Source organism: Elephas maximus, chromosome 17 (genome assembly GCF_024166365.1).
Source record: "Elephas maximus indicus isolate mEleMax1 chromosome 17, mEleMax1 primary haplotype, whole genome shotgun sequence".
Classification (NCBI taxonomy): Eukaryota; Metazoa; Chordata; class Mammalia; order Proboscidea; family Elephantidae; genus Elephas; species Elephas maximus.
In genome coordinates, this window is record NC_064835.1 from 87,043,102 (window position 1) to 87,176,205 (window position 133,104).

Below are 133,104 nucleotides of genomic sequence, written 5' to 3' on the forward strand. Positions count from 1 at the left end.
CCCTGGGAACCACTAATATACTTTGGTCTCTATTCATTTGCATTTTCTTATCTTTTTATATAAGTGAGGTCATGTAATATTTGTTGTTTTGTAATTGACTTATCTCACTTAACATAATGCCTTCAGGCTCCATCCATATTGTAGCATGTATCAAGACTTCATTTCTTCTACTGGCTAAGTAGTATTCCATTGCATGTATGTACCACATTTAGTTTATTCATTCGTCTGTCGATGGGCATTTAGGTTGTTTCCACCTTTTGGCTATTGCGAATAGTGCTGCAATGAACATTGGTGTATAGAGTTTTTGTTTGTTTTTCTTCCTGACTGGAGCTACTACAGATACCCAATTGTAGGGGTGTGTTCAGCTGCTACAAAAAAGGGTAAAGAAACATCTGGGGCCATGAAAAGGCAGCGTAGATTCTGTTGTCCAGATGCCCATAACTCCTAACAGCTTAATATTTGGGGTTCATGGTCTTGGGTGTGTTATTTGAGAACAGATTTTTAGCCTGTTTGAAAGGAACTAAAGGAGTACCACAGCTGAACTGCTGGAATTGGTTTTGTGCATGGATGGATTTCAGATGCAAGGCAGTTGATCCCGCATCTTTTGCAAGTGCCAGATTCACAGAGGAAGAAGAAGAAAAGAAAAATTCCCAAAGTGCTGCAATTGTCTGGTATGCAATTTTCTTCCACCGTGCCTTCTGAGTATACATCGAATGCAATAAAACAGGCGAGTCAGCTTTAACAGTTCAGCTAAGACTCTTACCAGGGAAGAGTTGCCCTTCCAAGCCTCCTGAGCAATCTTGGCAGAGATGTTTGCTGCCATGAGGCATTGCTGATTGTCCTAACAATGCACAGGAGGGAGCCTGTTCCCAAGAAGAAAGTTGGATTCTCTTTTGTTTTGGGGTTTTCTTGGACAATTTTAGCAGTGCCTTCACTCAGCTGCTAACCAAAAGATCTGCAGTTCGAATCTGCTAGCTGCTCCTTGGAAACCTTATGGGGCGGTTCTACTCTGTCCTATAGGGGTGCTATGAGTCAGAATTGACTCGACAGCAATGGGTTTGGTTTTGGTTTACCATCCATTCTGGTCTTAGTTTGCTAAACTTCTAAACTAAAGTGATAGTGTATACTGTGTCAATTAAAACAAGAAGTCTCCAACCACTTAAACAAGACAGGGAGAACTTCTTGACTTGATTCTCTTGAAGGCTTTACATTGAAGAAAGAGCCCCCTTGAGCTAGTAGCCAAGAGACCAGAATCACAACATTTGCAAACATTCCGAAATGACTCAAGTTTGATTGTTAATGCATGGAGGAGGCCAGCGTAGAAGAAAAGAGAGCTAGAAATCTTGTGTTTGATTTCTTAGAAGCTGATTGCTGTAGGCATGGCCCCACTAGCAGCCACGTACCATCAAAGAGATAAAAGGAAGAGATTAGCATTCTGTGTGTACTCTGCTTTGAGATCACATGTCACCTCCAGGAAGCCTTCTCTGCCCTGAGAGCCTGATTAATGGGCCTATCTTATCTGCTATCACGGTACCCAGAAGCACTGTCTTATTTTTTGTTGTTTAGTATTTTATTTATTTTTGGTGGCAATATACACAATCAAACATACATCCTTTCACAATTTCTACGTGAACAGTTTGATGACATTGGTTACCTGCTTCACATTGTGTCATCATCCTGTCTCTACCCATATTGTTTCATTACCATGAATTTAGGCTCTGTGCCTCTTAAATTTCTCAACAGTACTTTATATTAGCTGTTGTCAGTTTACACTCATGTAGATAATTCTTTATAAGAGTGCTATGCTAGAGGCAAATATTCTTTATTAATTGGGCTAAACTGTTATTTAGTTTAATGATGGCTTCAAGGGATTGTTTTGAATTAAAGTTTAGGGATTATTTCCAAGCATTCGATTCGAGGGTTTCCCTAGTCTTAACGGATCTGGTAAGTCTGGTTTCTAGATGAATTTGAAGACTTGTTCCATGCTTTTCCTCCTTTTGATCAGGATCCATCTGTTGGGTCCTTGATCAAAATGCTCAGTCATGGTAGCCAGGCACCAGCTGTTTCCTCTGGCGTCATGGTAATGGAGATAGCAGTTTATGGAGGCAATTAAACCTGCAGTCCATTTCCTTTTCTGATACCTGGGTCTTCTTCCTCTGCGTGAAGCATGGTTTTGTGGTTGAATTATTTACCCATCTCTCCACGAGTCTTCCAGCATCATGTGGGCAACCACTGTCTCCCTTTGAACATCCTAAACCAGTTGCCGTGAGTCTGACTCCTGGTGACCCCGTGTGTGAGAGCAGAACTGGGCTCCAAGGATTTTCAGTGGCTGATTTTTGGGAGGTAGGTCACCAGGACGTTCTTCTGAGGTGCCTCTGGGTAAACATGAACTGCCATCCTTTCGGTTAGCAGCCAAGCATGTTAACTGTTTGTACCACCCAGGGACTCTATCAAAAAAACCAAAAAACCAAACTCATTGCTGTCGAATTGATTCCGACTCACAGCAACCCTATAGGACAGAGGAGAACTGCCCCACTGGGCTTCCACAGTGTAACTAGCAGACTCGAGCTGCCAACCTTTTGGTTGGCACCCGAGCCCTTAACCACTGCGCCACTAGGGCTCTGACTCCATCCTAGGGACTCAGAAAATGTTTGTGGAGTAGTGACTACATGGATCAGAGCCCTGGAAGAAGAGCCATCACACTACAGCTTTGTTGGGGACAGAATACAGAATGGTGAAATTCCGGGCAGAAGAACTTCTTGGCTAAGCAATTCCCTTAATTCCACTGTGAAGCAAAGTCCTGGAGAAGGCAAAAAAGAGGGACTGCGGAAGTACTGAAGAAAGAGAAAGGGAGCGGTAGAGGAGAATCACCGCGGAAAACAGAAAAAAAAAAAGAAAGAAAAGCGAAAGAGATAGAAGCAGCGGGATGTGACTTGGTGGGGTCTGGATCGAATAGCCTTGATTGTTAATCGGAACAGATACCATAGATATAGTTGGAAAATCCAGGATTGTGTATTTTGTAAAGTTAGGATGAATCACCAACCAACTCTAACCCATAACCCATACCTTGGAGGCATATATTGTATGTCAATTCCAGTTTCTTAGGGCATCTAACAAAGATCCAGACTTTTCCTGAGCTGGAATGCGAATGGCTTGTGACAAGTTTAACTTTTCCAGCAGGTTTCTTCTAAGACTGGTTGCTTCCCTGTCAGGCGGAATAGTAACAAACTATCCAAAAGGCCCCAAAAGGAAGGTCGTCATGTTTTTTTTTGTTTGTTTTTTTGTCTTCCAGATAAGTTTCACCACTAGCCAGCGTCCAGGGGGAATTCCTGCGGGCTTCCTGAATAATCTTGTTGAATCTGTAACTGAAGCTTGTCCTTCACCACTTTCCTTTCTCCTCTGACATACGCCTCTGCCTGTAGAATGTCAGCGCTGTTATTTCCTTTCCTCACTATGAAAAAAAAAAAAAAAAATAGAAACATATCTTCTTAATATTCATCCACTCAACAAAATTTTGTCAATATTTGAAAGAATGCCATGGGTGGGGGGATGGCTGGTGTCAGAAATGGTGGAGAAGTTGGAGAACAGGGGTCTATTTGACCTCCACCTCCCAGGAACCACCTTGGTGCTGATTCTTATAATTGTTATTACAGGGCTCTGGAATCAAACAGACCTGGATTTGAATTCTGGTTTGATCCATTTACCAGCTGCTAGGTTACGATTTGTATTTGCCAAATTAATTACTCTCTCAGAGCCTTGATTTCTTCCTCTGTGCAATGGGAGTAATAGCTGCCTGTGCTATGTGGTCTTTTGATCAATCCAGTGGAAATGGCTTGGGGCTTTTTGTGTCATTTGCCAAATGGTAGTTCTTTCTTCATCTGTGGAAGAGGGAGTTTGCTTGTCTGGCATTAAGAGCACTGCATGGCAAGGCCTAGGGTTATCTACTCCTGAGAGATATTTTAGGCAAGATATACCAAAGACTATATCAAAGGTTGGATCCTGGAATGGTCTTAGTCTTTATTGCTCTTTATTCCTATGACTTCTGGTCATGATATCTGTTGCCAGCTTGCTACTTGGCAATGTCTTTGTTGTAGAATGCAGAAACCTTGGCTCTCAGACCCTCAAAGCAAAAAGTTGTCATTGGATGTTACGGCTGTTATGCCCAAGTTATGTCCACACTGCTGGACAGTGGACAAACCACTTTGTGTCTGCTTCTCCTAAACTGGTAGCTCTTCTTGGACCTTTAAAACAACAGTTCAATGGTCAGGGAGAGCAATTTCACGTAAGAGCTAATTATTAATTATTGTTATCTTGAGACAAAAATGGAGCCCTGGTGGTGCAACGGTTAAGAACTATGGCTGCTAGCCAAAACGCTACCAGCCGCTCCTTGGAAACCCCATAAGGCAGTTGTACTCTGTCCTATAGGGTCACTATGACTTGGAATTGACTCTACGGAAACTTTTTTCTTTTTTTGAGACAAAAAAAAAATGAATTTTGGGGGCGGAGCCAAGATGGCGGACTAGGCAGACGCTACCTCGGATCCCTCTTACAACAAAGACACGGAAAAACAAGTGAATCGATCACATACATAACAATCTACGAACCCTGAACAACAAACACAGATTTAGAGACAGAGAACGAACTAATACGGGGAAGCAGCGATTGTTTCCAGAGCCTGGAGCCAGTGCACCAGTCAGGTACGGCACGAGCACAGAGAGCTGCTCCACCCCCATGAACTAACCCCGGGAGGGGGACCAGCCGGTTCCACGGGCAGCGTGGGACGCAGCCGGTAGGAGAAGTCCCCGGGAGGCAGTGACTGGTCTCGGAGCAGGAAGAGCAGTGTCCCAGCTGGGCAACCGTCCCGCAGGGATTTGGACTGGACGCAGGTACGGCATAAACACGGAGAGTTGCTCCATCCCCCTGAACTAACCCCGGGAAGGGGCCCAGCCGGGTCGCGCGGGCAGCGTGGGACTCAGCCGGTAGGAGAAGTCCCCGGGAGGCAGCGACTGGTATTGGAGCTGGGAGATCAGCGTCCCAGCCGGGACACTCGGTCACGGCACAAGCACGGGGAGCTGCTCCACCCATCTGAACTAACCCCGGGAGGCGGCCCAACTGGTTCGCGGAGGCGGCACGGCCACGCGGCTGAAGGGACGAGAAGTCCCCGGGAGGCAGCGACTGATTTTGGAGTCGAGAGTGCACCGTCCCAGTAGGGGAGCCTTGACGCTGGGCGTGCGGCTGGAAGCGGAGGATCTGACCGTGACTCCAGCGGGCCAGACCCCCCAGGGGCAATCTCCACACAGCCAGCACACATAGGCGACGCGCCCGTGGGAATCTCAGATATAATAGTCATTCCAAGCAAGACAAGCAACTCTGGCTATATTCTGAGGTGCTACTCTCCTATCTCTCTGTTCCCTCCCCCACCCTCCCCAGGTGGCTTCATTAACATCCGAATAGCCTGAGCCAGAGGGAGAACTCTGATAGGGATCTGACTGCATTTTTTTTTAGCGGATTTTCTGGAAAAACTAGTTTCCCAGTGATGGCTCGGAGACAACAATCCATATCAAACCACTTAAAGAAGCAGACCATGACAGCTTCTCCAACCCCCCAAACAAAAGAATCAAAATCTTTCCCAAATGAAGATACAATCCTGGAATTATCAGATACAGAATATAAAAAACTAATTTACAGAATGCTTAAAGATATCACAAATGAAATTAGGATAACTGCAGAAAAAGCCAAGGAACACACCGATAAAACTGTTGAAGAACTCAAAAAGATTATTCAAGAACATAGTGGAAAAATTAATAAGTTGCAAGAATCCATAGAGAGACAACATGTAGAAATCCAAAAGATTAACAATAAAATTACAGAATTAGACAACGCAATAGGAAGTCAGAGGAGCAGACTTGAGCAATTAGAATGCAGACTGGGACATCTGGAGGACCAGGGAATCAATACCAACATAGCTGAAAAAAAATCAGATAAAAGAATTAAAAAAAATGAAGAAACCCTAAGAATTATGTGGGACTCTATCAAGAAGGATAACCTGCGGGTGATTGGAGTCCCAGAACAGGGAGGGGGGACAGAAAACACAGAGAAAATAGTTGAAGAACTCCTGACAGAAAACTTCCCTGACATCATGAAAGATGAAAGGATAGCTATCCAGGATGCTCATCGAACCCCATTTAAGATTGATCCAAAAAGAAAAACACCAAGACATATTATCATCAAACTCACCAAAACCAAAGATAAACAGAAAATTTTAAAAGCAGCCAGGGAGAAAAGAAAGGTTTCCTTCAAGGGAGAATCAATAAGAATAAGTTCAGACTACTCAGCAGAAACCATGCAGGCAAGAAGGGAATGGGACGACATATACAGAACACTGAAGGAGAAAAACTGCCAGCCAAGGATCATATATCCAGCAAAACTCTCTCTGAAATATGAAGGCGAAATTAAGATATTTACAGACAAACACAAGTTTAGAGAATTTGCAAAAACCAAACCAAAGCTACAAGAAATACTGAAGGATATTGTTTGGTCAGAGAACCAATAATATCAGATATCAACACAACACAAGGTCACAAAACAGAACGTCCTGATATCAACTCAAATAGGGAAATCACAAAAACAAACAAATTAAGATTAATTAAAAAAAAAATACACATAACAGGGAATCATGGAAGTCAATAGGTAAAAGATCACAATAATCAAAAAGAGGGACTAAATACAGGAGGCATTGAACTGCCATATGGAGAGTGATACAAGGCGATATAGAACAATACAAGTTAGGTTTTTACTTAGAAAAATAGGGGTAAATAATAAGGTAACCACAAAAAGGTATAACAACTCTATAACTCAAGATAAAAACCAAGAAAAACGTAACGACTCAACTAGCATAAAGTTAAACACTATGAAAATGAGGATCTCACAATTTACTAAGAAAAACGCCTCAGCACAAAAAAGTATGTGGAAAAATGAAATTGTCAACAACACCCATAAAAAGGCATCAAAATGACAGCACTAAAAACTTATTTATCTATAATTACCCTGAATGTAAATGGACTAAATGCACCAATAAAGAGACAGAGAATCACAGACTGGATAAAGAAACACGATCCATCTATATGCTGCCTACAAGAGACACACCTTAGACTTAGAGACACAAACAAACTAAAACTCAAAGGATGGAAAAAAGTATATCAAGCAAACAATAAGCAAAAAAGAAGAGGAGTAGCAATATTAATTTCTGACAAAATAGACTTTAGACTTAAATCCACCACAAAGGATAAAGAAGGACACTATATAATGATAAAAGGGACAATTGATCAGGAAGACATAACCATATTAAATATTTATGCACCCAATGACAGGGCTGCAAGATACATAAATCAAATTTTAACAGAATTGAAAAGCGAGATAGATACCTCCACAATTATAGTAGGAGACTTCAACACACCACTTTCGGAGAAGGACAGGACATCCAGTAAGAAGCTCAATAGAGACACGGAAGATCTAATTACAACAATCAACCAACTTGACCTCATTGACTTATACAGAACTCTCCACCCAACTGCTGCAAAATATACTTTTTTTTCTAGCGCACATGGAACATTCTCTAGAATAGACCACATATTAGGTCATAAAACAAACCTTTGCAGAGTCCAAAACATCGAAATATTACAAAGCATCTTCTCAGACCACAAGGCAATAAAACTAGAGATCAATAACAGAAAAACTAGGGAAAAGAAATCAAATACTTGGAAAATGAACAATACCCTCCTGAAAAAAGACTGGGTTATAGAAGACATCAAGGAGGGAATAAGGAAATTCATAGAAAGCAACGAGAATGAAAATACTTCCTATCAAAACCTCTGGGACACAGCAAAAGCAGTGCTCAGAGGCCAATTTATATCAATAAATGCACACATACAAAAAGAAGAAAGAGCCAAAATCAGAGAACTGTCCCTACAACTTGAACAAATAGAAAGTGAGCAACAAAAGAACCCATCAGGCACCAGAAGAAAACAAATAATAAAAATTAGAGCTGAACTAAATGAATTAGAGAACAGAAAAACAATCGAAAGAATTAACAAAGCCAAAAGCTGGTTCTTTGAAAAAATTAACAAAATTGATAAACCATTGGCTAGACTGACTAAAGAAATACAGGAAAGGAAACAAATAACTGGAATAAGAAACGAGAAGGACCACATCACAACAGAACCAAATGAAATTAAAAGAATCATTTCAGATTATTATGAAAAATTGTACTCTAACAAATTTGAAAACCTAGAAGAAATGGATGAATTCCTGGAAAAACACTACCTACCTAAACTAACACATTCAGAAGTAGAACAACTAAATAGACCCATAACAAAAAAAGAGATTGAAACGGTAATCAAAAAACTCCCAACAAAAAAAAGCCCTGGCCCGGACGGCTTCACTGCAGAGTTCTACCAAACTTTCAGAGAAGAGTTAACACCACTAATTCTGAAGGTATTCCAAAGCATAGAAAATGACGGAATACTACCCAACTCATTCTATGAAGCCACCATCTCCCTGATACCAAAACCAGGTAAAGACATTACAAAAAAAGAAAATTATAGACCTATATCCCTCATGAACATTGATGCAAAAATCCTCAACAAAATTCTAGCCAATAGAATCCAACAACACATCAAAAAAATAATTCACCCTGATCAAGTGGGATTTATACCAGGTATGCAAGGCTGGTTTAATATCAGAAAAACCATTAATGTAATCCATCACATAAATAAAACAAAAGACAAAAACCACATGATCTTATCAATTGATGCAGAAAAGGCATTTGACAAAGTCCAACACCCATTTATGATAAAAACTCTTACCAAGATAGGAATTGAAGGAAAATTCCTCAACATAATAAAGGGCATCTATGCAAAGCCAACAGCCAATATCACTCTAAATGGAGAGAACCTGAAAGCATTTCCCTTGAGAACGGGAACCAGACAAGGATGCCCTTTATCACCGCTCTTATTCAACATCGTGCTGGAAGTCCTAGCCAGGGCAATTAGGCTAGACAAAGAAATAAAAGGTATCCGGATTGGCAAGGAAGAAGTAAAGTTATCACTATTTGCAGATGACATGATTATATACACAGAAAACCGTAAGAAATCCTCCAGAAAACTACTGAAACTAATAGAAGAGTTTGGCAGAGTCTCAGGTTATAAAATAAACATACAAAAATCACTTGGATTCCTCTACATCAACAAAAAGAACACCGAAGAGGAAATAACCAAATCAATACCATTCACAGTAGCCCCCAAGAAGATAAGATACTTAGGAATAAATCTTACCGAGGCTGTAAAAGACCTATACAAAGAAAACTACAAAGCTCTACTACAAGAAATTCAAAAGGACATACTTAAGTGGAAAAACATACCTTGCTCATGGATAGGAAGACTTAACATAGTAAAAATGTCTATTCTACCAAAAGCCATCTATACATTTAACGCACTTCCGATCCAAATTCCAATGTCATATTTTAAGGGGATAGAGAAACAAATCACCAATTTCATATGGAAGGGAAAGAAGCCCCGGATAAGCAAAGCACTACTGAAAAAGAAGAAGAAAGTGGGAGGCCTCACTTTACCTGACTTCAGAACCTATTATACAGCCACAGTAGTCAAAACAGCCTGGTACTGGTACAACAACAGGCACATAGACCAATGGAACAGAATTGAGAACCCAGACATAGATCCATCCACGTATGAGCAGCTGATATTTGACAAAGGACCAGTGTCAATTAATTGGGGAAAAGATAGCCTTTTTAACAAATGGTGCTGGCATAACTGGATATCCATTTGCAAAAAAATGAAACAGGACCCATACCTCACACCATGCACAAAAACTAACTCCAAGTGGATCAAAGACCTAAACATAAAGACCGAAACGATAAAGATCATGGAAGAAAAAATTGGGAGAATCATAGGAGCCCTAATACAAGGCATAAACAGAATACAAAACATTACCAAAAATGATGAAGAGAAACCCGATAACTGGGAGCTCCTAAAAATCAAACACCTATGCTCATCTAAAGACTTCTCCAAAAGAGTAAAAAGACCACCTACAGATTGGGAAAGAATTTTCAGCTATGACATCTCCGACCAGCGCCTGATCTCTAAAATCTACATGATTCTGTCAAAACTCAACCACAAAAAGACAAACAACCCAATCAAGAAGTGGGCAAAGGATATGAACACACATTTCACTAAAGAAGATATTCAGGCAGCCAACAGATACATGAGAAAATGCTCTCGATCATTAGCCATTAGAGAAATGCAAATTAAAACTACAATGAGATTCCATCTCACACCAGCAAGGCTGGCATTAATCCAAAAAACACAAAATAATAAATATTGGAGAGGCTGCGGAGAGATTGGAACTCTCATACACTGCTGGTGGGAATGTAAAATGGTACAACCACTTTGGAAATCTGTCTGGCGTTATCTTAAACAGTTAGAAATAGAACTACCATACAACTCAGAAATCCCACTCCTGGGAATATACCCTAGAGAAACAAGAGCCTTCATACAAACAGATATATGCACACCCATGTTTATTGCAGCTCTGTATACAATAGCAAAAAGTTGGAAGCAACCAAGGTGTCCATCAACGGATGAATGGGTAAATAAATTGTGGTATATTCACACGATGGAATACTACGCATCGATAAAGAACAGTGACGAATCTGTGAAACATTTCATAACATGGAGGAACCTGGAAGGCATTATGCTGAGCGAAATTAGTCAGAGGTAAAAGGACAAATATTGTATAAGACCACTATTATAAGATCTTGAGAAATAGTAAACCTGAGAAGGACACATACTTTTGTGGTTACGAGGGGGGGAGGGAGGGAGGGTGGGAGAGGGTTTTTTATTGATTAATCAGTAGATAAGAACTGCTTTAGGTGAAGGGAAGGACAACACTCAATACATGGAAGGTGAGCTCAATTGGACTGGACCAAAAGCAAAGAAGTTTCCGGGATAAAATGAATGCCTCAAAGGTCAGCGGAGCAAGCGCGGGGGTCTGGGGAACATGGTTTGCGGGGACTTCTAAGTCAATTGGCAAAATAATTCTATTATGAAATCATTCTGCATCCCACTTTGAAATGTGGCGTCTGGGGTCTTAAATGCTAACAAGCGGCCATCTAAGATGCCTCAGTTGGTCTCAACCCACCTGGATCAAAGGAGAATGAAGAACACCAAGGCCACACAAAAACTAAGAGCCCAAGAGACAGAAAGGGCCACATGAACCAGAGACCTACATCATCCTGAGACCAGAAGAACTAGTTGGTGCCCGGCCACAATCGATGACTGCCCTGACAGGGAGCACAGCAGAGGACCCCTGAGGGAGCAGGAGATCAGTGGGATACAGACCCCAAATTCTCATAAAAAGACCAAACTTAATGGTCTGACTGAGACTGGAGGAATCCCGGCGGCCATGGTCCCCAGACCTTCTGTTGGCACAGGACGGGAACCATCCCCGAAGACAACTCATCAGACATGAAAGGGACTGGTCAGCGGGGGGGAGAGAGATGCTGATGAAGAGTGAACTAATTATATCAGGTGGACACTTGAGAGTGTGTTGGCAACTCTTGTCTGGAGGGGGGATGGGAGGATAGAGAGAGAGGTAAGCCGGCAAAATTGTCAAGAAAGGAGAGACTGAAAGGGCTGACTCAAGAGGGGGAGAGCAAGTGGGAGTAGGGAATGAGATGTATGTAAACTTATATGTGACAGACTGATTGGATTTGTAAACGTTCACTTGAAGCTTAATAAAAATTATGAAAAAAAATGAATTTTGCAGGCCAAAAAAACCAAAAAAAAAAAAAAAATTCTGACTGATGTCTGTCTCCTAGAGTTTAGAACCTTTGAATTACTGTTTTCTATAAAGAACCTATTTATTACTTTGGAGCTTGGCAGGAATAAGGGTGTCTTCCTTGCTCTTTGGCCTCCCAATTCCCTGTAAACATTACCTTGCAGCGTACTTGTAAGGATTATTGTAATGGTTAAGTAAATGCATTCCTTGTGTTTGAACCCAGGTCTACCACTTACCAGCTGTGTGACCTTGGGTAAATGCTTTAACTCCTCTGAGCTCCAGTTTCCTCAAATGAAAAATAGGGATTAGAAGAAATGATGCAATTAAGATTTTAGCACCGTGCCCGCTGTATGATAAGTATCCAAAAGATGATGGGCCCAATGATAGTTATTATTGCAAGTAACAGTACATCTAAAAGGCCAAACCGGTTGCTGTCAATTCTGGCTCATAGCAAGCCTATAGGACAAATTAGAACTGCCCCATAGAGTTTCCAAGGAGTGCCTGGTGGATTCGAACTGCTGACCTTTTGGTTAGCAGCCGTAGCACTTAACCACTATGCCACCAGGGTTTTCAAACATATGGGCACTAAGAGAAACATCGCCAGACCACTCAGGCTTTCTTCAGATGATTATCTATTTGGTACTGAAGTTAACCTCAAACCTCATGACATGGTGATAGATTAGAACACAGGGTTTAGGAGAAAAGGGCAGGACAGCGTGGTACAGTGGAAAATTCAGGGGGGGGGGGGTTGCACCCAAACGGCCTGCATTTAAATCCTAGTTATGCTTCTTCTTCCTAGTTGCTTAAATCAGTCCTTCTCCCCGAGTTCCAGTGTCCTCATCGGTAAACCGGGAATAACGATGCTCAGTGCTGGGGCTGTCGCGACGGTCACAGACAGCCAGGGGAATGCCTGGACCGCGGGGCCTGGAACCTATTGTTGGATTAGGGTGGGAATGGGTGCCTGGGAGGACCCGCAGCTAGGGGAAGGGGCGGCCTCTGCGCAGGCCCGGGAGGATTAAAGCCAGATGTGGCGGCGCGGAGTCCGCCACGCTCTCAGAGCCTGCGGCATGTTCACCCGTCCCTGTGACAGAAGGCGAGGACACCGCCCCGGACCGCGCGCTGACACTAAATACAAGGGGGGCAAGATCTCACGAGAGTTATATAGGCTGCGAGACAGCGCCTCTTACTGACAGCCAGGCGGGCCACTGGCAGGAGCAGCTCCGCCGCGTGGGGGCGCCCAGTGGCCCGCCGCCCAGCACCCGGTGGCCAATGACGAGCGAGGGCGTGGGCGGGCCCGGGGGCGGGGCCTCCGCGGGGCTCCAGCGGCGGGGGCGGAGCCGCGGCGGGGAGGGCGGGGCGGCCGGCAGCGGCGGCAGCGGCGGGAGCAGCAGCCTGGGCAGCGGCCGCGGCGGGACGCGCAGCGCGGGCGGCGGGTAAGGGGCCCGCGGCGGCGGCGGCGGCGGCGGCGGCGGCGGCGGCGGCGGAGCGCGGGGGCCTCGGGGCGCGGGCGCCGGCGGCCACGGAGGGTTGCGGGGCTGAGGGGCGGTGCCGGGCGGGCTCTGCGGCGCCTGCTTGCGGGCGATCCACCTGCTGGTAACGGAGCCGCCCGCTTCGCGGCCCGCTGGAGCTCCCGCACCGCTGCCTCACGCACCGCCGGCCGGAGACGCTAGCTGGGCCTCGGGGCGGTGCGGCCTCGGGGCGGTGCGGGGCCTCGGGGCAGGGGGCGCTCGGGGCCGGGGAGGGTCTCGGGGCCGGGGAGGGTCTCGGGGCCGGGGGCGCTCGGGGCCGGGGAGGGTCTCGGGGCCGGGAAGGGTCTCGGGGCCGGGGGCGCTCGGGGCCGGGGGCGCTCGGGGCCGGGGAGGGTCTCGGGTCCGGGGGCGGCGGGGCGGGGATCGGGGGGCGCTCGGGGCCGGGGGGCTCTCGGGGCCGGGGGGGGTCTCGGGGCCGGGGGGCGCTCGGGGCCAGGGGCGCTCGGGGCCGGGGGGCTCTCGGGGCCTGGGGGGTCTCGGGGCCGGGGGGCGCTCGGGCCGGGGTGCGCTCGGGGCGGGGCGCTCGCCCTCCCGGCTGCCGGGCTCCTGTGCGTCCCGGGGCGCCGCGCGGGGCCCGTAGACTTTGGGGGAAGTGGCGGAAAGTGCGGACCTGGGAGCGGGGCGGGGAGAGGGACGGTTCCCGGGGCCCGGGGCCCACGTCTGAGCCCGCCCGCCCGGGGGGCGCGCCCTCGCGGGGCAGCGCTCAGGTGGGGCCCGGCCGGCGGGCCCGGGCGTGGAGACGGCCTGCTCCGCCGCGGACGAGGAGGTGCAGCCCGGGGTGAATGTTCGTCGCCCTCCCCCGCCCGCCACCACCGGCCTCGGGTCCCTCCTGGGTGAGGAGGCTGCAGCACCCTTAGATGGTGTCTGGGTGATCCCGCTAGGTGTACCAGGTGACAGCTGGAAGGCAGCGTTTGTGGTCCGACAGGCACAGCGCTCCCTTGCCGCGTTTGTTCCTTGCAACGTTGCCCTTCTGCGGAGCCCGTTCACCGGTTGCCATTCGAATTGCGTGTGTGTGTGTGTGTGTGTGTGTGTATCTTCGTTAAGCTTTCCGCCTGTTTTAGGGTTGTGCGTTGGCAGTCCTACAGTTCCTTCAATCAGTGATAATGATAAAGCGTTCGTCTGAATTTAAGACCTAAATTTGGGATCAAGTCATATGCCTCTTGTGGTTTTTGTTTCTTTTTCCGAATGTTAAAATAGAAGTAGTTTTCTTAACAGGTTGTCGTGGCATAGGTTTCTTTAACCTACAAGTGTAAATCTGAAGACGCTCCGGATCATGAAATTATGTAACCTGTGTTAAAGAAAAATGTTAACCATTTTATAAAAGTAAAAAAAAAAAATGAAGATGATTGGGGTGTGTAAAGTTATTCGGGGTTACGTCATGGGTCTTACCATGGTGGCGTTGGCTCTTCCGGTACCCCCGTCTTGTCCGTGGGAAGGTGATGGAGGAATTCCGTATTCAAATGTTCAGTAAAGTCTTGTCAGCCAGGGAACATATCGACAATTTCAGAGGACCCTTTAAAGTAAATTAAAGGTTTTGTATCTGCTAGTAAAATGAAGGACTGAAACCCTTAAAGGAGTACAAAATTTTCAGTCTGAAGTCTAGAATTGCAAGTTCCATCCATTTTTGGCAGGGCGCAGAAAAAATGACTAGTAATTTTAGACACTTCCTTTTTTGTGGTTAAAGATTAAAATGTGTTAAGGGACAGTCTCAGAGAGCATTAAGATGTTAGATTAAAATTTTTGCAAATGTGGACATCGAGAAGAATTTGAGTCACCCTTGATTGTGTCTCACAAGCCAGCCTGGGAACTGCCTTTGCTGGTTTAAGAGCATTTAAATCATCAGGTTTGTGCTTGTCTGGAGACTTCCCTTCTGCTGTACAGCTAAATTTCATTAATTTGAAAACCCAAACTAAAATTGTGACTACTTTCTTACTGAGTAAAATGTTCAAATGGTTTTCTTGCAAAATCTGAGGTCTTATTAGAATTCATTATAAATATCTCCTTCAAATCAGAGCTTAATAACCTCTTGGGTACAATATCTTACAGTCCTTGTATTTTTCATGTATCTGGAATTGGCATACCTCATTAATAGTCTACTTTTATTTTAGAGCTCATTTACTTGTTTCTACCCATTCATACTGAATTTTACTATATGGGCTTTATTTGTAATTAATGAAACCGTATTTTAAAATCTCCTCTATTTTATCATTCTGGGTTGATCTCCCCCATTATTGTTAAATGAACGTTTACCCTAATGTCTGTATAATTTTTAGATTTTTTACTAAGACACATGTTTCTGGAAGTACAGTAGGACTAAGTATATAGCAACAGAAAGTTTTCAGTCTTTTTTATATAAAGCCTTACCAGGTTTAAAATTCCAGTTTATGGAATTCACGGAGTTATCACCTCTGTTTTTATAATCAGAACTCGTTGGGTGCTTATGGATATAAGACAGTGTATAAGGTACTCTATGGAATTCAGTTAAACTTACAGGATTTCTCCATGAAGGGTTTAAGTTCTAAACTGCAGACCCGGGCTACAGGTTTTGATGTCCACTTGTCTTTACTGTTGTTAAGTGTGCAGGGTGAATAAACGTGGTCTTAGCAAACAGTGATAAGTCACAGGTGAGAGGACCTTTGAGCTCAGTGTTCTCAGGAAGAAAGAGGAAGCTGTGCGGTAGGGTTCAGTGACCGGCAGTGGTTCACCCAGGGTGTTATTGCACCGGCCCTGCTGGTGGCGCCACTGAGCAGTTTCTGTTAACCCACTGTGGCCCAGCGTCCTTCCTCAAGCATGGTGATGGGTTAATTAAAAGATTAACAAGCTTGACATGTCTTTTTGAGCTGATATTTTGGTAGTTACCTAAAAGACAGGTGTCAGGTGGTTGGACAGTTCGTGCTTGCCATAGGCGTCATTTTGTGTGGCTACACCGCTGGCCATACTGGGTTAATAGAAACTGTTCAGTGGCACCGCACGCCCAGGACCAGCGCGACCCTTGCCGTACCTGCCCTGCCCCAGTTACACCTGCTGCTTCTAGAATGTTACACCAGAGTGTTAGAGCTGCTGGTGAGGGAGGGTTATCAGACAGGCCTGAGGGTTATAGGAGTCTTACCCAAAGGCTACTGGAAGTGAGGAATTTCTTTAAAGTTCTATGTTTAAAGCTGGAAACTTCCTCTCCAGTTCAACTTGAGGCTTGGGGTATCCCCGGCACTTCTCTGCTGTGGTGTTTAGGTGGTCTAGTTTGAGAGGCAAAGGGTAGTAGATAAGAGCTGGGACTTTGGAAGCATACGAATTAGAGCTCTCTCTCCAGGTTCAGTTTCTTTGTACCTAAAATAGGGTTAGTAATGCCTGCCTCCTAGGATTTTGTGAAGATTTAAAACGTACAACGAACACAGCTCATGGGAAGCACTCAACGAGATGTCGTTGTGGTTATTAATGCCACGCCCTGGTGATCCTTCTTCACTGGTGGAGATTCTGGTAATTCTCAGTGTTGTGGAAGAGCTGAGGTAGTAGTTTCTGAGTTGCCTACGAGTGGCTGCTTTAATCAGCCAGACTCCCCCCCTGAGGGCGTTGCTCCTTAGGATTTTTAGGCATTTTTGGAGATGCATTAAGTGACTTCACTGGAGTGTCATTGAATATATCGCCAGGTGCCTGCTGTGGTTGCCTGGAGGCCCCCAGAATCAATGTGGATCTCTGAATGCCTGAGCCACCTCCAGGAAGTGGAACCGCGACCACGTGGAATGGTCTGGATTGACCACTGGCTGAGTGGATTGACCACTGGCTGAGCTGTTTTCTTTTTTTTTTAATACAGTTAACATGTTTTGAGAATCTCTTATACGCGGGACACTATGCTTAGGTGTTTTCTCAACAGCTTTTTTAGATGGGTGGTGATCTCTGGATTTCCTGAGTGACAGCAGTGCAAAGTGGTGGGTCATAGATCATACGGTATCCTGCTTAGGTTGCTAAACCACGAAACCCACTGCCGTCAAGTCGATTCCGACTCACAGAGACCCTATAGGACAGAGCAGAACTGCCCCCATAGAGTTTCTAAGGCTGAAACCCTGGTGGCTTAGGTTGCTGCATTTTCTAAATGCCTGAATTTTCCCTGGGAAAAAACCTCAAGGCCCGGATAAGTGACATGCCCAAAGTCATGTTAAGTAATGACTAAGCTGAGTCTAGGGTCCGGGTCTTTGACCCTTGTATGTTGTAGTCTGTCGTTTTTGTGTTTTATACGTATTATCGTTGTGCAGTAGGCAATTTGGTGAGAGGGAAGACTGTTACTCAGGAACCATTGTGTGATCGCTAGAGTTCTCAGCTTAGAACCTGGGGCCCCTATGTAATGAGCCCCACAATGTCCCCCTTTCAGTTACTGTAACTTTCTTTTCACAGTCAAAACAAAACCAGTCAGAAGGGAATACAGTTCGAAGCTTTTTTCCCGAAGAGAAGGACCCATGTGATTCTAGTACCCTCTATTACACGAGCTTAGATATGGGAACAATCTTTGTAGATGTATCTATAGCCCTGCCACAAGTCTTGTTTATAAAACCAAAAGCCAGAAGTAAATCATAAATGAAGAAAGCAATATTTTGCATTACTGAACAAGTTCTCCTGTCTCTTTTCCCCTGAACAGGAAGAAAAAAGCCAGAGACGTCAACATATGCAGGCTGCGCAGACAGTCTTGAATCGCAGTGGTGAATGGTACGGCTGCTAGGCTCCTCCTGTAGAGCCTCTGACATGCACCTCTCTTATTGATTGTTTTTATTGGCCTAGAGCCAGTATTGGATTTTGTTGACTTCAGGATAAAAAGACAACAGTCCTGGTTATCATCATAAACATACGAACCAGTGTGATGGTGAAATGAGATGAGGCTCCGAAATGGAACTGTAGCCACTGCTTTAGTGTTTTTCACCTCGTTCCTCACGTTATCTTGGTATACTACATGGCAAAATGGGAAAGGTAAGGAAAATGGCTTCAAAATGTGCATGGAATGTGGACGTTTTGCTTTCTAAGTAGTGCGTAAATGCTTCGGCTGTGTATCCTAACCACCTGTATCATGTTATCTCCTGGTGGCCTGGCAGTTTTTTCCTGATGCAAAAATGAAACTGTTCTTGGATGGCGGAAAGAGAATTTCTAATTAGAATGCAATCTGTTTTGTTTTCGATTTCTTAAAATTGCACTTGGAGAAACAAATACTGATCAGTGGTTTATTTTACCCATGACAGCCAAGTTGAATAATAGAGAGTTTGGTTTTGGCATTTTCTTTTTATTTGTGAACATCATAAACGTTTAATATGCTTCCTTATACTGTCCTATAATACACTTAAAAGGACACAATCATTACCTTCATGAAATGTACATGCTAATTATACTAGTAATTTGGTACTACGTAGTAATTAGTGATTTAAACTGCATGTGTTGGCAGATGGCTCTTTAGGCAAACGTGTTTATGAAGTGGGTAAGGAAACAATTACGTTTAGACTGTTGAACTGTGCTTTAGAGAGTTATCTGTTCATTTATTGAAACTTTACAGAGAATGGATTTCTTTGCCCCCCCCCCTTGTTTTTTTGGAGGAGAAAATATTTGGAGTAAATTTTCATCAGTGCTTTTTAATTAATCTAATGAATGTTGATGACAAGATGGGTGGAAGTATTGAGATGATTGCATACCTGGTCTGTTCGCGTCAGGGTCGAGCAGTCCACATCACCTGTGCTGTGTGAAGATGCTATTCATTATTTTATTGGGTTGTATGAAGATGACTGAAAACATTAATTCATGACTTAATTTTTTCTGATACATGTGTATGTATATATATTTATGTGTGTGTGTATATATATATAAATGTATAAATTACGTCGATTCTGGCTCATAGCAACTCTATAGGACAGGGTAGAACTGCTCCGTAGGGTTTCCAAGGAGTATCTGGTGGATTCGAACTGCTGACGTTTTGGTAAGCATCCTGAGCTCTTAATCACTTCGCCACCAGGGCTCCACGCTGATATAAGTGAAAAATGTATGCTCTGTGCTTTGAACAAGCTCAGCATTCTTTTTCTTTCTCTTTGTCTCTGAGTTGGGCTCTTATTTTGGGGGGAAACTCTTTGGGGAAAAAAATGAAAAAATAACTAACTTTCTAAAGCTTCTCCTTTTTCCTTTGTGTACAAATATATACATTTTTATAGTTTACTTTTTAATTGTACCAAAATGAGAAGACTTACTTAGCAAGAACTTTGAACAGTTAATTTAACCAAACTATGGACTTTTTTTTTTTTCCCTGACATGATCAAAATAAGTGACTGACCCTGAAAAGTCTCTCATGAAATACGAGACTTGACCATGAGAAATGCCTGTGCGTTTTTTCTGATTCAGAAACTTATCCTCATTGAGTTATAGTAATGGAGGCAGTTAACCCCTCTCACTGTGTCTTGTTGAAGGAATTAAAAGTTTTAGATCTTTATTCCATTTATCTTGGTTCTTACGTAATAGCATTGTAAAAATTATTTTTAAAAGTTACCTGTTTTTATAATCAAAATAAATTCATAAAATATAAAGATTCTTTCACCATGTAGTTTTGGATACTGTTTGATTATCACTCCTGGACCAGTTCTGTGTATACTCTCTTCTGCCATGTTTTCCTGCTTAGTATTTTGCCCAGCTCTCTTGGGTATCAGCATAGGTCTCCTGTGATGGTTACATCCAGTTCCCTGTGTTTATGTAACCACTCTAACCTTTGAGCATTTTGATTCTTTCTAGATCGTTCTGGCAGTCACATAGCTTAGATTTTCCAAAGAAGGACTGATTTCAGATATTCATTTCTAGTACACTTATAAACCCCATACCCTGAATTTTATTTTGAAAGCAAGGTTTCCATAACCATAGACATTGCCAGACTAAGAGTTTTGGTTTTTCATTCATGCATTGGTCCTTAGCAGGTTCTTATTCTGTATTCTATGTATGCACTGGTTTATATACAGTGAATACAGAAAGGAGTAAGGAACTTCACGCCTTTGAGAAGCTCACACAGACTTGGCCAGGAAGATGCATGTAAACAAGTGTGATGCCATCAGATAGGGGGTGACATAGCAGTAACAGAAGGCTGAGCTTGTACTGTTATCATCAGCATATTACATATATCATCTCTTTAATTTACCCCCTTTCTGTAGGCGGGGAGATCAAAGCAGTGGTTGAGAAACTTGCCAAGGTCGTACATTAAGTGATGGAGTTAAAGTTTGAACTTAGGCAGAGCTTATGTCCTTAGTCCCACCGCCCAGGAGAAGCTACTAATTCTTCAGATGCCTCACTGAGGAAGTAGAGTGTGAAGGATAACTGAAGACGATGCCACGCAGAGTAGGGGCAAGTGCATATCAAGCAGAGACAGCTGTGGGTGCAGCCCTGAAGTTCTGAAAGGGTGTATGTGTTTATGCTCCGGAGTTGTGAGGTGCTCCTTATGACCAGCCCCTGGGATTCCTGAGCTGTCCCAAGGTTTAGCTGGGAATCATAGTACAGTTCCAGAAATGTATCTGGTTTGTCATAGGTCTTCATTCAGCACTGACAGGAATACCTGAGCTGGTCTGTGGGCTTGGGGCAGGTGGGGGAGGAGGTCAGGAATCCTGCTAGGGAAGCTGGGGCTCAGGACAAGCCACCAGTTTCAGCAGGGTAGCCAGGATTTCTGCATACAAATCCGGCAGAGTTCCAGTTGCGTGGAATGGGTAGGGTAGGAACTTCGTAAGCAGGGGTAGTTGAGAAAGTGGATCAGGGATAACCACACGTCTCACTTGGTGGTGGAAGCAGGGCTCCAGAACCTCCTACTTAGGTCATGCACAGTCTAGAAGCTGGGCACGTGATCATAGATCTTGTCCATGGGGACAGGGACCGATGTTCTAGCCCTAGTGCCTGACCCAGTGCTTGGTGCTTAGTAGGCATTTGTTAAATAAATGATTCATTCTGCAAAAAAATGTATTTTTTAAAACGCTTATTCATTATTATATTTTATCTAATCTCTCGATTGTAATATGATACGCTATTATTTTAAGTACCCTTAAACCAAAACCAAACCCACTGCCGTCGAGTCGATTCTGACTCACAGCGACCCTATAGGACAGAGTAGAACTGCCCGGTAGAGTTTCCAAGGAGTGCCTGGTGGATTTGAACTGCCAGTCTCTTGGTTAGCAGCCGTAGCACTTAACCACTACACCACCAGGGTTAAGTACACTTAAGCAGGAAATAAAAAAAGGCCCCTGGGTGGCTCAAATGATTTACATTCAACTGCTAACCTTAAGGTTGGTGGTTTGAACCCACCCAGTGGCACCATGGAAGAAAGGCCTGGAGATCTCCTTCCATTAAGATTACAGCCAAGAAAACGATATGGAACAGTTCTGTTCTGAACGCACGATTTAACAATGTAAATAAAACCCTAAATAGAGCATTTTATTTAAAACTTTGGATCTTATTTATAAACAAAAACAGTGAACGAAAGTTTTTAGACTTTTTAAAGTTTCTTTAAAGAATAAGCAAAGTTCCTTCAAACAAGATATAAGGAAAAATTAATAATCGAGGATTTGTTATTAATTAAATAGCCTCATTCTAGTTCACAGAAATTGCGTATTTCTCTTTGTGCAGTGCCTTCTGTGTGCCAGGCACTGTTCAACATTTGGGATGCATTAGTGTACATCAGAGAAAAATCTCTGTGGTCTAGTGTTGGGCAAGAGGGAAGGGAGATACCTAAGAAACAATAAATAAGTAAATCAAACGGCAAGTTTAAAAGTAGTAAATGTGTTTTTAAACTTTGTTTTGGAAATAATTTTAGATAGACAATCAATTTGCAAAAACAATATAGAATTCTGTATTTTTTACCCTTCACCCAGCTTCCCCTAATATTAACAACTTACATAACCAGAATAACATTTTCTAAACCAAAAAATTAACTTTGATAGAACACTATTAACTAATCTACAGACCTTATTTGAATTTCACCAGTTGGCCACTAACATTCCTTTCTGATCCAACATCATCCACGTCCCCATGTTGCATTAGTTGTGTCTCCCTATTATTGTTAGGTGCTGTCATTTTTGTCTCATAGTGACCCCATGTGACAGAGCAGAGCTGCACCAGAGGGCTTCTAGGCTCTAACCTTTATGGAAACAGGTTGCCAGGTCTTTCCCATGGAGCCGGTGCGTAGGTTTGAACCGCCAACCTCTTGGTTTTGCTTAAGCATTTGAACTACCTTTGTGTCTCCTTAAAAAAAAAAACAAAACCCAAACCTATGGCCATCGAGTTGATTCCAACTTATGGAGACCTTACAGGATAGAGTAGAACTGCCCCACAGGACTTCCAAGTAGCGGCTGCATGGATTTGAACTGCCAGCTTTTGGTTAGCAGCCGAGCTCTTAACCACTCTGCCACCAGGGCTCTTTGTGTCTCCTTTGCCTCTTCCGTGGTGAGGAAGTTTCTCAGCCTTCCTTTGTCTTTCAACTTTCATGTCCTTGGTCCTTTTGAAGGGAGTTGGTCAGTTATTTTGTAGAATGTCCCTTGGTTTGGGTTTGTCTGATGTTTTCTCCTGGTTAGATTGAGATAATGCACGTTTGGAAAGAACACCTCAGACATGAGTGATTTATGTCCTTCTTAGCGCATCGTGTCAGGAGGTGTGGAATGCTGGTGTGTCTCCTTACTCGGTACGCTGACTTTGGTCACTTGGTTAACGTGGCATCTGTCAGATTTCTCCACCGTTAAGTTACTGTTTTTTTTCCCTTTGTAATTAATAAGCATTTTGTGGAGCTGTACTTTGAAACCAAGCAGATACCCAGTTTCTCGTTCCACGTTTGGCCACTAATTTTAACACCTGTCGATGATGTTTTCCTGTGACAGTTTTTCTGTGGTGCTGGCCAAATGCAGTTTTCCATTTCCATTATCCTTCTGCATTTGTTAGTCGGAGCTGGACCGTAAGAAAGAGATACCTTTTTTCCTTCATTTATTTCTTTATTAAATTATTTGCATTAATATGTACTCATGGGTATTTATTTTATTCTATGGATTATAATCATTTATTATTCATTGTTTTATTGTTTACATTGTCCCAGAGCTGGCCACTGGGAGCTCCTTCAAGTTGGCTCCTGCGCCTCTCAACATCCCATCATTTTTTTTTTTTTAAGGTGAAATTTGCATGACAAAATCTATCCACTTTAACGTGAACGCTTCAGTGGCGTGTAGTACATTCGCAGTGTCGTATAGCCACCACCTCTGTCTAGTCCCCATCACTTTTTGAGTAGTTTCTTCCTTTCTGGTGCCACAAGCTACCCCAGGCTTCCCCAGCTCTGGAAGCAGCCATTTCTCCAAGGAACCTTTGGTTCATTTGATTGGGAGACGGAGTCATGGTGTGCTCATTTCTTCTACAGTTTTATCAGTAGGAAGGAGCTAGGAAATACGTGTATCCACACATACACACGTACCTATTTCTGTATCCATCTGTGTATATTAGAAACAAAAACAAAACCCGGCGTGAGTTCATACTGACCCTCTGATTTTACTCCAGTACCTTAGTGTTCGTTCTGGTCTCCCCTTTTTCTTATTTGTAATTAGGGCCTCGGACAGTAAGAACCTTGGGTCCCAGTATTCCAGTGTAGTTACTTATTTGCTCCGTCCCAATATATATATAAAGTAGTCTCAGAATTGCTAGCCCATATCCCAGTGAAAAATAAATTTACTAAGGTAAAATATTTGTATACACTTCTTTTTGTATTTAGCCTTATGTAGTCAAGTTGCTGTGTTCAGAAAATACTTAGCTTAGCTCTTATCTTAGTTACTTCTTCAGTGTGGTCGTGTTATTCATTTACGGCTATTTGTATTCCATTTTGGAGTCCCTGGGTGGTGCAAATAGTTAAGCGCTCAGCTACTAACCAAAAGGTCGACAGTTAAATCTACCCAGCGGTGCTTCAGAAGAAAGGCCTGGCCATCTCCTTCTGAAGGGTCACAGCTGTGAAAAACCGTGTGGAGTGCATTTCTGCTCTGACACACGTGGGGTCACCACGAGTCTGAATCTACTCGATGGCAACTGTTTTTTTTTTTTTTTAAATTCCATTTGAGGTTTCCTGTATGTCCTGTTTAATTGTGATGGCTTATATTTTGGATATATGAAACGTTAGCTTGGTTCTGGAAATCAGAACTGTATAAAAAGGTCTGCTGAGAGAGGCATCTCCCTCCTCATTCATTCCACCCCACTTCCACTCCAACCTGGTTTACCCTCCCTGTGTTCCTTATTGCGCAAACGAACAGGTACGTGAATACTTCCTCGTAGTCTCTTCTTTCTCCCATGAAGGGTAGCATGTGACGGATACTCTTGTGTACCTGCCTTTTTTCACTCAGCAGTAGGTCCTGGCTATCGTTCCATACCTGTTCGTAGAGACCTTTGTTCTTTCTTACAGCTGTACACTGCTCCACTGTGTGGACGTACCCTCGTTTATTCAGCCCCTCTGCTCTCTGTGGGAATTTAGGTTTTTATTTAGACATCCAGTCAATGACTTCTTTTAAGGGTGTGTTTCCTGCCAGGCATTCTACTGGGCCTTTGGTAATGGAAATGTAGTTTATAGGTTTTTCAGAAGTTTAATTTTAGCCTTATTTTTATCCAAACCATGGGAAATCAAGAACTTAGTTTTTTTGGAAGAAAACTGTAGTTGCCACCTATGTTGTAACATGAAAGTCTGGGGATAGAGACGATTCGATTATGATTTAAATAACTTGTTTAGGAAAAGTAGATTCTATCTCTTTTTACTAAAGAGATATTTTGCTTGCCAATTAAATTTAATATTTAGTTTTCAAAACCTACAGATAGAAGGTAGGCTGATTTTTTAAGTCTGTATTTTATACCTCTTCATTAGGAAGCAAGGAAGTAAGTAGATTGAAATCATTCTTAATTTTTTTAAGTTTATGCTTCCAATTTAAAAAGCAGTAAACGTTCACCTGCCCGGCTCTCTTTTCCTCCACAGCTGAGTGATAGAAGCAGATCCTTTTCTAGGCAAGGGGAACAAGGGGTTGGCACACGAATCCGTCGTCAGTTCGTTGGGTTTAGGTGTTTATTGACTTGAGGGCAGTATATTTTCTTTAAGTAAATGTCTTAATTGAAATATAACAGGCATATAGAAAGTGTATATATCATGAGTGTCAGCTTTCTGAATGTCACAGAGCAGGCAAACCTATAATAAACCAAGGAGGCGGAAGGTTTCACCACTGCATGTCTCTTGATGAACGTTGATACCCACTTCTTTGGGCTTTTTGCGTAGAAGTTACTTTTTAAAAAAGGAGTATTTCTCTTACGCTTCTCTGAAGGTACCGGATGTTGCATTTCATTTTTTTTATTGTAGTTTGTATTTTGCCTGCCTGCCTTTTCCCTGGCATTTATTGAGCGCTATCTGTTTTTTTTCTGTTTTTTAGCTGTTTATCCTTTTTGTACGGAGTGGTGTGAAGACAGATTAGGGACCCAAAACCTGCCCTTTGAAGGAGGTTCCTGTTTGGAGGCAAGACAAGTAATCAGAATAAGCAGCGTTAACGATGCTTTCATGGCGAGGTGGACACAGTGCTGTGATAGCATCAAAGTTAGAACAGTTCATCTGATAAGTGGCTCAAGAAAGGCATCTCACAAGTGACATTTGAGTTGGTCTTAAAGATAAACAGGAATCTGATAGGGGGAGAAAGGTATTCCCTGTAGGAATGGAGAAGGTGGATGTTGGATTGAACCAACATCCTGCTGTATGCAAGTGGCAGAAGACTTGAATGGCAGTAGTGTCTGACCTGATGGACTGAGGTCCAGGTGTGTAAAGGATGGAAGTGAAGCAGGAAGAGCCTGGGAGAATGAGGAAGGTGTAGGGACCAGACGCTTCTGTCAGGTCCAAGAGCAAGTGTGTAAGGGAAGCAGTACCTGTGAAGGACTAGGGAGGAGTTTGTGATGGAGAGTCATTGTCTTATTACTTTACACTAATTTTACTTCCAATAAATTATCCTATCTCTTTAGACTCAGGTACTAGTTTTTTAAAAATTTTTTTATGTAGGTGGTGAAATGATACTCATGCATGTGTGCACACATCTTTTTTTCTTATAGTTTTGCTTAAACATGTATGACTAATTCTTTTGAACTTCAAACACCTATGACAGTAGACCAAGTACAAATATTGCAAGACTAACTACAATATTCATATTTAGACTGATTTTAAACTATCAATACCATGGACTTTATTCATTTCTTAATTTATGAACCTTCCTAGGGTTATATTTTTATACTTCTCTGAGGTTTTAGAAATCTCGCCAGGCTGGAGAAAAAAGTGAATGTCTTCTGAGACCAGTCATGCCAAACACAAACCAAAACCAAACGCAGTGCCGTCAAGTCGATTCCAACTCATAGCGACTCTATAGGACAGAGTTGAACTGCCCCATAGAGTTTCCAAGGAGCGCCTGGCGGATTCGAATGGCCGACCCTTTGGTTAGCAGCCGTAGCGCTTAACCACTATGCCACCAGGGTTTCCATGCCAAACACAGTCAGGGTTATTGACTGAGAGTCTTGAGTGGGACGGGGCACTGGGTGCTTCTCCCAAGATGGTGTGAATCTGGGCTACTTGTTATCATTGGGTCCCTTTTTGCAATTAAGCTTAACTTGTTAGGCTGTTAAGTCCTTTTAAGCTTACGTGGTTTGTATGGATTTTCGTTTTTTTCATGCTGGTATTTTAGTTCTGGAACAGGGTTCTTCTTGTGTTCTTGTCAGTGCCCTGACTTGGTAGAGATGTTGTAAACTTACGCACGCCTTACTAGAATCGCTTGGTTAGAAGACCATCTAGAGGTACCTTCTTCCAGAGAGATGAGGACCTACTCTAGGAATTTGATTGTTTTAGAACAAATCATTAAATATTCTTTTTTAACCCAATTTTTATGTCACACCTTGGCTACTGCTGTCTTTTTAGGCTGTTGAGCATTTTCCCTGACATCCTTGAAAGCACCCTTGCTTTCTTCTTATCCTACTCCCATGCTTCCAGGCCCATCCTGATTTTCTTTTCCTACCGGAAGATATGGAATTAGCTGTGCATTATGAGGCCCAATTCCTTTCAGCAGGACTAGTGTTTAAGGGCTCAGCTGCTAACCGAAAGGTCAGCCATTCGAATCCATGAAGCGCTCCTTGGAAACCCTGTGGGGCAATCCTACTCCATCCTGTAGGGTCACAATGAGTCAGAATAGACTCGATGACACTGTTTGTTTGTTTGTTTTATTAGGGACCAAAATTTGCATTGATTTGAGACTTAGTGACGGGTGAAATTGTTGCTGCCGTGCTCAGGCCATGGTCGTTCACTCAGGTCGGTTTTTCCGGTTTGTCCGTTCATGTTACTGTACCTGCTTTACTTTCTGTGGGATGTTGGATTGGTCACTGGCTTTGTTCTGCATTGGTGTTGACTCAGCTCACCAGAGAGGAGTGCTGATAGGATTGGGGTTTTGTGGGGAAACCGGGCAGCCAGGACTTGTTACTTAGAGGAGACTGAAGAGTTGCTTGATGCAGAAAAAGTTCGCCTACTAGTTTACCTCTTTCTTCACACGGTGGCAGACAGCCAGTTGTTACTTGAATTTACCTCTTTGTTAGTCCTGGCAAGCTTCTGTTTAGAGAAGCGTCTGTTGGCAGCTTCGTTGCCGTTTCAAAGTACATTTTTTCCCCCAATTTCTTCACAAATCCTGTGTATGAGTTCAGAAAAAAGGAGGTAAGTGTTCTAGGAAATACAGTCTTTCTAAACCGATGTCCTGTGGCTTCCTGCCTTGATGGATTTTTCCCTTCTACCCGCTTTCCTAAGCCAGTGGAGGTTAACTTAAAACCTGACTTTAAGACTTGCGGAGTATAGTTTCTTGTTTTTTTGCTCCTGGTAATTTGCATTTATCTCAGGTTGTCTCTTTTGTAACTATGCGCCATGCCCCCAGATCTGTTAGTCACTCCTGTTCTTCTCCTTTTTATTTTTAATCAGTGGTGAAGTCCTATTTGTTTGCACACAGTTTTACAGAGAAATAAAAGGACCACTTAGATCTGTTACACTATATACTGCTGACATTTGAGGAGAAATAAGCCTATAGTTTCAAAACCTAAAGTAGCATAGGGTTGGTATTTGGGAACAATGAAGAATACCATTTGTTGACTGTGTTTACACCCATGGTCTTGTTTGGTCCTCACAAGAACCCTAGGGAAGTGGTCGAGCATGAAGGCTTATTAAGTAGCTGTCTTCATATTTAACGGATGGATACACTCAGGCAATGAGTGCATTACTTAATCCTGCTCTGTTAGGTGACTGGAAGGTGACAGAAGCAGCGTCTAAGCCCAGGTGTGTCTGGCTCTGTAGCTTGTGCTACCTGAATCATCTCAGAGACTGACACTAACTCCGGTGCAGTCAGGCAGTGTTACCTAACCGTGGTTGTGTGTAGAGAGCAGCCAGAAACCCCGTACAGTGAGCCGCATTGTCTGTTGCCTCACGTGGCTTTTTAAAACAATGCCCTTTCTCGGTATTTGCTCAGACAGTATCGAGGCATAGTCTAAGCCTGTTCATTGGTGCCATGCCTTCGTTATCTGGTGCTACTAGAACAAATACTACAAGTGGGTAGCTTTAACAAATTCATTTTCTCAGTTTAGGAGGCTAGAACCCCAAATTCAGGGGTGCTGGCTCTAAGGGAGGGCTTTCTCTGTCAGCTCTGGAGGAAGGTCCTTGTCTCTTTGAGCTTCTGCTCCTGGGCGATCTTCATGTGGCTTGGCATCTCTCTTCACCGGTCTCTGCTTCTTACATGCTTGTTTAATCTCTTTTATATCTCAGAAGAGATCAACTCAAGACATACCTTACACTAACCCTGTCTTATTGACACAGCAAAGACAGCCCATTCCCAAATGAGATTATAACCACAGGCATAGAGGTTAGGATTTACAGCAGATATTTTTAGAGATGTGATTCAATCGTAGCATGCTGTAATTAAAAAAAAAAATGCCATTTTAATTTTAAAAACTTAGCAAAAATTCAGTTTACCTTCATTATTTTTAGGTTAAAAAATAAGTTCACCCTGTCGTTAATTAAAGAACACTTAAGTCATGCAAAATCATGTTGTGTACTGTAACGAAATTCCCTTTAAATTCAAGTGCCCATATTATTTGGTTGCTGATAGTTCTGGAAGAGGTGTGTATTAACTTGAGTGATGATGGTAGACCTTTGGTTTATTACTGAGTATAACCATTAAAAGGAGCACTGGTGGTGCAGTGGTTAAGCACTCAGCTGCTAACCAAAAGGTTGGTGGTTTAAACCCACCAGCTGCTCCATGAGAGAAAGATGTGGCAGTCTGCTTCCGTAAAGGCTACGGCCCTGAAAACCCCGTGGGGCAGTTCTCCTCTGTCCTACGGGTTGCTATGAGTCGCAGTCAACTCAGTGCCAGTGGGTTTGGTTTTGGGCATAACCATTAAAACGTCGTCCTATAAATGTATGCCCAAGTTTAGGGAAGATATAAGCCTCCCCACTCCCAAAAAACAGAACCACAAAATATTAGACTTTAGGAGTTAGGCTTATTGCTTGCCGTTTTGATGCAGAGGAGGACACTTTTAATCTGGCGGCTTTTGATTCAAGTAACACACCTGTTATCAAAGACTATGTCAAATTTAGTAAACCTCATTAATCTTATAAGTCTTCCTTTTATTATGCACCTGAAAAGCAGCCTGTTGTCAGTTGTGCTCCCTGAAATAACCTTGATATTGAGTAAACCCCAGGGGAGGATATCATAGGCTTGACTTGCATATTTTGATCTCCAACAGAGTTGGTTAAAGTAAACCTGAGGCAACTGGCAGAGTTTATAGGTGGTTAGAAAATGTAGGTTTGCACCATGGAACTTAGGTTACTCTGAAGCCATGTTCTAAGACTGAGTCATATGAGGGCCAGGTATGTCAGTGAACATGTGGAATTTTTGACTTCTAAAAGATGTTTAACTATTTGACTTAAATCATAAGGAAGATCCAGAAAGAACTCTGGTTTAGTATGATAGGGCTTCTTACCAGAATTGAAAGGGTGGGCGTAGAGGTTATTAAACTCTTCAGATGTTGTTAGCATTTTTCTTTTCCTGAGTAATAATGGCAGGATTATCGTATGGGGAGAAATAAGAGTCCAGAGACCTTGGTGTTCCCCTAGCTTGCTCTTTGAATTTGGAGAAGTCACTTTACCTCTCTTGAGACTTTCTTTGCCTCTCCCTCCACTGTTGATATTCATGGAGGAAGAGTAAAGATTGGGAGAAGTGTTAGAAGGCAGAATGTAGGCAAAAAAGGTCAAGAAGGTGGATATGGCAAATTACAGAGTTTGACATTCAGGAACAGACATTAACTGGGTACCTTGTGAGCATGAACAGTTATTAAAAAGAAGCTGCAGTTGCTAGCAGCCAGCAACCCTACCCCATTAAAATTTTTTAAAACAGAATCCAAGAAAGCATAGCGAATAACATAGAAACATCTGTGTTTACATTGCCCAGATTGTTCATATTCACTTCTCCTCCTTCTCATTTTTAAATAAAGCATGACACATCCACCTAAAGTCTCCCACCCATTTTCAACCCCTGCCCCCTTGCCTTATTTGATGGAAACTACGTCATGTTTGTATACTTCTCTGGTCCATTTTTTATGTGTTGATTTATGTATATAAACATAAATTATACATATATAACTTTATGTTTTAAAATAAATTATACATATATAACTTTATGTTTTAAAAAATAATACAGATAGTATCATGCTATATGTATTCTACATCTTGCTTTTCTTCTCACATTGTTCTTAAGATCCGCCCATGTTGACATGGGTACAGTCATTTGTATTAGCTGCTATGTAATATTCCATCCTTTAAATATGATGAATATGCCATATTTTTTTTTGATTCTCCTATTGATGTTTCTGATTTTCCGTAATACAGATAACGCTAGGAGTGAATATCCTTCCATGTGTTTTCTGGTGCACATGTGGGTCAGTGTTCTGAAGCGTATACTCAGAGGTGAATTGCTGGGCACCATGTCTTCTTCAGGGGGTAATGGTGGTCCAGTGGTGGAATTCTCGCCTTCTGTGCGGGAGACCTGGATTTGATTTCCAGCCAGTGCACCTCATATGCTGCTATGATGCTGAACAGGTTTCATTGGAGCTTCCAGACCAAGGCAGACTGCGAGGAATAAAGGCCTGGCAATCTACTTCCAAAAATTAGCCAGTGAAAACCGTATGGATCACAGTGGTCTGACCCACAGCTGATCGTGGGGATGATGCAGGACCAGGCAGCCTTTTGTTTCTTCGTGCGTGAGGGTTGCCGTGAGTTGGAGGCCAAAGCCACCGCAGCTGACAGCGACAAGAATGGTATCTTATTCTTGTTTGGAACTATGACATGTGGTAGCGGGCTTGGAACTCAGTACCCAAAAAAGAAAACCCCGTGCCCTTGAGTCGATTCCAACTCATAGGGACCCTATAGGATGGAGTAGAACTGCCCCATAGAGTTTCCAAGGAGCACCTGGTGGATTCGAACTGCCGACCCTTTGGTTAGCAGCTGTAGCACTTAACCACTACGCCACCAGCCTAGAGCTCAGTAGTGTGCTCTGTATGTTGGGGAAAAAATGAAAGAACACATAGCACACACATTTCCTTTTTGACAAATTTACTGGACTGAAAGATCAGGGAAGTGCATTAGACGTAGTGTGACTGGATTTCAGTTGGGCATTTAGATCTCTCATGATTTTTTCTTTATAATATTTTATTGTATTTTTGGTGAAAGTATACACAGCAGAACAGGTTACCATCCAACAGTTTCCACAGATAAGGTTCAGTGACGTTGGTTACCTTCTTCAGTTTGTGTCCACATTCTCATTATCTCTGCTCTAGTTGTTCCACTCCCATTAATTTAGTCTTACTGCCCCTCAAACTTCTTTATTTTAACTAACTTTTTATTGAGTTTTTGGTGAAAGCTTACACAGCAAGTTAGGTTCCCGTTTGACAATTTCTGCACAAATTATTCAGTGACATTAGTTCCACTCATTACAGTGTGTCAACGTTCTCTTTGTGTTGTTTGTTCCATTTCCAGTACTCTAGTTTTCCTGTCCCCTTATCTTCATATCTTTGCTTTTGAGTGATTGTTGACCTTTTGGTCTTATACTGATGGTTTTTAAGTAGAGTACCAACCTTACAGGTAAATATCCTTTATTTTGTATGCCACTCTGCTTTTTCGCTAAAAGGTGATCTCAGGGGATAGCCTTGGTACTAAGTTTAAAGAGTGTCTCAGAGTGATAGTCTCAGGGAGCCCTCTGTTTTCTATTGCTCCAATTTGTCTGGCTTTTTTTTGTTAAGAATTTGAGTTCTGCTCCACATTTTTCTCCCATTCTATTTGGAACCATCTGTTGTGACCGTGGTCAGAATGGTCAGTGGTGGTAGCCAGGTACCATCTAGTTCTTCTGGCCTCGAGGTGGATGAGGTTGTGGCTCATGTAGACTTGTTTCTTCTCTGAGGTTTTGGTTATCTTCTTACTGGTTTACTCCTAGTAGTAGAGACTCGTAGCTGTGTCTTAGATGGCAGCTGGAAAGTTTTTAAGACCTCAGACGTTACTCACATCAGTAGAACGGAGATCATGATTTTTGTGTTTTTTTTATGTTATGCCAAATGACTGAGTTGTCCCATGAGACCATGGTCCTAAGCTTTCAAAGCTAGAAAACCAATCTTGGAAGATGTTTGGTTATGTTCGAAAAGTATCGTTATTTGCGTCTTCAGTGACTGTATGTGCCTGTATGCACATGTTTGTATTTACGTGTACCTATTTTTTATAGATTTTCTATATTTTTTATAGATACATATATTTTTTTATAGATAATTTTTTTTTTATAGATACTTCTATCTGATCTCACCTTTTGATTAGCAGCTGAGCTCTTAAACACTGTGCCACATGAGTTGGAATTAACTTGACAGTAACAGGTTTCATTTTTTGGGCGGAGGGGCATATTGTTTTAGTCATCTAGTCTTGCTACAACAGAGGTACCACAAGTGGATGGCTTTAACAAAGAGAAGTTTATTTCCTCAGTGTAAAGTAGGCTAAAAGTCCAAATTCAGGGTGTCAGCTCCAGGGGAAGGCTTTTTCTCTCTGTCCGCTCTGGAGGAAGATTCCTTGTCCTTAAACTAGCTCTGGTCAAGGAACTTCTCAGGCACAGCGACCCCAGGTCCAAAGGATGCACTCCACACCCGGTGCTGCTTTCTTGGTGGTATGAGGTCCCCAACTCTGTGCTCGCTTCCCTCTTATCTCTTGAGAGATAAAAGGTGGTGCAGGCCACACCCCAGGGAAACTCCCTTTACATTGGATCAGGGAGGTGACCTGAGTAAGGATGGTGTTACAATCCCGCCGTAATCCTTTTAACCACAGGCAGAGATTATGATTTATAACACATAGGAAAATCAGAAAATGGAGGATAACCACACATGGCCTAACCAAGTTGACACAAATTCTGGGGGGATACAATTCAACCCATTACAGGTATATACCTAGAAGTAGAATTACTGGATCATAGGGTAGTTCTGTTTCTAGTTTTTTGAGAAAGTGCCATACTGTTTTCCACAGTGATTGTACCATTTCACAGTCCCACCAGCAATGGGTAAGGGTTCCAATCTTCCCACATCCTTGTCAACATTCGTTATTATCTTTTATTTATTTATTTATTAATCCATGCCATTTTAACGGGGGTGAGATGGTGTCTGGTAGCTTTGATTTGCATCTCTCTAATGGCTGGCTAAATGGAGAAAAGATTGAAGTTGTCAAGGATTCATTTTACTTGGATCCACAATCAACAAAAAACAGCAGTCAGGATATCAAAAGATACATTGCATTGGGCAACTCTGCTGCTAAGAAACTCTTTAAAGTGTTGAAAAGCAAAGATGCACCTTGAAGACTAAGGTGTGTCTGGCCTAAGACATGGTATTTTCAATCACATAACGTGCACACGAAAGATGGGCAATGAGTAAGGAAGACCGAAGAAGAATTGATGCCTTTGAATTGTGGTGTTGGCGAAGAATATTGAATATACCATGGACTGCCAAAAGAACGAACAAACGTGTTTTGGAAGAAGTACAACCAGAATGCTCCTTAGAAGCAAGGATGGCAAGACTGCATCTTATGTGCTTTGGATGTGTTGTCAGGAGGAATCAGTCCCTGGAGAAGGACATCATGCTTGGTAAAGTACGGGGTCAGCGGAAAAGAGGAAGACCCTCAACAAGATGGATTGGCACGGTGGGTGCAACAATGGGCTCAATCATGACAAGGTTTGTGAGCGTGGCGCAGGACTAGGCAGTGTTTCGTTCTATTGTATGTAGGGTCACTGTGTATCGGAACCAACTTGACGGCACCTAACAACAACAACATCTTTATTTCACTTTCGTTTTTTAAGGGGTAGTTTATCTGGCCATAGAATTCTTAGTTTGTTCTCCTTACCCCCAGCATTTGAATATATTATTCCACTTCCTTCTGGCCTCCATTGTTTCTGATGAGAAGTCAGCCGTTAACGATATTGTTGTTCTTTTGCACTTGGAGTCATTTTTCTTCAGTCGTTTCAAGATTTACTCTTTATTTTTGCCTTTCAACAATTTAGCTATGGTATGTTTTGATGTGACTATTTCTCTTCATTCCACTTGGGGTTTTTTGAACTTCTTACATCTGTACGTTAATGTTTTTCTTCAGATTTGCAAAGTTTTCAGCCATTACTTTTTCAAATATTTTTTCTACCACTTTTTCTGTCTCCTCTTTTTCTGGGACTCTCATTTGGGCAAGCTGAATGATGTCTTCTACGCTGAGGCTGTGTTTATCGTTCATTAATCTTTTTTCTCCATGTTCTTCAGATTGAATAATTTGTATTGATCTAACTTCAGGGTCACCAATTCTTTTTTCTGCCATCTAAATTAGCTGTGAAGCCTATTTAGTGAGTTTTTCCATTTTGGTTGTTGTGATATCCAACTCCAGAATTTCTGTTTTGTTTTATAATTTCTGTCTTTTTATTGTGCGTATTTGTTGAATCGTTGTCTTCATATGTTTCTGTAATTTTGAAAACATGGTTTCATTCAGTTCTTCAAACGTATCTGTAATGACTGTTTTGAAGTCTTCATTTGCTAAATTCAATATCTGGGAACATTAAGAGATGGTTTCTGTTAACTGCCTTTTTTCCCCCTGAGCCATATGTTGTGTCTTTGCATGTCTTGTAAATTTTTGTTGAATACTGGACGTTTAAGGCAATATATCGATGCTGCTCCAGGTTCTGACTTATCCTCCTGAATGTTGTTTTCTCATCTGTTTAGTAACTTGCTTGCATCTTTGAAGCCTGTCTCTCCCACAGCGTGTTACTGCTAATGTCTCTGGACTTTTGTGTTGATTTGTCTTTAAGCCTGCTTTGCCTCTGTGTCTGCATAGCATAGTGTTCAGCCAGAGATTGGTCAGAGGTTATACTCAAACACCATGCGCCACTAAGGCTGATTCTCTGCTGATGGGTATATGTGTGGTTTGTGGAACGTAATCATGGTTTATGCTTTTTTCAAGTCTGTCTCACTTTTACTGTCCTCATCTGTCTTTTACATCCCCTGTGTTTGTGCACAGGCCTGTCAGCCAGGGATGTGTGGGTAGCTTAGGCCTGCTCTGGTCTCTGTTGTGTATATTCACAGCCATCAGTCCACCCGAGATATGTGGAGAGCTTTTCAGGCCCCCTATAGCTATCTCACCAGAGCCCTGGTGGCACAGTGGTTAAGTGTTTGGCTGCTAACCAACAGGTTGGAGGTTCAAATCCACTAGCTGCTTCATGGGAGAAAGATATGGCAGTTTGCTTCTGTAAGAATTGCAGCCTCAGGAACCCTGTGGGGTAGTTCTACTCTGACCTATTGGGTCTCTGTGAGTTGGAATTGACTCGACAGCAGTGAGTTTTTTTTTTTTTTTAAGTATAGTTATCTTACTTCCTGGACCTCTCTGTTAAATCTCTGACTAGCCTGTAGGCCTGCTGCTTGCCTCAAATTGAAGAGCAATCTCAGGCTAACAAAGCTACTGACCCTCCCTGAATGACAACACTCCAAACCAAATGAGTCCCTCTCGCAGTGGCAGTGAAACTGCCAGTTACTTCTGAGCTTATAGAACTAGGCAGGGAGCTAGGAGATCAGTTCCTGGCAGGAACATCACAGTCCGTACTGGTCTTACCTGAAGTCCAGCAGTTTTCATGAATAAACGGTTTTCAGTTTGTTGTAGGTCTTTGGTTAATTTCCAGAGCACTTAAATGCTTGATTATTGACTGTTTTGTCCAGCTTTATAGTTGCTTTTTAAGAAGAAAATTTGTAGACCTCCTCCTTGCCAGAAGTTGGAAGTTCCCTAGGCATTGCTTAAATATTTAGATGATTCTGATATGTAGCCAGGGTGGAGAATCATAACACCAAGAAGTCTTCAAATTCTGAAAACATACACATAAAATCATTGCATAGTAAAGTTTTTACCACATTGAATTTCTTTAAAAAATAAAAAAGTCTTTAATGTCTTTGCTATTATGAATAAGGACCTAATTTTAAAATAGGCTGTAAGGAGGGGCTAGAATATAGACCTGGCCCCTGCCAACTTTAAATACCCTTGGGCTTGGTTTGGTATTATTTTATGTTCAGCTTTGTTGGCTAGCATCCGTTTCCTAGAACAGTTTTTTAATCAAATGTTTCCTGTTTGGAAAACTTCTTAAAAAGTACCTGTGCTGTGCTCAGAGATTGCTTAGGATCTCTGTGCTTGATGTATTCCTAACTCAGAGAGGATATTGTTTACTGCTGATTTATCTGAGGAAACTAAATTGGGAACACAGGGCTGTTGCAGAACAGTAGCCAATCGGGTTTTTTTTATGCTGCTCTAGAAAGACTGCTAGTCATGTTTTGGGGATATGAATTATTGTTCAGTTTTAGACGCCATCATATAATGAAGTAACGTGGGTAAAGGCATGCTAGAGTCCTAAACCAATAGTGGGGAAGAATAGCATAAAGAATAGATCAGTCTTACTTAAGAAAATGTGAAGGCATTGACATTTTAAATACTGGTGAGCTAAATGTGGTATTAAGAGCCATATTAACACTTTCGGTATATTTTCATTCATTTTTCTGGACTAGTGATTCTCCAAGTGTGGTCCAGGGATCCCAGAGACCCTTCCTGGAGGTTCTTGAAGTCCAGACTTTTTATAATAATGCTCAGATGTTATTTGGTTATTTGCCTTTTTCACACTCATAAGAAATAGCAGAAGCAGATAAGAGAATCCAGCTGTATTCTGTTAAAACAGACATTAAAAGATTTGAGCAAATGTACAATAATGCCGCTTCTCACTAATTCTTTTGTTTTAAAAATGTAGTTATGTTTCATAAAATGTTATTTATGTTAGCATGTGACAGATCTGTTTTTTTTAAGTGAATTTTATATAAATATGTTTAAAGTTTCTTGGCTTAAATTTGTAAAGTCGTGAATCTTGGTAGATGTAATCCACATAAGGTCTTTGGGGTCTTTTAATTTTGAAGAGTAGAAAAAGGTTTTGAGACAAACATTTGAAAACTGCTATACCAACTCATATTTGATTTCAAAGGACGACTCAAGAAGACAAAGTAAAGTATTACAATGACATGTGCAAAGATCTGGAGATAGAAAAACAAAAGGGAAGAAGACACTCGGCATTTCTCAAGCTGAAAGAACTGAAGAAAAATTCAAGCCTCGAGTTGCAGTGTTGAAAGATTCTACCAGGAAAATACTGAACAATAAAGGAAAACATCAAAAAAAAGATGAAAGTAATACACAGAGTCACTGTACCAAAAAGAATTGGTTGACATTCAGCCATTTCAGGAGGTGGCTTATGATCAGGAACCAATGGTACTGAAGGAAGAAGCCCATGCTGCACTGATGACATTGGCAAAAAACAAGGCTTCAGGAATTGACAGAATACCAATTGAGGTGTTTCAGCAAGCAGTTGCGGCGCTGGAAGTGCTCACTTGTCTATGCCAAGAAATTTGAAAGACAGCTACCTGGCCAATCGACTGGAAGAGATCCATATTTGTGCCTGTTTCCAAGAAAGGTGATCCAACTGGATGTGGAAATTAATCTAACAATGTCATTAATATCACATGCAAGTAAAATTTTGTTGAAGATCATTCAAAAGTGGCAGCAGCAGTATATCAACAGGGAACTGCCAGAAATTCAGGCTGGATTCAGAAGAGGATGTGAAACCAGAGATATTTTGCTGATACAAGATGGATCCTGGTTGAAAGCAGAGAGTACCAGGAAGATATTTACCTATGTTTTATTGGTTATGCAGAGGCATTCGACTGTGTGAATCATAACAAATTATGGATAACATTAGTGAAGAATGGGAGTTCCAGAACACTTAATTGTGTACACAGATCAGGAGGCGGTCTTTCAAACAGAACAAGGGGATACTGCCTGGTTTAAAGTCAGGAAAGGTGTGCGTCACAGTTGTATCCTTTCACCATACCTGTTCAATCTGTATGCTCAGCAAATAATCCAAGAATCTGGAGTGTGTGAAGAAGTGGGCATTAGGATTGGAGGAAGACTCAATAACAACCTGCGTTAATACAGGTGACACAACCTTGCTTGCTGAAAATGAGGAGGGCTTGAAACTCTTACTGATGAGGATCAAAGACCACAGCCTTCAGTATGAGTTATACCTCAGTGTAAAGAAAACAAAAATCCTCACAACTGGACAAATAGGCAATGAATAAACAGAGAAAAGATTGAAGTTGTCAAGTATTTTGTTTTGTTTGGATCCACAATCAACACCTATGGAAGAAGCAGTCAAGAAATCAAAAGACACATTGCATTGGGCAAAGTGGCTGCAAAAGACCTCTTTAAAGTGTTGAAAAGCAAAACTGTCACCTTGAAGACTAAGATGTGCCCGACCCAAGCCATGGTGTTTTCAGTTGCCTCATATGCATGTGAGAGCTGGACAATGAATAAGGAAGACTGAAGAAGAATTGATGCCTTTGAGTTGTGGTGTTGGCAAAGAATATTGAGTATACCATGGACTGCCAAAAGAATGAACCAATCTGTCTTGGAAGAAATATAACCAGAATGCTCCTTAGGGGCAAGAATGGCGAGACTACGTCTCACATACTTTGAACACATTGTTAGGAGGGATCAGTCCCTGGAGAAGGTCATCATCCTTGGAAAGTAGAGGGTCAGCAAGAAAGAGGAAGACCCTCAGTGAGATGGATTGACACAGTGGCTGCAACAATGGGCTCAAGCATAACAATAATTGTGAGGATGGCCCAGGACCAGGCAGTGTTTCTTTCTGTTGTCCATAGGAGTACTGTGAGTCGGATCGGAACTGACACGATGGCACCTAACAACAATATATGCTTACTTCTTCAAAGCCAGCTAAGGAGAGTGTCTGCTACCAAGACAGAGTCCTATATAGTGTAACACAATCCTGAAAGCAACATCTGTCACCTCTGCCATATTCTCTTGGTTAGAAGCAAGCCGTAGTTTCCGCCTGCCCTCAGAAGGTAGCAGGTTATACTTGGCTGTGAATACTAGAAGACAGGGGTCATTCATGAGTCTGTTTGCTGCAGTGTCTTAGAATTATAAAATGGCCCAATGGATCCATATGGTATTAACAAGATAGAAGGAATTTTCTTCTTTAAAAAATAAATTTTCTCTTTATTCTTTAGAAGACCTGTAAGAAAGAATAAAAGTCTTGAACTGTCAGGCCTTACAAATGGCTAGAAACGTTCAAAAAGAAACTGAAAACTAAATTTGGGTCTTTTGGACCCAGATGACATAATAAGGGTTAAAAAGGAATAGAATAGGATGGGAAATAAAGGTAAAATCCTGATAATCTGTGTCCTCGACTAGATATCCTAAGGAATGTGCCTGGGTCTATATTCACCTTCTGCATCTGAGGAGTCACACAAGGGAGGACTAAATTGTAGTTCAGCGTTCTCACTTTTGCCTGACCTTTACCCAGACCCTCATTCACTTTATCTGGTCTTAGGCTTTTCGGATTCATTCAGTAGGCCCCTTTTATAAAACAGTAGGGTCAGTCTGTTGAATTCCTGCAGTAATGGTGGGAGTCCTACAGCCAAGAAGCACTAATTGATATTAGAGAAGATATCTACTGTGATTTTAGGCTAGGTGGGAGTAGGGTGAGGGGGTGAACTATTTAAACCATTCAACTGAAGAAAAAATCCTCAGTAATTTGAAGCAAAGAAAACAGAAAGATGGGGATATTGGTGATGGAAGAGAGGGGTACAAGTAATATGAAAGAAGAAAAATGAGGTGAGAGAAGTGAAGTTTGTGGTTGAAGATGATGACCAAAAAGGAAGACAGAAGAGAGTGAAAAGGATATTAGAAGACTATTAGGAAAGAAAGGTAGAAAAACAGGAACAAGAGGAAAGGGAGGAGAGGGAAGGAGAAAGCGTGAACTAGGTCATAATGGAGTAGCCAGGTCCAGCCAGGGAGAACACAGGTAATAGGAGAACGCTGCCTGTGTCGGTAGAGCTGCTCTGTGGTCAGTGCCCTTTCCATCAGGATGTTTCCGATGTAGAGTAACGTGCTCCGTCCTGGTGAGTCCCTCACAGGAAAATACATAGCAGTGTGTCTCTTAGCATACAGTTTGTTTTTTTTTTTTAATTTTATTTTGGGAACAAAGCAACACTTTTATGGGAAAATATCTGATGATAAGTTTAAGTACTTAAGGAAAAATTTTTTCTAACAATCCGATAATTTTTACTCCAAGCTCTTTATGGCTTGTTGAATTTCAAAAAATCAGGTTAGATGAAATAATTGTCAATATGTTTTAAAAGTGAAGAACTGTTATGTAAAGTACACACTAATGAGTATTATGCTAAGTTATATAATTTTATTTATTTATTTATTCTCATTTCACTTTGATAGTGGATGTAGGTACTTTATGATAATCTGTGGAAAAAAAAGATTGTCCTTTCTCCAGAGATTAGAGAAAATTATTGCAGCTGTTTAGATGAAGAAAATACTTCTAGAATGTAGATGTTCTAGGTATATGTAGCATCATTTGACTGTCTTAAAATAGTACTTTGTAAGGTCAGTGCATAGGTTTTAACTTATTAAACCTTTACATGAAAGTTTGTTTTGAATGATGCTGTTAATGATTATAGTACTTAGAGGACAACGAGGGAAATAGTGATGGTGTTCCCAGAAAACTTTCCAACCATAGCACATCTCATATTCACTAGTTAGGATCCTATTTTGTAAGCATAGTTAAAACATTTTGTAAGGGAACAAATGAATTGTATTTTTTTGTTTTAATCTAAATAAAGCATATGATTCTATATATAAATGGGCTTTTCCCTTTGATCTTAGAAGGGTGGAGGTCTTCTCATACGCTGTGCCGGTGTGGTGTATCCTGACTGGAATACTCCAAAAACAAAGAATGATCTTGATAACTCCTTTTATAACTCTCAAAAGAGACCTCAAAATAGATATCCAGTAAATACTGTGAAACTCTTCTCTTCCCTAAGTGTAATCTTGAGGACAGTGACCCTAAACACCTTAATGAACCTCTCCTGTCTTTGGGTCTCCTAACATGGAGCCTGGAGGAGAAGGAGCTAATAGAGCAGAACTACGTGAGTTCCCAGACTGCTGAGGCTAACCTAGTCTGAGGATAATGTTGGCTACCTCAGTGCTACTCAGAAGGTAGTCCTTGAACTAGCAGCCTCAGCATTGCCTTGGAGCTTGTTAGAAATTCTCAGGCCCTACCTCAGACCTACTGAGTCAGAATTTCTGGAGATGGGGTCCAGAAATCTGTGTTTTAACAAGCCTTCCAGTTGATTCTTAGGCATGATTAAGTTTGAGAAACAATAGAATTCTCAGTCCTGTTTGTCATTTTTTGCTCTCCATTCGAATTAGAATTGTCTGCTCTGATTCTGCTCTTCCAGCTTACTTCATCTGGACTACTGGCTGTTATGTCTTCTGTCTTCTCTAGGCTCTAGTTCTCCAAACCGGCCTCTTGCATCCAAGTCTTCTCATTTTTTCTTCATGTTCAAGAGGTTTGTAAGTGGGAACTTACCTGCAGTTTTACCTGGTCCTTTTTAAAATAGGTGTATAAGAATAATATGAAGAAAAATGTTTTTCAAAGGCAATAACTTTCTGAAAGGTAACGGTTGTTGAATTTTTTACTGAATTTATTACTGAAGGAGTTCTTTATTCATATTTTTAAAAAATACTTTTTTGTCTGTGTGAAATAGTTCAGTGTAGAAGGGCTAGACCAGATGACTTATCAATGTTCTTTTTAGTGTCGGAATTTTATTTGGTAAGTGGGTTGAATTTTTAAAAGGTAACTTTGATTTCCACATAAAAAGACAGTTTATAATGTTAGCTCATAGAATTCAGTAGTATCCCCCATGTCTTGTTAACAAGAAGGTACTGTTGTTTAAAAATGAAATTTTCTCTTCTGTTATTACATAGTATGCATTGGGTTTAGTTGGCAGTAATTTTTTGTGTTAGTTTTTCATCTGAATTGTTTATGAAATTTTTAAAATTGTTGAGTCCAAAGCTGTTATTTAAAACATTAAACTGTATGAAATTTCCATTTTCTTTTTGGCGGAAATTATCAAATATCCGCAAAATATCTCACAGCACAGGTGAACCTGGAGGGCGTTATGCTAAGTGAAATAAGTCAATCGCAAAAGGACAAATATTATATGAAACCACTATTATAAAAACCCCAGAAAAGCAGAGAAAGAAACAATCTTTCATGGTTATAAGGGAGGGGGCTGGGGAAGGGAAATCCCTAAGTAGATAGTAGACAAGTTAACTTAGGTGAAGAGGACAACACAAAACATAGGGAAGGCAGCACATCTTGACCAAGGCAAAGTCCTAGAAGCTTCCTAGACATATCTAAACACCTTGGAGGACCAAGTTACTGGGGCTGAGGGCTGGGAACCTTGGTCTCATGGAACATCTAGGTCAATTGGCACAACATAGTTCATAAAGAAAATGTTCTACATCCTACTTTGGTGAGTAGTGTCTGGGGTCTTAAAAGCTTGCAGGTGGCCATCTAAGATACATCTATTGGTTCCATCATGAGCGGAGGAAAGGAGAATGAAAAACCAGACACAAGGAAAATATTAGTCCAAAGGACTAATGGACCACGTGAATCACAGTCTCCACCAGCCTGAGCCCAGCAGAACTAGATGGTACCTGCTTATCACCACCAACTGCTCTGACAGGAATCACAACAGAGGGTCCCAGATAGAGAGGGAGGAAAATGTAGAACAAAACTCAAATTCACCCAAAAAAGACCAGACTTACTGGCCTGACAAAGACTAGAGGAACTCCCAAGACTGTGGCCCCTGGACACCCTGCTAACTCAGAACTGAAGCCACTCCCAAAGTCCACCTTTCATCTGTAGATTTAGATAGACCTATAAAACAATTAACACACTTGAGGAACATTTTTCTTAGTTCAGTCAAGTATACGAGACCAAAGGGGCAACACCTGCTTAAAAGCAAAGAAGAGAAAGCAGGAAGGGTCAGGAAAACTGGAAGAATGGACACGGAGAACCCAGTGTGGAAAGGGAAAAGGGGAGAAGGCTGACACATCACGGGGATTGCAACCAATGTCACAAAACAATTTGTGTATAAATTTTTGAATGAAAAACTAACTTGCACTGTAAACTTTCACCTAAAACATGATAATATAAAAAAAAAAAAGATCAAATATCAGCAGTTTCATATGGTTCAATCTAATAAGTCTTTGAAAGCATCAAGGTACTCTTTACATTGGAAAACAGATCTGAGTATTTGAGGTGAAGAAATGAGTGGTTTCTTTGGAAATTTTGGATTTTGTAGAATCTTAGGTTCATGAAATATGATTTATATTTTCATTGTCTAATTAAAATAAAACAGAGGAGGCGAGGCCAAGAGGGCAGAGTAGTCAGACGTTTACAATGATCCCTCTTACAACAAAGACCCAAAAAAACAAATGAAGCGATTATATGTATGACAAGTTAGGAGCCCTGAACATCAAAGGCAAAGTTAGGGAATCGGACTGAATGGCAGGGGGAGAGAAAGACAGTGCAGAAGCAGCGAGAAGCTACCAGACCTGACTTGGTTGTAACTGGAGCCCTTCAGGCACTATCCCCTGGCATGATCACGGCAGGGCTGGCGGCATTCGGGAGGCAAGTTCCTCAGGGAGGGGACAGCAAGCCACACAGTCTCCTCACACCTCTGGAATCAGAGAACAGCACTCCCAGCAAAAGCTAAGTACTTGCGTCTAATTTACCACACCCCCCAGCCCCCAAGCTGGCTTCAGTGGCTGTCGATTTCCCTGGGCCTGAGATGGGTCCTGCTGCACGCTCTGAGCAATTCTTCCTGCGTTGGAGAAGGAATAAATTAACAATTGGGGGAAAAGATAACCTGCTGGCTCCCCTAAGCTAGGAATGCAGGGCAGAAGCAGCTCCTCTCCAGGCACAAACTGTCCATGGACTTTGAATGCCTTTGACCCCTGTATGGACCTGTGTGGGCCCATTCTAGGAGCTTAGGCCCTTGTTGGCAGAGTGTAACAGTGTGTGTACCTGAGATCTGATTTTAACTGTTTCTGCTCTGTGGTGAAGAGGTGAGTTTTTGATGTTTGACACCACTGTGCCCAACAGACAGCGTCCTCACCTACCCACATCAGGGGCCTGAGGACTGATGACTCCACCCATGCCACCTAGCCACCTGTGACAGGGTTCCAAGGATAAGTGGTGCCTCCCAGTCCTTAACAACCAAAAGCAATGGGTGCCCATGGTCTGGCTGCAGAACCTACCCACCTGTGCACTCTAGGGAACAGGGACCTGCTTTCTTCACAGACACTTGGGGGATGGTCGTCAGCCCCCTGCCTTGCTCAGAGCGTGACCTGCTGCTGCAACCAGATATGTTTGCCTACATCAATCACCCCTGCCCCTCTAAGACTGTAGGACAGAGCCTGTACCACACACTTGGTAACTGACTACCTGGACACCTGAGCTGAAGCCATACAGGAAAAGTGAATGGACTTCTGTGCTCATATACCTGGTAACAGCTCTAGCTATCCCATGACAGGACATTAGAGCATCAAAGGTGCAAATACTCAAGCTAGCTCTCTCAAGCACCCTTTTTGGGCACATCAGAACAAAGCAAAGCAAAAAGCTAGGATACAGTAAGCAAACATAAAATAAATACAATAACTTACAGATGGCTCGGAGACAACGCCCAGCCCATATCAAATCACGTAAAGAAGCAGACCATGATCATTTCAACAAGCTCTCAAAATAAAGAATCGAGGAATCTTCCAGATGAAGAGATTCCTGGAATTACTGGAGGCAGAATACAAAAGACTAATTTACAGAACTCTTCAAGACATCAGGAAGGAGATCAGGCAAAATGCAGAACAAGCCAAGGAACACACAAATAAGGCAGTGGAGGAAACTAAGAAGGCTATTCAAAAGCATAGTGAAAAATTTAATAGGCTGCAAGAATCCATAGAGAGACAGCCATCAGAAATTCAGAAGATTAACAGTAAAATTTCAGAATTAGACAACTCAATAGAAAGAGGAGCAGAACTGAGGAAATGGAAGTCAGAATTAGTGAGATTGGAGATAAAACACTGGCACTAATATATTTGAAGATAAATCAGATAAAAGAATTTTAAAAAATGAAGAAAAGAATCATGTGGGAATCTTATCAAGAGAAATAACCTACGAGTGATTGGAGTACCAGAACAGGAAGGGAGAACAGAAAATACAGAGAGAATTGTTGAAGATTTATTGGCAGAAAACTTCCCTGATATTGTGAAAGATGAGAAGATACCTATCCAAGATACTCATCGAACCCCTTATAAGGTAGGTCCCAAAAGAAAGTCACCAAGACATAATCAAACCTATCAAAACCAAAGATAAATAGAGAATCTTAAGAGCGGCTAGGGATAAATGAAAAGCCACCTACAAAGGAGAGTCAATAGTAATAAGCTCAGACTACTTGGCGAAACCCATGCGGGCAAGAAGGCAATGGGATGACATATATAAAGCACTGAAGGAAAAAAATTGTCAGCCAAGAATCATGCATCCAGCAAAACTGTCTCTCAAATATGGAGGCAAAATTAGCACATTTCCAGATCAGCAGAAGTTTAGGGAATTTGTAAAAACCAAACCCACCTACAAGAAATACTAAAAGGAGTTCTCTGGTTAGAAAATCAATAGCATCAGATATCAACCCAAGACTAGAACACCAGATATCCACCCATACCAAAAACTAAACCCATTTGCCATTGAGCCGGTTTTGACTCATAGCGACCCTATAGGATAGAGCAGAACTGCCTCATATAGTTTCCAAGGAGCGCCTGGTGGATTCGAACTACAGACCTTTTGTTTAGCAGCTGTAGCACTTAACCACTACACCACCAGGTTTTCTGATCTCAACCCAGATAGGGAAATCACAAAAATAAATCAAATAAAAAAACGGTCAAAACAGGGAAACAGCGATATAATGTAAAAGATGACAACATTAAATCAATAAAGAGGGACTAAAAAATGTCGTAGATCTTTCATATGGAGAAGAAGTCAAGATGACATGAAGAAATAAAAGCTTGGTTTAAACTTAGAAAAATGGTGGTAAATATTGAGGTAACCACAAAGGAGACTAACAATCCTACGCATCAAAATAAAATACAAGAAAAACATGAAGACTCAGCAAAAACAAAATCAACAATAATGAATAAGAGGAAGAGACAATATATAAAGAAAAACTACTCAGCACAAAAAAATTAAGTGGAAAAAAGAAACTGTCAACAACACAAACAAAAAAGACATCAAAATGACAGTACTCAACTCATACCTATCCATAATTGTGCTGAATGTAAATGGACTAAATGCACCAATAAAGAGACAGAGAGTGACAGAATGGATAGAAAAACACCCTCTGTCTATATGCTGCCTACAAGAGACACACCTTAGACTTAAAGACACAAACAAACTGAATCTCAAAGGTTGCAAAAAAATATATTAAGCAAACAACAATCAAAAAAGAGCAGGAGTGACAGTATTAATTTCTGAGAAATTAGACATTAAAGTAAAATCCACCACGAAGGATAAGGAAGGACACTGTATAATGATTAAAGGGACAATATACCAGGAGGATATAACCGTATTAAATATTTATGCACCCAGTGACAGGGCTTCAAGATACATAAAACAAACTGTGTCAGCATTGAAAAGTGGGATAGACAGCTCCAGAGTAATAGTAGATTTCAATACATCACTTTCGGTGAAGGACAGAACATCCAAAAAGAAGCTCGATAAAGACATGAAAGATCTAAATGCCGCAGTCAAGCAACTTGATGTCATAGACATATACAGAACACTCCACCAACAGCAGCAAAGTATACTTTTTTTTCTAGTGCACATGGAACATTCTCTAGAATAGTCCACATATTAGGTCACAAAGCAAGCCTTAGCAGAATCTAAAACATCAACATATTACAAAACATCTTCTTGGACCATAAAGCCATAAAAGTAGAAATCAATAACAGAAATCACAGGGAAAAGAAATCAAACACTTAGAAACTGAACAACTCCTTGCTCAAAAACGACTGTGTTATAGAAGAAATTCAGGACAGAATAAAGAAATTTGTAGAATCCATTGAGAATGAAAACACTTCCTATCAGAACCTTTGGGGCACAGTTAAAGCAGTGCTCACAGGTCGATTTATATCAATAAATGCACACATCTAACAAGAAGAAGGTCCAAAATCAAAGAATTATCCCTACAACTTGAACAAATAGAAAGAGAACAACAAAAGAAACCTTCAGGCACCAGAAGAAAGCAAATAATAAAAATTAGAGCAGAGTTAAATGAAATAGAGAACAGAAAAACAATTGAAAGAGTTAACAATTCCAAAAGCTTGTTCTTTGAAAAAATTAACAAAATCAATAAACCATTGGCCAAACTGACAAAAGGACAGCAGGAGAGGAAGCAAATAACCCAAATAATAAATTAGATAGGCAATATCACAACAAACCCAACTGAAATTAAAAGAATCATATCAGATTACTATGAAAAATTATACTCTTAACAACTTTGAAAACCTAGAAGAAAGGGACTAATTTCTAGAAATACACTACCTAAACTAACAGAAACAGAGGTAGAACAGCTAAATAAACCCATAACAAAAGAGGAGATTGAAAAGGTAATTAAAAAACTCCCAACAACAACAACAACAAAAGCCCTGACCCTGACTGGAGAATTATACCAAACTTTCAGAGAAGAGTTAACACCACTACTACTAAAAAAGGTATTTCGAAGCATGGAAGATGATGGAACACTCCCAAACTCATTCTATGAAGCCAGCATATCCCTGATACTAAAACCAGGTAAAGACACCACAAAAAAAGAGAATTACAGACCTATATCCCTTCTGAGCTTAGACGCAAAAATCCTCAACAAAATTCTAGCCAGTAGAGTTCAACAACATAACAAAAAAATAATTCACCATGACCAAGTAGGATTAATACCAGGTATGCAGGGATAGTTCAACATTAGAAAAACAATCAATGTAATCCATCGTATAAATAAAACCAAAGAATCACATGATCTTATCAGTTGATGCAGAAAAGGCATTTGACAAAGTCCAACACCCATTCATGATAAGAACTCCCAGCAAAATAGGACTAGAAGAGAAATTCCTCAACATAATAAAGGGTATTTGTACAAAGCCAACAGCCAACATCATCCTAAATAGAGAGAGCCTGAAAGCATTCCCCTTGAGAATGGGAACCAGATAAGCGTGCCCTTAATCGCCACTCTTATTCAACATTGTTCTGGAGGTCCTGGCCAGAGCTATTAGGCTAGATAAAGAAAGAAAGAGCATCCAGATTGGTAAGGAAGAAGTAAAAGTATCTGTACTTGCAGATGACAGGATCTTACACACAGAAAACCCTAAAGAATCCTTTAGAAAACTACTGAAACTGAGAAGAGTTCAGCAGAGTATCAGGGTACAAGATAAACATACAAAAATCAGTTGGATTCCTCTACACCAACAAAGAGAATGTTGAAGAGGAAATCACCAAATCAATACCATTTGCAAAAGCCCCCAAGAAGATAAAATACTTAGGCATAAATCTAACCAGAGACGTAAAAGATCCATACAAAGAAAACTACAGGACACTACTGCAGGAAACCAAAGGAGACCTACATAAGTGAAAAAACAATCATTCTCATGGATAGGAAGACTCAACAGTGTAAAACTGTTCTACTCAAAGCAATCTATAGATACAATGCAATTCCAATCCAAATTCCAATGACTTTTTTTAATAAGATGGAGAAACAAATCACCAACTTCATATGGAAGGGAAAGAGGCCCTGGATAAGTAAAGCATTACTGAAAAAGAAGAGCAAAGTGGGAGGCCTCACACTATCTGATTTTAGAACCTATTATACAGCCACAGTAGTCAAAACAGCCTGGTACTGGTACAACAAGATACATAGACCAATGGAACAGAATTGAGAATCCAGATGTAAATTCATCCACATATGAGCAGTTGATATTTGACAAAGGCCCAAGTCAGTTAAATGGGGAAAAGGCAGTCTTTTTAACAAATGGTGCTGGCATAACTGGATATCCATCTGCAAAAAAATGAAACAAGACCCATACCTCACACCATGCACAAAAACTAACTCAAAATGTATCAATGACCTAAATATAAAATGTAAAACGATAAAGATCATGGAAGAAAAAATAGGGACAATGTTAGGAGCCCTAATACATAGCATAAACAGTATACAAAACATTACTAACAATGCACAAACACCAGAAGAGAAACTAGATAACTCGGAGCCCCTAAAAATCAAATACTTATACTTATCCAAAGACTTCATCAAAAGAGTAAAAAGATTACCTACAGACTAGGAAAAAGTTTTTGGCTATGACATTTCTGATCAGCGCCTGATGTCTAAAATCTACATGATACTGCAAAAACAACAACAAAAAGACACATAACTGAATTAAAAAATGGGCAAAGGATGTGAACAGGCTGTTCACCAAAGAAGACATTCAGGCAGCTAACAGATAGATACATGAGGAAATGCTCTCCATCATTAGCCACTAGAGAAATGCAGATCAAAACTACAATTAGATACCCTCTCACTCCGATAAGGCTGGCATTAATCCAGAAAACACAAAATAAATGCTAGAGAGGTTATGGAGAGACTGCAACACTTATACACTGCTGGTGGGGACGTAAAATGGTACAACCACTTCGGAAATCGATTTGACACTTCCTTAAAAAGCTAGAAATAGAACTACCATGCGATCCAGCAGTTTCACTTCTCAGAATATATTCTAGAGAAATAAGACCCTCATATGTTCAGATATATGCACACCCATGTTCATTTCAGCACTGTTTACAATAGCAAAAAGATGGAAGCAACCAAGGTGCCCATCAACAGATGAATGGATAAATTATGGTATATTCACACAATGGAATACTATGCAACGATAAAGAACAACAATGAATCCGTGAAACATTTCATAACAGGGAGGAATCTGGAAGGCATTATGCTGAGTGAAATTAGTTGCAAAAGGACGAATATTGTATGAGACTGCAGTTACAAGAACTCAAGAAATAGTTTAAACCCAGAAGAAAATATTATTTGATGGTTACGTGGCGGGGAGAGAGGAAGAGGGGTATTCACTAATTAGATAGCAGACAAGAGCTATTTTAGGTGAAGGGAAAGACAACACACAATACAGTAGAGATGAGCACAACTGGACTAAACCAAAAGCAAAGAAGTTTGCTGAATACAACTGAACACTTTGTAGGCCAGAATAGCAGGGGCACGGGTCTGGGGACCATGGTTTCAGAGGATATCTAGGTCAACTGACATAACAAAATGTATTAAGAAAACATTCTGCATCCCACTTTGGAGAGTGGCATCTGGGGTCTTAAACACTAGCAAGGGGCCATCTAAGACGCATCAATTGGTCTCAATCTACCTGGAGCAAAGGAAAATGAAGAACACCAAAGACACAGGGTAATTATGAGTCCAGGAGACAGAAAGGGCCACATAAACCAGAGACTACATCAGCCTGAGACCAGAAGAACTAGATGGTGCCCGGCCACCACCAGTGACTGCCCTGATGGAGAACACAACAGAGAATCCCTGATGGAGCAGAAGAGTGGAATGCAGACCTCAAATTCTCATAAAAAGACCAGACTTAATGGTCTGACTGAGACTAGAAGGACCCTGGAGGTCATCTTCCCCAGATCTTCTGTTAACCCAAGACTGGAACCATTCCCGAAGCCAACTCTTCAGACAGGGATTGGACTGGAGTATAACAAAGAAAATGACACTTGTGAGGAGTGAGTTTCTTGGCTCGAGTAGACACACGAGACTATGTGGGCAGCTTCTGTCTGGAGGCGAGATGAGAAGGCAGAGCGGGAATACAGGAAGGAGAGAAGTGTGCTGTCTGATTAGGGGGAGAGCAGCTAGGAGTTCACAGCAAGGTATGTGTACGGTTTTGTATGAGAGACTGACTCAATTTGTAAACTTTCACTTAAAGCACAATAAATAAAGTAAAAAATTAGGTTTTGTCTACAATGAAAACATACGAGATACTTCCTGGTCAGTTTTCTCACAGTTTTCTGTCGTGTTCCTCTGAAGAAACGGACTGAAATGATTCAAGGAAAAGCAAAAAATAGGAATTTTGCCATTAATGCTGAGAATAGGGAATTGTTGGTCACACATCATTGATTTGGAGGAATTTTCGTCTAAAACGTTAACATTTGCACTCATCTTCTGGCCACTGGTGCACTACTCTCCTCCTCAAGAGAGCAGTGTAGTATTATGGAAAACATAAATAGAGGAATTTCTAGGAAAAAAGTCTCTAGTAACCCTGACCTTGGGGGGATGTGACGGACGACAGGCTGCAGGGAAGGGCTTGGAGGCCAGAACTTCCTGCATAGAAGAGTCAGCAGCATTCTGTGGTATTCATGACAGGACTAGCCGAGGGCCTGACCACACACAGGTATTCTTTTTTACTGTCTGATTTATCTTTCTAAAAGCGGTACGGACCTGTTTGAGTGTTGTGGAGAACCCTTTTTATGTGGAAGGGTGGAGTCAAAAGGCAGAAGAAGGGAAGGTGTGAGAGAGATGGAAAACAACCTGTTGGAGTCCTTTCATAGCTATGGGCTTTGCGTAGAGTAGCAACAGAATTGGGGCCTGAAAGAAAATACTTGTTACCTTACCCAACAATCCATGACGCAAGGCATATATATTTTTTAAATTTATTATTTGTTGTTATTGTTGAGAATATACACAGTAAGACAAAATAAATTCCAACAGTTTCTACATGTACCATTTAGTGACATTGATTACCTTCTTCGAGTTGTGCAACCACTCTGACCCTCATTTTCTGAGTTGTTCCTCCCCCATTAACATAAACTCACTGCCCCCTAAGGTTCCTATCTAATCTTTCAAGTTGCTGTTGTCACTTTGATCCCATACAGATAGTTCTTAAAAGAGCATAATGCTCAAGGCAGACACTCTTTACTAGTTAAGCTAGACTGTTGTTTGGTTTTAAGAAGATTTCGGGGGATAATAAAGATTATCTCAGGGCAATAGTTTCAGGGTTTCTTCTCGCTTCTGTGGTTCCAGAAAGTGTGGAATCCATGAGAATTTGAAATTTTGCTCTGCGTTTTCTCCCTTTTGATCAGGATTCTTCTATAGAACCTTTGATCAAAATGTTCAGTAATGGTAGCTGGGTACCTTCTAGTTCTTCTAGTCTCGTGGCCAAGGAGGCAGTTGTTCATGAAGGCCATTAGCCACACATTCCATATCCTCTTTATATCCCTGATTCTCCTCCTTCCTCTGTTACTGTATGGATTCATGGATTCATATTTTATTCAATAGATGATAATCCATTCTTAGCATTACTTGTTTCACTACAGAAATTGTCCCAGATTCGGCTGCGGGAACCCCTCAAGTAGCCTCCCATGCTCTTTTGACATGTCTTGTAATTTTTTGAGCATTTCCTTACTTGCTGACACAGACTGTTCCAGGTTCATCTTAAAGTTTCTTGCCCAAGCCATGGAATCAGTTATTTCTCCAAAGAGTTCTGGTTCTTTTTCATGGCACATGGTCTTTAGAAAGCAAGACCTAGGTACAGCTTAATCGATCGTTAAGGGGACTGTTGTAATGTTGTGCACATGAAGAGGGGGGAACTCAAAGGACAGTTCACTCATGCTGTTTCTGGGCACCGTATGCTTAGACCAATCGTCCTTGCCCACAGTATCAGGACAAGGCAAGCCACACTGTTGTAATTTCTGGAACCTGATAGTATATGCCGATCTCAGAACAAATCCCACATTATTAGTTTCTAGGTTTTTCTTGGCTATTTTTAAACATGTTTTCTAGGTGAATTTTAGAATGACATATCAAATTCTATTGCAAAATCCCATTGTTATTTTAAAAGGTATTGAATTAAATTTATTATTTATCAGGGTAGAATTCATCTTTTTATAAGATTGGGTCTTCCCATTCAGGAATAAGAGATATTCTGACCTATTCTTTTATGTACTTCAGTAAGAGGCTTGTAGTTTTCTTCACATAAATCTTGTATGTTTCTTGTTATAATTGCTTGTTATAGTTTTTGTTGCAATTGTGAATAGTATCCTTTTAAACCTTTTTATAGTGAATTTACACATGCAGAAAAGCTCCTAAACCACGGATGAATAGTAGTAAGTTTCATTTACTCACAGGTAGAACTTTGCTGGCACCTCGAAGCTCGCTGTGTGCTCCTTCCTGACCACAGCCCCTTTCTGCTCTCCATCTTCCTAAGCCTTCAAATTTAGGAAAACACAGCGCCTTACACGGCTCCCTGTTTAATGGAGGGAAGCATGGCAGTAAACAAGAGAGACTTTTTTTCCTCTGACGCAAAACTCTGAAGAGATATTTACCGATTAGGCCTTCACGTGGGGAAGAAGGAGCAGTATAATTGACAGTGTTTTCAAGATCAGCTTTCTGACACATGCAGATTCGTTTTTCATGTAGTTGCTTCTTACGGAGTCTGTCCTTGGCTGAAGAAAGCAGAGATCAGAATGTGAAATAAAAACATAGCTTTGCAAGGTTTTGTTTAGATATCAAAATAGCATCCTGAGGTAATCGAGCTTGATGTGGGTCTGGTTTCTCTTAACCGTGCTGCTGATCGAGAGAAATGTGTGGTTTCTCTTCTTCCACCTGTGCTCAGACAGCAGTGTCCGGCTCTGCCTCTGGTTCTCTTCGCACAGTGCGCCCTGTCTCTTAGTGGTCTCGTTTCTACTCAGCGTCACTAAATCCACTTAGTCACTCAATTTATCTTCTTAAAATGCACATTTTTTCCACAACCAGGTTTTCGTGATCTGTGATTCTCTCAAATTATTAAAATGAATGACTTTGAACTAGGGCCGTTTTATATCTAAGCAGCGGTGTTTTAGGGGTCAGAGGTTTGGCCAAAGTCTGGCCTAGGAAAACGTCAGCAGAATAGGAAGTACAGAGGGAACATTCAGCCTATGAAAATTAATGATGATGCTGTAAAATGTCATGTATATCATAGATGTGTTATCATTTGTTTCTGTCTCATCTCTTTACCTGGTTGGTGCTAATAGGGTTTTATACATTTTATTTAACTACCTCCCAGGTCAGTGGGTTGTTTGTACCTTTTAAGAAGTGATGTTAGTGTTTTGCTTGATGTGTTCATTCTAAAATCTTTGTACCTTTTTCTCCCTACCTTTAACTTTCTGAAGTGGACAGTGCTCACATTCTTAACGGATACTTAGAACAGTTAAGTGAGTGGTGGTTGTGTTATGTAAGAAGTCTTTTTTTAGTTTTCAGTTCTGTATCAGTGAATAAATATTTCATTCTGAAAACGTGACTTTAATTAAACTTTCTAATCTCTTATGGAATACACTAAGAACTTCTCTGTTTTTGGTTTCTAGAAAAACTGATTGCTTATCAACGAGAATTTCTTGCCTTGAAAGAACGTCTTCGAATCGCTGAACACAGAATCTCCCAGCGTTCTTCTGAGTTAAATACCATTGTACAGCAGTTCAGGCGCGTGGAAGCAGAAACAAATGGAAGTAAGAATGCTTTGAATAAATTTTCAGGTAAAATGGTGTTTTTGGTATTATAAAAAAAATTGTCTTTTCAGAGCACTTTGTGGAGTATTATATTTGCAAGCTGTGTAGAGTAGCTTATCAGCCAGCATTTGTTACCCTTTTCAGTGAGTTAGAGAGAAAAATTGCCACCCGAAACTTACTATTGTGCTAAACTATAAAATGATTTTTATTAATTGCCAAATTTGATTAAGTTGAAATTACCGTTGTGTAAGTTTCATTGACAACAGTGAAAGACCTGCATCTTTTGGAAACATCCAAAGTGAGATTAAAATTAAACTTTGTTTTTATATTTTGTGACTTCTCTGTGGACTTAAGGTGGATTCTGGAGAATCTTTGGGCTATTAGAAACAATTAGAGCTCTTAAATCTGATTTATAATGAAAAGGATACATAGTTTCATACTGGTTACTCTGGGGACAGTCTGGCCTGTTCCTTCTCTGAGCCCTTCAGGTCAGAATAAGGCGAATGAATGCCAGCACCTCTCTGTTTTTGCTCTGTCCTTATTCGGATGATTAAATTGATACGTGTGTGTAATCTGTTGACTCCAACTTTGCATAATCTTTCTAGAATAATTTACTTTTTCATTTAGTGTCACCTATTTTTTTTTTTTTTTTACTAGTAATTCCTCTGATTTTAAGATCCACTGCCTTAAAACCTTTTTTGAAGTTTCATGCTCTTTGCCTCCCTTCCTGATTAGGAAATTTGCTTTAGGTTGCAATAGCATTTAAAATGATTCAATGGTATAGATAAGAAAATAAATCACCCCTCAGCCTGCTTGCCAAGTGATCTCTGTCACCGTTTTTTGTTTCCTTCTAGCCTTTTTCTGTGCATATTTTTCTTCAAAATTGTAATTGTGTGTTGTGGCCTGATTTTTATTCTTGACGCTATACTGTGAGCATTTCACCAGTCATTAAATACTCTTCAAAAATGCCATTTTTAATGACATAGTATGCCAACTAAGCACATACCGTAATATATTAAATATTATTCTATGATGAGGCAAGCGGGTTTTTTCCTGGCGTTTTTTGTTTTTACTCCCCGCCCCTCCCCGGCCCTGCTCAGCGCAGCGTATACCTCTGTGATGAACTTTGTGTATAAATCCGACCACGTTTCTGGGAGCTCTTAAGTTATTCTCCTTAGATCAGGACTTTCTTGGAAACAGGGTCTGCATTTTGGTAACTGCGATCCCTAAGCACACAGCTCAGTGGCTGGAACACAGGACAGAGGTTTGTAGGGTTTTTGATGTTGTTCTAAATGGTTGGAACCTTCATCACCATGTTGTCACCACAATTTAATATTACTACTTAATCTGCTAATTTTGTAGGTGGAAACTGGTATTCTGTCCTTCGTAATTGTTTCTTTACGCAGGAGGTTAAACTCCAATTTCTTGCATTACAGTCGTCCGCATTTCTTCTGTGAGTTTCTGGTTCTTGCCATTATTTTTAATGGAGTTTTCCTATTATATCTGTGTGAAGTCATCATTGAGGCTCTAAGTCCTCACTGCCGACTTCCTTATTGAAAAAGTTAAGTTCTAGTTTAATGATATTTTGAAACAATATTTCTTATACTACTGAGTTGTTATTTTAAATTAAATGATTCGTTGGTTACTCTAATGAAAACTCATTATTTGAAAGTTATGATCTATATTAAACGTTCTCAGCTTGTGCTATTTAAGTTATTTGAATTTTTTCAGAAAAAAAGATCTTTCCACATCTTTGGTGTGAAATTTTGGTAAAATGTAATAGCATAATGGAAATGAAAGTTACTGGTGGTCACTGTGCTTAGTATTACTGCATTTTCATAAATGGGCACCCTGTTTAGAGTTCGTAGAGCTTGAGTTCTGACACATTATAAGGTGACCGACTGACGTTCCACCTTCTCACAGTCCTTTGGAAGACCTTCTTGGCTTCATTCAGACTGTTTATCAACATCATGACTCTTATACTCTGGTTGCAAAAACAGAATTTTCCTTTTAAGGGTGCAGAAGCATAACTTTCATTTTAAGTGGCAATCTCACTCACCAAACTATGAAATTAGGAACGAAAATTCCTTAGTTGTAGTTCTCATAAATTTTTACAGCCATGCTTGTAAAATCAGCCTTTTTCTAGGGTAAGGTATTCCTGAGTATTAATTATACTTTGTATTTCAGGTAGTACCCTAAAGTTATTAAAGGAGTTAACAAGCAAAAAATCTCTTCAAGTGCCAAGTATTTATTATCATTTGCCTCATTTGTTGCAAAATGAAGGCAGCCTCCAGCCTGCTGTGCAGATTGGCATCGGAAGAACAGGAGGTATGTTTGTTTCTTAGTACGGCTGTACTGCGGGTCTTAATCATGTGTTAGAGTGTTACCTTGACTGGGAGAAGTCTAGCAGGTCAAAGGAGGAATTCATTCTTCATCTGTGCACAGAAACTCCAGGACTCTTCGAAAGTCCACATGGACATTTTTCTCCATAGACCAGAGACAGAGGGCTGAAAAGGATCTTCAGAAATCTAGCTCAGGCCCCATTTCCCGGCAGGCAAGTGTTAAAGGCTTTGTAATTTTTCTATTTTAAAGATTTGCCAGGTGGGAAGACTATATTCTTCTAGTAAGCTCACAGTCACATGACTATAAGTTCTTTAAACAGTAATAGCTTACAGTCAAGTGAAAAAGTTTTTCTTATGTCTGCCCTTATTTTTTCTGAGAGAAATGTAACTATGTGGCCATTCTTATTTAACCTCTCATGCAGTAATAGAAATGCTTCTTTCTAATACACCCAAAAATGTTGTATAGGATTTTTTTCCCATCTTGTCAGAGCCACCATTGCTTCTTGAATTTTCCTTATAGGGCCTGTTTACCATTCTTTCATCATTTTTATTCCTCTGTTTGGCTTTGTTAATCTTTTCTCTGTAGTTTTAAAATGCAGAGACCAAAATAGTATCATATTTTCTAATAAGTCTTTTAACAAGAAATGAAGTGATTACTTCATAGATACTGAAATTCAGTTTTGCGTTACTGTTTTTAAAAAGCTGATTCAGCCTACTTTCGAAGTCCTGAGCTCAAGGTGTCAGCAGGGCTGCACTCCTCCTGGAAGCTCTGGGGAAGAATCTCGTTCCCTGCCTTTTCCTAGCTTCTGGAGGCCACCTACATCCTTTGGCTTGTGATCTCTTCCTCCGTCTCCAAAGCACTGGTGTTGTTAGGTGTCATCAAGTCCGTTTTGACTCACAGTGTCCCCATGTGACAGAGTAGAACTGCCCCATGGGGTTTCCTACACTGTAATCTTTACAGGAGCAGATCACCAGGACGTTCTTCTGTGGAGCAGCTGGGTGGGTTCAAACTGCCCACCTTTTGGTTAGCAGCCGAGCACTCAATTGCTGTACCACCAGGGCCCCTTCTTTAATGCGTAGCATCTTCACATCTCTCCCTGACTGTCCTTCCATCATTGCATCTCATCTCACTCTTGACACTCCTGCTTTCCTCTTACAAGGACCTTTGTAAGAATACATTGGCCTGCCTGGATGATCCAGGATAATTTTCTCATCTCAGGATCCTTTGTTTAATCACATCTGCAAAGTCCCTTTTTTCCACGTAAGGTCATGTATTCATAGGTTCTGAGGATTAGGGCGTAGACATCTTAGGGAGGTCATTATTCTGTCTACTACAGTAGGAGAAAGGAGTATTTCAGAAAATGAGAGAGCACTCCAAAAGTCCCTTAGTGGAAGGAACATGAGGTGTTCTAGAAAATGAAAGGAGGCCGTGGTCAGGTAGAGTCCGGGGAAGAATGAAACAAGGTGAGGCTGGAGATGTAAGTTGGAGCCAGACAATGCAGGACCTTGTAGGCCATCTATAGGATTTTAGTTTTTATCCTAACAGCATCAAGAAGCCATGAAAGTATTTTAAGCAGGGCTTTTTAAGAATGACTCTGTAAGATTTAAATTTTGCAAAGGTCACACTGGCTGCAATGGGAAGAATGATTGAGGATGTGGGAAGAAGAGTAGATGCAGAAGGACCAGTTAAGATGCTGTTTTAGTATTTCGTCTGTGAGAAGAGGAGCTTGGACTATGTGGTGGTAGCAAAGATGGAAAGAAGAAGATTTGAAAGTTGTTGGGAATGTTTGGGAACGTATATGGGAGGACATGAAAGCTTCTTAGGAAAGTGGAGAAAAACTGAAATAATAGCAGTTGATGTTGTTGTTAGGTGCTGTCGAGTCAGTTCTGACTCATAGCAACTCTGTGTACCACAGAATAAAACACTGCCCAGTCCTGTGCCATCCTTCAAATTGTTATGCTTGAGCCCATTGTTGCAGCCATTGTGCCAATCCATCTCGTTGAGGGTCTTCCTCTTTTCCACTGACCATGTACTTTACCAAGCATGATATCCTTCTGCAGGGACTGATCCCTTCTGACAACATCTCTAAAGTGTGTAAGACGTAGTCTCGCTACCTTGCTTCTAAGGAGCATTCTGGTTGTACTTCTTCCAAGACAGATTGGTTCATTCTTTTGGCAGCTCATGGTATATTCAATATTCTTTGGCAACACCACAATTCAAAGCCATCAATTCTTCTTCGGTCTTCCTTGTTCATTGTCCAGCTTTCACATGCATATGATGTGATTGAAAATACCATGGCTTGGGTCAGGTGCATCTTAGTCTTCAAGGTGACATCTTTGCTTTTCAAGATTTTAAAGAGGTCCTTTGCAGTAGGTTTGCCCAGTGCAGTGTGTCTTTTGATTTCTCGACTGCTGCTTCCATGGGTGTTGCTTGTGGATCCAAGTAAAATGAAATCCTTGACAACTTCAATCTTTTCTCCATTTTTCGTGATGTGGCTTATTGGTCCAGCTGATAGCTTAGTCAAGTTGCAAGCACCATGAGGCTTATCTGTCCGTGATTGTATTTCAGACTGTCTGGTACATAACAGATACATAATAGATGGGCAGTTAATACTTGGACTGGAATTATTGGACACTTAATCAATTGAACAGAGTTTTCAGTCCAACTCTTTGGCTCTATTTCTGTTTGGTTCCTTTGTTCCACCTTGCTCTTCCCTAAAAAGATGGCATGGCCATATTGTTCACTTTGCTGACATGTTTCTTCTGAACTCATTCCGTAGGATACATATATTTTCTAGATTGTGAGCCATAGAAGAGCATCGTATCAAACAGGATAGGCTGGGTTATGTGGTGGTAACTAACAGCCTCAAAATTTCGGTGGTTTAAGTAAAGTTTTTTTTCTTTTTCCCTCACAAACATGTCCATCATGGTTGGCTGGGGGCATTGTCCATCTTTGATCCCAGAGGGATCCAGGTTGACAGATGAGTCACCATCTCGAATGTTATTTGCCGCCATGCCAAAGAGCAAAGACAACTCTGAAGGATTTTACACTGCAGTTGTAATTGCACAACCTGTAAATTACACATGCGGATGACTCATTGACTGTTACTAGTCAGGTGCCCCCTCCCCTGTCATCCTCAACCACAATGGGACCAAAAGTGCAGTCTCACAATGTACCAGCAGGTAGAGAAAACAGGGAGTATTTTGTGAGTTACCACAAGCATGTGCACTATTGTACTTTTGGCTGAAATTCGTGCTTTGATTTTTAGTGCTTTTGGAGTCCTTGAATGCCTTGATTTAAATTGTGGAATTTAAATTTCAGCTCCAAAACAGAGTATATTTGAGAAAAACAGCATATACTCTAAACATGCCGTCTAAACATAAAATAACAACAAAAAATAAGAATCTGGTAAGGAGTAGAGAATCTGCGTTATTTATACCAGCTTTGTTTGTGTACTCTGGATGAGCCTGTGTTTTGTTTCTTCCATAAACAAAGTCTTAAAATTCCATATGAGTTAAGTACTTCTTAGGAATATTTCACATCACAGTTGTTACGCTTATAATCTGTATTCTAAATATTTAAATATTGTTAATTTGAATTCTGAGGTAGGTTAAAGTACATGGAATTTGCTTCCAGGGTAACATCCTCTCTCTGGCATCTCAAAGTAACATGGTCAAAACAGAACTCTTGATTTCTAGCCCCCTCTGCCTCAAATACGTTGTTCTTAGTAAAAGGTATCCCATTCCCTTAAGTCATCTTTGGTGCCTCCCCTTCCCTTGTTTCTACCAGTCATAAGCCCCACTGGTGAGGGTCTCCAGAATATACCCCAAATCTACCTCTTCTTCTTCATCCCTTCACACACCCAGGCGAGCCCACCATCTTTCCCTTTACTCGCTGCAGTTACTTTCTGACTGATCTCCTCAAACTGCTTTTAGTCTTAGACCTTTGTGTCTGTTGCCACAAACTGGTAACCTTTTCAGATTACAAACCAGATAGTGTTACTCCTGTGATTATAGACATACAGTGGCTCTCTGTTGCACTCTGAATTATAACTAAATAGGGGGTTGTGCATGATCTGACCCCTGATTAATTCTCTGGATATAGGCTCATTCTGCTTTAGATACATTGTCTGTTTGTGCTGTTTCTTGACTACGTCAAGGTCGTCCTTTCTCAGTTCTTGTTGTGTCCTCTTCCTGGAAGATTCTTCCTTAGCTCTTTGTGATCATCATTAGTTACCAGCTCAGCTGATATCAGAGAGGCCCTCTGTGGTCACACTACGTATAGAGATGCTGTTTATGGTGTGCATAGTACATATTGCCCAAACACTGAGAACAATGTCTTGTCTTTAGTAGGTGTTCAGTAAATATGTGTCCTCGAAAATTCTTCATCCCTAAAATGCAAGAGAGGAATGTGGCATGCTAGAGAAATCACTTAATTGCTTTGGACCTGGCTGTTCTTATCTGTAAAATGATGGTGGTAGACTAGTTAATCCATGATTCTTAAGCTTCATTCTAGTTTTACAATTCTATGGATTCTAAGTACTTCATACCATTTCTAACAGAACATAATTATGAGGTAATTACTTTTAAGGTTAATATGAAACATTTGCAGAATACATCTTTCCGTATTGCTGTATAACACTTAGACAACTGAGATGTATTTTTCAAGGTATTATTTTTTAGAACTTCCTTTGAAATATATACACTATAAAAAGTTGTGTGACAGATATATTTACAACAATGACAAAAAGAGAAAAAGAGCAGCTGCTGAGGCTACAACCAAAAACCTCATGGGACTTGGTTCCTTGGTTTGGAGTTTTAGGGTCATGGTTTCATGGGATATCCCAGTTAATTGGCCTAATAACATGTTTAGTGCTTCTGTTCTCCCTCCTAGTTCTGCTGCGTAGTGCCTGGGGTCTTAAAAGCTCGCAGGCGACCATCCAACGCACTATAATTGGTCCCTATTCACCTGGAGCAACAGAGGAAGAAGGAGAGTCAGGAATAGGAGGAGGATATAAAATGTGTGGCTAGTGGCCTTCATGGGTAACTGCTTTCTTTGCCGTGAGACCAGAAGAACTGGATGGTGCCCAGCTACCGTTACTGAACGTTCTGAGACCAGAAGAACTGGATGGTGCCCAGCTACCGTTACTGATCATTGTGATCAAAGATTCTAAAGAAGAATCCTGAACAGAAGGGGCAGAACGCAGAACAGAATTTCAAATTCTCATGGACTGCAGACTTTTTGGAGCCACGGAGGGTGGATGAACTCCTGAAACTATTGCCCTGAGATAACCTTTAAACCTTAAACCGAAAATATCCCCTGAATTCTTCTTAAAACCAAACAGTAGTCTAGCTTAACTAGTGAAGAATGTCTGCCTCGAGCATTATGCTCTTTTAAGAACTGTCTATATGGGATCAAAGTGACACAACATAGATAGGAACCTTGCGGGAAGTGACTTGATGGGAATGGGGGAGGAACAACCTGGAAAGGGAGGGTGAGAGTGGCAGTACAGCTCGAAAAGTGTGATCTATGTCACTGAATTGTTCGTGTAGAAACAGTTGAATTGGTGTATGTTTTGGTGTGTGCATGCTCAAAAACAAAACAAAAACAAATATGTACAGTCAGCTCTACTGTAACGCAGCGTATGTGTCCCTAAAGATTACCACAGTGTGCAGAACTGTGCAATAATATGAGAAAAAGGAGGTTAGCAGTACAACACTCAAAAACTTTGTCAGTTACTAAAAACAGATAAGAACCTAATAAAAATAGTAGCACAGTTTCTCACATGTTAAATGGTTAAGAAATACACAAATACTACAATAGATATGGTACTGTACTTTGAAAGAGACCCGAGGTTTGTTTGTGGAAGTAGGCTTTAGAAGGGTTGCAGGTGGTAAGTTAGTGTGACGTTGTGCAGGGTGGACCACCTGACGGAAAGCTGCCACACCAGATGTGGACGAGTGATAAGGAGCTTGCGGTCAGCTGAGGTAGCTGGTAGATGTTTGAGCTGTGTGCATTTTCTGTGTTACCATGTGGCTTGCTTCAATTTTCTGAACTCAGTTTTCTGCTTTAACCTACTAAGTATGAAATTCACGTTATGCAAAAATTTTCCCTAACATATTAATCGTGATGGAACAAATTGTGTTTTCAAAATAGCCATTATAGTAGAACGGACTATAATTTTAGACTAAAAAGGTTGCAGAAATGGTACAAACGGTTTCTGAATACCCTGACCCGGTTTCATTAAATGTGAACATGTTGCATAACCACAGTACATTGATCAAAACCAGGAAATTAACGTTGGTGCCATGCTGTTATCTAACCTCAGATTTTACTGCAATTTTGTCATTTGTTTCATTATTTTCCTGTCCCAAGAGCCAACCCAGGATCCCATATATCATTTGTCATGTCTCCTTAGTTTCCCTAATATAAGACAGTTCCTTATTCTTTTCTTTGTCTTTCATGACTTGTCACTTCAAAGAGTACTGGCCAATTATTTCGTGGCATGTTTCCCCAGCTTGGGTTTGTCTAATGTTTCCTCGTGATTGGATTGAGGTTATACATTTTGGCAAGAATACCATAGAAGTGACGTTAGCCCTTTTCAGGGGATCAGGCAGCAGGTACATGAAGTCCATATGGAAGACATTAGTTTGGAAGATGTGTTCAGTGTTCCTAAGTTTTAGTTGTCTAATAAAATTTACTGTTGATACTTTACAGCCATTTGGTTTTGGTATGAGGTTTAATGCCTTTAATTTTTATCATTTTTTTGAAAATTTTTTTCCTTACCGGTAAGCTATGTGGAAAAAAATCACAGTATGACAGATATGCCCTTGTATCCTTTGATTATTTTTCTTTCTGAAACTTAGTATGTTTTAATCCCTCAGTTACTTCCGTCAAATTGAGTGGGTATAATACTTATGGAACAGTAGTGTTTTTCTAAATTGTGTTCATGAAATCTTTTTACACAATCACTATTGTTTTGTTTCAGTTTCCATAGTAATGGGGATCCCCACAGTGAAGAGAGAAGTTAAGTCTTACCTCACAGAAACTCTTCATTCCCTTATCGACAACCTGTATCCCGAAGAGAAGTCGGACTGTGTCATAGTAGTCTTCATAGGGGAGGTAATGATTTAATTCTCATTTTATACCGCATGCAGTCGTCAAGTTTTGAAACCATAATTGAATATTCTTTCATAAGCATTTTGTAAACGTGATGAGTCAGGGTTAGGTAACCTAACAGTTTAATGTAAGTCTAACTTGTTACGTTTCCTTTAGCTTCTCTCCTGCAGTTACAATTCAGAACTAGTGATGTTTGTTTTCTCTAGAGTAACATTATACGGGTAGGTCTTTGAGAACGTAGATCTTGAAGAATCTCTGTTTCTAGCTCCAGGATGTAAATTTGGAGATTTGCACTGATGTCCTTTAGGCATCTTGAAACCTGAGAAATGTTTAGCCCTAAGCTGGGGTTTTACCATCTTTTTATTGTCTCCACCCCTTTTCTGTACTCCCAAGATTCAACCATCATTATTATTAAAAGCCAAAAAGTCATGTGAATGAGGAATATTGTATTTCTTGTTGTGTTTTTTAGTCTTCTCAGAAGACCTAGGGAAAGAATAAATCTTGACCAAGCTTTTCTTAAATCGTGAGAGACAAGCTCCCTAGAGTAAATATTTCCTTAATATGTAGAATTTTAGGATGGGAAAGGCTTCAGAACTCATCTGGTTCTGGTCCACTATTCCCGACTTCTCAATGTTTCCCTGTTGCTTTTTAAATGAAAATAGTCTTAATGTTTTCCTTAATAGAAAAGTAAACATGCATATTTCTCAAGAGTTACAGAAATGTATAATGAAAAGTTACCCACTATTCCACCACACAGATGTAGCTATTATTAGTATTTTGAAATGTGTCTTACAGAATTTTTCCTATGGTTTGTATACATATATATAAATGGGATCATTCTATATATTTCTTAATATCATGGCTGTTTCTTCATGCTAAAAACAGTATCATTGTATCATCTTTTGTTACCACAGAGCTTTCTACCGTATGGTTTTAATGTGATTTATTAAATCGCTGATTGATAAACATTCAGCTGTTTCCACATTTTTTCTATTACCAGCAACACTGCACCGAGCATTCCTATAAATAGTTGTGCACTTACGTCATTACTGACTTCAGATGAGTTGCCAGGTGCGGAGTTGCCAGGTCAGAGGCTATACGCACTGAAACGTTGGTACGTGGCCCAAACGCCCTAGAAAAGTTGAACCAATTGACCCACGTCCCGCAGTCTGAGGGAGAGAGCTGGTTCCCTGTCTCCATGCTCTGTGAGGCAGCATTAGTCTTCAGAACTTTTCGCTCATTTTATGGGTAAAAATAATACCTTGCCTTTATATTTAATTTGGATTTCTTCCCGAGTGGGATTGCATGCTGGCTTATGTGTTTATCGAACATTTGTATTTATAATTATTTTTATAACCTTTGCACATTTTTTCACCTGTGATTTTTGGTTTGTAAGAAGTTTTCAGGTATGAGGGGAATTAATCCATCGACATGTTTTGTTTCCAGTTTGTCACTTGTATTAGTTTTGTGATGTTTTTGTCTTTCATAGAAGTTCTACATTTTAAGTAATCGAATCTGTCAATCGTATGTTGTACACGAATATAAAATTTTATTTCGGTCTGTGATCCATCTTGAAGCCCTGGTGGTGCACAGGTTAAGAGCTCAGCTGCTAACCAAGTGGTCTGCAGTTTGAATCCACCAGCTGCTCTTTAGAAACCCTGCGGGGCAGTTCTGCTCTGTTCTGCAGGGTCGCTGGGAGTCGGAATCGGCTCAGTGGCAATGGGTTATGATCCATCTTGAATTAATTGTTATTGTGACGTGAGATAGTGTCAAAGTCCGTTGTTTTTTCATATGGATGTCCAGTTATTCCAGCACCATTTGTTGGAAACACTTCCCTTTCCCCGTTGGATTGCTTTTGGTGCCTTCGTTGAAAATCCAGTGACTGTTTAAGTGCAGGCCTTTTCCTGCTCTGTTTCCCTGATCTGTGGGTTGATCCTTATGTCCTTTGCATTTCCACATACGCTTTAGAATCATTACAGTCATTTCTCATTTTCCCTATTGCTTCATGGAGATAGCTGCTTCATTTGGGCATTTTTTGTTTTTGTTTTTATCTTTTAAATTAATGGGAAATGTTTGGTTACAGTTTTTCATCTGTCTTGTTGCTGTATGTGTAGTTTTAATTTTTTTTGTTAATAAGTTTTGCTGTTCATTTCCCCCTTTTTGCTTATGCTTTTGCATAGTTGCTGTGTTGGTTTCTTGTTTTATTAATCGTCGTTGAAGGAGATGGGGTTTTTCCTAGACCACTGGTTTACAGGAGGATGAGGGGACAGAGTGGTGCTCCAGACTTGTCGGTTTTGGTTCTTTGAGTCAAAGACTCTCTTTGCTGCTGCTCCTGTAAATGTGGCTAGTCTGGTAATTCTTCATGTCCCCTCTGGTTATCAGACCCAAACTGGATCCCTTTTGAGCTTGAGAATTTCGGTTATTCATTTTAGTCTTGCTGAAAATAAGTTTGCAGTTTGTGTGTGGTCCTCATTGATAATTACATATGATTTCCAGGAGGAGAAATGGGAAATATTGTCCACACTGTGCTCCTTACTGAACTCTGAAGTGGTTTAGTCTCTCTATTTAAGCAGTTTAGTGTGCTGTCAGGCAGGGTTTAGTTACATGAGTGTTCTTGAACTTCTTTCCATCCCAGACGCCTGAGGACTACAATAGCCTGAGAAACAATGGCTCTCACTCTAGCTGTGCTCTCACAATTCCTGTTAGTTACATTTTCCAGTAAAGGCAGAACACAGATTTCATACTCAGAATCCTTTCATTCACTGAGCAAGTATTTATTGAAGTTCTAACATGAGGGAGGAGATTAAATATCCATTAGACAATAGCTCTTGCTTCTAGATTACAGACCAGCGTTATATAGGATTTTTTTTCCTATACTATTGGCTGTGTATATATTTTAATTTTTGAAAAAAAAATTTGAGTTATACATGCACATAGATAGTCTGATAGTTCTACAGTTTGTTATGCTCAGCAGTAGTCTTCTGTTCTCATTCTTCCCGTTTTCCCTCTTTCCTCACTTTTCACTTCCTCCTCTTTTCCCTTCCCCATTTGCTCCTCCTCTGAGATAAACATTTTGAACTATTTTAGGTTTTTTAGCTCTAGCTGGCTGGCCATCAAGTAAATAGAAAAACTCCCTGTAAGATCATAGTAGGAAGTATTGCAGTTTTGGAGTCTTGGTTGGTTTGCTGTTCAGTCGCTATTCCTTTCAAGGAACCAACTTTTGCTTTTATTGATTTTCTCTATCATTTTTCTGTTTACTATCATTAAGTTCTACTCTAATCTTTATAATTTCCTTTTTTCTCCTTTTCAGTTTGGTTTGTTCTTGTTTTTCTAGATTTTTAAGGTGAATGCTTAAATTATTGGTTGGCCATCGTCGTTTCTAATACAGGCATTTAAAGCTATAAATTTCCCTCTAAAGCACCACTTTAGCTACATTCATAAATTTTGATATCTTGTGTTTTTATTTTCATTTAGATCAAAGTACTTTCTAAATCCCCTTGTAATTTCTTCTTTGACCTGTGTGTGATACGTTTAGAAATGTATTGTTTAATTTCTCACTATTTGTGGATTTCCCAGATATTCTTCTGTTCTTGATTTCTGATGAATTCTAGCTCCACCAGGGTCAGTCAGCACACTTTGTGTGATTTCAGTCCTTTCAGATTTATCAGTACTTGTTTTATGGCCTAGCATATAGTTTATCCTGGAGAATGTTCCATGTGTCCCTGAAAAGAACGTGGATTCTGCTGTTGTTGGAGTGTTCTACAGATGGGTTAGGTCAAGGTAGTTGACAGTGTGGTTCGTCTTTTTTATCCTTGATACTTTCTGTCTAGTTGTTAGTTGCTTCTGTTTTTTATTTTAAATTACATATTACTGTGTTAGTACATCAGTAGTATTTTTATTGTTGTTTATAGTCTTTCAGCACCTAGGTTTTAAGACATCTGTACACTGATAATAAATCACACAAATGCCTATTGGCAAGAAATTGCGTATGTTATATTCCATAAAATTTGCTTGTAATTTAACAAAGACTTAGTGAAAAAGTGATAAGCTCTAGGGACATTGGTGAACAAAACCAAGCTTCTGCCCCATGAAAGTTTTCATTATGGAGGACAGCTAAACAGATGGATACTATTGTTAGATGGTAGTAAGTACTCTGGAGAATGACTCAGAGTACACAGGAGAGGGAGTATGGGATTGCCAGGGAGGACATCGGGCCAAAGACCTGAAGGAAGTAGGGTTGAACAGTCCAAGCAGAGGAACAGCAGGCGCTAAGGCTCTGAGGGGGCGAGGGCATTCCTTGGTACATTTTGTAAGATAGCAGGAGGCCTATGTGACAGGGGCAGAGAAGATGAGAGAGTGAGTGGTAGGAGGTAGTCAGAGAAGGAGTGGGATGGGCTAGACCACGGAGGGCACACTGGCCTATGATGAAGAGCTTGCTTTTACTCTAAGTCAGGGCTTGGCGAACTTTCCTATAAAGGACCAGATGGTAAATATTTTATGCTTTGCAAGCCATACTGCAACGTCGCTACACTCACAAGTTCTTGAATATAGTGAAGGACCGCTTGGAGCAGAGCATAGATCAGACACTTCTAATGGTGTGATCAACAGGCATTTATTACGCACAGAATCCACAGAACCGGGCTGAGTAGATAGCTCCCATCATCGGCCTCAGTTCCCCGAAGCCTGGCTTCTGCCCACAGGGTTAGATTGCATCCAGGCATGCCCCAGTTCACATCTTGGGAGGAGAACGCCTAAGTTCCTCTGTCCCAGGATTAATACTAATCAGACAGCCATGTCTGTGTGCCACATAGCATGTACAGAGAGCAGGTAGAAGAACGGACATTGATAGAGGGCAATTAAAGGTAACCGTTATGGATTGAATTGTGTCCCTCAAGAATGTATGTCAGCTAGGCTTGGCCATGATTCCCAGTATTGTGTGGTTGTCTGCCATTTTGTGAGCTGATGTAATTTTCTCATGTGTTGTAAATCCTAATCTCTGTGATGTTAATGAGGCAGAATTAGAAGTAGTTATGTTAATGAGGCACAATCTACAGGATTAGGTTGTATCTTGAGTCAATCTCTTTTGAGATAGAAAAAAGAGAAATATGCAGAGGAGAGGGACCTCATTGCCACCAAGCAGGAAGAACCAGGAGCAGTATGTCCTTTGAACCCAGGGTCCCAGTGCTGAGAAGCTCCTAGACCAGGGGAAAATTGATGACAAGGACCTTCCCCAAGAACCGACAGAGAGAAGAAGCCTTCCCCTGGAGGTGACACCCTGAATTCAAACTTCTAGTCTCCTAAGAGAATAAATTTCTGTTTGTTAAAGCCATCCACTAGTGGTATTTCTGTTACTCTAGCACTAGATGACTAAGACAATAACCAAAACCCATTGCTGTCAAGTCCATCCCAACTCATAGCGACCCGATAGCACAGGGGAGAGCTGCCCCACAGGGTTTTCAAGGCTGAGATCTTCACAGAAGCAGACTGCCACATCTTTCTCCTGCAGAGCGGCTGGTGTGTTTGAACCACTGACCTTTTGGTTAGCAGCCGAGCACTATAACCACTCCGTCCCCTGGGCTCCTTAAAACCAAACTGGTTGCCATAGAGTCAATTCCAACTCCTAGTATATTCAACATAGACAATTGAAAATAATAACTTAAAAACGTGCTTACTGTCTTAGTAAATGCACAGCGACGCACTGGTACAGCACAGAAGTGCAGAACAGCAGAACAATGCAGAGATGCAGACCGTAAGCTGTTTGAGAGTGTAATGTAATGCTTTCAAAAAAGTTTTCATTATTTTATCTAATTTTGAGTTCAGCATTAAGGAGTTAAATAAAAATATAAATGTGGATACAATTCTCTTTTCTTTCCCAGACAGATGTTGAGTACGTACGCAGTGTTGTAGCCAACCTGGAGAGAGAGTAAGTTCTTCTTAATAATGGAAATGAAAATATTTTAGTTCCTATTGTCTCTTGGCTTTTTGCTAAAAGAAAATTCCCTTCTTTAAGGTTCATTTTTCTGTGAAGTTCAGCGTTCACTGGGCCGCCTATCATTGGTCTTTTCCGTTGTCATAAAGTAGGCGCGTATATATCCAGGTGTCTAAGGGGATAAATTGGTGCAGGATCATATAGGCTGGAAAAGACTTGCATTGTCGTGTGTAGGTAACATATCGAATAAGAGTCCTGAAGGAAGTGAATATATGGAAAGTTACATGAGATTACTCGCATCAGCCTTCTCACTCTACGGAACAAAAATTGCTATGCCCGCAGGCAGGTAGTCAGGCAGCAGCTTCAGACTTCAGTGTTAAACTGTGTCCAAATCTGTTCTTTGATTCTGCAGACTGGGTACCAGCTCATGGTGAGCAAGGCACATATTGGCAACAGGCAGAAAGCTCGTAAGCTCCGGGCGTCTAAACTCCTTCTTACTCTGTGTCAGTAGTTACAGTAGTGACATCATGAAAAGTAGCCTCTGGTTTTGCCCCCACACAACCGTGTCTTATACTTAAAAAGGAAAAACAAGAGAAGGAACGATTATTTGCCAACTGTAGACATAATGTTAAAACCTGTGGAGTTTTTTATATGCATAGTTTAAGACTAAAGTGTTCATGTGTTAGATTTTCCTCAAGTGTAGAATTTCTTGACATTCTTTACTTACATAAGCACAATTTAGCGTAGACTCCTTAAATAAAGAAACAGGGCAGTAATTATTGGCCCCCCTTCCCAGTGACCACATGGGCAGGTCTGTAGGGCTTATGCAGCGATTCTGTCGATTCACTTCTTCCTCAATGTCCAGGAAAACCAAGCCCAGAGGATGGCATCGGGTTGGGGGGTGGGGGGCACTGCCACTAAGCACTAAGACCATTGTGCAAAGGTAGGTAGTTACACAAGTGCTTTGTGGAGATTTATAAAAACAGAACCAGGGAAAATGCAGATGTGACAGAAATTACATTTGAGTCTCTGAAGACTAATTAAAAAACTTAGAACTGGATTTTCAAGCTCAGCAGCCTTGACATATTGGACCAGATAATTCTTCGTCATGAGGTACCATCCTGTGCCTCGTAGAATGCGTAGCTGGATCCCTGGCCTCCACCCACCAGGTGACAGTAGCACTGCCCGCAGCTGTGACCACCGGGATGTCTCCAGACATTGCTAAATGCCCCGGCGGGGGCGGCGGGGGGGTGCAGAACCACCCCCAGTTGAGAAATACTGGTTTAGAATATAGCCTGTAACCAACACCTAAAGCTTCTTGAAAACTGAAAGACTTTTATTTTTGCCCGGGTATATGTATTTTAGTTATACACACAGTCATTCATTTGTTTTTCTTCAATCCTCTCTTTTCTGTGAGGCCTTGAGTTGTGTGTTTTAAATTCAGATACTTTCTAGGAATGTAATGCCTACAATTGGCCAAGGATAGTGGCATTTTAGAGTGTTTTTTAAAACAATTATTTCAAAAAACTTGTGCTATCAGACTAACCTGTGTCTTGTGGTGAATGCATGTTGAGCTACTTCGTTTAACACATTGAATATCTATCCTGCTACAAATGATCACTGATGTGTTTTATGTTAAACAGTAGGTTGGGCATTAAGATAAGTAAAACCCCATAGAGCTTAAATAACGTAGCTAACCTTTCTCATGATAGATTTTCTAAAGAAATCAGTTCTGGCCTGGTGGAAGTAATATCACCCCCTGAAAGCTATTATCCCGACCTGACAAACTTAAAGGAGACATTTGGAGACTCAAAAGAAAGAGTAAGGTGAGCCACGTGTTGTTTAGGATCTCTCCCTTGTGAGTGTGGTAAACTAGTTCTTGTTTACTGAAGTTTCAGAAAGTTTAAGGTTGAATTTGGTACAAGGTGCAGTAGTCTCATTAAATTCAGGACAGTTTGGGGGTATATTCTGGAGAAGTTCACTCGTGGTATTGAAAGCTTTTAACTTGCTGTGTTTTTCTGAGCTGGCCTTTGAACCACTTCTCTTGTTCAACATTAGTCAATATAGGCCACTAGGTACTCACTCGAAGGACTTTGTATTGTAAATTTTAATACAGTGTTGTTCTTTTTTAAGCATTCTATACATATCCATTCATTTCTACCTGTATGCAGGGCATAGTCCCAGGCACCAGAGCACTGGTCCCCAGAGGGTCGTTTCAGAAGCACTGGCTCGGTGACACATTAAGGTGTTACTGTAAATGGGGCCTGTGGTCAAAGAAGTTGAAAAATACTGGATGACATTTTTTTCAGCAGACGTCTTTACTGCTGGGCATGTCAGTGCCGTTAATACCCTAATGTGCATCGTTGGTCTCCAGCAGGCGAGATGTATATAGCATTGCCCAAAGTTACGTGGCATTAGGCTCCTCTTTTCCTCGGGGTGTCTTGACAGTTGGTGTTCTGGGAGAATGCACGTAGATAAAGCCTCTCCTTGAGAGAAAAATGCATTCTCTTTGACTCTGTGTGCTAAGTGTATGTATAGCACAGATACATGTGCAATATGCAGTATAAACACTTGAGGTTTATGTATCTAATCTGACTTTACTAAATTTGAGTCTGATTTCTAACTTATTTTTTCAAAATTTCTATTTCAGATGGAGAACAAAACAGAACTTAGATTATTGTTTTCTAATGATGTATGCTCAGGAAAAGGGCATATATTACATTCAGGTAAGCGTGGGTTTCCCTTTAATGTCTCTCACACTTTTAAAGAAAAAAGTATATCAAGAATATACTTTCATTAAAGCAGGAGGCTTTTGAAAGCATAAGGCCTCGAGAAGCTGTAAGATCCCAGCTGCATGTGGCAGCTGTTGAGAATGTGGGCGCTGAGGGAGGTCCCATGCTCTGGGTCAGCAAGAGGACCAGCTCTGCAGTAGTGGGCTGACAGTGTGCCGGCCACTTCCCTCCCCCTCCCCATTCCTTCGTCTTCCCTCTCACCCTTCCTCTCTCCTGTTAAAAGGAGCTAGGATTTATTTGGCCAATTTTAAAGAAAGATTTCCTTACAATTTTTTAATGGCCTTATAGTAGGATAAAGAGTTTTTTTTTTAACACCATGTACAACCACATTTATATTGAAGATAGTAAAACTGATGTTTAGTTCCAATGGTCCAATTTTTAGCAGCTTGGCTGTAATACTGTAAAAGTAGAATAATTATGTAGCAATATGGGTTTTAAGCTAGCTAGCAGACAACAGCTTAAATAATTTTATGAAGCTCTTATTTCTTTCAAATCCCATTCCTGTTAATTACTTAAGCTTAAATTCCATAATCGGAATTTTCTTTCCCTAACCGAAGAGGGTCTTTATCCCTTGTTCAAAATGCAAATATCCCCTAGATGTATAGCACAATAAGCCTATCCGTTATTATATTTTAGTATAAAAAGTTTATTAGATCATTCCCTGAAAGGTTGTTTTGTTGAGGGTGGCAAGAAGCAGCTCTGGGTCCCTGAGTCAGGAAGGGAAGGCAACTGCTGGTGGAGGGTGGAGAGATAGGGAGGAACGAAAAAAAAACAAAAAAACAAGCATGAAATCAAGTGGGAAGGCAGATGAGGGCAGACTTTGCCTCCTAGGGCCAGCTATACAAAAAAAAAAAACAAGCAACCAAACCTGTTGCCTTTGAGTCAATTCCAACTGATGGCGATCCCACGTGACTCAGAATATAGCTGCACTCCATAGGGTTTTCCGTGGTTGTAATACTATGAAAGCAGGTTGCCAGACCTTTCTTTCATGGTGCCACTGAGTGGTTCAAACCACCTATATTTAGATGTCTGTTAACTCTTTCTTGGGTCACAGGATAGGAAATATAAATGTTGAGTAGAGTCAGTATATAACATTGAATATAATAGTGTATAAAAGTTTCACATATAAAAACATAATATCCTAGATTTGGATAATACAGTTGTTTTAAATATCTAAGACAAGTCTTAGTTTAATTTCAAAATAGTAAGAAAAACATTTTCTTTTAACATTTCCCAAGTATTATTATAGCTGAACTTCACTGCTCTGTTCTTGGGTCAGTATATAAATATTTACATTATGGTCAAAATCTTTACATAGATAATTTTAAGGTGGAGTTAGATTGCTTTTAAATTTTGTTTTACATTTCTCTCAAAGAAGAGAATTACTGGAACCTAAAAGCCTTTTTTTGGAGTACAGGAAGAGTAAATATATAGGAAACTAAGAAAAGAATGAGGTTTAGGAAAGAGGGTGGTGAGGACAACTTTTGCTAAGTGAGATAAGAGTATCAGATGTTGTAACAGCAGCAGTGGCTCGTGCTTACCTGTGTCCTAACAGTAGGGGCTGTGAACTGCTAGGTATGGCATGCTTACCTGTGTCCTAACAGCAGGGGCTGTGAACTACTAGGTATGGCATGCTTACCTGTGTCCTAACAGCAGGGGCTGTGAACTACTAGGTATGGCATGCTTACCTGTGTCCTAACAGCAGGGGCTGTGAACTGCTAGGTATGGCATGCTTACCTGTGTCCTAACAGCAGGGGCTATGAACTACTAGGTATGGCATACTAACCTGTGTCCTAACAGCAGGGACTGTGAACTACTAGGTATGGCATGCTTACCTGTGTCAAGTACTGCTCCTTAGAGTGTGTTCTTCACACTTCCTGACTCATTTAATAGTCATTTTTACCGTTACAAGATCATGCCGTCTGTTCTGTCTTATAATCTGCTTTGCTGCCATTTATTATAGACACCTTAATATGCCAGTCCCCCACGTGTCTGTCAGTTTGTCATGCTCCGGGAGCTTGCATGTTGCTGTGATGCTGGAAGCTATGCCACCAGTATTGAGATATCAGCAGGGTCACCCATGGAGGACAGGTTTCAGCTGAGCTTCCAGACTAAGACAGACTAGGAAGAAGGACCTGGCAGTCTACTTCGGAAAAGTATTAGCCAGTGAAAACCTTATGAATAGCAGCGGAACATTGTCTGATATAGTGCTGGAAGATGAGCCCCCCAGGTTGGAAGGCACTCAAAAGATGACTGGGGAAGAGCTGCCTCCTCAAAGTAGAGTCAACCTTAATGACGTGGATGGAGTGAAGCTTTCGGGACCTTCATTTGCTGATGTGGCACAACTCAAAATGAGAAGAAACAGCTGCAAACATCCATTAATAATTGGAACCTGGAATGTATGAAGTATGAATCTAGGAAAATTAGAAATCGTCAAAAATGAAATGGAATGCATAAACATCGATATCCTAGGCATTAGTGAGCTGAAGTGGACTGGTATTGGCCATTTTGAATCGGACAATCATATAGTCTTCTATGCTGGGAATGACAACTTGAAGAGGAGTGGTGCTGCATTCATCGTCAAAAAGAACATTTCAAGATCCATCCTGAAGTACAGTGCTGTCAGTGATAGGATAATATCCATACGTCTACAAGGAATACCAGTTAATGCGACTATTATTCAAATATATGCACCAACCACTAGGGCCAAAGATGAAGAAATAGAAGATTTTTATCAGCTGCTGCAGTCTGAAATTGATCGAACATGCAGTCAAGATGCATTGATAATTACTGGTGATTTTAATGTGAAAGTTGGAAACAAAGAAGAAGGATCACTAGTTAGAAAATATGGCCTTGGTGATAGAAACAATGCCGGAGATCGAATGATAGAATTTTGCAAGACCAACGACTTCCTTGCAAATACCTTCTTTCACCAACATAAATGGTGACTATACACATGGACCTTGCCAGATGGAGCACACAGGAATCAAATTGACTACATCTGTGGAAAGAGACGATGGAAAAGCTCAATATCATCAATCAGAACAAGGCCAGGGGCCGACTGTGGAACAGACCGTCAATTGCTCATATGCAAGTTCAAGCTGAAACTGAAGAAAATCAGAGCAAGTCCATGAGAGCCAAAATATGACCTTCAGTATATCCCACCTGAATTTAGAGACCTCCTGAAGAACAGATTTGATGCATTGAACACTGGTGACCGAAGACTGGATGAGTTGTGGAGTGACATCAAGGACATCATACATGAAGAAAGCAAGAGGTCATTGAAAAGACAGGAAAGAAAGAAAAGACCAAGATGGAAGTCGGCGGAGACTCTGAAACTTGCTTTCAAATGTCAAGCAGCTAAAGCAAAAGGAAAAATTGATGAAGTAAAAGAACTGAAGATTTCAAAGGGTGGCTCGAGAAGACAAAGTAAAGTATTATAATGACATGTGCAAAGAGCTGGAGATGGAAAACCAAAAGGGAAGAACACGCTCGGTGTTTCTCAAGCTGAAAGAACTGAAGAAAAAATTCAAGCCTCGAGTTGCAGTAGTGAAGGATTCCATGGGGAAAATATTAAATGACGCAGGAAGCATCAGAAGAAGATGAAAGGAATACACGGTCATTATACCGAAAAGAATCAGTCCATGTTCAGCCATTTCAAGAAATAGCATATGATCAGGAACCGATGGTACTGAAGGAAGAAGTCCAAGCTGCTCTGAAGGCATTGGTGAAAAACAAGACTCCAGGAATTGATGGAATATCAATTGAGATGTTTCAACAAACAGATGCAGCACAGAAGGTACTCACTCATCTATGCCAAGAAATATGGAAGACAGCTTCCTGGCCAACTGACTGGAAGAGATCCATATTTATGCCTGTTCCCAAGAAAGGTGATCCAACTGAATGTGGAAATTATAGAACAATATCATGAATATCACATGCAAGCAAAATTTTGCTGAAGATCATTCAAAAACGGCTGCAGCAGTATATCGACAGGGAACTGCCAGAAATTCAGGCTGGATTCAGAAGAGGATGTGGAACTAGGGACATCATTGCTGATGTCAGATGGATCCTGGCTGAAAGCAGAGAATACCAGAAGGATGTTTACCTGTGTTTTATTGACTATGCAAATACATTTGACTGTGTGGATCATAGCAAATTATGGATAACATTGCGAAGAATGGGAATTCCAGAACACTTAATTGTGCTCATGAGGAACCTTTCCATAGATCAAGAGGCAGTTCAGACAGAACAAGGGGATACTGATTGGTTTAAAGTCAGAAAAGGTGTGCGTCAGGGTTGTATTATTTCACTATACCTATTCAATCTGTATGCTGAGCGAATAATCCGAGAAGCTGGACTATATGAAGATGAACGGGGCATCAGGATTGGAGGGAGACTCATTAACAACCTGCGTTATGCAGATGACACAACCTTGCTTGCTGAAAGTGAAGAGGACTTGAAGCACTTACTAATGAAGATCAAAGACCACAGCCTTAAGTATGGATTGCACCTCAATGTAAAAAAAAACAAAGATTCTCACAACTGGACCAATGAGCAACATCATGATAAACGGAGAAAAGATTGAAGTTGTCAAGGATTTCATTCTACTTGGATCCACAATCAACGCCCATGGAAGCAGCAGCCAAGAAATCAAAAGACACATTGCATTGGGTAAATCTGCTGCAAAGGACCTCTTTAAAATGTTGAAGAGCAAAGATGTCACCCTGAAGACTAAGGTGCGTCTGACCCAAGCCATGGTATTTTCAATCGCATCATATGCATGTGAAAGCTGGATGATGAAGAAGGAAGACCGAAGAAAAGTTGATGCCTTTGAATTGTGGTGTTGGTGAAGAATATTGAATATACCATGGACTGTCAGAAGAACGAATAAATCTGTCTTGGAAGAAGTACAACCAGAGTGCTCCTTAGAAGCAAGGATGGCGAGACTGCGTCTTACATACTTTGGACATGTTGTCAGGAGGGATCAGTCCCTGGAGAAGGACATCATGCTTGGCAGAGTTACAGGGTCAGCAGAAAAGAGGAAGACCCTCGATGCGGTGGATTGACACAGCGGCTGCAACAATGAGCTCAAGCATAACAACGATTGTAAGGATGGCTCAAGACCGGGCAGTGTTTCGTTCTGTTGTGCTTAGGGTCGCTATGAGTTGGAGCCAACTTGATGGTACCTAACGACAACAACAACAAATATGCCAGTAAATACAGATGTGTATAATTTTTAATTACTTCTTGAAGTACCTACCATATTCGATATGCATAACTATTATTGCTCATTTAGATTGCTTCCAGTTTTTCATTGTTACAAAGATGAGTCCGATGAACATTCCTAAATTTACCATATTTGCCCAAAAATTATGACTCAGAAAAGAGGGAGTTGCTTTATATTTATATGCAGGCTTTACGTGATCTCTCATATGGAATTCTCTCAGTAAGTTCATTTTGATCTACAAAGTATTGGTGGAAAAAACACATTAACCTGAAAAGTCGCCAGTTTAATTCTAGTTTTGTATGTTTATAGATGTATGTGTGTGTTTACATGTATCTGTGTATATGTGTGTGTTTACGTGTATCCGTGTATACCAATAAAAAAAAAGCCAAACCCAGTGCTGTTGAGTCGATTCCGACTCATAGCGACCCTATAGGACAGAGTAGAACTGCCCGATAGAGTTTCCAAGGAGCACCTGGTGGATTCGAACTGCCCACCCTTTGGTTAGCAGCCGTAGCACTTAACCACTATGCCACCAGGGTTTCCGTATCTGTGTGTGTTTACATGTATCTGTGTTTACATGTACCTGTGTATATCTGTGTGTTTACATGTATCAGTGTATATATATATATATATATATATGTGTTTACATGTATCTGTATATGTGTGTGTTTACATGTATCTGTGTTTACATGTATCTGTTTACATGTATGTATATGTGTGTGTTTACATGTATCTGTATATGTGTGTTTACATGTATCTGTGTATATTGTGTGTTTACATGTATCTGTACATGTGTATTTACATGTATCTGTGTGTTTACGTGTATCTGTATGTGTGTGCTTACATGTATCTGTGTGTTTACATGTATCTGTGTGTGTGTTTACATGTATCTGTGTGTTTACATGTATCTGTATATGTGTTTACATGTATCTGTACATATGTTTACATGTATCTGTGTACATGTGTGTTTACATGTATCTGTGTGTGTTTACATGTGTCTGTGTGTGTGTTTATATATGTGCGCATATGACTCCTCCTCCTCTTACATTCACATACTGCAGAAACGATATTTTGTGTCTTGCTTTTTCACTCCCCTCTGTAAACTAGCAATCACTAACGAGAGGTATGTTAGATTATTCAAAGAGTGGGTTTTGTCATGATGAAACACTGGTGTTAGCCATTTATGTCCACTCAAAAACCTGTACACGAATGTTCATAGCAGCTTTATGTGTCATCCCCAAAGGCTGGAAGCAGCCTAAATGTCCGTCAGCAGGTGAACGGTTACCCTGAAGTAAGTCCAGACTGCGGAGCACCACGCGGTAACAGGGAGGCAGGAACTGCTGATGCCCCTGACCGCTTGGGTGGATCTCAATGGAGTTACTCTGAATGAAGAAAGCTGACCCCAGAAGATTACGTGCTACATGATTTCATTTAGGTAGCACTGAAACGACAAAACTGTAGAGAGGGCAACAGGTGATTGGTTGCCAGAGGTGAGGAAGGGAGGGAAGGAGACAGGGAGGGAGATGACTGTGGAGATAAGAGTAAATCAGAGTCAGTTTCCTGGTTGTGGTGTTGCTCTGTAGTTACGCAGTGTGTCAGCATTGGGGAAAAGCGGATGAGAGATATACAAGTTGTCTCTGCATTGTCTCTTACAATTATCTCAAAATAAAAAGTTTTTTTAAGTTAAATATTTGATGAGATGTGAGTGTGGAACAAATCAATTTTCTAAATTAATAGTAAAAATATAATTTTAAATATGTGTGGTAACTGAAATTAGCATTTTAGTTAAATACTAAATTAAAATTTTAGTAGGTATTTGACTGTTTCATTTACATCCCTATATATTTAAATCAGCTCCAAACTTGTTTTTGAATGTACTCGTTGGGAAAATTTGGGGTTGCCCGTACTAAGAATTATCTTTCCTTCGGGCACATATAGTCCATATTTAGGTTTGAGGGTAAACGTCTCACCTTTTAGAAGCAGGGTTAGGTGCCAGTGTATCACTGTACTTTGTCTGGTTTTCCCCGAACCTTCCCCTAAAGCTCTGAGGGCATGAACCACATCCTGTCTGTTCACTAATGGATCTACTGGGTTTAGTACAGTGTCTGGAACACAGTAGAAGTTCAGAAGATACTTGCTGAATCAGTCCAAATCATGTCTTCCCAAATACTGATATTTTCTTCACAGACAGGAATAAAAAAGGTCACGTAGTATGTAAAAAATGTAAGTACATGAAAAATCCAAACATTAGAACAGGTAAAAATTACTTAGCAGATAACTAGAAATAGTAATGTGAAATTGAGAAAAGGAGAGATTTTCTTACAATATTAAAATAACCTTGTGACATTGAAAGGAGAGGAGACTCTGGGCCGGAGGCCATTGCACACACCCGTGGTCCCTGATCTCTCTCAGCTCTCACTTTCCCTGACTCGATTGGTGGGAATACCAAGCACAGATAGCAGTAGTGCTGACAGAGCATAGAGGGTTAACTGGTACTCCGTGAATTGCTACAGCGTCTTTTGTCAGTGTTTTGAAAATACCCATTAAAATACAAAAGAAGAGCTTTTAGTAATCTGTCCTCCAGGATTGAAAAAGCACTGACCGGTCTGGATCCGGTCGCTGTCGAGTCGACTGCAGTTCATAGCGACCCTACAGGACAGAGTAGGGCTGCCCCATAGGGTTTCCAAGGACTACCTGCTGGATTTCAACTGCTGACCTTTTGGTTAGCAGCTGTAGCTCTTCATGACTACGCCACCAGGGTTTCCTAGAATTGCCCCATAAGGTTTCCAAGAAATGCCTGGTGGATTCGAACTGCCAGCCTTTTGGTTAGCAGCCGAACTGTTAACCGTTGTTTCACCAGGGCTCCAAAAAGTGGGATCCTGTTGCCCTTGAATCAATTCCGACTCATAGTGACCATATAAAAAAAAAACAAACCAAACCCATTGCCGTCAAGTTGATTTTGACTCATAGCGACCCTATAGTGACCATATAGGACAGAGTAAACCTGTCCCATAGCGTTTCCAAGGAGTGGCTGGTGGACTTGAACTGCTTACCTTTTGGTTACCAGCCACGTGCTTGACCATTGTGCCACCAAAACCAAACCTGTTGCCGTTGAGTCGATTCTGACTCATATTGACCCCCATAGGACCCTTATATATAGGTCTGTATGTTCTTTATGTACATATAGGTATCCAGTGATATACATCCAACTTTTAACATTGGCCCCTTCAACTAGCAGGGTGGAAGGCAGAAAAGAAAAGCTGCTAGCTTTTTCTTTGACCTTCACTTTGACTGGGTACATGTTGTACATCAAACGCAAGAAAAAAATTTAAAGGACTACGAAATTATTTTCCCTTGAAAAGAGGAGATATGGGGCAGCATAAGAAGGCTGAGAAGGAGGGACCCATGAACCTTCACTGTTGTTCCAATGCCAAGGCCTGGGTCAGCTGGCCTCATTCAGCGTGACTTCTGTCTTATTCTCTCATTTGCCTTTAATAATATTTATTTTTATTTTTTCATCATTTTTTGACCAGTGTTTTCCTGGTTTTCATTATAAAATCTTAAGTTTGTCAATAATAACGCTCTTTTAAGTCTCTCCTTTGTTTTCTGATTTATTAATATGATTGTTCAATTTTCTCTAGCTTGAAGATGATATTATTGTCAAACAGAATTACTTTAATACTATAAAAAATTTTGCACTTCAACTTTCTTCTGAGGAATGGATGATTTTAGAGTTTTCTCAGCTTGGCTTCATTGGTAAGAAAAAGTGTACAATTTACTTACTTTTCAAAATAATTTTGACTCTCAGAATCTTTAACTGTTATTTTACTCTTAAAGTTGTCTTTTCTCTATGGAGATAAAAAATCAACTGCTTTTAAGAAAATTACACATAGGTGTCATGGATTGAATTGTGTCCCCCCAAAATATGTGTCAAGTTGGTTAGGCCATGATTCCCAGTATCGTGCGGTTGTCGTCCATTTTGTGTTTGTAATTTTATGTTAAAGAGGATTGTAACATGCCCCTTACCCAGGTCATATCCCTGAGCCAGTGTACAGGGAATTTCCCTGAGGTGTGGCCTGCACCACCATTCATCTCTCAAAAGATGAAAAGGAAAGGGACAGGAGTAGAGAGGGAGGACCTCATACCACCAAGAAAGCTGCATCAGGGGCACAGCGGGTCCTTTGGACCTGGGGCCCCTGCACAGAGAAGCTCCTAGTCAGGGGGAACACTGATGAGAAGGCTGACAGCGAGAGAAAGCCTTCCTTCCCCTGGAGTTGATGCCCTGAATTTGGACTTTCAGCCTACTAGAAATAAATTTCTCTTTGTTAAAGCCATCTACTTGTGGTATTTCTGTTACAGCAGCTCTAGATGACTAAGACAGTAGGTAAACTTCCTTCTGTGAAATGATGAAAGTCAATCAAAAATAGAGTTTGGAGGCTTTTAAGGTTTCAATACTTAGTATTCTGAGACTCCACAAGGTGGCTCTGCTGGCTTCTTACGCATACACTATGCCAACCATGGTCCTAGTGAACGTGTTCGGTTTATTCTGTTACCCTAGCTCTTCTTTCACAGCCCGATGTTTTTGCAAGACTTGGATCTTTTAAGAAGAGTGCCGCACTAAACGTGCTCTGGTATAAATTCCTGGTCTTTTCAGGTGGTGCATGAAGTTCTTGTTCAGTGATTTTTTATTCATTTGTTTCTTTCTTTGGCTAGTTGAAGTGTTCATTTTAAAACCTTTTTTTTTTTTTTTAAGTTTCTAAATTAGCCACCTGAAAAGAATATGTTTAAAGTCGGAGAATTAAAGAAAATGTACAGATTTTTAAAAACACCTAAAGGACATTTTACTTCTATATAAACCAAAACCAAACCCACTGCCATCGAGTCGATTCCAACTCAGCAGCCCTATAGGACAGAGTAGAACTGCCCCATAGGGGTTCCAAGGCTGCAATCTTTACAGAAGCAGACTGCCACATGTTTCTCCCTCAGAGCGGCTGGTGGGTTTGAACAGCCAACCCTTCAGTTAGCAGCTGGAGCTTAACCACTATACCACCAGGGCTCCTCTCCACTTCCTACAGTACTTTAAAACTTTAAGTATTAGAGGCTAAACTTTTGCCCTTCTTGATACTTTAACATAAACTTATTTTAAAAGTCAGAAAGCGTCTTTACTTGTGAAGATTTCCGTGGAGACAGAATTAGGAATCCTTATTTTTTGCATTTATTGATTTAGCTAAAAAATCTTTGTCTTAACTTCTCATGTCCCTTTTTTATGGGAAGAATTGTCATGAGATATGAAGGAAAAATCTCTGATTTTCTTTTTGAATCTTTTGAGCCAGTGTTTCTGTGATAGATTTTGTAATAGAAAAAGTAAGGAGTAGTTCAGTACTCCCATTTATACCCAAATGGTAGCTCAAGAGAAAGTTTAGCTGAAGAAAGTGTGTTTATGATGATACAAGTGGGAAATGTGGTAATTTATAGTTGAAAGCACAAGCTTACTGTCGCTCTCACTGAACTTGTTATAATGCTTATCTCATTACTGCAGCTATTGACTTGGAATATCTTTTCAGGTAAAATGTTTCAAGCGCCAGACCTTACTCTGATTGTAGAATTCATATTTATGTTTTATAAGGAGAAACCCATTGATTGGCTTTTAGACCACATTCTCTGGGTGAAAGTCTGCAACCCTGAAAAAGATGCAGTAAGTTAATTTTTTGTGGGGGTGGAGGAGGCTTCTTTTCTGTAATTCATGCAAGGGACTTTTAGTGAAGTGATTTTGTGAATGAACAGTTAAGTAGGCAGCTGAAAGAGAACAGTGTTTCTACTTAAAGCTTAAATTGCCTGCCTTCTTTCTTGAAATCATAAAAAGTTTCTGTACTAGAGAGACTCTGAAAGAAGCCAGTGAAAAATTCTGTAATTCAGGGAAGCCTATTGCAGGACAGTGAGCTTTCTTTAAATTACTGATGAATGTTTATTGTTTCTTTAAACCCGTTGCCACCAAGTTGATTCCAATTGATAGTGACACTGTAGGGCAGAGTAGAACTGCCCCATAGGGTTTCCAAGGAGCAGCTGGTAGATTTGAACTGCCGACCTTTTGGTGAGCAGCTGTAGCTCTTAACCACTAGGCCATTCCTGCCCCTCTCTGCCCCCGTCACTAGGCTTGTGGAAATCTGTATCTTCCCACCTGTTGTCAAAGGATTAGTGTCCTTGAAAGGCTAATCTGCCCACCAAATAGCTGAGCCCATGAGGTAAAAAAAAACTGACAGTCCAATCAAAACCATGAAAACCCTTAAATCACTTAGAAATTTTAGCATACGATCCCTTAAACAATTTTATCTGTTCCTTCACTCTTCCTTAGTCCATGGTTTTGTTTTGTTTTGTTTATTGTGGTAAAAAGTACATCACAAAACGTTTGCCAGTTCTACAGTGTTTACATGTACAATTCAGTGACGTTAATTCTCTTCCTCACATTGGACAGCTAACGTAACTATCCTTTTCCACTTATTTCTCACCCTTAACAGAATCTCAGTGCCCCCTGAGCAGTGACTCCCTCGTCCCCCCTCGCTCTGGTAACCACTGCCATGGAGTTGATTACCTCTGGTCCACCCACTCCTAGCAACCCTGTAGGACAGAGCCGAACAGCCCCATAGGGTTTCTAAGGCTGTGAATCTTTACAGAAGCAGACTGCCACATCTTTACCTCTGGTAACCACTAACAAGGAGCCCTGGTGGTGCAGTGGTTAAGAACTTCACTGCTAACCAAAAGGTCAGCAGTTCGAATCCGCCAATCACTCCTTGGAAACCCTATGGGGCAGTTTGGCTCTGTCCTGTAGGGTTGCTATGAGTTGGAATTGACTCAACAGCAACGAGAACCACTAATAAACTTTGGTCTCGGTAGATTTGCCTATTTTTCTAAGTGGAATCATACAATATTTGTCCTTCTGTGACAGACTCGTTTCACTCAGCTTAGTGTTTTCAGGGTTCATCATGTTGTGGCTTGCATCAGGCCTTGATTTCTCTTTATGGCTGAGTAATGTTCCACTGTATGAATATACCACATTTTGTTGATGGGCATGTAGGTTGTGTCCACATTTTGGCTCTTGTGAATAGTGCTGCAGTGAGCATTGGTGTACAAGTTTCTGTTTACATTCCAGCTGTCACTTCTTCTGGGTATATACCTAGGATTTGGGTTATGGGCCGTATGGTGGTTTTACGTGTAACTCTATGAGGAACTGCTAACCTGTTGTTCACAGTGGCATATCATTTTACATGCCCACCAGCAACACATGTGGGTTCCAGTTTCTCACATCCTCATCACCCTCTGTTATTTTCCATTTTTTTTGATCATAGTCACTCTAGAGGGGTTGAAGGAAACCTCATTGTGGTTTTCATTTGCATCTCCTTATTGACGGATGACATTGAGCATCTTTTTATGTGCTTGATGGCCATTTGTATATCCTCTGGTGAAATGTCTATTCAAGTCCTCTGCCCATTTTTTGATTGGGCTGTTTGTCTTTTTTGTTGTTCATTTATTGGAGTTCTTTATATATACCAGACATTAAGCCTTTATTCAGTATATGGTTCCCCAAAATTTTCTCCCTTAATCCATGTTATTCTCTGGGCCTTCATGCTCCAGTTGCTTCCCCTAGGAAGACTGTCCAGAAGGCTGTCACCATCTACTTGATGACCACCTGAAGAATATCTCTTTGACAGTGGTCTGGGGGAGCCCTTCACACAATTTACACATTCTTCCAAAGCTTTATCGGCCTGCTTTGACTCTTCAGCCTGATTGCTTTCATTGCCTGTGGCACGAGCTCTCTTGAGTGGTGAGCTGAGGCTCACACTGTTTAAGTTATTTTCTTCTCTCCTTTCCTCTCTGTCTCTCCTCCGTCTTCCTTTCTCCACCCTCTTCCCCGCTTCTCCCCTTTACTGCCCTCCCTTTACCCTCCCTCCCTGTACCTCCCCATTCTCCTTCTATCTGAGCAGTAGAATGTGTGTAACTAAAATGCACTATTTTAGCTCTATTCTAGTTATTAGTGATAGTGCTAATGAAGTAAAACCTTTGAACAGAATTAGGCATTATAATATCCAGTACATTTTTGGAGGTCTTTTCAAAGTGGAAATGTTTTATAAATGGTCTTTTTCAATTTCTTCTTGGCCCAGAATTTATGGAAGTCATTGTGTACTGTCCTGGAAATAGTTCATAGAAGCATGACAGGATTGTCAGGGCCCTCTGGAAACACTGACCTAATGCAGCATTGAGAGCTTGCTAGCGACATGGGTCTTGTAGGGTTTCAGCAGTCATCACACACTATGATCAAGCACCAGGACAGCTTGTAATCTTAAGTCTGGGCCGTGATGCATCTTGCATTGAAATATAAAACTCAAAAAAACCAAACCCATTGTCGTCGAGCCAATTCTGACTCTTAGTGTCCCTATAGGACAAAGTAGAACCGCCCCATGGGGTTTCTAAGGCTGTAAATCTTAACAGAAGCAGACTGCCACGTCTTTCTCCCATGGAGCCGCTGGCGGGTTCAAACAGCAACCAAGCACTTTAACCACTGTGCCACCAGGGCATTAGGGTATGATTCATGGCCTTATAATATTAAACGTCAAACCTATGTTAACATATCTTGAAGGGTAGTTGAAATCAAATCCTTCAGTCTTTACTTAGATGTACTTATTTGTAAGCATCCGATCGTGTCTGTTTGTCAAGTAGGTAGCAAATCTGTTAATGCTTGAAAGAGGACCGGAAGAATTGTATGGTTTGGAATTAGGAGATGAAGTTTCATTATCTTTTCAATAGTCTTCTAAAGGACTTATTGTTTTTCTGATGAGGACATGATTTCACTCCAGTATGTAACACTAACGTGATTTTTTTTTTTTAATATTTAGAAGCATTGTGATAGACAGAAAGCCAATCTGCGAATTCGCTTCAGACCTTCCCTTTTCCAACATGTTGGTCTGCATTCTTCACTGACAGGGAAAATTCAGAAACTCACGGTTGGTGGTTTAGCTTTATTTTTCTGTGGATGTACAGTTTGGTATCGGGGTATAATTGCTCCTCCTCTTAAGTGTAAATAAGCTTTAGGTCGTTTAATACCCGACTGTCTTTTCTCCTAGGATAAAGATTACATGAAACCATTACTTCTTAAAATCCACGTAAATCCACCTGCAGAGGTGTCTACTTCCTTGAAGGTCTACCAAGGACATACACTGGAGAAGACTTACATGGGAGAGGATTTCTTCTGGGCTATAACTCCCACAGCTGGAGACTACATCTTGTTTAAATTTGATAAGCCAGTCAGTGTAGAAAGGTTGGTGATGGTTGAAATATGTTTGGTCTTATAATTCGAACCTCTTGTGCACAATGGGATTTATGACACAAATGCCAGGTTATAGGTTACATTTAAAGGAACTTGGCCATAGAGCGGGTGAGTTGTTGTCAGGCGTGACATCAGTATTATTGACCATATTTGGTAGGTGGTGTTGGTATTGCTGAACTAATATTTGGTATGATTTCTGAAACTTTCTATGTAGCACTCTCCCTCAGAATGGCAGGTAGTTTTCACGTCTGTACACTAGAATATCTGTTAGTTTTGACTGGGAGCAGATTGATTCATGCAGCAATTTGGTTGAAATGATAGTTGACAGACTACAACTGTTCCCAGTCGTTGGTTTTGCAGACGCTGGATTATTTTTAGTACACCGTGGAGGAATATACAAACCCTATATCTTTTTCAGTGTTTATACTCATTTTGCAAACTTAGGACCTTCTTCTCCGAGTTTTTTATTTAAACAGTCATCATTCCTTCAACTTTTCCTCAGTCCTGGGTGTGTTCACAGCCTGTCTGTGGCGTACGTAAATGTAACCCCCAGAGTAGAAGGCCTGTAGTGTATTATTTTATGTGTCTTCATATGCGGGCCAATTTGATTTTTAGAGTCTTCCAGAAATCATTTAGAATAATTCAATTTAATGTGGTTCAGAAACAAGGCTTGACTATAACGCAATGTCATGAATTTTCTTTTCTTACTCTAAACTGATTCCAGAGAGGAATTTATGTTGTAGAAATGTTGTAGGCAACGGGAATATCACTGGTAAAACACATAAAAAATACTTACGTACTTGGATGAGTATATAATACTTAACCTTGTTACCTGTTGCTCATTTTTTATACTATATATTGATACTCGGCACTTTGAGATATTGTTTATCACACTTACAGAGTCATCATAGAATTAGGAACAACATAGATGTCTGTTAGGAGGCATCTGGGTGAGTAAACGGTGGTGTCTCCGTGCAGTGGAATGCTGTGAGCAGTCGTTAAAAATAACAACACAGAGCCAGATGTACTGCCACGAAAACAGGCAAATTATGTAACATAACAGAATGAGCCTACTTTTGCTGAAATAATAAAAGTATTATTTTACATATATTACGTAGATAGAATAAACCTGGAAGGAATATATCAAACTGTTAGTAGAAGTAAGATAACAGAATATTTCATTTTGACTTGATACATTTATTTTGCATGCTTTTTTCCCAATAAGCAATTTAGTTTTTTAAAAATTAAACTTTGATTTTGAGAAATTGTACGTTCATATGCAGTTAGTTGTAAGAAATAATACTGAGCGATCCTGTGTACTCCTTACCCAGCTTTCCCCAGTGGTGGCATCTGACAAGCTGTAGTAAAATGTCAGAACAAGGATTTGACACTGATAGTCAGAATCCATTACCATCACCACCGGAATCCCTGGTGTTGCCCTTTTATAGCCACACCCCCTTCTCCTGCCAGCCCCTATTTCTCAGTCCCTGGCAACCATTAATGTTTCTCCATTTCTATAATTTTTTCATTGCAGGAATGTTATATAAATGGGATCATCAGTATGTAACTTTCAGATTGGCCTTTTTCACTCAGTGTAATTCTGTGGAGATTCATCCAAGTTGTTCCGTGTGTCAGTAGTTCATTCCTTGTTATTGCTGAGCAAGACTCCGTGGTGTGGCTGTAGCGCAGCTTGCTTCACCATTCACCTGCTCAAAGGCGCTGGGTTGTTTCCAGTTTGGGGGTAATGTGGGTAACGCTGTTACGAACAGTCATGTATGGGTTTTCATTTCTTTATACTGTTTTTTTTTTTTTTTTAAAGAAACTGCCAAGCTGTTTTCCAGAATGGCAGTACCATTTTTCTGTTCCCACCAACAGTGATCAGTTCTTCCACATCGTAGCCAACATTTGATGGGGTCACGATTTTTTGTTTTAGCCATCCTGATAGGTAGTATTGATAGCTCATTATGGTTTTAATTTGCATTTCCCTAATGGCTAATGATGTTGAACATTTTTTCACGCGTTTATCTTTTTTCATAAGGTGTCTGCTCATGTGTTTGGCCCAATTTCCAATTATTTTTTTATTGTCGAGTTTTAAGAGTTCTTTATATATTTTAGGTACTAGTCCTTTGCCAGGTTTGTGGTTACAGGTATTTTCTCCCAGTCTGTAGCCTGTCTTCTCGTTCCTTTGTAGAGCAGAAGTTTTTGACTTTGATGGTGTCCACCCACCCACTACCCACTGCCATCGGATGGTGTCCAGTTTATGGGTTTTTCCTTTTGTGAATCATGCTTTTGGTGTTAATCTAAGAACTCTTTGCCTAGCTGTAGGTCCCGAAGATTGTCTCCGGGCAAGAGGTTTATATATTTAACACAATAGGAACAGCAGCATGCTGTCGTCATTTTTCCACCTGTTGGGTACCACGTGAGGTCAAGCAGAAAATGTGCCCCTTTCTGACAGGGGGATTAACACATCACCTAGGGGCCATATCCTTAAATTCTTAAGTTTCCTGCAGCCATCCAGAGTACATACTGTGCAGTTACTTGAAGTTCTAGTGTTGTCAGTGTTGTGTAGTTAGAGTCTGGTTTAGAAAAGCTTACTCTGAGGTAAGGTCATCTTTTTTAATCTTTGTATTGTCTGACTCATATTTTTACGTTTTTATTTTCAGTTATTTGTTCCATAGTGGCAACCAAGAACATCCAGGGGATATTCTGCTAAATACAACTGTGGAAGTTTTGCCTTTTAAGGTATGACTATTTTTTTCCCTTAACTTTCCTTAAGGACTACCACCAGTAGACTTGGTTGGAGGCTATTCTTATTTATGTGTTGAAAGAAAATTCTCTGCGGTGACTTTCAGGGCCTCAGTAGTGAGTAATACTAATTTTTTTTTTTTTGAACAAGGAATACCAGTAGATTGGCCCATTTGCCTCATTTGTAGAAAGAGCCTTCTTTTTGTTTTCTGTTGGACAATAGCTTGGAAGTTTATACTAGGAAAATAAATGAATCATTTTACTTTGGCATTTACCTACTTTTTGTATTTTGAGTCCAAAGTACCATTCGGTTTTATTGCCTGTTGATTAATATACAAAATTAATTTATTGGTCTCTAGGGAGTGCTTAGATTTCTTTCAGGTTAACACAGTTCTTTACTTTTGTATATTTTTTAAGTAGTAAATAATGTTTTTCTATTAATGTTTCTTTTTTCCACGTCCAACATATTTTATACAAATTCAGGTGACAGTTTAAGAAAAACTTTTACTGAAGGACTGAGATGACATTTCTCTTTTTAGAGAGCTGTGTCACAAATTCCACTTTATATTTATTAAAATAAAATAATAACTGAGATTTGTTTAAGTAGAAGCAACCGTTTGTGAAATTAATTCTTCTGTTTTATTTTAGAGTGAAGGATTGGAAATAAGCAAAGAAACCAAAGACAAACAATTAGAAGATGGTTATTTCAGAATAGGTAATATCTACTTTAAACTCGTAAAATGTCTTTTGCTTTCCTGAATTTATTCCTAGGGTGTGCTTTTGAATTCTTTTTAGCTATTAAACAACTTTAGGATTACAGTGTACTCCAGGTTGTGTTTGTTCTTGCTTTTCAGTACTTGCTTATATTATCTTGACGCAGCTAGAATTTTAGATCAAGAGTCACTCACTGGCTCCTCTTTCTTTTTCCATCTGCCGTTCCTTTGTTGACATTCTGATAATCTACCCTCATCTGCCTTCTGCAGTCTTAGTGGAAGAGCTTAGCCATTCTCATGGTTTCAGATAACATCCATGTGCCAGAATGTGTGACCCTGGCCCCTGCTTCCCTCCTGAGCTACAGCTCTGTATTGACACGGCTGCCTGGAGGCCACATAGCCACCTACTCGGAATATCTTTAACACAGACGTTTCCTTATTGGTCACAGTTTTTCCTGTCACTGTTCATCTAGTTGCCTAAGCCTGAAGTAATCTGAAGAGAACGATCATCTAAAACATCAACTCATAATTGTTTAGAATCAGAAGAGACCTTATGGATCCTTCAAGCTTAATACTGCATGTAACACAAGTGCCTATTGGAAATAACAGCTACCGTATTTTTACACAAATAACGCATATATTCTATACTTTTTTTTTTGCCAACTACACCCTCCCCCAGCAAGGTATTTTTATAAGCATAGTTTTTTCCACCTGAATATAGAAAATTCTTCCTTAAGAAGTATGCTTTTGTGGAGTGACAGTGGCGCTCCACAGACCCTCTCCCCATGGAAACTTCAGTTATAACCGGTAAAAGTTATTTAAAAAAAAACAAAACTGAAGCCTCTGGGAATTGTCCTAAGGACATCAGCAAATAGAGGAACATTTTTTCATGGAAATCTGCTAAATCTCAGTAGGAACATTAAGAGTCTGTGGCATTTGAACCATGACCTGCTTCATCACTCTCCCTGCCCAAGCTCAGTGGGACAGAAGCTCTACTCTGGGCGGGTACAGCCAAGCACACAGGACTCCCTATGGGGCGGTTCTGCTCTGTCCTGTAGGGTCGCTCTGAGTCAGGATCGCCTTGACAGTGGCGGGTTTGGTTTGGTTGCGGTCTGTCTGCCTTTACGCTACGACAGCGGAGCTGAGTGAGGAGTTGCGGTCGAGTCCAGCGTGGTGCTCTCACTGCTCCCGCTGCTCCCACTGCTGCAGGTGCACTGCACGTCACAGGGACGTGTCTGTAATTCCAGTGTTTCAGGTGCCGCACTTGTCACCATGCTGTGCCATCATCAGTGCTTACTCACCGTGTCAAAACAAGTCGAGAAACAGAGTCAGTCCGATCTGAAGTACAGTCTGCTAAGATGTGTTAAATCTGTTGGTGGTAAAAATATGTGTGGAACAGAAAAAGGCTTAGTTGAAAAAATTTACAAAGCTCGTGAAAAAGAAAGTGTTGAAAGCCTTTGGTTATTCATTGTGTTACTCATCAGCAGGCAGTTTGCAGAAAATAGTTAAGTCTGTCATGTGTTATTGAAGCAGTGGTGTCAACAGTGACCTTGTTTTCTCTCATAAAGGACGAGAGTCATCCTCAGTCTGTGAGCTGTTTTCAGAATAGAAAGTGAATATCCTGACTTGCCCAGCCACACAGCAGTTCCATAGCTCAGCAGCATTCAAGACTTACTGCAATGTTTGTAGCTCAGATTACGACTTGATAACACCTCTTAATTAATTAAACCTGAAATTACAAGGCAAAGCAGTGCTTATCTGCAAAACCTGCGTTGCTTTGAAATCCCTTTGATGGCAACATTGTTTGAGCAGCAAGTAACATAGAGTTGTTTTCTGCGCTTCCTGTGCCCTCGGTGAAACAGAAAGCCCAGTGGATGCTGTACCCGAGCTCAGACTATGGTTCCAGCAGCGTTGTCAGACCTCAGTGAGAGCAAAAAGAAATGTCCATATTTCAAAATCCATTCAACTGTGCGATTGAGGAGCTCCCACCTAACCTTCCATTGGAAGCAATTCATCTCAAAGGCAAATAGCAAGAGAAAAATCTTAGAGAATTCCCTAAGTACCGTCCAGGCGATGCCCGTGCCCAGGTAGAGCCTTGTGGAGTGGTGTCAGCATGTGGCAGTACCTGGCTGTGTGAAAAGACAGAAGGATGTGAAATCTGGTTACAGGTCAACACTAAAGGACGAACATTTACCATCGAGTTGGATGATAAGAACTCTAACTTTGAATCTTAATTAAGTGAAATCTTATCCTAAAAAAAAGAAATGAATTATTTTCCTTAGTATACTTCTCTGACAAAGAAACATACTCAATTTTCACATTTTAAAATCACTGGTAGAAAATCTGTGGAAATTTGTTTTTTCTCTTGCTATATATATATATATATATATATTTTCCTAGTATCTCTGATTTTCTTTTTGGTTCACAAAGCCCAAATACTTGTTAACTGCCCTTTTACAGAAAAATCTCCCCACCCCTGCATAGAGAAATGGTGTCCAGAGAGAACTTTTTCCCTGTGTCATTGTGTTGACAGCGTGGATTTTTTGTGTGTATTTGGTTGGTTGGGTGGTCGGTTAGTTTTAAGAAGGATGTTATTCTTCACAGCAAGAAAAACTGAGTCCAAAGCATGTTGCCTTTTGTAGAAGTCCTTGGTCCATGTTCTTACAGGAGGTCTCTTTAAGCTTGTCATTATAACGAGTTTCATATTGGAACTGCGTAGAGGAACCATCACAGCTTAATTCTTCCTGGATGTGCTGGTGGCCGGCCACTGTGTGTGTGTCTGATTGAAACACTGAAATGTGTCATTGATTTCACCCTGATAGCAGTCAGGCTGGGTGATGGTGTAGATAATATTTCAATAAGGTTTGGGTAAGTCTCATGTTGCCAAAACTCTGTATGTTAAAGCGTTGTTGATACAAGAACAAGGTATCCTCTTGTTAGTTTTTTTTTTTTTTAATTTGCAGCAGGGAAAAGTATAGGCTTGCCTATTTAAATGGGTTGCTTCTAATATTTTTAAGCATGTACTCCTCCATGAAAAATCGAAAAGTTGAATAAAAGTAGAAAGAAGGAAAAAAATCATCTAAGGACACCCACTGGAAACCTTCTGGTGTATTCCTTGCCCGTCCTGAGCGAGTGATACTTGATGTGGACCTGTCTCAGTCCACCCAGCAAGCGTTGGTTTTTCTTTTGAAGGGAAATTTGAGAACGGGGTTGCAGAGGGAGTGGTGGATCCGAATCTAAACCCCATCTCCGCCTTCCGGCTTTCGGTTATTCAGAATTCTGCCGTCTGGGCCATTCTCAACGAGGTAAGACGTGTAGTCAGTGAATGGGACACCTGAGATACCGTGTCATTTGTAACATTTTCATTCTGTGTTTAAGATCTTTTGGAAGCTGATAATTTACTGTTTTATCATACTTTTTATTCTTTTCTGTTTCAGATTCATATTAAAAAAGTCTCCAACTAATCCTCTAAGAAACCGATAGGTTTTTCCTGTGAATTTGTTAAAGATAGTTGAGCATGTAATTTTTTTTTTTTTTAACCTGAACACTACCTCTTGTGAAATCTACTGTAGATAAGAAGATTGTCATTTCCACATGGAAAGCGAGTCTCCCTTGGATAATAGTATTCATTTGAACCTAAGCTGTCCTCCAATTTTAACTTGATTCAAACATTTTACAGCTCTGACAGCCTGGTAATATGACTTGTACTATTTTGGTTTTATACTAATACGTAAGAGTTGTACATATTGTTACATTCCTTAAATTGGGAAAAAGATCAAGGTTAAACACATTTTATGAAGGGGGTACTTTTGAAGTTCATTTATTTTCTATTATAGACCCTCTTTTATAGATTATCAGGGATTATATATATAAAGATATAAATATACATAAAAATGTTATGGAGTTAATTTATTAGAAACACTTAAGAAGTACATATTTTTGTGCAGTAATTTTTGAACTGATACTTTTTTTGAAAACCAATTACCTTGCTTTTTTAAGTTCTTTCTATATTTTTCTTTGCAAATGCAAACATTTCAACGTAATGCCATTTTTCAAAGGCACTGCCATTTAGGTTGATTTCCTAACTGAAGTACTTTTATAATCAGCTATTCTGAACAAAATATTTTCAAAGGCATTTGTCATTCCTTAAAGCCAAGATTTTAAAGCCCAGTGTCCTTGAGGGCTGCTCCACTGTACTGTATATGGTGGCTTGCCACAGAGACTTGGTCTGACACCTAGTGGTGTGCAGGTGGGACGCACTCATCCTTATTAGACCTAACTCGCCACGTTTCCCTCTGGTATGTAAAACGACCAACTCTGCTTTCCTTTTTAATCATGTCTTTAATTCATGAATTAGATGCATTAGCTCTTTTCTTGTTGGTTCACTTTTATCCACACATGCATCATGAGTTCTGACAGAATGTTTTCTAGGAAATGCTGTCGTATAAGTCATAAGATAATTGGTATAATTTTAAAGAAAAATAAAATTGTAATATTGGCTTTTGGTGAAAGCTATTGTAGCAATTGTATGTTTTACCAAAATAATTACTCTATTACATTATGAACTTATAAGAAAACCCCAAAAAGAATGTTCATTACTCTTGATCACGCAATTCCAAACACTACTATTATTATTGTAAGCAAAGACTATTATCAGCCTCAGCAATCAGCAATCTTTACAAAAGTACTTTATTTTTTAAAAAGTATGAATTATGAGCAACCAAGCTTCCCAGCCAGCGTGCTTTAACACACTGGTGTGACTCAGGCGGGAAGCGGATGGTTCACAGATGTGCAGAGATTGGTCCCCTCAGCCTTCACCTGGGTGCCTCAGCCCAGAGGAGCTTCATCTAGTTACCCAGCGTGCAGAGCAAGCAGCATCAAACGACGTCATTCCCCGTGCAGTGCCCGGAAGTGCAGAAGGGCGGTGAGCACTGTCGTAGGACACATACTTTCGTCACTCCGTATTGTAATCATTTTTAGTTCTTTTTCTTGATAAAAACTCACATGTTGCCAAAAATGGTTTTTATGTCAGTTAAAGTCCAGTTAAAATTTGCTTGGGGTTTTTCATTTACTTTTTATTCTCTCCTCAAATTTCCTTGGACCAGTGCCCACAACCAAATTTCATCTGAGAAGAAAAGTAGCCTTTCGATATAAATTTTTGGCACCAGCATGTAAAAAAAAATTTTCTGCTAAAACAACAGAGCAACACAAGGTAAAAATCTACGGAGATGGGTTTTGAAGGTGTCCCTGGGTTCCTGCGTAGCCAGCTGTGCTTTCCAGAAGAAACTCTGTGCTTTGGAAACCCAGGGAGGGGAAAGCTATCGCAGCTCCTTGCCATTTCTTTAAAGACCGAGTCTTGTCTAGCCAGTGTTTTCTGGTTTTGTGCTCAGCTTCCCCTCCCAGGCTTCGCAAATGCTGTTCTTCAACCTCTCTCGTGTTCCTAAGAATACTTTTAGCCAAATCTGATCCCTCTTTCAAGGGGCTTCTGGTGGCCCTCCTCCCATGAATTCCTTACCAGTGCTGAGTAGTCTAGACGGTGCCTGGCACATGGTGGGTGCCAGTCAGCATCGGGATGAGTGGACCAGCTGTTCCAGCTCACAGCCAGCTTTCTCTTTCCTTAACTTCCTTTACCTACTGCCCTTGCCACACATATACACTCACTACCTAAGTTGATTGTGGCATATGTGCATGTATTTGTATAGTTTCTCAAACCTCAGGCTCCTTGAGGGTAAACCCATACCATACTCCTTACCTGTCCTCTGCTCACTGTTACTTGAGGACAAGCCCATACTCATACTCCTTACCTGTCCTCTGCTCTCTGTACTTGAGGACAAGCCCATACTCATACTCCTTACCTGTCGTCTGCTCTCTGTTATTTGAGGGTAAGCCCATACTCATACTCCATACCTGTCCTCTGCTCAGTGTTACTTGAGGACAAGCCCATACCATACTCCTTACTTGTCCTCTGCTCATCGTTAGCTGAGGGTAAGCCCATACCATTCTCCTTACCTGTCCTCTGCTCGTTGTTACTTGAGGGCATGCCTGTACTTGTTCTTCTTACCTGTCCTCTGTTCTTTGTTAACTCTTCCCTTCTTCCTCTCCAGCTGCACACTAGACAATTAGAAGCAGCCATGCTTTCCTCAAGCAAGAAATTGTGATGGCATCCTTTAAGAGTGATGTTAGAGAGTGAAATTTCAGGGACAGGAGGTAAACACTTGACCTTGAGGACACAACTATACTTTCACCAAAATATTTAATGGGAAAAAATGTCAAATGGTGGGATTATGTGTAAAAACGGGACGCGGCTTGGCATCTGGCATCTATTCTGCATAAACGTCAAGACTCTAGGTCTGCGCTGTCCCGTACAGTAGCCACTAGCCACATGGTGGCCATTTAAACTAATGCATTCAGTTTTTCTGTCATACTAACTACATCTCAAGTGCCAAGTAGTCAGCAGCTGGCTAGTGGCCACCGTACCAGGCAGCTCAGAAGGAGAACACCCCATCACTGCAGAACGTTCTCTTCGATAGCACTGTTCTCGGGTGCTGGCGTGAACGTTTTAGAGGCCAGAATTAATTCTCATTATGGGGTTAAGAGCAGACGTGCAGGATATACCACAGTGCAAATAATGATGGGTATCTTAGGTGGGAGGAAAAGGTTGAGGACCGAGAGCCTCTTTCTAGGATTCTAAGATTCACGATTGCTAAATTCATCGTTTCAGGTCTCATGCATTGTCCGTAGCGTGCACTGGGCCCATACTGTGTAGTCACAAAGTTTTCCAGTGTGAGCTAGTGTGATAGAGCAGCTTCGGGGAAAAGTCAGTGCAGCTGTGTTGTCTGGCATGTAGGTGTGGACGCTGACATACGTGGACATTAATGTAACCACCGGAGATAAGGTTGAACAAAGGCATAGCTTTTCAGATCAAGGGTTGCACCAGTAAGTAATTAGCAGGTGTGATTATTTTAGACCATAAGCAAAGTTCTGAAGGTTTTTTTTAAATGTCATAATAGTGAAAAAATTGTTCCCCAGTAATATCGTCCATCAAAGGAGTTCGTCATATGGAAGCATGTTTGGAGAGATTGCCCTAATTAATTAGCAGTGTCCGTTTATGGTAGGCAGACATCTGAGAATGACCCCCAGTGGCCCTCGGCCTTGTATAGTGTCCCACTCCTTTGAGTGTGGGTCAGACTTGTAAATATGGCCCGTGATTATTATGTCATATAGCAAAAGGGAGATTATCCAAATGGGCCTGCTCTCATCACATGAGCCCTTGAAAAGCCGTTTTCTCAGACTGGTGGCAGAGGTTCGAGACTGAGAGGAGGGGATGGAGGGGAAGCACGTGAGAAGGAACGCAGGTGGCCTTAAGGAGCTGAGAGAGGCCTCTGCTGGCAGCCAAGGGAGTGGAACCTCAGCCCCACAGCCACAGGAACTGAGTTTGACCACCAGCCTGAAACGAGCTTGGAAGTGGCTTCTCCAGAGCCTCCAACAAGAGCCCAGCCAGCTAACACCCTGGTTCCGGCCTTGTAAGACCCCCGTTGAGGCTGCCTGGACTTCTGACCTACAGGAGATATAAGAAATGGGTGTTGTAAGCCACTTAATTTGTGGTGATTTGTTATGCAGCAGTAGAAAACTGATATTTAAAAGGAAAAAGCCCTCATACTTGATTTCCTCTGGCATGTTGGCTATTTCTTGATAGACGTGAATAAACTCTTAGGCTAGCAAATCGTATACCTAGGCCTCATCTGGGATACACTCTGCCAGAGACCTCTGGTCGTCTTCACTGAAGTTGGTTGGCAAGAAGCTGCAGCCTGCTAGTGGCATTTCCTAAAGGAACTGCGAGATCTAGATTGTAGGAATAGGACTGAAATGATGGAGCAGGAGCCTTTTCTGGAAGAGGTAGTCATACTGCTGTAGAGTGCTGCAAGCCTGTCAGGACTGTATTAAGGATGGTAAACAGTGGTGTTTTCAATATTCTATTGCATTGAGAGAAAAAAATAATGGCTGCCTTTATGTAGAGATCAGAGAATCTACTCTGTATTGAAGGACTTAATTTTTTTTAGCCAAAGCTTTATTTTCTAGCATAGATAAAATCCTTTATGTGCCAACCAAATTTTTGTACCTTGAAGTGTGTTCTCCAAAATACCTCTCTGCTTCCAAGCCATGAATTGCTAATAAAATGTTTTTATTTTGGTTTATCCATTAATTTTTGTGTTTATTTTCCCTGTATTGTCATCGCCTTTCTGTAAGAGAAGTAGTACTAATGGAAAGATGAGCCCAAGACTCGACGTCGGAAGTATTTCAGCGCTGTAGGGAACTGAGGGATTCAGTGCACTCCCTTTCTTTTATAGAAAAGGAACCTTTTCCAAGCTCTGTAGTAGCATTTAGTGTGTAAAATTTCAGTTTTACTTTGATAGTTGTGAAATTTTAAATTTTTAGTCTTAAGATATCTGCTATGATAGTGTGCTTACATTCTTTAATGCATGGAACATACAACGCTGAAAGACTATTACCACTGTATTATTTAAAAAGAAAAAAAAAAAAACTAGAGTTTTGTTATACACATCGTCAGTACCTGCACATAAACTCCTCTCTTCTTAGCCGAAACACTCCCAGTGCCAGTCTAGGCACTGACTAGGGAGCAAGCGAGGAGGAACGCGAGCTAGCCGCCAGCGTCTGGGTTGAGAACTTTGAAGCTGTTGTTCGGGATAGTGAACCCAGTGCTGAAGGACAGCGCTTTGCACAAAGCATCATTCCACTCTTGTTCACATGGCAGAAAAATATAAGTGTAGTGGTGCTAAAATTGTTCTAAAGTAAGGCTTGTTTGTTGTGGGGAAATTGTAAAACTCTTGGAAGTTAGGAGGCTATTGTACATAATGCCACTTGCTCCTACTAGTAATTAGTTCTATTAGTAATTAGCAAATTAGAATCAAAGGTTTGGTACTTTAGTTTGATTAGCATTCCATTATTTAATTTGAAATGCCGTTTGCTGAAATTTGGTGAGGATACCTTTTGAAGATAACATTCCCTGAGCCTTCAGAATGGCTGACACAGACAGTGTGTACCACACGCTGCCAGCAGACGGATGGCTTTCATTTCAGTAACGGTAACGCTGTCTAAGATGGGGAAATCAGCTGGTGAAGCGCAACGGTTGTTTCATTTATGGAATGAAAAACTAAAGTGTGTCTCACTCAGAACACTTCGTTTGCAACGATCGTGTCCATATCTGGGGATGTTTATGAACGCGGCCCTTGGAGAAACTGCCTGAGAAATCCGTCAGGTTATACCAGTTTTTTCCTTCTTTAAATGTATATCCTACTTTATTTTCCTTAAAATGTCTTCGTTGATCGAATGGCTAGTATCTGTAGTAATGTTTTAGGTACCTGTTGGATTCTTAAAGGAGGATTATTCTCAAATTTGCTGCTATAATCGGAAACTTACTAACTGGTCCTCTTGACTGTGCCTTTCATCACTGTCTCTCTGCGCCTCAATCGTTCATCTGTATTTGAAATAAAGAAGTTTGAACAGTCATGTTGAACTCAAGATTCTTTCTAATTAAAGTAGGCAAAACCCAGTGAATAGTTTTTATTATGAATTTTGTTGAACGCTGATAATCATTTACGTGATCCATTTCCAGTTAGAAAATGGGAGTGGGTCCTACGTTTGGGTTTTTAAAGTCTTTAAAGAATGAGCTGTACTGCTGAGACACTGAATCAGTGTTAGACAGGTGTTCCCTGTACCATATATAAAAAAAAAAATAGTACCATATATACGAGCCAAAAAAATCCCAACCCATTGCTGTTGATACTGACTCACAGGGACCTTACAGGACAGAGTAGAACTGCCCCCTAGGGTTTCCAAGGAGTGGCTGGTGGATCGGAACTGCGGACCACCTTTTGGTTAGCAGCCGAGCTCTCAACCACTGCGCCACCAGGACTCCATGTATACAATACAGTTCCCAAAATAAGAGTGGCCACCACAGGTCGCTTCAACCTAATGCGTTTTGCTTTTTTGCATAGAAAATGCTGTTGATGATAGGGCATTAGGGCTGTCAGGGGGTGCAGGAGAGACTCCTGTCTGAGTTACAGTACACGCTAAGTAGCTCCTGAAGGTTCGACTGATCACGCCGTGTATATACACGTTAAAAACGCAGCAAGGGAGAAACGGAGCGTGACTGTACGCCTGGTCAGGGAGGTGTGTGTCATTACATGCTCTCCAAATGAAGTCCCTTCAAAGTGATGCTCAGTGCACATTAAATCGGCTTTCTATTCCCATTTTCCCCATGCCCTTAGTACCTTGTATATCACCCTAGTGTGTGCAGGCACCAGAATGAGTAAAATGCATGTTTTGTTTCAAAAATATTTATTAGAGAAATGTACATTTCATTAGTTTAAAGGAATGTATTTGACAATAGTGTTCATGTGTATTTCCTCAAACCTGCAAACTTGACACCTTTAAGTATCTACAACGATGAGTTATTTACAGACTTCACAGGAACTCTCCACCACTTCACTGACACTGCTGACAGGGCTGAGGTGGGACCCACTCTCCCTCTCACTTCACTCTGTACTTGTAGAAGGAACACAACATGTGAGTGAAATTCCAGCCCAGTGCTAGTGACAGTCCATAGAGCAGAATGACAGGAGCAAATGGATAGAGAAGGATGACCGTGTTCTTCAGAAATGGCAAGGCTGGAAAAGAAACATCCCAATTAATGAAAAGGGGAAAGTGGTATGACTAATAAAAGAACATTTTGAAAGACAGCTCTTACTCCGGCACGTGGGGCCCTAGAAAACAGCATATTTGAATCAATAAAACGATGCTGTCTACGGCCAGAGCCGCACGCTGCTCTTTCGCGTTGCGTCCTCATTGCGGGTCTGAAGACGCTGGGAAGAGGGGTTACTTGAGCACAAAGCCTGAGTGAAAAGCGGATCCAGGACTCAGGTTAAGTGTGAGGGACAGATATCACAAATCTTAACAAGTGATGGATTTAAACCTGAGCCTGCTTCAGCAGCCCCTAAGAGTCCATTTTAAGGTACCAACAGAGAAGAATGTTCTTACAGGAGAAAACATTTACTGTTCACGATTTCACAGTGTAAAAAGCCTGACGTCCTGCTTGACATGCTGACAGCTCAACTGTATTACCTCAAACTTAGGAAAGAAGTAGAACTTGGGCCGCCAGATCTGTTTTTTCTTGCTCACTTAGTCAGCAGGACCCTACCCTGTGCATCCTAGCCTAAGAATCTCCCCTACAGGAAGTCCCCAAACTGGAACTGTGCTGTACCCCCAAAGAAACTTCTCAGTTGAAGGAGCTAACAGGAGAGTTCTCAAAAATCCACTTAGAGAAACCACAGTGTTGCAGTGTTATCACAATGTAAAACACTTGCTCAAAATATGTACAAATTCTGAAGAAACCTGAATACGAGATGTCCCAAACATCTTCCCCAAAACAAAGCGTTACAACTTGAGAGGGGTTAAGTGGTCCCTGGCAAATAAGCCAGAGGGAGGGACAGTGACAAGTCTGACCAGAGGAGTCTGTGTGTCTAAAAGTCGTCTATATTTATAATAAAGTCCTGATCACCCAAAACAACAAGGAAGGAAGGGCTGGAAAATGCTAAGACAAATGCTAAGAAACATCTCTAAACTTTATTTAGCTCTATGTAATGGAGATCATCTCTTAGTATGAATGGAGAAGATAGTAAGTTCTTCAGTCATATTAAGAAAAATGAATGGACAGCAAGAGTTAACAATCCGTTTGCCCTGAGGTGTCGAAGTTGGGTCTGACCTTCTCTAATCATCCAAAGAACCACACAACGGTCATAAAAACTGGAAACAGGGCAAAAGGATGATTCTCGAAGGTTTTAAACAAACTTATATGTCCACACACCCAGACATCTGACCCAACCCATTCCTCACTGCACGCTGCTACCACTGACCCCGAACCTGAAAGCACGGGAGAAAAGGGAGGGGACCTGCGAGTAGCTTGGAGATGACCAGGAACGCTTTGACGTGGTTGCGTGGAACGACAGAATTCGCCACACCGCAGCTGTGCCCTAGCTGTGTGACCAGGGCAAGTGACTTCATCTCTCCATGCCTTAGTTTCCTCATTTGAAAAACACGGATCAGCAGGCCTGTATGATGTAACTGTTGTGCAGATTAAATTAGAGAACTACTACCGAGTACTTGGGACCCGGCCTGTTAGCGCTCCGTGACGGGAAGCTAGCAGCATTACTCTTACAGCTTTCCCCTCCCTGCTGGGCTCTCAATTTAAAAATGTTTTAAATTACTTACCACTGTATCCTAGGAAGGTTACGTAGATGTAATAGCCGATCGCGATCAACCATAAAGTATTTCCAATGAAATAGCCAATAAACGTGTCTGTTAGGATAACGTCTGCCAGAAGAGATACATACAGTCAGTCTCTTCAGTGCACACAGTGAAGGCTTTCTGGTCATATTCTGAGAACGGCTACTTACGATTGATGAAAAACAGCTGGATAAAATGCAGAATGACCAGGAGCGGGTAGAAGGCGTTCAGATGCACGTCAAAGGCGTAGCCCCACTCCACATCATAATCTCTGCTCCTCCGTTTCACTAAGTACTTGTTAGAGATGAACCTGAAGGGCAAAATCAAAATTATTTTCATAATACACTTAATTCGTAATAAAAGTGACTCTCTGCTGATGATCTTTTTGTGCCAGACACTATTTTACGTACTGGAGACCCAGCAGTCGTCAAAACAGAAACCCTTGCCTCCAACCCAGTGGGGGAAGGCTGACGGTAATATAACTCAAATAATTACGTTTGTCAGATGGGGTACCTGCTGCAAAAGACCTCGTTAAGGCATTAATAAGCAAAGATGTCACCTTGAGGACAAAGTTGTGCCTGACCCAAGCCAGGGAGTTTTCAATCCCCTCATGTGCATGTGAAAGCTGGACGATGAATAAGGAAGACTGAAGAAGAATTGATGCCTCTGATTATGGTGTTGGCGAAGAATACTGAATACACCACGGACTGCCAGAAGAATGAACAAAATCTGTCTTGGAAGGAATATAGGCAGAATGCTCCTTAGAAGTGTGGATGGTGAGACTTCGTCTCATGTACTCTGGACATGTTATCAGGAGGGACCAGTCCCTGGAGAGGGACATCATGATTGGTAGAGGGTCGGAAAAAAAAAAGAGGAAGACCATCAATGAGATGGACTGACACAGTGGCTCTAAAAACGGGCTCAAGCATAGCAATGATTGTGAGGATGGCGCAAAACCGGGGAGTATTTCGTTCTGTTGTACGTACAGTCACTATGAGCCCAGACTGACTGATAAAACGGTCCTGCACTTAGTTAAAGGAGCCCTGGTGGTGAAGCTCAAATGCTCAGCTGCTGACCAAAAGGTAGGTGGTTCAAACCTACCAGCTGCTCCGTGGGAGAAAGATGTGGCCGTCTGATTCCATAAAGATTACAGCTTTGAAAACCCTACAGGGCAGCTCTACTCTATCCTATAGGTCACTGTGAAAACCCTACAGGGCAGCTCTGCTCTGTCCTATCGGTCACTGTGAGAACCCTACAGGGCAGCTCTACTCTGTCGTATCGGTCACTGTGAGAGCCCTACACAGCAGCTCTACTCTGTCCTATAGGTCACTGTGAAACCGTACAGGGCAGCTCTACTCTGTCCTATAGGTCACTGTGAGAACCCTATATAGCAGCTCTACTCTGTCCTATCGGTCACTGTGAGAGCCCTACAGGGCAGCTCTACTCTGTCCTGTCGGTCACTGTGAGTTGGAACCAATCTGACGGCAGTGAGTGGAACACTTAGTTATCTGAAAATGTAAAACAGCAAAATCAATAAGAACACTGCTTCATCCAAACAAATGAACTTATCAACAACAATCTTCATTTCGCCAAGAACGTATGCCACTGAAAATTTTACAGAGTAGGCACTTAGCTGACCACAGAGACAGTTTTCATCACGGGGTCATTCTGATGCTCCTAGCCCTCTGCTTGTTCCTTAACCCTTTCGTGGTCACAGGCACCTCTGGGGACCAGTACTCTTTCGGCCTCCATAGGTTTATGGAGAAGCCGCTGCCTCACCTGACAGTGCACGGTGCTGCAAGGCAGAGAGGGCTTCATGACAGTGTGAAAACATGGGTGTGGGCCACAAGTCACTGTTTTTACAGGGTACTTGTATGAGGTGTCTGAGTTTTTTGGTAGGAAAAATAGAAAATAAGTAGTTCACGGAAGGGTTAAATGGGTGTTTTCCAAGCTCCTCAGTCTACGGCTTCCCTTTAGAACACAGACATTCCCTCCGAGGGCTCAAAGGCAGCTGTGGTTTTCACCTCCCACCTCCACATTAAGGACACAGTCATGGCCTCATTTCGGCCCAGGCTCTTGTCTCTAAGTTCAGAATCTTCTGTCCCAATTTCTACCATTGCCATCGAGTCGACTCTCACTCGTGGTGACCCCATGTGTGCAAAGTGAAACTGCTCGGCGGGGCTTTCAAGGCCGTGACCTGAAGCAGATCACCGGGCTTTCTTCCAAGATGCCTCTGGATGGGTTCGAACTGCCAACCTTTTGGCTAGTACAGATGAGCACTTAATCATTTGCAGCACCTAGGGACTCCTGAACCTTTATTTCCACTAATATTCCACAAGCTACCTGAGCTCAATTCACCCAACATGGAATCTACACCTGCACCTGCCACGTGTTTGGTCATAAACCAAAAATTCCCAGCCACACCAAAGGGGACGTCGGCCTTTGCACCTGCAGTTCCTGGTGCCAAGAGTCGACGAAGCTCCGTTTCCCCAGAGCCCCACCTCACGCTGGTTCCGGTGGTGTTTCTGAAATAACCAACACCACATCTAACAATCATTTCTCCTCCTGTTTCCTCGCGAGATTCACAATACACGGCTGCTCAAAAATAAACGGTGAGTTATCTTCCTTTAACTCAAACCACAGTGCAGACTCGAGCTAAAGCCACTGACCTCCAGGACAGCTTGGTTTCTGACACCCTGTAGTCGCTGTACTCAGAAGAAAGCTTGCTACAAACTAAACTGTTCCTTTGAAAGCCTTTATTTATTGCAATTTTTTCATGCCATTAGTTTTTTAGGGATGTTTTAATAATGAATACATGACTTACATTAGTTAGCAGTGTTAACTTAGGCCAGACTCTAGATTTTTAGATTAACGGTGCATTTATTCACTCTCTGTTGTTATTGTTATTGTGTGTTGTTGATTCTGACTCACAGTGATCTTATATGACAGAATACAACTACCCAATAGGGTTTTCTAGGTTGTAATCTTTATGGGAGCAGATAGCCAGGTCTTTTCTCCTCCCTCGGAGTGGATGGTGGGTTCAAACAGCCGACCTTTTGGTTAGCAGCTGAGCATTTACCAACTCTGCCACCAGGACTTCTTATTAAAAACACTGTCGTCAATTTCAACTCACAGCAACCCTATAGGACAGAGGAAAACTGCCCCATAGAGTTTTTCAAGGAGTAGCTGGTGGATTCGTACTGTCCACCTTTTGGTCAGTAGCCAAGCTCTTAACCACGCACCACCAGGGCCTCCCTAACTACCTAGCGTGTATAAAACCTGTACTATACTGGTCAGAAATTACAAGGGAAAGTAAAAAAGGCTGATATCATCAGACGATATAATCTCAGAGTTTTGTTTAAAATACCCATAACTACCATTTATCGAGCACTTACTATGTGCCAGTCGTTTTTCATACCACAATCCTCTCAAAACCTTAAAAAATAGATATTAGTTCCATTTTATAAAAGATGAAACACTGTTAGCAAATGACTGAGCTGGTGCCTGAACCCAGGCCTCTCTGAGCCTAAAATGCTCTGCTGTGTTTTCTCTGATATACGACGACCCCAACACCACCCCTACTCAACCACGGGCCCCCTGCTGAAATCACCCGTCACGTCCATTCCCCTTCATCTAGCATGCCAACCACATAGCAGCACTTTATCTGGGAGAGAACTGAAAAACCACACACTAGGTTTACATACCCAGGAGTTCTTGGGAGACACAGTTAAGTGCTCAACTGCTACTCCAAAGGTTGGTGGTTCAAACCCACCCAGAGGCACCTCAGAAGGCAAGCCTGGCAGTCTGCCTCAGAAAGGTCACAGCCACGAAAACCCTATGGAGCAGTTCTACTCTGAACATACGGGGCTGCTATGAGTCAGAACTGACTCGACAGCAACTAACAACAAGATTTATTCACACAATGTTGTTGTTAGGTGCTGCTGAGTCGGTTTTTGACTCACAGCAACCCACTGTAACAGAATAAAACTGCCCTGCAAGGTTTTCCAGGCTGTAATCCTTACAGAAGCAGACTGCCAGGTCTTTTCTCTCATGGAGCTGCTTGGTGGGTTCGAACCACCAATCTTTCAGTTAGCAACCACTATACTAGTTCTAAAGCAACCCCAAAGTTGAACTGAAAATCCTTTCAGTAAGACCTGTGTGTGTATGTGTGTGTTTTATTCTCAGCAGTAAGGTACCAGAAAATTTTCAAAAATCCTTCATTTTCAAGTGTACTTCATTTAATGCCAAAAACTCACCAAAGTAAGAAGATTCCCTCAAAAATCATCCCTCTAGATGCTAGATGTCTAGATGTGGTCTCCACTAACAAATGCACTCAAACTCCTGCTGTCATTTAAACAACTTAAGCAGAACTGGCTAAATAAATGCACGGTATTTTTCCAAAATCAGGGATTTCATTAGTATGATATAATCATTATTTCAGTTCTTTGCTGTACTTTGACAATATAACCCATCCCTCAGAATATTTTCTGACAGAGGTACCAACACAGGGTACAAGTTATAATAATCTTGGCAGGTACAATTAATCCTGTAAATTAATCTATTTTGGTTTCAATTTCCATCAACCATCTCTGAACGGAATGGAGGTGCTCCAGAAGTATGTGAAAAACCAAAATTATGGTACTTACCACATTAAAGTTGATATGAGAAGACCAACGCCTACACAATCTATGAACACAACCCAAAGGAGAAGCTTTATCGTCTCAAAAAATCCCATGTCCAGCACAAAGCCAAATCCTATAGTGGACACTGAAAGAAAGATTTACAAGATTCATTCAGGTGCTGTGCTAGGTTCCGGGGGAAGGGGCACAGCCCCTGCCCTCCAGATGTCCACAGTCCAGTGGAGGAGACAGACATGTAAACAAAACCCCAAAGATGTGTTGTATGTAAGTAACTGATGTAGAAATTCATTCCATCTTTGAACACAGAATGGCCACGGAGATGTTTTAAGCTTACTGAGGAGGACCCTTGCCTGGCAGTTCACCCAGCACCGAGTACAGCACCAGTTGAGAGAAAGCACTGGCATATTTTAAGTCCAATTAAAGGGACAACAATCTTAGCTACTTCAACACCCTGAGGGTAGCTAGAACTCTTTCACCACCCTGCTGGAGAACTTAAAAGTAGCGTCTCAAGTTCACAGCAGTCTGTCAGAACCGTCACTCCAGGTTTGCCTGATGGTGAAATGCCATTTGCAGCCTCAGGAGTCCTCTTCACAGCAAGGTGGCATTTGGGTATCACTTTACTGATCATAGTAGTTAAAAGACATAGAGTGAATCTGCCCCTGCTTGGAAAAGAGCTGAGGTTAAGTTCATTCTCTGGCATTGTCTGTTTGAGACCTCCAGAATCAGGAAGAATACAACCTTCTTTCCTACGAGATTTTTCGGGGCTTTAGGAAGAAGCTCCAAATATCCCCAAATTCTGACCCACAATGCATTTATAACCAAAGCTCTCCCGAAAGACAAGTCCAATCTGACATACTCCGTGTGTTCATCAATTCTACTGCAGGTAAACCAACACTTACCACACAGCCAGACACTCAACAGGACCAAGAAGGCAGGGTCGTCTCGGGCCCACTGATCCTTCGTCTGCTTTCGATAGTGAAAGTTCCTATAAACCCTCTGTGGGGAGGTAAACAGGTAAAGCATCTGCCAGGCAGCAAACTCAAAGTCCATCTGCCGAAAACGAAAAAGCCTTCTCAGGTACTTATAGCGTTTGGCTCCAGCTGTGTGTCTTAAAGCATCCCTGGAATTCAAGACGCCGTTCCCCTGCGCTTGGGAATTCATTGAAATACTTGGTAACATCTTCCTGAACAGAAAGGAAAGAAAAAAAGTGTCTTTTACAAATAGTCTGAAGAAATTTTTAGCTACCAGCACACCTCTTTCTGGTTATTTGACAGCAGGGAAGTCACTTTACATTGTCATCCCCAATCCTTAAGAAAGGATGGGGGTCAAAAGTGAATGGAGTTGATTCCGAGACTTGTTCTGGGACCTGAGAACTGCTTACTGCAATGGCAACACCATGCCCTCGGATCCACGGTAGTAACACACGGGGTCCAAGCGCTTCCCAGACTTTTACTCAATCCTCCAACAGCCACCGGAGGTAGCCGCTCCTTACAGCAGGGAGAGGAAACCGAGGTGCTGGGTGGGGAAGTGATGGAGCCAAGATTCCAATTACGGCAGTCTACTCCAAATTCAATGCTCTCAACCACCGTGCCTTTAAGGAGAAGCCTTTATTGAAGCTGATTAGACGATGTTACCGACAATGTAAGATATACGTCCTGCTCACACAGGTCCACCGGGGTGTGGCCAGCAGGCTCCTCCTTCACTCAGTGACATAAAAACGAAGCAACGCTCAGCTCCCCAGTATTTTCCGCCTCAAGACCTGAGCAGGAGGGATGACAGCGTGGGATTCCCGCCGGACCGGCCAGGGGCCTGGTGAGCCTGCCTGGTGAGCACAGGTCGCCGCTGGCCCCCACGCCCGGACTCCCCCGGCAGGGATCGGGGGTTTGGCGTAGGGCTGCCGGATTTCGGAAAGCAAACACGGGACGCCCCGTTCCGTGTGAGCTTCGGCTCAACGACAGACAACCTTCCGGACACACCGGTTCTGAAGCAGCACTCGTTAGTCTCAGACTCCGGCTTAACTGGGGTCTGTCTGCCCCGGCGGCCCCACCCACCGGCCCAGGCGCCCGGCCTGGGCCTGCTCACTCCCGGGCCGCAGTGACGCCGGGCGCGGGCCGTCGGAGGGAGCGGCGCCGGCGCGAGCCCGACCCGCGTCGCGGCCCTCAGGCCTCACCTGAGCCCTGCTGCGGCCTCGCCCCGGGACCAGCCGGGCCGCCACCTCCGTCCGGCAGGCGAGCCCAGCAGCCGCCCGGGCCGACTTCCCTTCCCGCGACGCAGCCGGCGCTCCGGGCGCGTCAGCGGCGCGCGCCCACTTCCGCCCGCGCGGCCTCTCGCGCTCCGTAGTCCCCGGGCCGCGGGCCGCCGGAAGTTGCTGCCGCGGCTTCCGGTTCCTCTGGGCGGGCGTCCCTGGCGCCCGGCGGGCTGGCGGCGGTGGCGGGCTGAGGCGGCCGGAGGTCCGAGGGGCGGGAGCCGGCGGCATGCCCCGGTATTACGAGGACAAGCCCGAGGGCGGCGCGTGCGCCGGCGTGAAGGAGGACCTGGGCGCCTGTCTGCTGCAGTCGGACTGTGTGCTCCAGGTAGCGCGGCCGGCGCCGGCAGCTCGCGGCCACAGCGGCGGGAGACGGGGCGCAGGGCTCGGCGGGGTCTCCACGGCGGCCGGGAGCCGGAGCCGGGGTTGGCCGTCCTGGGTGTGGACGGCCCGGCCGGGTGGGCCTGGGCGGCTCCCCTGGCCGCGGTTGGAGGAGCACGTAGGGAATGCCGGCAGTCTGTGCTGGCGGCGCCCGGGAGCGGAAGGCGGGCTTCTTGGGCGCTGGGAGATGAGTCTCTAGAATTACTATCTCGGAGAAGCACGTAAACCCGGTGATTGGAGCCTTGGTGGCGCAGTGGTGAAGAGCTCCGCTGCTAACCCTAAGGTCGGCTGTTCGGATCCCCCAGCCGCACCTCGGAAACCCTATGGGGCCGTTTTACTCTGCCCCGTAGGGTCCCTGTGAGTCGGAATTGACTCCATGGCAGCGGGGTTTTTAGTACAGTGTATCAGTTAGTATTTTTTTTCTTTTTGGTTTTCAGTTCTGAATTTATCTCGTGTTTTTAATTTGTTTCTGAGTTTCAGTTCTCTACGGTCTCGAGTGTTAAGTTGTAAACAAGGTCGCTCCATACGTGCAACATTTTGCATCTTGCTTCCACATTTCGCCCTCGCCACCGCCCTGGTCTTCTCTGGGCCGAATCTGAATGCGGCGAGGCTGCAGTTCACTCAAGTTCTGGTTTAGAGGCCAAGAAAGCGCAAGTGCTTTTGCCACTTCCAAGGGCTTCGCGGTGGCAATCGTGTGCAATTATTTCTGCCATTTGGGGATGTTGTGAAAAAGTTGGTCGTATTTTCAAACGAAGTTTCAGAAATCTGGTTTTATTTCAAAGACAACTACCCAAGAATCGACAACCACCGTAAGGCTATTCCATTGTATCTACTGAGTCACGATTTAGGTTTGATTCACTGATTCAGCAGTTAACCAGACTCACCTCCTAATGCCTGTTAAAGCTTAAAAGTTGTTAGGAACTTAAGAGGTTCTCCAGGCCAGCTTCCTTATACAGATGAGGAAACCGAGGTCCCTTTCTCTTCACGCATCTTTGTCCAGGGCTGCTTCCAGTCCGCTGCTTCATTCGCTGGTTCATGTTCAGCCGTTGTTGTGTGCTACTGAGTTCATTCCAACTCACGGTGACCCTGTATGACAGAGTTCCGCTGCTGTTCACTACGTCTCACATACCTTGGACATGTTATCAGGAGGGGTCAGAAGGATCAGTCCCTGAAGAAGGTACATGGTGCTTGGTAGAGGATCAGTGAAAAACAGGAAGACCCTCAATGAGATGGGTTGACACAGTGGCTGCAACAATGGGCTTGAGCATAACAGCGATTGTGAGGATGGCACAGGACTGGGCAGCGTTTCGTTTTGTTGTGCACGGATGCCTATGAGTCGGAACTGACTCAACAGCACGTAGCAAAAACAACAACCCGACAGAGTAGAACTGCCCAATAGGGTTTCCTAGGCTGTAATCTTTACAGGGATAGATAGCCAGGTCTTTGCTTCTGTGGAAGAACTGGTGAGTTTGAACTGCTGACCCTTGTGCGTCTCCAGGGCTCCTTCATGTTCAGCTAGCTCTTGGTAAGTGCCCATTCTGTCTGTGCCAAGCATGGTGCCAGGCACTAGTGTACAAAGATGAGTCGATTACAGTCACTACATCAGTTTGGTCTGGTGGAAGACATAGTCATGTTAGGGGGCTAAATTCCTGTGGTAAGAGTTATTGTAAGCATTTAATAAATATTTGTTTAATGTGTCGATTTAGCAACAGAATGCCTTAGAAATCCAGTGGAAAGCATCTGTCCTTCTTGGAAGTGTGGAAACTTCTCAGAGAAGTTGCGTTTGAGCTGAGTTCAAGACTGAGGAGGAGTTTATCAAGTAAAGGAGTGGGGGGCGGATCTGAAAGAGCAGCATGTATGGAGGCAGTGCCCACGGGGCCTGGAGCAGGAGTGACAGGCCTGAGAGGAAGGTCGCAGCCAGCTGGGAAGGCCCGTGTGTGTCAGAGTGAGGAACCTGGATTTTATTCTGACGTTCAGCATGCAGAAGGCCACGGAGATGAGTAATTGAGGGAATAAAACCCACAGAGTAGGACTGAGGAAACTAAGTGGAGGAGGAAACCGGAGACGAGGAGAACACCAGTGATTAATTCATTCATTGAGCACCAGACTGATTTGGGGAAGCGTACAGTTTAGTGGGCCACATTCTCTCCTGTGTAGGACTCAGATCTCTGGAAAGTTAGAAAGCTGTGGACAGAGACAGTGACCAGGACTCCTTGCCGACTTAGCTTTCCTTTCATTGAATATGTGGCCTTCCTGATGCTAGATTTGTTCCTGAACTAGAAGAACTTGATGTTTGTACCAAAAACCAAACCTGTTGCCGACCAGTTGATCCGACTCATAGCGACTGTAGGACAGTAGAACTGCCCCGTAGAGTTTCCAAGGCTGTAATCTTACGGAACCTGACTGCCACGTCTTTCTCCTGTAGAGCAGCTGGTAGGTTCAAACCATCCACCTTTCAGTTAGCAGCCGAGTGCTTTAAGCACCGTGCCACCAGGGTCCTTTGATGTGTATGCAGGATCCCTTAAATGGAAGTGCATTTACGGTTTGTGTTAAATTCACCCTGAATGGTGATTTCAAACGAGTGTGATAGGGCAGTAGTGAGGCAAAACATTGAGACAAAGTAATGATGGCAGCTACAGACAGTCACCCCCCAGTAGGGACTCTGGAGGCCAAGGGAAGCTCTGCGCCTCCTCTCCTTGGCCACCTCACTAGTGAGAAGATGGTGATTCCTTAGCTCATTGAATGAAGAAGTTAATCTGATCTTACAGCAGATGGGTGCTGTAGTCTATATGAGCCAAATATAACCCACCTGAAAACTGGAACACCTCCTCTGGAACACATATTTCTAGGTGTTGTGATAGCCAAGGAGCTATAGGGGTTCAGAGAAGCTTGGGGTGATGGTGCAGACTCCAGTGGGGCTGAAGAAGAGAAGCAAAGAAAAAGTAGATTAAAGAGGCATTTCTTGGGAAGACTTCTTGGGATTTTACGAATCATGGAGATCACAAAGGGACAGGTTTGAAGTTATGCCTGAGGAACCTCCTTCAACATAGGTTATCTTCGTGTCTCCTTTAATAGCTTTCCGACCTGCTGGCTCTTCTCATCAGCAACACTGGAGTTGGGGGTGGGAGGTTAAAAGTAGGTGTGGTTGCTCCCCACCACCCACCACAAGTTAAAAGTTTCCCAGGTTGGTTCGTGGGCACTGCCATGTTTGAGTATCACCGATCTCGATCTCAGAAGGCAAAAGCTTTGAGAGTACATTAGTTAGGATATAAGTTCAGCTATGTGCTACAAAGGCCCAGAGAAACAGCCCCTTAAACAAGACGGAATTCTCTTTTACCCATGAATAGGCCCCGGGCAACTCCACTTGATCCTGTGTGGACGTAGACACTGTTGATCTTGTGGTTCTGGGCGCTGTGATGGAAGATAGGGGATCGTTCTCATACACAAAGTCCAAGATCGACTTGTTGCCACGTTATCAGTCCTAGTAACCAACCAAAAACGCCAAGCTTGTTGCTATTGAGTCCATTCCAACTCCTAACATGATGGAGTAAAGGGGGGAGAAGGGGCAGGCCTCTTTACTTTAAGGACCAACCCAGAACTTTTACACTTGAAATTACCATTGAAATTCCCCCACATCCCACTGGCTAGAACTTAGTCATAGCACCACACCTAGCTGGAAGGGGACCTGGGAAAGCCAGCCCCGTGTGTTGCTGCTGTTGTGTGCTGTTGAGTGGATTCCTACTCATAGCAACCCTATAGGATGGGAGACCTGCCCCATAGAGTTTCCTAGGTTGTAATCTTTAAGGGAGCAGATCACCAGTTCTTTTCTCCCACAGAGCAGCTGGTGGGTTCAAACGGCCAACCTTTTGGTGAGCAGCTGAGCATTATGTCAGCAAAAGAGGAATAGTGACTATGAAGAGACAGCTAGCAGTCTGCCACTTGGTTGGCGGTGAGGGGATGGTGAGTTTGTGCTTCTGTTAGGTTTAGTGTGTCTTGATGGAGATTTCTCCCAGACAGGTGGCAATACAGGTTGAATGCTTGTGAAGAAGGTAGCACCTTAGATACCGTTCTGGGAGACATCAGTTTATGGGTTATAGTTGCCGGTCTTCTCTCTGCCTCCACCTTGTTCATGTGGGCAACGCGCCCGTCAGCAGTATCTTGTAGAGTCTGGGGAGCAGTGCAGTAGTGCAGGGAAGCTCACTGCTCTGTTTCACGTGGGGAATCACTGATGGAGATGGCAGGTGGAATACTAGGACCAAGGCACACGACATGTACAAAGGCTAGAAAGTGGCCAGATTTCTGGCGAATAGAAATAGCACAGACAAGGTACTATGTAGGTTTTTTCACAGTAAAAACTAGGAAATGTGCCTTGACTTGATTCTGACCCACCCATAACGACCCCGTAGGATAGAGCAGAACTGCCCCATAGGGTTTCCAAGGCTGTAATCTTTACAGAAGCAGACTGCTGCGTCTTTCTCCCACGGAGCGGTTGGCTGGTGGGTATGAACCACCGACCTTTCAGTTAGCAGCGAGAGCTTAACCACTGTGCCACCAAAGAATGTGACTGGTACTTGTGAAATAAAGGTTGGGGGGATGTGGCAGTGGTGACAGAGGGGCAAACATCTGCTTGAGGGGAAACCCCGGATGACGCACAGCAGTGACATTTGGGTTGCATTTTTCCTGCTTCCTGAATGAACCAGAGGTTTCCAGCTAAGTGTTTCTAGCCTGCCCCTCTCGCGGCTGTGTTGAGTATTCAGTACCAACAGTAAGGAAACCTTGGTGGCCTAGTGGTTAAGTGCTACGGCTGCTAACCAAGAGGTTGGTGGTTCGAATCCACCAGGCGCTCCTTGGAAACGCTGTGGGGCAGTTCTACTCTGTCCTACAGGGTCGCTATGACTTGGAATTGACTCGACGGCAGTGGGTAATGGATACCAACAGTAACAGTGTTCTGAGGGTAGGCACCTCATCCAGGCTGTCGGTGCTCCTGACGTTCCCCTGAACAGGCTCATTGTTCACAGGCAGAGGTGCTTGATTCCTTCTACGCAGGAACTCATGCTGAGTAGGAAGGTTTCACGATCTTTATAGTGCCAAGCCCTGCAGTTCATTAAACTGTATTTTTTTTACTTTTATTATTTCTTTGTTTAGTAATAATAATTAAGTTTTGATTTGTGTATTTGTTTTTCTTTGTGTGAACTACAAGTCATAGTTGGATGTCTTTAAACCTCAGGTGATTCGAAAAGTTGAGTTAATGTGCTTTTTCCATGTGTTGTTTTATGTATTTACACTGCCAGGGAACCAGAGTCAGTCAGCACTTTTTCCCTTTTCCCACCCAGGTGCTCGCCCACTTGGGGTGCTTGTGTTCCCGTTGGTGTTTCTGTGTGCATCTTCTCTCCCTCCCTACATTAAAGGTCTCGAGTGGGCAGGGAACGTCTCGTGTGGGCCTTCTGTTCTCCCACTAGCCCTGTGATTGTGGTGAATATATGTATTTTCCTTAAATTAGCCTTTGCGAAGGCAGGGTTGGGTACATGATACATCAGTAGGGTAGGCTGTTAAAGTTTCACTGCAGTTAAATTTTAATCTCACCTCTTCAAATTGTGAAGTGTATTTTCTGGAAATGGTTCCACGTGTCTAGTATATTTAAGTATCTTTTTTTAAGTTAAATTTATGGTAATTTATTTGAAATCTTTTAAGATAATAAAGAGATAGTATTAGGATTTTTATTCCATGTTTAACTTGAAAGAAAAATACTAAATTTTAGCTCCTACCTAGTTTTTCAGTTAATACTTTGCCAAGTCTAATTTTTAATAGTTACAGTTAAAAAAAAGTTGTCGAGAGTCAGAAATAAACAACAGTCCTGTGAGTACTTTCCTGCAGCATCCTGCCTCGATGGCAGAAAGGGAGCCGTTTGGCCCAGTTTTCCTCTTGAAACTTCTTTGTGCTCTCACTGCTTAAAGGTGATGGATTTCCCATCAGGCCCAGGCAGGTCTCCTCTGTCAGCACCCCACATCCCTCTTCCACTTCTTACTCAGCTGAGCGTCTCAGTCTCAATCCGGCAGTGGGCGCTGGGGTATGGGAAATTGCAGAGTCGTATTGAAGGTAAAATACTTGAATAAAAGAATAAGTTAAAGCCACCTGAGACCACCTTCCGGAACAAACCCCCGCCCCCCACTTCCCACAACAGCATGCCTGCTCTCACAGGTGACTCGCTGGTGCTGACTCTCACACACACGTACACGCACACACACTCGAAGCTTGCTCCCCTGTCTTTAGGAGTTCTTGGCTATAAACATTTTAGAAATATTGAGGAATCCCTGTTAACGTCCCTCACCTTTACAGTTTCCCTTTCCTGCCTGTAAGGAGGTGAGGACATCGATTTCTAGGTTTTTACATAAACATTTTAGAGAAAAATATCCCATCCAAGCCAATGTTCTGTCCCTTTTTTCTTTAAGTACCAGTAGTCAAAAAGAATTAAGAACTATGTCTCATGTAGTTCACAGTTTTCCTCTTTTTTTTTTCTTTAAAAAAACTCTTTTCAAAAGGGCAGTTATTTTATAGCTTGTGAGAAAAATGTCCAGGTATTTACGTTGTTTTTATATGTTACAGGAAGGAAAAACTCCTCGGCAATGTTTGAAGGAAGGAAGTTGCAAAGCTTTGCAATATTCATTTTTTGAATGTAAAAGGTCATCGGTAAGTGATTAAAGATTTTCAGAAACTTATGCTAAAAATGAGTGATATGGAGTTAAATATATGAGTGACTTGGCACACAGACTGCAGTGATTTAGTTTACAGAAACTTACCCCGGTGAGCTCAATGTTGAAGCCCTGATGGCACAGTGGCTAAGCATTCAGCTGCTAACCAAAAGGTTGGCAGTTCAAATCCACCAGCGGCTCCTTGGGAAACCCTGTGGGGTAGTTCTTCTCTTTGCTGTAGGGTCACTGTGAGTCAGAGTTGGCTTGACAGTAGCAGGTTTGGTTTTTGGTTTTGTTCATGTCATGCTAATGTGATTGGCAGTAATTACTGGCATTATTCAGCTCTTCTGCCCCCGGAGCCCTGGTGGTGCAATGGCTAAAGTGCTCGGCTGCTAAGGAAAAGGTCAGTAATTCGAACTCACCAGACAATCTGTGGGAGAAAGATGTGGCAGTCTGTCTACTTCTGTAGAGATTTACAACCTTGGAAACCCCATAGGGCAGCTCTACTCTGTCCTACACGGTCGCCCTGAGTCGGAATCGACTCAGTGGCAGTGGGTTTGGTTTTGGTTTATTCTGTCACTATGCTGACCATAGCTGCCAAGCTTGAGTTTCTGAAAGTGTGATAATGAAGTCTTGGCAAGTGTGAATGGGTAAAGGTTGATACCAAGCACAGAATTCAGGTCATTTGGCAATTATACATAAGCCCACAGAGTAGAGGTCCAAGGTATGTACACGTTTGCCTTGTGAGTTGGTGTGACCAGTAGAGAATGTCGGTATCTGTGTTTGAATTTTTGGAGTGGTAGATTGTGGAGAGGACCTTCCACATTTCTGGGATTTGTGTGCTAGCGTTCTTTGGTTTGAAAGATCGAAAAAAGATCTTTGGAATGGAAACTGAATAATAAGTCTTGAGAAAGGAAAGTACGAAAACAGAAAAAAGTTTTCTGTAACAGAAAGCAGTAACTTCGGTCTGAGCCTGCTTTTGTTTCTCAGGAGCTGCAAATCCCTTGTCTTTTGGTGATAAGAGAACCCAAGGGTTCAGGATGTTTATGACCGAAGAGGCCAAACAGAGCACTGCAGCATGTTTTCTAACCCATCAGATAGATACAAACCAGAAAACCAAACCTGCTGCCATCGAGTCAATTCTGACTCATAGTGACCCTATAGGACAGAGTAGAACTGTCCCATAGGCTTTCCAAGGAGCGCCTGGTGGATTTAAACTGCCAATCTTTTGGTCAGCAGCTGAGGTCTTAACCACTGTGCCACCAGGACTCCAATCAGATGGAGGGGGGGGGCGTAAAGTTAGATTAAATTTGGCTGTGCTTTGTTTCCTTCCTCAAGGACAGGTCTCTCTGCCGTGTTTTTCTGTCATTTAATGTAAAAGAGAGAGGCTTTTTATTGCCTTTCCTCAAATAGTTTTGCGGCTTCTGAAAATGTAAACCTTAGACCTCAAGCCTGCTGAGATGACGGAGAAGTCACCACGAAGAGCTAGTGGAGGGGATGATGCACCACCCTGTTTAACCCTCTGAAATCACTGAGTTGAGAAGTTCCCGGCACTTGCCTGCCTACAGCTCAGTCTATAAAAGATGATAAAAAGTCGGAACATTTTTTAAATTTTGACAGTTTATCTACTTTCTGCAGAAATTTGTAATAAAAAGTGAAAGTGCTTCTGGCCATGTCTCATTATACCTACAATGCAGAGCTTTGCACTTTAACACTAGAAAGAGCAACTTTTCTAGAAAGGGAACTTCTTAGCAGACATAAGACTTGAAGATTCTTAACATCTTTCTGCAAGAGTAAGATTTACTATTAGTCTTCCAGAATGAGTAAAGTCACTTCACATCTGCCTAACGCAGCCTCACTTACATGTGCTTGGCAGAACCAGAAAAACAACAATTTAAATGGTGTGGGTGGTTTTGCCTGATATTCCCAAACAGTGAGGGTGTGCCCCGAGGGAAGGCGAGAAGGGTATCTGCTATTTCCTCATCTTAGGAGCATCTCACCATCCTGATCATGATTGCCGTGTTTACAAATATCTGTCTTTCCCCCTTTTTTTTTTTTAATATGACTCTTAGCTGCTTCATCTATTGCTCAGTCCCATGCAGGCTGTGTTGGACTTATCACTAGGGTCTATCTCCAAAATAATTTCTTCCTAAAGCATTTTTGGAGTAATGTTAACTGTGTAATTTAGCCTTATATACTGACTTTAGAACCTCACACACACACACACAGGTACACACACCCTTAAGAAATGGCTGCACAATGAGACGTAAGTCAGAGAACATGCTTTCAGCCACTTGCAGCATTTTTAATCCCAAATTGACTGTGTGTTACTTTTGTCAGGGATCTTTCCCCTTTCCTCAGTTGCTGTGTATTTCAGTACATCTGGATCTTTACCCAAACAAAACTTCATGTAACTTGGATTAAGAGTTTCTCAGCAAAGAAAATCCCTGCCTTAAATGGAACCTTTTGGTGTTATTGCCATCTCTGTTTACCATTGTTTTCTTGGCTGCTCTATTACCTTTTTGCTTTTTCTGAAGACTAGTTTACTTCTTTTATACAGCGATATCCCTTATCCAGGTTGCAATTAATAAATGATATTGTACAAAATTTAATTGTACATTTATTTTCAGCTGGATGCCAGAGCAAGATTCAGAGGAAGAAAAGGATACTGATACCATTATGTTGACACCAAGGTGGAGGGATTTCTCTGCGGTCACTGCAGGCACCCCGCGAGAGGGAGCACGCTGCTGGCTCTGTCTGCCGCGTTCACCTGGCAGCTGCCCGCCATGGAAAACCGGGCATCTGGATGAGCCCTGGTTTTGAATAAGTGTAAATAAAGATTGTCTTGCTTTCAGCTAGTTTTAGAAGAAAAGGTTTAACTGAGCGGTTATGGGCACATAGTAAATGTGTCTTGAGAATTGTTAGAACATTCTTAGAAAGCACAGTTAGTGGAAAGGTTGGTATTTTTGAACTTGACTCTTGGATCAAATGACACAATTTGTACAATTTGTGAATATGAAAGAGATCACTGGTGGGGCTACTGTAATCAGTAACGTGGAGCCTGGAGAGAAAATGTCTAACAGGAAAGCGTAGGCTAAAACTTTCTTTTCTCTTATGTAATCTGCCCTACCTCGTTTTAAAATAAAGTCAATTGTGTTTGATTCCTCGGAGAAATGCCTTATTTTCACTGAATTGCTGAAGTGAACAACCTCAGGACTTTCGTATTATACATTAGGCATAGCTGGATACGAAGCCCAGTACCTCATCAGGGATTTGCCTCCATCTCCTGACTTTGGTTTCCCGGCTTCCTTTTCGGGCTGGCACCCTCGACATGATGGGGAAAATGGCCAGTGTTAGCCATAAGCCTGCATCCTTAAGTGATCTAAAAAGAAGAGAGATGACTTCCTCTTCCGGGGCCCACAAATCGAATATCACAAAGGACTTGATCTTTCCTGGATCGCCTGTACTTCACTGGGCTGGTCCCTGTGGAGAAAAGGATGAGCCATGACCGGCCAGCCCTGGGCCGTAGCCTTTCCCATTGCACTGTAATTGTTCACTCCCATCAGAATGGCGCTGGGCGAGTGCTGGGCCTCTCTCCAAAGGAAAGGGTTTCAGAGGAAGCAGAAAGAACAGGTGTGCACTATAGAAAGCAAGAGTGAAGAGCACAAAATGCTTGAAAAAGCTGAGGATCACAGTGACGGTTTTTATTCTGATCTCTTAATACAGTAGAGGATCAAATATGAAACAGAATTTCAAACTTTGTTTTTGGTATTGAAGGATAAAGAAAAACCCTAGCTTCTGTGTACTTCCACAGCTCCCCGGCCTTAAAGCAGTCAGGTAGTCTGCAGCTCCCCTGCTTTTAACTTCCTACGGTGTACGAGGAGTCCCTTGATGGTACAAATGGTTAAGCGTTCTATTAGCCAAATGGTTGGCAGTTCAAACCCACCCAGAAGCACCTTGGAAGACAGGTCTGGCGATCTGCCTCTGAAAGGTCACAGCCTTGAAAACCATGGCATGGTTCTACTCTGTACACATGAGTCGGAATCAACTTGATGATGATAGCAGCAACAACTGTATGAAGTGGTATCTAACTGGGGTTTTGTTATGCATTTCCCAGTGGCTAATATTAAACCTGTTCTCAGGTACTTGGTCATTTGTATATCGTTGGAGAAATATCTGTTCACACCATTTGTCCATGTTTCAATTGGGTTATCTTTTTATTGTTGAGTTCTAAGAACTCTTTGTATATTGTGGATAGAAGTCATTAAATATGATGGGCAAATATTTCCTCCCAATCTGTGGGTTATCTTTTCACTTTCTTTATGGTGTTCTTTGAAGCACAGTTTTGTTTTTTTGGCAGCCCAGTTTATCTAATTTTTGTTGCTCATGTTTTTGGTGTGTCTAAGCAACCCCTGCCTAATCCAAGTTTATGGAGATTTAGATCTATGACCCATTTTGAGTTAATTTTTGAATATCGTATGAGGGGTCCACCTTTGTTTTTATCCCTGTGGGTATCTGATTGTCCCAGCATTGTTTCTTGAGAAGACTGCCCTCTCTGCATTGAATTTTCTTGACCATCAGTGTGAGGGTTTATTTCTAGACGTTGGATTTTATTTAAGTGTTACTACCACTCTGCCTTAACTACCAAAGCTTTGTAGTAAGTTTTGAAGTTAGGAAGTGTGAGTCCGCCAATGCGTTTGTTCTTTTCAAGATTTCTTTTGGGGGGTGCTACTTTGGGGGCCCTGGATTTTCATTTGAACTTTTAGGATCAGCTGATCAGTTTCTGTTAAAAAAAATTTTTTTTTCATAGAGATTGTGATGAATCTGTAGCTCAATTTGGGGAACATTACTATCTTAACAGTATTAAAGTCTTCTAATTAATGAACACAGGATGGCTTTCCATTTATTGAGTTTGTCTTTAATTTCAAGAGTGTTCTGTAGTTTTCACTGTGCAAGTCTTGTACTTTTAACTTCTAAATGATTTATTCTTTGATGTTCTTGTAAGTGGAATTCTTAATTTCAATTTCAGATTGTTGCTAGTATATAGAAATGCAAGTGATTTTTTAATGAAACTTTATTTTGAGATAATTATAGATTTCTATGCAGTTGTAAGAAATGATGGATCCCATGTACCTTTTCCGTAGTTTCCCCCAGTGGTCACTTCCTCCAAACCCGTGGTATGATATCACAACCATACAATTGACGTTGGTACATCAAGACACAGAACACTTCCATCGCAAGAACCTCTCAGGTTGTGCTTATAGCCACACCCACTAACCTCCTGCAGACTTCCCCCTCCCCAACCCTGGCAGCCACTGATCTACTCCATTTCAAGAATGCTATATGAATGAAATCAGAGTATGTCATTGTCTTAGTCATCTAGTGCTGCTATAACAAATACCACCAGTGGACGGCTTTAACAAAGAGAAATTTATTTTCTCACAGTCTAGTAGGTTACAAGTCCAAATTCAAGGCTTTGGCTCCAGGAGAAGGCTTTCTCTTTCTCGGCTCTGGAGGGAGGTCTTTGTCCTCAATCTTCCCCTGGTCGAGGAGCTTCTCAGGCGCAGGGACCCTGTGTTCAAAGAACACGCTTTGCTCCTGGTGCTGCTTTCTTGGTGGTATGAGGCCCCCAACTTTGCTTGCTTCCCTTTTATCTCTTGTGAGATAAAAGGTGGTACAGGCTACACCCCAGGGAAACTCCCTTTACCTTGGATCAGGGAGGTGACCTGAGTGAGGGTGGTGTTACAATCCCACCCTAATCCTCTCAACATAAGATTACAATCACAAAATAGAGGATAAGCACACCATACTGGGAATCATGGCCAAACCAAGTTGATACACATGTTTGGGGGGGACATAATTCAATCCATGACCATCATCTTTTGGGATTAGTTTTTTTCCCCACACAGTGTAATTCTCTGGTGATTCTTTTAGGTTGTTGTGTGTCTCAGTAGTTCATCGCTTTTTATTCCTGAGTAGTAGTCCGTGGTACTGAGGTACACACTGCATAACCATTAAAGAACATCTGGGTTTGTCTTAGTTGCCTAGTACTGCTGTAACAGGGTACCACAAGTGGATGGTTTAACAAAGTTATTCTCTCATACTTTGGGAGGCTAGAAGTCGAATTCAGGTTGTGAGCTCCAGGGGAAGGCTTTCTGTCTCTGTTGGCTCTGGGGGACAGTCCTTGTCATCAGTCTTCCCCGGTTAAGGAGCTTCTCAGCACAGGGACCCTGGGTCCAAAGGATGCGCTCTGCTCCTGGTTCTTCCTGTTTGGTGGCAACGAAGTCCCTCTCCTGTTTGCTTGCTTCTCTCTTTTATATCTCAAAAGAGATGGACTCAGGATACAACCTAATCCTGTAGATTGTGTCCTACCTCATGAACATAACTGCCTCTAATCCTGCCTCATTAACATCATAGAGGTAAGGATTTACAACACACAAGATAATTACATCAAATCACAAAACGGTGGACAACCACACTACTGGGAATCATGGCCTAGCCAAGTTGACACATTTTGGGGGGACACAATTCAATCCACAACAGCGTTGTTTGCAGTTTTTTATTATTCTGAATAAAGCTGTTTCAAACATCCGTATACAAGTTTTTGTGTGAACGTAAGTCTTCATTTCTGCGGGGTAAATGCCCAGGAGCGCACCTGCAGGGTCGTGTACTACTTGCATGTTTAGTTTTGTGAGAAATTGCCGCTCTCTTTTCCGGAGAGACCTCATTTTACTTTCCCTCCATAACACGCGTGATCCAGTTTCTCCACGCCGTCACCAGCCGAGATTTTCGGATTTTTCATTTGTTTCAAGAATGTTTCTCATTGCTTGTTGAAGCATTTTTATGATTGCTGCTTTAAAATCCTTGTCGGATGACTCCAACATCTCAGCGTTGATGTCGTCTTTTCTCGTTAGGTTGTGATTTTCCTGGTTCTTGTATGAGTGGTTGTTTCTGGACATTTGGGGTGTTACGACGTGAGACTCGAGCCCGTTCTTTCTCAGCAGGCGGTCACCCTGCTTAGGTACAGCGTGCGGAGCTGGTGGAGGTGGGTGCTCAGTTCTCTGCTGAGCCCAGCTGTCACCTTCTCAGCAAGAGCAGATCACCAACCTGCACCGCCTCCTTGATTCCAAGGGGGTAGGGGTAAGTTCAGTGCCTCACTGGGCCCGGCTGGCACCAAGGAAGGAGAAAATAGTGGTCCAGTTATCGCAATCTTTCACTGCCTTATTTGGCCTCCTAGATGCCAGGTGGGGGTGGAGGGTCAGCTTTCTGCTGTAACGCGCAGACATCAGGGGGTGAGGGGAAGTCCAGTGCTAACTGGCCTCCCCCCACTGCCTCCTTCTGCCACTTTGATGTCAGGTGGGCCGGGGTGAAGGCTCACCTCCCTACTGGGCGCCACTGACACCAAGATAGGCGGGAAAGCAGAATGCCAACTACACCCACTTCCCCCCTCCTCACCCGGCCCTACAGACAGTTCCCCAGCAGGGAAATCACAGCACCACGTGCTTCTGCCACCAGGGCTGAAGATCAGCTCCTGCCCAGGCCCCGCTGCGACCCTGCTGGGAGGGAGTTTTTCCATCAGTGTTTTGCTGGAGCGAGGCGGCCATTGTCAAAAAGGTTTGCTGTGAAAGCCTCTGTGTTAGGCCACCCTCTCTGGTCCTTTGGGAGAACAGGCTTTTCTTGGAGTTTTTCCATCTATCTGTTGGTTGCACTTTGGAGCCTGCTGCAGTGCCCTGGCCAGGATGTATGGAAGGCAAAAAGGGAACCCAGGGAACCTAGTGCAGCGTCATCCCTCAAGTCCTGCGGTCCCTCAGCAGCCTGCCCTTTTCTGCGTTTCAGAGCCTGCGTGTGTTTGTTGTGTCCAGCGGAGAAACAGAGCTGCTCCGCGGGGCCGGGCAGGAGCTTTTAAAGTGGTTACTTGATGCTCTGAACAGTCAAACCCACTAAATTTTTAGTACTAAAACATCAAGGATCTTTACTTCCTCCTCCCACCCCCCGCGGATTTTCAGGGTTTTTTCCCACGATTACTAACCTTCGTGCTTTCACTCATCCTTTTCTCTATCAGTTATGCTGTCTCTTGCCCTCTTGTTGTCGTTGTCGTTAGGTGCCATCGAGTCAAATCCAACTCACAGCGACCCTCCGCCCAGCAGTACAAAGCACTGCCCGGTCCCGCGCCGGCCTCACAATCGTTGCTTGGCTCGAGCCCGTGGTGCGGCCACCGTGTCAGTCCATCTCATCGAGAGTCTCTTTTCCGCTGACCCTCTACTTTACCAGACATGATGTCCTTCTCCAGGGACCAGGCCTTCCTGAAAACATGTCTAACGTATGTGAGACGCAGTTTCGCAATCCTTGTTTGAAGGAGCACTCTGGTTGTACTTCTAAGACAGCGTTGTTCGTCCCTTTGGCAGCCCGTGGCATGTTCAATATGCTCTGCCAGCACCGCAATTCAAAGGCGCCAACTCCCCTTCAGTCTTCCTTATTCATCGTCCAGCTTTTGCATGTATATGAGGTGACTGAAAACACCACAGCTTGGGTCAGGCCCACCTTAGTCCCAAACGGACATTTTCGCTTTTCAACACTTTAAAGAGGTCTTTTGCAGCTGATTTGCCCAATGCAATGTGTCTTTTGATTTCTTGAGTACCGCTTCATTATGGATGTTGATTGTGGCTCCTTAAATACCTTCCTATACTGCAAAATAATGCAACTTAAAAATACCCTGCTCAGTAAGAGCACTAAAATATCAGTTTGGTTCAACAAAGGACAGTGGTGGAGGTGAAATCTACATGGTAGATGAGAAAGTGTAAATAACGCGAACATAGAAACCAAAGATGGCTCTAAAATTATACGCCTGGGTGGTGGGCTATGAAGTGTTGCTGCGATTGGGTGAATGAAGAAGAGAACCATCTCCAGTGAGTGGTTGTTTACATTGGAAAAGGTGGGATGCTGTGGTCAGCCAAAAAATGACTCCCAAAGAGGTCCAGGCCCTAATCCATGGGACCTGCAAATATGCTCCCTTATATGGTGTTATGGTTTAATTGTGTCCCCCCCAAAATGTTTTATCAACTTGACTAGCTAGGCCATGAGACCCGGTATTGTGTGCCTGCCCACCATTTTGGCATCTGCTGTGATTTTCCTAAAACCAAAAAAAAACAAAACCCTTGGCCGTCAAGTGAATTCCAACTCATAGAGACCCTATAGGACAGGGCAGAACTGCCCCAGAGGGTTTCCAAAGAGCAGCTGGTGGATTCAAACTGCTGACCTTTTGGTTAGCTGCTGAACACTTAACCACTGGGCCACCAGGGCTCCAAAGATGTTAATGGGGCAGGATTAGAGGCAGTTATGTTAATGAGGCAGTACTTAGATCTACAGGATTAGGTTGTATTTGAGTCAATCTCTTGAGATAGAATTGAGCAGAGAAGAGCCTCTTAGCACAAGGAATGAAGAACCAGGAGGAGACCACATCCTTTAGACCCGGGGTCCTTTCGCTGAGAAGCTCCTAGACGAGGGGAAGACTGATGATGAGGACCTTCCCCCAGAACTGAGAAAATTCCCCTGGAGGTGGATCCTTAATTTTGGACTTCTATCCTCCAAGACTGTGAGAGAATAAATTTCTCTTTATTAAAGCCAGCCACTTGTGGTATTTGTTACAACACCACTAGATAACTAAGGCACACGGCAAAAGGGACTTTGCAGATGTTATTAAGGACACAGAGGTGAGGCGATTATCCTGGACTATCCAGGTGGGCTCAGTGTAATCACAGGGGTCCTTATAAGAGGGAGGCAGGAGAGGCAGAGAAGGTGATGCGAGGACGGAGAGGAGGTGATGTGAGGACAGAGGGAGAGGAGGTGGTGTGAGGATGGAGGAAGAGGGAGAGGAGGTGATGTGAGGACAGAGGGAGAGGAGGTGATGTGAGAAGGGAGGGAGGGAAAGGAAGTGATGCGAGGACGGAGGCAGACGTTGAAATGATGCCTGGCAGGTGCCTGAGCCAGGAAATGCAGGTGGCCTCTAGAACTGGACAAAGCAAGGAAACAGATTCTCCCGGTAAAGCCTCTGGAAAGAGCACAGCCCAACCCAAAGGCTGGTTTGAGGTCTTTTTAAATTCGTGGTAATTTGTTACAGCAGCAATGGCAAACTAATACAGACTCCAATAAAAGCAGAAGAGGATTGGGGTGCAGACTCTGATTAGGACATGGTTTAAGGAAAAAAAAAGACTTAGGGATTCATCTGTATAGAGGGATCGTTGAAAATAAGGAGCATGAATAACATTGGGGGCCATGCTCAGCCTGCCTCCTGTTTCCACATCTGTGTCCTCTAATCCCCCATAACGGGTGACAGTCGTTGGCTCACGTTTGCTGACTGAGTGGAACCAATCAGTTACTTAAGCAGGGCACGAACTTTCCTTTTTCTGACTGCTCCCACCATACTCCAAACCCAAGCAGTGTGGTGCAGCAGTCTGGACAAGTGAGTGTCTGTAGATCCAAACCTTGTTTTGAGTGGGCTTCGGACAGTCTGATCTGGGAAGAGAATTAGCCAACGCCCACGTTCAGCAGCTCCAGCAGATCTGGAGCCCTGGTGGTGCAGTGGTTTAAGTGCTCAGTTGCTAACCAAACGGTTGGCAATTTGGATCCACTAGCCGCTCCTTGGAAACCCTACGAGGCAGTTCTACTCTTTCCTACAGGGTGTCTATGAGACAGAATCGACTTGACGGCAACGGGTTTGATTTTTAACAGGTTTTCTTGTGTAGCAGATCTAAGCCCCGCGCCCAGTAGAGCTTTTATCGGTAATGAAGATATTTTTACCTCAAGCTGTATGTCTCTTGCAACCACAGGCAGTCCCCAGGTTACCAACGAGACCCGTTCTCCACTGTCTTTTAGAATTTGTAGCTTAGTCGGAACAGGTGCACACGGTTTTTATTTAGTCTTGTTTTAGTGCAAGAGGAAACCCTGATGGCACAGTGGTTAAGAGCTCGGCTGCTAACCAAAAGGTAAGCAGTTTGACTCCACCAGGCGCTCCTTGGAAACCCTATGGGGCAGTTTTACTCTGTTCTATTTTTTTTATAGGGTCGCGGTGAGTCAGAATCAACGGCAGTGGGTTTGTTTTTAGCGTAAGGAAAGGCTCGAATCCTTTTCAGTGATTGAAAAGTTGCACGTGCAGCAAGCGAAGGTGATTGCGATGAATTTACTGCGAGTAGGGGTTGGTTCAGTCCTTTCCAAGTGAGGACACATTCACATAACAAATTCGAGTTGTCTGTAAGTTGGTAACCCAGGGACTGCCTGTACCTCTTAACTGGTTTTGTACTGGAACAGATATCAGAGCCGTCATTTATTGGACTCCCTCAAAATCCAACAAGTGATATTTCCAAGGGAGAGAGCACAGAATCCTCACATCCACATTAGGGTCTGCAGGACGGCCCCATCGAGGCATGGTGCAAACTGGCCTCACACCATGGGGACTCCCACCATGATGGGCCCCACCCCTCCAGCTCCCTGCTCCTCTGTGTGGAGAACACGGTCTCTCATCTGAGACACATTAATGGGCTTTTCACACTTTTTGTTAAATATAACCGGTATACAGAAAAGTGCATTTAAACAAATAAATGACCAGGTAAGTACCATCCAGATCAAGAGGACATTGCTTGAACCCCCTGTAATGCTCAGGTTTCATCAGAAACCCTCCCTCCCTGTGGCCCTGGAGAGAGAACCACTTCCTTAGCGCCTGTACATTCTGCCCCTATGTCTGCCTACCCCCGACTGCACCAGCATGTAGCATCTGGCTCACTGTTTGGAATAACTGATTATACGTAGGAACAAGCAATACGGTCTAGAACCGAAATGGCAAAGATTGCAAATGAGCACCAAAAAGTACCGTTTATCCACCTGTTTATTCAATAAATTCTTTCTGAGCAGCTCCTTTGTGGCAGGATTCTACTTGCTCTTGTGAATGCAAAGGACACATGATATATACTCAGAATTTAATGAAGAAAAGTTTTTTTTTTTTTTTTTAAGAAAAGGAAGGGGCAATCCATCCTGTGGGGAGAACTCTTCAGAGAGGAGGGGACGTTTGAGACGGGCCTCTGAGGAGGAGTGAGGGGGCTGAGCGGCTGGTCCGGGTCAGTGGTGATAAAAGACACAGACAGGTCTGAGTGTGTGGATGGAACTAGCACGGTTGAGGAGATATTTAAGAGGTTTAGTGGCTGATGGGATGTGGAGGGGAAAGGAGATGACCCCTAGGTGGGAGGTAGGGTCATTTATCAAAGGGGGCTCAGCCAGCTTGGAGGAGGGGAGAACATGAACTTGTTGGACTTGCTATGCTTGAGGCACCTACAAGACAATCAAGCAGGATGACTAGGATATGACTAGATGGTAGACGGATCTGGACCTCGGGAGACAGCCTGGGATGGAGTTAGAAATTGGCAAGTCATTATGTGTGATAATTTATTCCATAGGAATAGCTAAGACTTCTCTGGAAGAGCACTGGAAATGAAATAGAAGAAAGTTGTGGACAGAACCCTGGGGAACACCAGAAAATTTGTGGTGGATGGAGGAAGACAAGCACACCTGAGTGAGAAGGAATGGTCAGCGGGGTGGGACACCAGGACAGAGTGAGGTCCCCGAAGCCAAGGGAGGAGCAGGTAGCAAGAAGGGGGAAGCGATGAAGTGATAAATCCACTGCCATCTGTCTCTAATATAGGTACCTTTTTCCTCGCTGCGGAAACAGAAGCAAGTTTCCTTCCCCTCTAACTTGTCTCCTCAGCTTTCTCGCCTGTAAATGTACAACAGAGAGTGAAAGCACCATAAACCCACAGCCACAGAGTCAATTCCTACTCATGGCGACCTCACAGGGTTTCCAAGGCTATACATCTCTACGGAAGCAGACTGCCACATCTTTCTCCCGAGGACAGGTGGTTTTGAACTGCTGACCTTTCGGTTAGCAGCAAAGCGCTTTAACCCCTGTGCCACCAGGGCTCCTTACAGGTCTAGATCTGAAAGGACACAGATTCACCCAGAAATGTAGACCTGACTGGATGGGTCTGGAAGGCCCACCGGGGCCTGGTGCAGGAAGGAATGTCACAAAGACCAGGCACAAAAGGGGCTCAAGGAAAGAGGGAGCTTGGGGACTACAGGTATTCTGATGCCCCACCCTCAAGGATTTACGTCAGAGCCTGAGTAGGGACAATTGTAATAAAAATAATTATACCCATCTGAAAAGTCTTAACAGAATGGGGGGCCGGTCTGTCCCGGGAGGCACAGACTGGAGCAGCCTCCCCAGCGGCCGAGGTGGGGAGACGGTGCCTGGGCTGCTGATTCCCAGGATCCCACAGCAATACAGAGCAGTGTGAAGGCCCCACCTTCTCTCCACGCGCCCTTGTCCTCCAGCCCAGCTGCAGACCAGCCTGTGCTGGGCCAGTGGCCACCATCAGTGGAAACAAGCATCAGGCAGTCAGGGCTGCTCTGCTCCCTGGCCACAGAGGCGCTGGGGGCCTGAGGAGCACAGAGCCTGTCAGCCAGGCCATCTCCATCTCTGTGCCCTCCACCAGAGCTTCAGGTCACACGAGTGAAAGAAAGATCTTTTAGGTCAACATAATCCTCTCAGAATGGGATTTTTTTTTTTTCTATCTTTGTTACTGTTCTCAAAAAATGGGTTTCATCCAATGTAAATTTGGTTATTTCCTATTTTTGAGTTTTTCTTTTTAAATTGTGCTTTAGATGACAGTTTACAGAACAAATCAGTTTTTCATTAAACAATACACATATTGTTCTGTGACACTGGTTGCCAACCCCATGACGTGTTAACACTCTCCTCTTCTCGACCCTGGGTTCCCCATTTCTATTCATCCAGCTTTCCTGACCCTTCCCACCTTCTTGTCCTTGCTGCTGGGATGGTGTGCTCATTCAGTCTTGTATACGTGGTTGGGCTACATTTATTACTGTTTGTTTTATATGCCTGTCTAATCTTTGGCTGAAGGGTGAACCTTGGGAGTGACTTCATTACTGAGCTAAAAGAGTGTCCGGGGGCTATACTCTCAGAGTTTTTCTGGTCTCCATAGACCAGTAAGTCTTGTCTTTTTTCTGAGTTAGAATTTTTACATTTTTCTCCAGCTCTGTCCAGGACCCTCTATCGTGATCCCTGTCAGAGCAGTTGGTGGTGGTAGCCGGGCACCCTCTAGTTGTACTGGACTCAGCCTGGTGGAGGCTGTGGTAGTTGTGGTCCATTAGTCCTTTGGACTCATCTTTTCCTTGCGTCTTTGGTTTTCTTCATTCTCTCTCGCTCCAGAAGTGGTGGGTGATTACTTTCTATTTTTGGAAATACCCAGAGCCTCTGAGGGAAGAATACCGTTAAAAGTGTAAAAATAATCATACAAACCAGCTCTGTCCCTCCCTCCAGGAGGCCCTGGTGAGCAGTGTGGGGTGGGCCTGTCCTGAGCACCCCTGCCCCTTCCTGGGGTGCTCATCACTGTGCTGCCATCACTGCCGGCTCAGAAGGAGCTTGTGCTTCCGGGTCAGGGTTTTGTACAGAGGAGAGCATTTTCCTCACTGCAATCTACTGAAAAGCCAGCTCTTAGCAGGGGCCTGTAAAGGAGGAAAGTTTTGAAAGGAAAGTGGGAGTTTGCCTCCAAACAGAGTTTTGCAAGGGCGTGCCAGGGGAAGGTGCTGGTACCAGGTGGGTCCACCCCCGGAGCACAACAGGTGGTCAGACATGAGGCTGGGCCCTTCCACAGGCCTCGGTGCCCACCACTGGGCACACGAGGAGGAGGAAACAGTGGCGTTCTGTAGTGTGACTAAGCGGGTCATGCCATGCTGGGAGCGCACCTCACTCAATCTCTCGTGAGTGCAGTGTGAGGAGCACAGAGCACCGGTAAGTGTGTAAGAAACCTCGATTCAAAAACCACCAGCTGGCTGCTTCCTGTAATTAGTAAAGAACTGAGGGAAGGGGCTACCCGTTAGAACCAACTGTGGCAAAGTAGAGGGGCAAGGGCCCTCCCAATGCTAATCACTTCTGCCTGAAGCAAAAGGAAAAATGGGGACGCTACTACCCCCACCTCTCTTACCTTTCTCAGATGCAAACCCCCCTGGGTCGATGCCTCCAGACCTGAGTGGCTTGATGGTACTGGCTGGTGCTGGCACGGTCTCTGACAGGCAGAGGC

General features: G+C 42.3%; 3 protein-coding genes across 8 annotated transcripts; 2 read left to right on the top strand and 1 right to left on the bottom strand.

Annotated features, from left to right (window-relative positions):
• Nucleotides 1-13,213: 13,213 nt before the first annotated feature.
• On the top strand, nt 13,214-98,556 carry MGAT4A (alpha-1,3-mannosyl-glycoprotein 4-beta-N-acetylglucosaminyltransferase A). Of its 5 annotated transcripts, none has more exons than XM_049857282.1 (16): nt 14,024-14,665; nt 18,010-18,335; nt 55,373-55,513; nt 57,701-57,841; nt 64,845-64,978; nt 70,852-70,898; nt 72,617-72,730; nt 73,555-73,630; nt 82,568-82,682; nt 84,491-84,621; nt 87,815-87,922; nt 88,043-88,236; nt 90,909-90,987; nt 91,639-91,705; nt 94,896-95,008; nt 95,141-98,556. In XM_049857282.1, the coding sequence occupies exons 2-16, from the start codon at nt 18,242-18,244 to the stop codon at nt 95,165-95,167; spliced, it is 1,581 nt and encodes a 526-aa protein (XP_049713239.1). In that variant the 5' UTR covers nt 14,024-14,665; nt 18,010-18,241; the 3' UTR covers nt 95,168-98,556. The 5 variants fall into 5 exon arrangements, with proteins under 5 accessions (XP_049713236.1, XP_049713238.1, XP_049713239.1 ...); XM_049857280.1 differs by having other exon boundaries at nt 14,026-14,665; nt 55,373-55,540; XM_049857279.1 differs by lacking the exons at nt 14,024-14,665; nt 95,141-98,556 and adding an exon at nt 13,214-13,286 and having other exon boundaries at nt 55,373-55,540; nt 94,896-95,133.
• Nucleotides 98,557-102,045: 3,489 nt separating this feature from the next.
• On the bottom strand, nt 102,046-110,935 carry UNC50 (unc-50 inner nuclear membrane RNA binding protein). Of its 2 annotated transcripts, none has more exons than XM_049857284.1 (6): nt 110,817-110,935; nt 109,546-109,829; nt 108,653-108,773; nt 104,177-104,316; nt 103,992-104,093; nt 102,046-102,391 (listed from the first exon to the last, which is right to left on the bottom strand). In XM_049857284.1, exons 2-6 carry the CDS (start codon nt 109,823-109,825, stop codon nt 102,255-102,257), a joined length of 780 nt encoding a protein of 259 aa, XP_049713241.1. In that variant the 5' UTR covers nt 109,826-109,829; nt 110,817-110,935; the 3' UTR covers nt 102,046-102,254. The 2 variants fall into 2 exon arrangements, with proteins under 2 accessions (XP_049713241.1, XP_049713240.1); XM_049857283.1 differs by lacking the exon at nt 110,817-110,935 and adding an exon at nt 110,028-110,810.
• Nucleotides 110,936-111,022: 87 nt separating this feature from the next.
• Nucleotides 111,023-121,122, top strand: LOC126060903 (cytochrome c oxidase assembly factor 5). The gene is made up of 3 exons (XM_049857285.1): nt 111,023-111,219; nt 117,876-117,959; nt 120,592-121,122. The coding sequence occupies exons 1-3, from the start codon at nt 111,121-111,123 to the stop codon at nt 120,631-120,633; spliced, it is 225 nt and encodes a 74-aa protein (XP_049713242.1). The 5' UTR covers nt 111,023-111,120; the 3' UTR covers nt 120,634-121,122.
• Nucleotides 121,123-133,104: the final 11,982 nt, after the last annotated feature.

Bases quoted from the DNA above. Each gene is read 5' to 3' on its own strand.
- MGAT4A (XM_049857279.1), top strand. From the start codon at position 18,242: ATGAGGCTCCGAAATGGAACTGTAGCCACTGCTTTAGTGTTTTTCACC. The intron at 55,541-57,700 runs GTAAAATGGTGT...TTTGTATTTCAG, and splicing joins TGCTTTGAATAAATTTTCAG to GTAGTACCCTAAAGTTATTA. The intron at 87,923-88,042 runs GTTGGTGGTTTA...CTTTTCTCCTAG, and splicing joins GGAAAATTCAGAAACTCACG to GATAAAGATTACATGAAACC.
- LOC126060903 (XM_049857285.1), top strand. From the start codon at position 111,121: ATGCCCCGGTATTACGAGGACAAGCCCGAGGGCGGCGCGTGCGCCGGC. The intron at 111,220-117,875 runs GTAGCGCGGCCG...TATATGTTACAG, and splicing joins AGTCGGACTGTGTGCTCCAG to GAAGGAAAAACTCCTCGGCA. The intron at 117,960-120,591 runs GTAAGTGATTAA...ATTTATTTTCAG, and splicing joins TTGAATGTAAAAGGTCATCG to CTGGATGCCAGAGCAAGATT.
- UNC50 (XM_049857283.1), bottom strand. The intron at 108,774-109,545 runs GTAAGTGTTGGT...TCTTTCTTTCAG, and splicing joins GTTGAGTGTCTGGCTGTGTG to TGTCCACTATAGGATTTGGC. The intron at 102,392-103,991 runs GTAAGTAATTTA...TTTCTTTTCCAG, and splicing joins AACCTTCCTAGGATACAGTG to CCTTGCCATTTCTGAAGAAC.